The sequence below is a fragment of the Apostichopus japonicus genome, chromosome 15 (genome assembly GCF_037975245.1).
Source record: "Apostichopus japonicus isolate 1M-3 chromosome 15, ASM3797524v1, whole genome shotgun sequence".
In the NCBI taxonomy this organism is placed as follows: Eukaryota; Metazoa; Echinodermata; class Holothuroidea; order Aspidochirotida; family Stichopodidae; genus Apostichopus; species Apostichopus japonicus.
Genome location: NC_092575.1, coordinates 18,638,761 through 18,782,939, shown reverse-complemented (window position 1 = coordinate 18,782,939; position 144,179 = coordinate 18,638,761). Strand labels below are relative to the sequence as shown.

The following is a 144,179-nucleotide window of genomic DNA, read 5'->3' as shown; positions in this document are numbered from 1 at the left end:
TTTTGTCTCGACATGTTCATTTGGAATTGTAATATGTTGATATCGAATTGGACATATATATATTAACTTGGACATTTCACTTTCCTTTTCGACATTTATGGTACGTTTGGCTCTCCGTAATGCAGTGTCAGAAATGTTTCATCGTGTCTCACGAAACTTCGAAACTATATACTACAATGGACATGTCACGAATTATAGCATCTCATTATAGTTCTAAAGCACTTGACCTTATATTATTTGGGGGTAACGTGGGGTAATTGATCTAGTGCTCACGAGACATGTCATTGTCATGAGACATGATATATCATGTTCTATACTGACTCATTGTGTCATGATTTTAAAGAAGTCTATCTAATAATAAAAGACAAGAAGTGAAAGTTTCGTAACAAATGGGATGTTCGGGGAGCAGGCGCGTAGCCAGGAATTTGCCAAGGGAGGGGCGAAAATGTTGGCAAACTATCAGAGCCGTAGATACGGCATTGCAAACTATCTAAGCGTAGCGCCGCCACGAGTTGGCGCGAAGCGTACAAGAAATTTTTTGCTGAAAATGACTCCCAGATCGCTGGAAATGGCACTTGTAAGTTGCATCTTAGCATTCATTACAATAAAATTAAAAATATGCTCAAGGGGGGGGGGCTGCCCCTTCGCCCCCCCCCCCTTGGCTACGCGCCTGTCGGGGAGGTTTGTTTGGATTATTTACCATAACATGTAACTTCGGAATATTCCGAGTTGCCGAAATGGCGAAAGCAAAATCCAGAAAGGTATAGATATTGATGGCAACTAACACTGTTGTTCGATTGACGTATAGCCGGTATATAGCATATATTTTACAATAATAAAAATAAACGGCCAATACCATAATTAATATATAGTTGAATGTTTGTTTTGGTGGAGGGTGGGAGGGTCAGTGGGTGATGGGTCTGTGAGCGATTGGACGGCATGCCTAGTTTTCGATTTTTTACTTTTTTGGACAAATATGAAGAGGTTTCGAAAACAGGTGAGTCGTCGTGGAAGCTACTATAAATACCAATCGAGCTATACTGACTGTTCTGTTGATAAACGAACACAAATAACCACAAAATCTTACAACATTTGAAAGTAAATTAAATCAAATAATATGTCACTTGTATTATAGCTATATCTACTCAGTCTTTGCTTGTATTTATCTCTAGCTTTGAATTTTGGCATTAAATGTGTAATTTTCAAGTATAGCATAAAATCGTTCTTAACAGTGACATTTGTGTAGGGTGTATGCGGCTACCCGGTGACGTGTCACCGATTTCTTATTTCTTAAGGGGGGGGGTGGATGGATGAATGAATGAGGAAGAGAAATACCAAGGAGATAACTTGTTCCGATTCTATTCATGTACAAATAAATTGTGTTTTTTTTTCTTTTCTTCAAATACGCTTTGGAAATTAAACTTGTCGCTGACGTATACTGCCATAGACTGTGATGCTTATCTTGACATTGATAGATCGTTTACTACGATAATGTTATTCAACTAGACAACTTGTCCTATTTATATGGACGGTTTTTATTTCGAATTCGTTAAGGATAAAGTATAGGTCATGCATGCACAAACGCTATACGGTTATGTCGTCTTTACCAATCACAATTATCATCATCTGCAGAGATTTTCATCCGATGTTTTTTTTTTCAATTAGTCGAAACCAGATCAGTTCTGATTTACATGTCAGGTTTTCGTATTGTGAGATAACCATGGGTTTTAAGGGACCATAAAAGTGGTACTCAAAATTGCCAAATATGCTAAACTAACCACAGTTTGAAAAAAAAGTTAAACCAATAAGCATTATAACAGTATGTCCGCCTGCATGATAAGTCAAAATTGAGTGTCCGTTGGCCTATTTGCATATACTCACAAAATGTCCAGGTTTACATCAACTGAGTAAGGCAGCCGTCCGCTTTTGTACCATTAAGTGATATTTCGTTCTGTTTCACTTCCTACACTATCCCTTTAAATGCATCAATATTGATGTTCCATGCACGTACCGCGATCATTATGATATTTTGTATTTTGCTTATTCAAAAGTTTCCACGGTTACATGATCTCACCAAGGTAGCCTAGCCTCGCATAACTTTGGTACCTTAAGGTGATATTTCGCACTATTTCACTTATATAATCCATTTAATACCGCCAATATATATTCTATGCACGTATACATATCATATTGTGTATTTGCATTTTCACAAGTTTCCATGGTAACAAAAACTGGGCAGGACAGCCTAGCTTCATTTAATATACCATAAAGTGATATTTCGTTCACTTAATACTATCCCTTTAAACCGTCAATAATGGCGTTCCATGCACGTATATACATATAATACTGAGATCACTGGACAGATGGTTAAGTTCCTTTGCTTTGCTCATTCTGAATAGAATATATTTGTATCGGATTGAAATCAGTGAAACCTGTCTCAATGCATGTCTTGTCTTAATTGCAAGGCATGTATACTAACCCTGCAAGAATGCAGGGCATACCGATATAGTTGTTTAAAACTATAAATACAGGTGGAAGGAACTTGCTTGAATGCGGATGGGATTTAAGTGACGATATTATTCATTATACTTCAAGGACAACTCTAGCTATAACTTCAAAACTATTTTAACGTTAGTGTCATCGGTTAACCCCCCCCCTTCTATCCCCACCACTCCACTTTCCCCTCCCCTTCCTCCAATTTGGGATACTATTTCTACCCCAAGTGTGTCACATAGTATTTTCCAAGTGTCTTCGTTGCACATAGCCTAGGGCAGAAGTTCCTTCATGACCGGGGAAACATGCCGCCCATACTGACCTAGCTCCCCCCTATAGATAGATTCTTTATGACGATATTTCGTCCCCCCCCCCCCCCAAGAAGTGAGAACGGGATCGAGTTAGTATCATCGCGATGCATTCTATAGTTGTGTAAATTAACTCACAACAATCATCCTTGTTTGATTATCATGTTTTGAATAGGATTTAGAAGTTCAAATGTAAACTAACAGTGTGTACGTTATAGGACGAACCGAAATTAATTGTTGACTCGGCTACCACTAGACAAGTTCATCATAACCATACAATTTATCAGTATTATTCTCACAGACCGGTTGACCTGCAGTGTAGGCAATCAAAGCAATCCACCATACCAAGGCTAGCTATGTCCCACTTCAGATATATAAGACTTTGAATTAAGGCTTGATATTTAAACCTCCCTGATCTTTGCCCCCCCCCCCCCCTGTAAAAAAATATAGGCCGAGTTTTCATTATCGTGTGCAACCCACTTGCCATATGCGCAATTATTCAACATTCCGTTTCTTCAATATCGCCTTTAACAATGTACGGGCTAGTTATTTTCATGTTTTAACATGTAAGGTCTTAACTCCAATGATGTACATATATGACGCACGCTTCCCCAATGTATTGCTTCAATGAGAGTGTAATATTTTAGACCTCTGTGACCACAAACGGCTTTTGGACACCCGCATATACAATCGTAACCATGTACTCAGTATGGTTAATCCACTATATTTAAGTCTGAAGTTTGCCAACTTTCCTCTTCTTCGGAGGTATCGTGTTAACAATTAGTTTAGGCCATTACACACTGGATACACACAACGCATCACTGTACCAAACAGAAGGACTAATATCTAATCTATAAATATATATATATATATATATATATATATATATATATATATATATATATATATATATATATATATATATACATATATATATATATATATATATATATATATATATATATATATATATATATATATATATATATATATATATACGTACCAATTGTTGTTGAATGCATTACTATATTAATTGTTGTAGCCTACTGACATGCTACAGACCAAAATCGATGGCACACCAGTGATATACTAGAACATATAACGACTCATTTAGATTAAATTGACTGCTGCAAAATGCACAGAAGTTTAACCTATACCTGATTTTGGATTTAACGAGTACGAAGAGAAACATCTCTTTCTTTTTAAATGTCACCAATGTTTTTTTGTGGCTTTGGATATTGAAGTACATGTGGCAAAGTATATGTGGTGAGAAAACTGAAGAAAGTTAGGCTACGGTTAGACCACGAATTTATGCCTTCGAAGAGCAAAGTAGGAACTTGACTTTTTTAAAAGAGGTTTGTACGTTGGTGTAAGCATTATAAGGACATGGTAAAATGAAAACAAGATCTTCATAAACTCGAAATTTCGACGGTTATGGTTAAATTTTATTTTAATTTCGGATGTTTCCGACTTTTAATCTCGACATATTAAGATATTAGTCAAATTTCGGGATTATGCTAACATTAACGTCCGTCGGTTCCCCCGGCGTTCGTACGTCCATCCGTCCATCCGTCCGTCCGTTCGTTCGTCCGTCCATTCTTTCGTTCGTAAATTCCTTCATTCGTTCATTACTTCGTTCGTTCTCCCGTTCTCGGCGCTCGCTCGCACGGTCTCTCGTTCGCTATTTCGTTCGTTCAGTCATTCAGAGTTCATCTACTATTTGTGTTTTACAACTATATCGGTCCGCGGCGATTTACACTAAAATAAACAGTCTACATCGGTATCGCCGGAGTGTCGGTACCATTATAAGCGATCCTAGGCGTCAATTGTGTTTGCTTCAGTTTACAATATTCAAATTGTGTGAAAGCATTCGTCAACGTTCAGGAATCGGAGGGGAGGGACAGCTGGGATTATTGCAGGCAAAACTGTTTCCCATGTATAGACTTAATTAAGTTTTCTCGAGTAGATGTAATGAATTTCACGTAGCCTTCTGGGTTTCACACATTTCCGACATTTCTCTCGGTAAGTTGCCACTGTACACTTCCAGACACTATACCGTAACTAAGGATATGACGTAGGCATTTTACACTAATCAATGGAAATCCACCTAGGGAAATAGGCTTATCTTTACTTGTGCGTACTGAAATTACCAATGCAAATGTTTCAAATTAGTCTAATTTCAGCCGTTTGACCTGTTTAACCGTGTAATTTCATTAGGAGACAGATGAGTAAGTCTATGGCACCGCGAGTTGAAAGTACTTTCGCATTCACAGTGGTTGGTGTACGTATAGTTGCCTATATGGATATGATCATATCAAAGAGCCACGTGCTGTGGATGCGCACGCCGAGCGTTATAAAGCATGGACGTGTTACACTGCAGACAGGCCCTGGGTGATATATTATGTATATAGATAGCTAATAAAATAACTTTTTACCATTTAAGAGCACTCGCAAAACAAGGAAGAGGAGGATATCACTCAATGCACATTGAAATTTATCAGACATGTAGGTACTTTTTTAAAGGTCGGGGTAAAGTCTCTTCAATATATTTGCTCTGAGGGTTAAGGCTTAAGCCGAGCCGCCCCCTCAACCCCCCCTCCCCCATCCCACGTTATCCCGCCCGTCGTTTCTCAAGAGCTGTAGCTTTGTTACTGACGAGAGCAACTTTTGTTTATGGGAGTACTGTATAGCTTGCGTCAGTCCTGAAATAAGTTATATGAATAATATCGTTAACGTCATTTAGCAAACATGCAAATTTTCATGAATACGTTTTCGAATATAATTACCGTATCTTTTCAGTATTCGATTAATAAGAACGATCATAAAGCAAACTGTGGAAAGAAATGAGTTACTATAATCAAATAATATGTCTGAAAATTAGTTAGTTGGCACGTTCATTTCAAGGTTGGTTTCAATGTTATATAAGCTATTATTTTGCGCTTTTTGACATTAAACAGTCACTTTTGACGCAGATTTGATAATATCGTTAGTAAATAGTCATATATGTGTAGGCAACAGGGGAGGGGGGGGTCAGAGGTGGCAAGGTGGGGGCAGGAGTATAATGCTGCCTCCTCTCTTTTTATATTTAAATTTATATAAAAAGTAAAAAATTTGGAAGTGAAACCCCTAAAACAGCGACAATGTCTAAATTTAGAGAGAAAGGGCAGAAATTTCAAGGAATGGATCGAAAGTTTGTGATCAAACCTCAAAAATTTGAAGATATTGAAATGAAAATTTCAAACGCCCCGTCTTGGTCAATGTAACATCTACAAAAGAATCACTTGATTGCTGAGCCTCTTAAAGGGTCTCTTCTCACCCCACCCCTCCCACCCAACCCCCCCCCCCCCCCCGAGAATGACTTAGAAACAAAACCTGGCGTAATAATAACAGGGATTTAGAAGCGTATAACATGTGTCATGCAATTTTTTGTTTATATATAGAGTCATCCATTGTTGAGATACACAGACAGAACTATGGGACAATCTATATAGTATACGTTGTAGTACCATGAAGAACCTGAAACCAACTCCCACGTATACACTCGTGCACCTCCTTCTTACCGAGAAGAATCCTGTTGAAAATTGCTATCAAGTAATATAATCCTATAATACCATGCATGGAGGTAAATATTTAATACAACATTTAATAACTCCGGCTCACTTAGACTTAAGTATTTGTAGTCACAATTTTCGATGATCGCCGGGAAGAAACTAATCCCTGATTTCTAAGAACAAGCGTAATCATGACATAAGAGCTAAATTATATTTGTCAGCGCCGTGCAGTTAGGATTTTAGGCCTGGGGCAGGTTGGGTATTACTATCATCCGTTTTTTTTTAATCAAAGCTTTGACGGTATACATTTCCTTTACTACATTTGCTTTAATATTTTTTATTCATACTGTGGTATACATTACACGTGTTTTCGACATCACCAAGGTAACTTACAACGTAATTACAGTTTAATGTAAAATAAGCCCCTTTGAAAGATTCCAGGCAATTTGAGCCTCTCTGGTGAGGTTTAAAGTGAAATACATAAGCCTATACATAATTATGTCAGCTAACATATATGTCATTCATATATATACTAACATATATACCATATATTAAAATGGCTTTGAAATAACAACATATCTCACATGGAAAATATTTGAAAATGAGAAACTTGAACAATCCTTTCAAAATTGTATTCCTTGTATTCTAACGGAATTATATTATCGTACCTAACGGTTGTAACAATATTGATTATTAGACATTTTGAACGTACTATTTTTCTCTATATGTTTTGTTTTTGCAATGTAACTTCGTTAGTAGCCACGCCTAGGGTGATTGGGCGTGTGGGTGAGGACATACTCAAATCATGATGCTTCCCCAAGTCTCCCCTCTCACCATCACCCCCCCCCCCACCCTCCCCTCCAGTCGACTCTGTTACAACAAAACCGACTCTCTGTAACGTCTATTACTTTTTATTTTGATTAACATTAGGCTTACAAAATGCTACACCTTCCTGTTCGCCCCTGGACCCCCACATGTGCTGAAATCTCTGGAATGAATTTCTAAAAAATAGCTACAAGATAACTGTCTGAAGGTTCCCGGGCTTGGAATTCCTCTTTCTGACATGTGTTTTGTTCTTAAAGTCATATTTTAATCGTAATGATTTATTTGTCTTTGATATGACTTTACAGCATCTTAGTTCCAACAAATTATAGGTCTAAAAGTATGTTTATATTTATATCAATAAACTATATCAAACAACAGACTTTTCAGTTTGTGATTAAGCTAGAAACCATTACATACGCATAACCACAAGGCAAGCATAACCACAGGGCAAGCAAATTGACAATAAAAGCATAATCACCATACAAGCAACATTACAATACAAACATAATCACCATTCAAGCATAAGCATAATACAAACATAACCACCATGCAAGCATAATCACCGTATACGCAACACAATCACCATACAAGCATAGTCGATGGATACAAGCATAATCAGGCGCGTAGCCAGGAATTTGCCAAGGGAGGGGCGAAACTGTAGATTCGGCATTGCAAACTATCTAAGCGTAGCGCCATCATGAGTTGGCGCGAAACGTACAAGAAAATTTTGGCTGAAAATGCCTCCCATATCGCTGGAAATGGCACTTCCCAGGCCTTGTAAGTTGCATCTTAGCATTTTCTCTGTTGAAAATACTAGCGATATCATAAAAACATTAAAAAAATTTTTTTTAAATATGCTCAAGGGGGGCGGCTGCCCCCTTCGCCCCCCCCCCCCTTGGCTACGCGCCTGAGCATAATCACTACAAAGCATAAACACCATACAAGCATAATCACCATACAAGCATTTTCACCATACAAGCAAAATCACTATACAAGCATAATCACCATACAAGCAAAACCAAGATATAACAGCCGGAATCACTTTTAACTTGAAATACAATTAGCTATATAAGTAAGAGCGAAGACACATTTCTGTGACATTGAATCGATTTACTCGTAATCAGTAATAGTTAGTAATAGTTAGTCTAAGCAGAATTTAATTAAGATACACAATCCTTTTGTGACGACACTATACCAAGAAATAATTTAACCCTGCAAACAGAAACTTGAACCATTCTTGACACTCTGCATGAGCCTCGAAAAAGAATCACTTTCAAATTAAATTTCTATCGGAGATTTATATATTGTATTTGGGTAATAAAAGTGTCATTGGAGGTTCTTTGTGAAAGAAATGATTTGAAATTTATGGTTGTTTTATGCCTCTCAAGTTACTTTTAACTATCTATTCTGAGTGCATTTTTTCAACGAAAGTTGAGAGACAAAAATAGTCGTAAAGTGGAATCTCTTTTCCGCAAGAAAACAAATAAGGGGACGGTTTCAAAACAGATAGGTTGTTGCCAAGAATGAATCCTCCATCGAGGGATAAGCCTCTGACTTTGGAAGTCAGTGGATAAATAAAATCGGTGATTAGATTCATTCTTTGTTCTTTATTAGGAACTCTTCAAGAATTTTTATTATTTTTTTTAGGAGGTCATGCTTTCTTTTCTAATGATGTTAATAAAACGAGTGTCCAATGAGACCGTGCTGTAGAAAATCCTGACGTCACGTATTCATCGTAATTACGTAAATGCGTAGAGGCAATCTTTGCTTCAGCCAATTAGCTACACCATCGCTAGATCTCTTTATTTTGAAAGATATATACATATATATTCATATATATATATATATATATATATATATATATATATATATATATATATATATATATATATATATATATATATATATATATATATATTTACATATATATACATATATATATATATATATACATATATATATACATATATATTCATATATATATATAAATATATATATATACATATATATATATATATATATATATATATACATATATGTATATATATATATATATATATATATATATATATATATTTACATATATATATATATATACATATATATATATACATATATATTCATATATATATATATATATATATATATATATATATACATATATATATATATATATATATATATACATATATATATACATATATGTATATATATATATATATATATATATATATATATATATATATATATATATAAAATATTGTGTGTGTGTGTGTGTATACGAAGATTAATCTTTTTTGGCATGGAACTTTCAAAGAAGCCTAACTCTGATAATAAGGTGTTTTTTCTTCAGCCGGTTGGTATATGATTTTCTATAATAATATTGTAGCATTCTTTGATGTCCGCTCACATCATGCTTCAAAACATTCTGTACTGACTTACAAACAGTTCCTAATCTTTAGCTGACAGAAAACACGAACTGTATACCGTACTGCTCATACTGTGAAGAGTGTTATGAATATATCGACAATATTTTTCCAACTGGAAATTTTTACAGGCTTTATTCAACGGGTACATTGCACAGCTCAGTGCAAGTTCACAATGATTTCAATGTAGGATTATGGATTAGTCAGGGGGAGGATTGGGGGGGGGGGAACAGATAAAGAAGAAAATCGAATAGATTAGATTTGATCCATTTTTTATTCGTACTTATTTCAATAAAAATCTTTCTCTGATTGAAAATTACAAAGTATTATCTGAAATGTATTTAACGGCATGTTAACCAGCTCATCATAAGAACAATGTCATGCATCACTTCTTATACATATTAGTTCAAAGAGGTAAACAAAGAGAACAGTAAAAAAAAAGAATTATATCATAGCTGCAGATGTAAGCATCAATGATCTTAATGACCATATCGAAAAATACTTCTTCTTCTTCTTCCTTGTCATTTTTATATGTTTTTCTTCTCTTTTTCTTATTTTTTTTATATATTTTGAGTCCCAGGGTTCAGTTTTCAAGTTCACGTAAAAATTGAGTGAAATTGGTTCCTAACGTGTACAGTACGTTATATAGAGGGATGGATTAATTGTCTAAAGTATAGACTATAGTTATACTATATATAGTACCATTCCATGACTCAAAGGAAGAAAATAAAAACTCATTTGGCAGAGAAAATACAGTTTTCATAAAACAAATTTTAACATGATAACTAGTCAACTGTCATCTATAGATCAATATTATAATTTGGAGAAAGACATAAAATTAGCTGCAAGCTTTATGAGTTTACTACATAAACAAGGTACATGGTTGAAACATTTAGCAAGTTGGGTATACTTGCGCGGGTACTAACGCGCAATTACAGACGTTTATCTAATTCACCATTATTGTGGTAGTACTTTCGGCATCAACCGTTACTTGTCTTTCGGGCTCCCCACTTACGAAATATTCTGGATTAGTCACTGTGAGATACTCGTTACGTGCATGCGATAAAATACATTTTATTGCAAGTCTTAAAGGAACATACATATGTAATACGGAAGGAGATTATAATTTTCATGTAACTTTCTCCGGCAGGGACACAACTGAGACAATGAGTGATATAACAGTGTGAAGTCCTACTCACATGCCCCCTCCCACTTCCGTCTTCCCACGACTCCCAGAACCGCCCGCCCACTTAGATCATGACGTAGGCGTAGAGGTCACCAATGTTTATGGCCATAAAATTTTAGTATGCTAAACATTACTAAAAGTTGTCGAAAGTCACGTTGTTGGAAAGTTCTGAATCTCAATAATTACTCTCAGGCATAGAGGAGACAGTCGAATGTGTGGCTGAGGAAAATTGATTTGAAAGGGGGAGGGGGGTAGTTGAATAATTGTTAAAGTTGTAGCATCAGTGGCCATTCTTTGAATTTCTAGCATATTTGGGGATATATATTTAACGTAGCTGATATTACATCACCGACGGGGGTGGGTGGGTGAGGGGGGGGGGGGTAACGTGTCCCATTGAGTTAATGACAAGCTGTTCTCATTTTGAAGAAAATAAAAATAGTCGTGTAACTATACTTGAAGATCGTTTATAGTCAGCTTATAAATTCTTTATAGTCATCTTATGTTCGTTACTGTAAATATTTTTTTTCGATGTTCGGTTACTTCAACTTGTCTGTGGTTTACGTTGTAAGGTCAGTACGACATGTTTATATAAAAGTATCTATTGATATTTCCATTCGAATGGGACTGTTTAGTTTGAATCCTTCTATAGCATTCTTCAAATTAAGTTCAAGCTGAATAAGTCAAAACAGGGGGTTCGATGAGGCACTACATCCCCAGGCTGAAATCTTCATTACAACACAGTTTCTCTCCCCCACCCCCACCCCCACTCCCACCCCACCTCCTCTCTTCCCTTTTCTTTCATCTAGTACTATTATTACTATTATTAGCAGTAGTAGTATTAATATTATTATTATTATTATTATTACATTTGTTATTATTTAAGAGGTGTGGTTTACCCATCACTTTCAATACATTTTGACAATAATCTGTTGCTAAATCTAAAGCCCAGTTGTTCGCTTTCCATCCGTGTAAGAAAGAACCATGTCCTCCTCTTCTCGTGGTTACCAAGGTAACATGCGGAATGGTTTCAAACAAATCGAACGGAATGTCATTTTTCTGTACAACGGGATCATCTAAGCTATGGATACACAACAGAGGTATTGCTATTTCGTCAATTTCACTCAGTGGCTCATTTTGCTCGTAAAACCCCTCCAAATCCTGACAATTATCAACAAAAGGTATCATATTTCTGAGGTATTCCTCCGCTGACGAGGCACCGAATGCTTGATCCAAGTCGATTTTGCTTTGTAAGTGTCCTGCACTCCGTGACAACTCCACCTTAAGACTTTGTAGGAAGACCCATTGAGAAAAGTTGTTATGCTCTGAACTCAGTTGACGCTCGAGCGAGTACCATGGTGAGATGCAAACCGCAGCTTGTAGGTGACAAGATGAGCCATATTCCCCGAGATAGGCCAAAAGTAAACTGGCACCTGTCCCTACTCCCATGGATATTAACTTCCTCTTCGGATCCAGTTTTCGTACAAACTTGATTACTTCACGGAGGTCGGAACATTCTCCGAAGGACTGATAGTTTGATGAAGACGTCAAGGGTATTCCAGCGCTGCCACGTTTGCGAAAAACGACTGGCAGGAAGCCTTTACGATACGCATGCGCACATATGACAGCTTCCGATAATGCAAGAATATTGTTGCAAGGTATGACTAATACGATCGGTGCTCTCTTGCGTAAAGTGGGTCCATTTAGAAACCAATCGAGCCCTACGAGACCGCCATCTTCCGCCATAAAGAGATTACGTGTGAATGACGTTTCGTGACGACACATCCGAAGAAACACATTTGACAAAGTTTGAATCCAACCTGATAATAACCATGGGCTGCATCTGTATTCAGAGGTTAAAATCTTACAGTTTTGGGTGAGGAAATCTTGCATTGCAGAAGATTTAAAATACAATTTTGGAAGTTCACCTCTGGGAAAGAAGAAGAGAAACAACGATTTCACAGATTGTACAAAGTTTCTCCCAAAGTTGAGAATAACATTGCCAAGAAAGATGGCCGTCAGAGTTAAATAATGATGACATTTCTCCAAGTGGCATTCTCGTTGAACATTTGGCGTATCTAATAGTCGCCGATTATGTCCAACTGTATCATGATGATTTCTCTGTCGCCATTTTGAACGGGTTTCTGTTTTGGATATCATTTCTCTCCAGGGAAGTGTAATTGTCTGTGTAGTTGCTGTTGATCCAATCGACATCATTATTATCTTCCACGAACTCCAAGATTCTTTTTCATTCGAATTTTCGATAGAAATTCGTCAATGTTTGTGGATTTATAAAACGAACACGGATTGAAAAGTCCTTTATATATATACATATCCGACGAAGTAATATATCCATGAACCCAGTGAAACGTCAATGTACAATGAAGCAGTTTCACGACAACAACAAAAAGACCGGAAAATCGACTCACTTGTTCTGCTTGATCAAACAGCTCATAAAAAAAACTAACTCAGAATATGAAGGACATATTTATATATGTATATATATATGTATACATATATATATATATATTTATAAATGTAATATGTATATTTTTATTGTCAATTAAAATGGACATATCCCAGAAGAAAATGTAGGAAGGAATCGTGTAGTTTGAAATATTAAAAGCTCATAGTCTGAAATCTGGCAGAACCACTGCAAGGTTGGACATTTCAATTCGTCCGAAGGTAAGAATCTTTATAGTATGCATCCTTGAATTTGTGGTTATTTCCGTCCGACTTAATCGGTTGATGATCTGTATACATAAAGAAGAAAAAATAGAGTACGTGATAACTAAATCGTGTGAGATAATTATCTCAATTTGCGACAAATTGATAATTAAAATCTAATCCGAAAGCTCAAGGACTACTCTCTTGTCATGCAAAGTAAATTATCAAAAACCCAAGATGACGTAGTAACTATGCGAAGCTCACAGCTGGGGGCAAAAAGTGTCATTTTTCCACACCGTACTTCAGTATAAAGTCCGGCCATAAGAACAACAAAACATATGTGAGATAACGCAGAAAGTATGAAATTTGAGTAATTTGCCGGAATTGCTGACGATAATTCTTCTATCATATCAAAGCGTGAAGTACCGTATTTGTTAGTTAACATTCATTTGGTGAAGTCAATCTAGGATATTGTCTTTAAAATGATCAATTGCAAATCTTATATTTGGATTTGGCCGAATATTCGTGATATACAGTTTGTAGAATTGGCGGAAATTGACGACCAAATGCAAACAGCCTTTTTTTTTATTCTTCTCAATCAAATTGAATTGGTTGAGAGGGATGTCACCATAAAATAGAAAGAAAATAATATAGAACATTAAAACGTTTATAGTCGGAACTCGAAAAAATGCTGCACTCGATATCAATTTCTAACATCAAAAGAGCACTTGCCGTGTACTAGTATTGGTAGTAGTAGTAGTAGTAGTAGTAGAAGTAGAAGGAATAGTAGTAGAATCAGTGGCGTAGGAAGGTACTTTTGAGTGGGGGGCTGAAGACTGATGGCCGGCCTGGGGGAGGGGTCTAAGGGTCTAAGGGAGGGGGTGTCCCCCTCCCCTTTGGAATTTTTTTGCATTTCCAGGTGGCCTCAGATGCAATTTGGTGCAATATAGCACACTTCAACACCCACTTCAGTTTGTAAAGAATTTTGAATTTTCACCTGGCATCGATGCAATTTGGTGCTTCACATGAGATTTTGTTCTCATTTGGCCCGAAAAAGGGGTTTTCTGATTTGCGGAGCGGGGGGGGGGGGATACTTCCGCCCCAATATTTTTCACTGGGGGGCTGGCGCCCCCCAGCCCCCCGGTTCCTACGCCCTTGAGTAGAATAGAAGAAGTAGCAGCAGCGGCAGCAGTATTAGTAGTAGTGGTGGGGGTAGTAGTAGAAGTAGTAGTAGTAGAAGGAGTAGTAGTAGTAGAAGGAGTAGTAGTAGTAGTAGTAGTAGTAGTAGAAGTAGTAGTAGTAGTAGTAGTAGAAAACGTAGTAGTAGTAGTATTAGTAGTAGTAGTAGTAGTAGAAGTAGTAGTAGTAGAAGTAGTAGTAGTAGTAGTAGTAGTAGTAGTAGAAGGAGTAGTAGTAGTAGAATAGAAGAAGTAGCAGCAGCGGCAGAAGTATTAGTAGTAGTGGTGGGGGTAGTAGTAGAAGTAGTAGTAGTAGTAGTAGTAGTAGTAGAAGTAGTAGTAGTAGAAAACGTAGTAGTAGTAGAAGGAGTAGTAGTAGTAGTAGTAGAAAACGTAGTAGTAGTAGAAAACGTAGTAGTAGTAGTAGTAGTAGAAGTAGTAGTAGTAGTAGTAGTAGTAGTAGTAGTAGTAGTAGTAGAAGGAGTAGTAGTAGAATAGAAGGAGTAGCGGCAGCAGTATCAGTAATAGTGTTGGTGGAAATAGTAGTAGAAGTAGTAGTAGTAGAAAACGTAGTAGTAGTAGTAGTAGTAGTAGTAGTAGTAGTAGAAGTAGTAGCAGCAGCAGCAGTAGTATTAGTAGTAGTAGTAGTACTAGTACTAGTAGTATTAGTAGTAGTAGTAGTAGCAGCAGCAGCAGTAGTAGTAGTAGTAGTAGTAGTACTAAGTACTAGTAGTAGTAATTATAGTATTGGTAGTATTTGTAGTAGTAGTAGTAGTAGTACTAAGTACTAGTAGAAGTAGTAGTAGTAGTAGTAGTAGTAGTAGTAGTAGTACTAAGTACTACTAGTAGTAGTAGTAGTAGTAGTAGTAGTAGTAGTAGTAGTAGTAGTAGTAGTAGTAGTAGTAGTAGTAGTAGAAGTAGTAGTAGTAGTAGTAGTAGTAGTAACAAGGTTGGTGCTTTTTCTACTACTACTACAACTACGATTCTTTCAAACAAACATTTAACATTTGACGACTATACGCCAAAAGTATGCCCTGTCATTTATCTTAATTCCAAAGTTTAATTTTTTTTACTGTATGTTTTCACAAAAATGGATCTAATTTCAAAGCGTGAAATTCACACTGTTTGCAACACGTTTATAAATTCACATAAATAGAATAAATGATGAAGTTATAGAGAATAACTGTTTAATTACAACATTTAGCAAGAAACCACTGTTTCGTAAAAGTTCAAATTCCAATTCCGCATAAAAGTGAAAGAATATCAATATCTTTGGACATTCTCCCAGGCATTTGGAATTGAGATTATAGATAAGCGTAAAACGCAAGGTTTGCTCGTAACAGACGTATTTAATGATTCCAATCTTAATTCTTTGAATAAATATAGTCCTCATCTTGGGTCTCGGCTAGGCTCAGAGCGACATTTGGGAACAGACATGTTTTAGCAATCATCCTGATAAAGATCTTAAATTATTCTCTGATCCCTCATTCTCTTTTCATTCTTAATTTAACCATAAATGCCAGGGTAGATATAATGCCTTTGGACATAGGCAGGTTTATTCCGTAACACACACACACAACTATATATATATATATATATATATATATATATATATATATATATATATATATATATATGGGAATTTGAACTCTTACGAGAAAGTGGTTTTTTGCTAACGGTTGTAATTAAACAGTTATACTCTATAATCCCTATTTATTATATTGATATGAATTTATAAACGTGTTGCAATGAGGGTGAATTTCAAGCTTTGAAATTATATCCATATTTTCCCGTTTCTATTTATTTTTTGTTTGCTTATATTAATTAATTAATTAATATCTTTATTTATTTGGTTTGTTAATTTAACTAATCTACATTTCGCTAAATTAAGACATAGCCTACATAAATGTGACGAATATTAAATCTCCGTATATTTAACTAATTGACTCATAATTATGTTCATGTACAAATATAAATACAAATATTGATAAGACACATTGAAACTACATTTCAGTTTCATAATTTAAGTTCCATACCATGGAAACAAGAAAGGCAGAAAAAAGATAAAATTAAAAGTAGAACCTCATATAAATTATCATTCAAGGATATGAACTGTTAATTTTCGATCTATTTTAGTTGCTGGCTACACAACGGCAGTTACTACCCTGCATATTTTCCCCATTATCCTCCCTCTCCATCAGACGCACCCTCGTTCCCTCCCTCCCGTCCCATACCCTCCCGGCCCAAACGTGCACTAATACTCTATTATTTCACATATTCATAAACTAAAGTAAATCAAACACTTCATGTTTTCAGTTGCTGGAAAATGCACCAAACTTGCAAGTACATATAGTAGAAACACAATAAAAAAAAAAACCTACCTTATTTATTAGAAATCACAATACAAACTCCAAGACTGCAATTCCCGATACGTATTTCAATGATGACGTTGTACCCTCACATGCAAACGGGAAAGGGGTTGTATTTATTCTATCAGTATTGAATAGTTATAGGCTATCGTCTCTCACTCTTCCTCTTTATTCGTGCAAGCATAAAGTGTACCTTGCACTCATGAAGTACATTGAGCTGATAGCTGTCGTTCTGTTGTTGATTTTAAAATCGACGGGTTTAAAGTGTACTTCAATGCCTGGCATGCGACAATCGTTTATAAGTCCTCTCTCGGGCTTCTGTTTAACCAGGTGGAGAACTTTCCATAAGGACGAGGATGTTTAATTTGATAAAACGTGTTGGTTTTATTTTTTTGCTTTTTATCAGTCTCTTGATTTATTCCTATAACTGCCAATGACACGTGCACGTGTACGGCCTACGTCCTCAGAGGCGCCCACGTGCCAATCATAGTAAAACAATCAATGGATAAAGAAAAATTAAGGTTGATTTCAATTTCTAACAATCTTCGCGAACAAGCCGACCACTTGGACTTCGTTTCAGTTCACTTCCTCAGGTGTTAAACAAACATGTAAAGTACGCAATTAAGACGTTTCCTTTTCTCTATGTTAGATGCTTATTCTTCTTTTAAAATAGAAATAAAAAATTAGTCCAATTGAAAAACTGTGTTGGCAATCAATAAACTCGTGTGAAACCCTTTCTCGCTTAATTTCGTCTTCACTGTCGTAAATCCCACTAAATATGTTCACGTGCTTAGGGAGCACTACCCTTATATAATATACATGCCACTCTCGGGACTATTACAGTTGACAGAATGTGCTATCTTCCTACGACAGCCACACGCACGTTTTTCTTATTATTACTTTGTTGAAATAAGCCACTCCTACAAATGGGAGTGGTCATGACGTCATTGATTGATTCGATCAATGACATTGCTTCAAGAGGCAACACTTATCCATGTAGAACTACAAAGCTTTCGGCATATAGTTTAGAAACAAGCAGTAGTACAATTAAGTTTACGCACGCATCAACCTATTGACAAGACCCTATAGTAAAACAGAAATTAGTTTAGAAACTGTTGTATTACTTTCCCCACATCAATGGATGCGTTGGGACAAGGAATGTACTTAGACGTATATATTTGTGTGTTACTTACATAACATAATATCATTTTCCTATGGTTATATGATAACATGGTTAGTGGTTACAATATCAAGTTAAGGAGCAGTGTGGCAGCAACACAACAGGGCACCGGTGCTGTAAATGTTAACGGGTCCCCAACGAGATTCTATGTATTACCAACACCCAAACATGGTTTGGTGTATCACTTCAGCGAACTTGTTTAGTTTTCGTGATCAGGTTCCATCTTGGATCAAATTTAATCTGACCTTAAGGAAATTAATATAAACAAGTGCTCGGTCAAACCATATAAGATATGAAAACTAAATCCTATGTACGTTTTTTTAATCCTCGGGTATTACAGTTACTTGCAATACATGCCCGTCTCTATAAACAAAATAATGGCTTCTTATATATAATCAGAGATTCGGATTGGATACTTGCATTGGTTGATACGTGTAGCTAAAGTTTTTGGGAGAAACAATAAACTGTGCGATTTTACTATTTTCTGCTAATTGAATGGCTTTTCTACCATCTGATGGGATATTCCAGTATCACAGCCAGTGTAAATACGATGATAAAAACATGGTAAGTGTGCACAAATTAATACAAACGGGAAATAGACTCTACAAATCATTACATGCAACACTATCTAGTTGATGACATTTCAGAAATGTTGATAGGTGCCAATGTTTTCTTAGATTTAGATTAGTTTGTGATCGACCAATTGATTGGTATGGTCTATGCCTTGCCCGCCCCCTCTGTCAGGCTTGACAACAGGTTAACATAAAGCAATGTTCAAGATAATAGGCTACGGCACCAGAGCATATGTATAGGTTAAATACAGTGAAAGTTTTACCGAAACTATTTTGGATTATACACATATATATGTATATATATATATATATATATATATATATATGTATATATATATATATATATATATATATATATATATATATATATATATATATATATATATATATATATATATATATATATATATATATATATATATATATATATATATATAGGAATAACGGAAAAAACTGTTAAACAACTATGCTGCATTTAGAGAAAGGCTGGATCTCGAGTGAGATACAATAATTGAATTAGGCAAGTGATTGGAAGTAAAACAGCCAATGTTTGGTTTTTGCAGAGCTTTCGAGCAAAACTAGCTCTTCTTCAGTGCATGATCACCGAAAGTGACAAGGAGTAGCAGGAATTGAAACTATTTTATAGAGAAGATTGTCGGCATGTTGTAAAGGCAAAGCGACTTACTGATTTCTGCTGAATTGAGCAGAAGTTTTAGAAATTCGGATTATTTTAATCCGCGTCGGATTATTTAATCCGATTCCGTCGTAATTGTAAAGGAATTGTTTTGGTTTATCTAGGAAGGCAAATCGTTTCTGATGTTTAAACCGAATGGTGCCGTGGTCTTTAGGTTTAGTTCCCAGAAATTTTCTTTCGCTTTCCTAGATTTATCTGTCCAAGAATCGTTCTGGTCAATGGCAATAACACGCAAATTCTCAATTGAATGATTTTGGAGATTGAAGTGATTTGCAACAGGTTGGTAGATCTTTTTTGTTTTGATCGCCGATCTATGTTGTGTCATTCTCATTCTAAGAGTGTTTTTTGACTCTCCAATGTATTGTAAGTTACAAATATTGCAGTAGATGAGGTAAATGACATTTTTGGATAGGCAGTTAATTTTGTGCCGAATTTGGAACGTGCGTTTGGTTTGGTTGCTCTGAAAGGCCCCGGTCGAATCGACAAGTAAGCACGTTTTGCAATTTTGTGTACAGGGCGATGATCCTGTAGTTTCTGTTTTGCTTTCCCCTAATGGGGTGTCATCCCGAAAGGATGCCCGAACTAAGATATCCCGTAGGTTGCTGGGTCTTTTAAAAGCGATGACAGGTAATTCTGGGAATACTGATTTCAGGCGTTCGGTGCCTTGAAGTAGGTGAAAATTCTTCTGAATCATATAAGCCAGTGGTGGGAGACCAGGGTGGAATTCAGTAACCAATGGTACCGTTTTGGAACTGGTTTGACGAGTTTTGTACGTCAATGTTTCGGTACGGGGTTTGCTTTTAGCCTTTTTGATGGCATTTTCAATAGTACCCCGAAAATACTGTCTGTTTAGGAGGTGTTGTGACAGTTCTTTAGTGCGTGAATCAAAATCGACTTCAGAGGAGCAAATGCGTCGAATGCGCAACGCTTGACTGTACGGAATATTTCTGGTACAGTGACGTGGATGGCAACTGCTTGGTAAGAGGTAGTTGTGCTTGTTCGTGGGTTTATTGAACAAGTCTGTTATGAGTGAACCATTTTGTAGGGTCACGGTGGTGTCCAGAAAGTGAACGCCATGTCCATATATATATATATATATATATATATATATATATATATATATATATATATTGCTGGGTCTTTTGAGGCCCGTGGTTCGAATCCCGGTGGAGGCTGAAAGTTTTTTCACTGTTCTTGATTTTCCAACTCATTACGATTTTCATTTATATATATATATATATATATATATATATATTTTAACTCCATTTTTTGACGTTTCCATTTTCCTCTCTCACTAATGATCTATATATGTACTATATATGGTCTATCATAAAGCGTGTGTAGAATTGTGCTATGAAACCAACTGTGGCTGGTCTCGAATTCGACCGTGTCGTCGGGGAACATGACGCATTTTGGGATGGGGGCGACCGCCCCCCCCCCATTCAGCATTATTTTAAATGATATCGCTAAGTAATTTCAAAATAGAAAGTGCTTAGAGGCAACTTACAAGGCCTGGGAAGTGTCATTTCCAGCGATCTGGGAGACATTTTCGGCCAAAATTTGCTTGTACGCTTCGCGCTAACAAATGGTCTTGGGTAGTGCCATTTCCAGTGATCTGGGAGGCATTTTCGGCCAAAATTTTCTTGTACGCTTCGCGCCAACCTATGGTGGTGCTACGCTTAGATAATTTGCCTACAGGCTTCGCCCCTCCCTTGGCAAATTCCTCGCTACGCGCCTGTTCGAATTTGTAACGCAAACAGCAGATATCACATCATATCAGTGAGCATGAAAATGGCGTTCCAGGATGAAAAGCCTCAAAACTGTCCGACTTGCCTGAAAAAATAACCAAAAATTTTCGCGCGCGAAGCTCGCGTTCAACATGTTCATGTCAATATCATATAAGCAAGCATCGGTTATTACATCGCATGCCATCATGTACCGTACGGTCCGTTCAAATTGCGCAGTATTTCGCGGGATGCTAATGTAAACAACGACATGTCTCATGTAGATGTATAAAAAGCATGGAGGTCCAATTATGTCAAAACTCTCTTTTACATTAGTAATGGCGAATTAGGGGCTGCACCCCCGCCGCGCAGTGGCGGAGCGTCCATACGGTCGGGGGGTGGGGGGTGGATGCCCCCCCCTTGACGGACTCAAATGGACTGCTGGCGCCTTTTTCAGCTCTTTACTACTTTTTACTTATTCTAGATTATTGACTTTTTTATTGCGCTCTCATCTACTTATTGACATTTGTCACATTTTGTTGGTGTAATTTGGCGATGACACCTTATTCTTCGTTTATCTGCAAATTAGCCAGGCCCGGAAAGGGGCATTTCCGGCGATCTAGGGAGTATCTTTATTCAAAAATTTTCTGTACGCTACGCGCCAACCAGTGGTGGCGCTCCGCTTAGATAGTGTCGAAAGCGCTCCTACAGACCATTCTCGCCACTCCTAACCAATACCCCTAGCTCCGCCACTGCCGCCGCGCCTCCTTCGCCTATGTGTGCAATGTTCGGTTTCGGAAATATCTGCTATTTTTTCATTTCCTTCAACCAAGTTTTATAATAGCCGTTATAAGAGGTTTTAATGTTTGTACACCAATAAATTAACTGTGTCTGAATTTTCGAAAATTTCTGACCAACATTCTGCATCACACTTCCCTCTACTCGTGCAATTTTGACCGGTCTGTTAGGGGTTGAAGGAAGTTTTTCTATATTGGTTGTCCATAGATGAAATTTTGTACAACATTATGGGTATGTTTTGAAGTGAGTTTATCCACGAGAAATGTGAATTTTCAAATTCTGAACAAATATGGGGCTTAAAACCTTGAAAAGTGGGGCTGACGGGTATTGTGGGCCGCGACGTAGAATCACCTACAAAAGCAAAGACCCACAGGAGATGCCATCAGGTCGAACATGATGTGTGCCGGGTTGACAAACTTTAAAAAGGTTATGGATGGAAAAAAAAACTATTAGGAAATACCTGGTTCTCAGGCAAAAAGTGTACATCTGGTTGGTCATTTCAAGCCCGAGAAGTGCCGTTTCCGGTGATCTGGGGGGTTTCAAAACAAGAAATTTTCTTGTACGCTGCGCGCCAACTGATGGTGGCGCTCCGCTTAGATAGTAATTCGCGCCCCCCGGGTTTGAAAATCCTGGATACGCGCCTGATATATAATACAGTATAGGCACACAAAACAATACTATGAAGGATCTACATACGCTATACATAATACAATAAAAAAATTCAATTTCCAACAAAGCATATTTCCGTACAAAAAGCTGACGTGACAGAGCTAATGCTAAAGCTAATTAGTGCACATTTTGGATGAACAGTTATTATGACCTTCAAATGATAATGAAGAGAGTGGTCCACTTAATGTCGTTGAAATAATTCCTTTGGACAATGGCTTGCTCTTGTAAATTCTTCGACCTGCAAATTTGCTCTAGCATATGTCGTGACGTCAACATGCATGAAGGAATGTAAATGTGGGCAATTTGAAATTGAATTAGCATTGCGATTCGTGTGTGCATCTACGTGCATGGATATATAGTTGATAATGAACACTCCGTGAGTAGTTTATGAACAAACACACCGCGTTATCTCTTCTCTTCAACGTGACGAAAAGGAAAATGATTTAGAACACAAGTAGTTAAATTCTATTATCAAGAGCGTCAACATGGGCACAGAAACAAAAGGGGGTTTTAATTGAGAAGCTGTCCAGGGAAACTATAGTAGTCCGGTGAGAGTCAAACTGTTTGGAAATTCAACTGAAATTATACATTTCTGCCACTTTTTTCTTATGCTAATACAAGTAAACCGGCAGTTTGTAAACCCGTAGTAACATTAAACCCGGAATTAATGATGTTTTGAATTAATTTCATATATCTCAATTTAAGTTAAGATATCTACAAATAATTGCATCGGTTTATGCTTTCATTGCGTATACTCTCTTGTACTGAAATGTTGTTAAGCTTGCTGTTGTTATACTCTTCGCGCCTCTTTAACAACTTCTGAAAAGTGAGAAATGTATTCCAGATATCTTAAATTCGAGATACATGATTAGAATTTCAACTAGGAATACCTCGAAGTCAATTTCAGATATCTTGAATTCAATTTCAGGTAAGTTGATCCAGATGTACAGATATATCAATTGGAATTTCAGATAGCCTACGTTGAAATCAATTTGAGCTATCTCAAATAGAATGTCGTTTTTTTTTGTTTTTTTTACATAAGCCACAATTCCATTCGTCTGAAATTCTGAATCAAATATAAAAACGACGGTGCCTCTAGAAACGTGGAAGTTGAAGGACAATTGTTAATTATTAAAATCAAGGGAAAGACGTAGTCGATAATGTTTGTGATAATTCCAAATATAATATTTGTTTTAAATATTTTAATAAATAAATGCTATTTGATTATGTCAAAGTAGAAGAACCATAAATACTTGGTATCAAACTTGATTCTGTACGAGAGATTGCATGAGACCTTCCATACATTTTCAATTTACGATAATTATTATTATCATATATTTGCTATCAATTAATAGATTGTCGAAATTTCTGATCTCCGCACAATTTCTTATATGTTTTAAAGCTTTTCTACTTTCGTAATGAGCGGACCAGGTTGACTGATCCGACACAGACAGACAAACATAATATAATCGCGTTTACTCTAATAATTTATAGGAGCCTTAATAATCATAAACATACCACAAGTTATAGGCCTCTGTAATTTGCCGTTTTAGAGGGTCATTAATATCGTCCCAGACTTTGAGCTTTCCTACATATCACTAAAAGCTTTTTTTTAAAGATTTATTTCCCGATTGTGACCCTCCAAATTATTCATATGCACTGAGAAGATTTTAATGAGGCAATAAAAAGAGTCAAGGGGTGATCTAATGATTTGACAGTGGATAGGAAAATGCTTCTATGACGTCATTGTGACCATTATTAGGCTTTCTAGCCAATAAGCTATAACAATAATGATCATCGGGCCTGCATGTATGGACAACTTCGATTATTCATCGGATTACAAATTTAATGAAGGCTGTCGATGATTTTGCCTATAGCTAATAGTACTAGACCTTATCCCCTTATCACTGGAAAAATTACCCAAACGTGTTATTGAATTGAATTGAATTGAATTTATTTGCTACATTCCATTATTTTACATTTTGAACAGTATAGGATAAATATAGATGGTATCAAATACAGTAAACAGTAAATATAGAGTATTGAAATAATATATATGTGAGATGGAAGAAGAGGAACCAGAAATAAGTGGATACTTTTCTGGTGTGGTCCCTTTGTAACAAAGAAAGTGCATCGTACATCACCCACCCCCCCCCCCTCCCCCCCCCAAAAAAACCCAACAAAGTCAAAATCTTATGAAAAGAGAAAGAAAGAAACATAAGATTAAAAACAGGAAGTGCAACTAAGATGGATTGCTATGCAGTAGGTATGTTTTAGTTTTTGCTTAAAAGTATTGAGTGTTGGAGAAGTTTTAATGACATGATTAAGAGAATTCAAGAAGGGTACACCTGTGCTACCAATTTGAGAATGGTTAAGACTAGTTCTAGAGTAAGGATGGTGTAGCATATTCCCCTCCCCCTCCCCTCCCCTCCTCTTCTCTCCTCTCCCTCTACAAATATTTCCTCTCCCACCCTTCTTCCACCCCCCACCTCTCTCTCTCTCCGGATATCGAAAGCAGAATAATATTGATGAAACCTAAAAAAGATGCCAAATAGACAAGTAAATTACTCAGAATGGAAGCATAACAAATTAACAGGAACCAGCCAGAGTAAAGGAGACTGACTTTACCGGGGGAATTCCAAGCGTTCCCTAGCGTCTACTCTAACTTGACATGCATTTATAATGCATTACTCGTTGTCAACGGGAGTATTGTCGTATGTTTATGAATAATTACATCTAAAACAAAGGCAATTGCAATATGGGAACAACAGTTTGCAATTAATTCCCGTAACCCGTTATACGCACTACTATATTAACAGAACTAAATTATGATAGATGATTACAGAAGTCGATCCCTGTGACGTCATACATCATTTGGTGGACATCTCGAAAGATTATGTAGCCCCCCCCCCCACCTCCCCACCCACCCTCTCTCTCCGCACTGCTCCTCCTCTAACCGCAATTTTCATAATTTTCACAACGTCAACTATAACCGAGGCTGAAGAGTTGATCAAGTTTCGTCACGAAGGTGTAATTAGGACCAATCAGCCGTACCTTTGGACCTGAAAGAAACCCGCGAGATTGATACATACGTTCAAACCATAACTTTATTTTTTCCAATTTGCTGATTGCTTCAACGTACTCTGGGTTTACGGTAATTTCCATTGCGCTAATGAAAAAAGAACGGGCTAATGCTTTTCTATATGTTATATTACCTAGATGGACTGCTCCATGGGGAATATCAAACAGTCTGATTACTTGTCACGTGACATGGATGGTATAGATATATATTCAAATGAGAGAATATCATAGAAATAAAGAGGGGGGAGGGGAAGATATAACACAATGTCCAGGCAGGTTAGTATGATGCATTATGGGAGTTTTCGAATAACTTTATGCTTCCTTAAGAAGGAGGTCGCCAGGAGCCAGGGATTAGGGAGGCAGTGGTCGAGGGCCGGAATTATGAACAAGTAGAAGGTATTTAGATGTTAGAAGGTATGAGGCTGACGGCAAGATTCGAGAGCAGGTTTTAGAAGACAGTTATTTTTTTATTATTGTCATCTTTAATGAGGGTAGTACTGCTCAGTGCAGAAGCACTGCTTTACTGAGGAGCCCTCAATACAAAATACATTTACAATATTATGCAGTAGAAAAATGGTAAACATCCAAAAACACACAAAGGACAGCAAAAAGATAGACAAACAAATATCAGACATCTACACAAAGATTTCATATTGCGTTTAAAAATATTAACTTTTGGCAAGAATTTCAAATTTGGGGGAAGACAGTATAAATATATAGCAGGCATGTGAGGCAGGATGCAGGGGCCGACGGCAGGGATTAATAGCCTGATACCATAATCAGAGGGTAAAAGGCATGATGTAAGGTGTAGGAGGCAAGGAGCGGATATCAGGAGGCTAAAAGTTATGGAACACAGGCGGCATTAGTCAGAAGGAAGCGGTCGACGGCAGGAATCAGTACAGATTCTAGAGAGACGGTATAGAATATGTAGAATTATTCAAGAGACAGGCTGCATGAGATATGGGTGAGGGCAGGAATAAGAAGGCAAAATGTAGAAGGCATGAGGCTGGAGGCAGAGGCTAGGAGGCAGCATCTATAGAAAGTAGAAGGTAGGGGGTCGAGGTCAGGGGTCGAGATGGCAGAAGATAAGAGGTATCACACATGCACATGCGATAGAGAACCGGGAATATTCCGAGAACTTCATGTTTTCAAATGTTTTCAAATTTATTGCAATTTTTCATCATCATTTCTTTTCATTTTATTTTATTTTATTTATTTAGACATCTTACCATAGCTTCAGATTGGATGGCATCCTAATCCAACCCCAACAGATAACTTAACCAAGAAGTTTAGTTTAAATATTTTTTTAGTTTAGTTTAGTTTAAATTTTAGTTTAAATTTTAGTTTAGTTTAGTTTAAATAAAAATAAAAATAAAAATAAAAAATAAGTAAAAAAAAAGTTTAGTTTAAATATTAAAGAAATAATTGCATCGTATTAATTAAAATATCATATAATTGATTTATTGTCGAAACGCTTAATTTGATCTTTAATCTTTTTCTTCTCTTTTCTTTCTTCATGGAGTCTTCTACATTGTTAAGCTATTGTATGCTTTATAGAAGACTTCCTTTCACCTTGTATATTTGCACGTGAAAAAACAAAATAAATCAAATCAAATCAAATCCATATACACATTTTCTGACGAGAAATAGTATAGTTTACGCTTTAATGGCTTCATGTGTATATTGGGAGTCAAGGAATAGGTCAAGAATAAATTGTACCCGCACAAATATTCGGTAGCCCAACATTTTTTAGGACCTTCACAATCCTGTCCCATATACAAGATATTACCAGCATTCCTCACCCTCTCTTACCCCCACCATCATCCTCCCCCACCCCCGTTAGCACCATCCCTGTTGTTTTAGTTCTGTAACAACACAAATCCCCTGAAGGTGTCGTACCAACTACAATTAATGGTTCCATTGACTTACACACTAAAGTCGTGAAGTTTCGAATGCCGCTATAGCATATCTAGAAGTTTCTATATGTATTTGTTGTTTATCGATTTTTACGTGACCAAATTTATTTTAACAGGCGTGCATCAGATGATAAGTAAATGGCGATAAATTTTCAAGGGGCGTCCTGATTTTCCTCTGACATTCAGAATCGTCAGCAATTCCTCGAAGGTTTGTATCATGAAATTTATATTTTAGCAAAGAAACACAGTCTGTTCCAATAAAATTGTAAAAAAAGGTGCAAAGACAACTGAACAAGTACAAGTGCAAAGTATCTTTCTTAACTTTTTTATTCTGTTGAATATTTTTATTTTAAACATATCAGTCAATATTTTCTATGGAACATATTCGTCTATCCCTGACGTAATATGACGTCAAATTTACACAAAAAATAAAATAACGAAAACTTTGCTGTTTATTTGAAAATCAATCCCAACTGAATACATATTATTTTATCTTTTTTCTCTTTTTTTGGCTTTCCTTTTCCTTGCATTTTTTGTGTGTGTTGTTTTGTTCAGTTCGCTTGTTTTTTGTCCACGCTATAAATATATTAACTAAAATAAGGTCACCTTATACTCTTCCCTGATGTTTATTTGGGTCGATTTTATATAAAGGTTTCAATCAGAAATGTCGGAGTAAATTGTGTTTTTCGTATATACAGCTATGTACGGCAATGAAATGTGACAAAATTGGCTTTGATTGCGTCTTAACCAACGACATAGAAACCCGGCTGGGGACTTAATTATATTTACGAAGAGCTATATATCTTATACGAAAAAGAAAGGCCTGTGTAACTAATTAAACGTCTGGCTTAAGGTTGCTCAGTGCAGAGAGTTTACTATACATGACCTTGTATAACGTTATATTCCCTGCATGGAGGACACATGGGCAACTGATATTAATGTACTGCACAAACTGAGAGGTGGGCCGCAAACGTGAGACATGAAGTCATAGGCGTACGAGGCGGGGGGCAGGGGGCAGACTGCCCCCCCCCCAAATTTCCAGAGGACAAGAAATTCGAGTAAAAGTCCTGAAAATTTCGGGCAGCCTAAGAGGAGAAAAAAAAAATATATATATACATATATATATATATATGTATATGTATATATATATATATATATATATATATATATATATATATATATATATATATATATAAATATGCAGTAGCTTGCCCGAATCTTTTTCAAATTTTGCCCGACAATTCCATGATTTTCTTTATTTAGCATCATGATGCCCGAATATTTCCGTGTAAGACCACCGTAAGCGGAGCTCATCTGGCCTACCATCACGCTTTTTGCACGATCAATTTTTTTTAACTAGTCAACTGTATACCTGGACATCCCGACATGCGTGTATATAAGAAACATTTTCTTTTATATGGATGGTTGGGGGGGGGGATGCCTATACAAGCCTAGAAGTACAGGTTTATCATTTTCTTTGTTATATTTTAAACTTTTTTGTGTGACAAATTGTAGTCTCACCCGACACAGCGACATTATCCCGCCTACGTGTCGTTGAACAATTTATGTTTTTCTGGCGGTAGCTGAGTACTGTGTTAAAATAATAAATACGGTAACTAAATAGGAGCTTAAAAAAATATACTGTCCTATTTTCCCCCTTCAAAGTGATGTTACCATTTTTTCTTCTAATTTACCAAATTTTTGGGGAAGTGTAAATTTCTTAAACGTGAGATTATAAAATAAAGAATGTTTAGATGCAACTTGCAAGGCCTCAGAAGTGCCGTTTCCGGCAATCTGAGAGGCATCTTTTGCCAAAAATTTTTCTTGTACGCTACGCGCCAACCGATGGTGGCGCTCCGCTTAGATAGTTTCACGGGAATTTTCGGGCACAAAAATTTCTGCCCCCCCAAACTGAAATGGTCCCGTACGCCTATGCATGAAGTATATTTCAAGTTTCTGCGGCCCTCAAAAGGTTAGCAAAACCCTCTTTACGAGAGTCTAGAACGATAACATTATCAGGTATCATTGCAACATGCATATTTGCAATGCGCATGTCAACGTTTCTGATATAGTTTGGACATTTCTGTCACATATGCCGGTGTATATATTTCATCAGTATTCCGGGATGCATTCGAGTTTTTTCTTCTTTTTCTTCTGCACTATAATATATCATAAAAAAATCGCGCTTTTGAATGGTTAATATAGATCCCATTAACTCAAAGCACTACCGTAACGGCACACACACACACCAAAAAAAAGCAATGTTGCTTCGGGTCCGCCCCAGGATTCATGTTTCGCATGGAGAACGAATTTGAAAAGAGGGACGGATGATAGATTACTCGTTGAATGTATCTCAGAATAAAATAAAATCAATGGACGTATAATAATTATGTCATATCATAAATGATAGTACTGTAATTATACTTTAAACGAATATTTATTTATTCCTTTTCAAATTTCTCAGCTTTTTGTTTGTTTGCTTGTTTGCTTTTAGAATACAACAAATTATAAACATATAATTATGGCCTATAAATATGCTCAGAATACACCAATTCCGACGTGAGAAATGTATTTTATTGCTGAGATAGGATCCCCAGACCCTACTTCATCGGAAACGGCTTCAACGATGCCAGGACAACACCCGGCCCCTCCTTTTTTGTTGTTGAAATCATGGATCCAAATCTGGCGATGCTATTGTTTGCTATAGTCATGAGTATAAGTTTCACACTTCTCAATACAAGTTTGGACACCTATAAAAGAATATCACATCCTAATTAGAGAAGTACACGTCCACGTGGGAGCTATAACCGTCGGAAATAGCCCAAAAGTGACCTACTATATTCTTTTTGATGTTTGGATATTGACGAAGATGAAATAAACTACTGGTGGTCTAAAAATCTGGAGGATTGAAGGTGATTTAAGGCATTTTAGAAAATCTTGACTGAAACAAAAATATTCCGCGGCGACAGCTGCAGCTGGGTTGGGGAGCACGCATGTGATAAACTCTGAGCTCTTCTAGGTCAGAATCTAAACGTTCATGGTGACAAAAGCTATCATAAGGTGGGTAGTACATGTCAGTTGAAAACTTCTATCTATGCTCTATCGGCCCTGGAAAGTGACGAGTTTAGTGTGTAAGTCAATGGGAGCAATTAAATGTGGTGTGATACCTATTACCAAATTCGCATCTACTTAGCCTATATGCCTACGCATTTACTATAGGTACTCCTATGCATGCATATTTGCTTCGATTGTATACAGGCAAGTGTAAGTCTCTCTGGTACGGCTGGCATGTCTTATAGCTTTCACAAACGAGTTTCGAGAGTTATCACATTGTAGCCTCGCCAGTGCAAGAAATGAGAGAATATAGTCTCTATTGACGATCACCCAGGCCAATGATAATTGATCTAGACAACAGCATGATTTAATCCGTGTTTATATTCGAATTAATACGTGTATATATTTGAAATAATACGTGTAAATATTCGAATTAATCCTCATTTGTATTCGAATTAATACGTGAATATATATCCGAATTAATCCTCATGTGTATTCGAATTATTACGTGTTTATATTCGAATTAATACGTATTTATATTACGAATTATTATATTACGTATTTATATTTCGAATAAATGTACGGATATATTCAAGCCTTGTGATTGGCTGATAATATATACGTGTATATAGTATGCGATGTTTGTCCTATATGGCTTGCCATACTCGGGGTATCGCTGGAGAGACTAAATGTAAATCATGTAAAGGGTATCCGAGAAAAGAATAGAAGATCAGTTATTTTTACTTTCTTAGGTCGCAGGACATTTTGTCCGACTGTTTCTCAATATTCTTGTTTTATGTGAAGAGAAATCAATGAATGAGACAGATTGCCCTTTTCATGAGCAATGTCGCAAGAAGGATGTAACTTATACTTGATCCAGTACTCTCTTTACTAGCTGAATCTTTCAAAAAAAAAGAGAACTTCATGTTTCCTCTTGAGGAAAGCCTAGTGTTTCTTTACATGAGGTGATGGTAAGATAAATTCACCGTTTGGCCTTGATACAACTGGTTCTGTTTCTTGATTGATTTATGCATCCACCGCGTTTTAACAGCCAAACGATGCCTTTTTGTGTCGTTCCCTCACTCGTGAATAGTTTTGTAGAGGGACAATACAGTGGCTGGAGTTCTTGTTTTTTTTTAACAAACATTTCTAGAATGTCAAAAACCCACATCCTTATAGAAGAAGCTACCATAGTGACATACATTTTTTTAAATTTAGCGAAAATTATCAATGCATTTTCAACAATTACAAAGTTGGTGACGTCATAACGACAATTTTTTGTTCTTTGTAACGTTTAAACAATGTTGTTTCCGAGTGAGAAACCAGATATCGAGTTGAAGTTTTTCTACTAACAAACAATGTAGAAAATATTCTCTTTCATAAGTGCGTCTCTTTGTCTGCCACCGGAATAACATTTTCGATCCACAATGATTTCGCAATTTGTAATATTCCCTGTAGACGATAATGTAACCTTCGAGGATAATTATTTATTTATTACCTTTTTATGTGTTAAAGCTTACTCATGCTTTTTGACAGAGCAGAATTGTAAAGAAATTAATGTACATTTTTGCGTCAATGTAATAGTGTTGTCTTTAAATCGGTAATGCATAAGCATGCAAACATACATATATATATATATAGAGAGAGAGAGAGGTGGAGAGAGTTGGTTGGTAGGCGTCTATCTTGGCGCAGAGTGCTCTATGTCCAGTGGACAGAGCGGAATATATGTTGATACTAGTTGAGACTAGTGGACTAGTAGTTGTAACTCGGAGTTTCACGCGTTTTAGCGATCATCAGACAACTGCTGATGATATATATATATATATATATATATATATATATATATATATATATATGGTTCACTCAAAACGGTTCACTCAAAATGGTTCACTCAAAACAGACTTGTTCAATAAACCCACGAACAAGCACAACTACCTCTTACCAAGCAGTTGCCATCCACGTCACTGTACCAGAAATATTCCATACAGTCAAGCGTTGCGCATTCGACGCATTTGCTCCTCTGAAGACGATTTTGATTCACGCACTAAAGAACTGTCACAACACCTCCTAAACAGACAGTATTTTCGGGGTACTATTGAAAATGCCATCAAAAAGGCTAAAAGCAAACCCCGTACCGAAACATTGACGTACAAAACTCGTCAAACCAGTTCCAAAAGGGTACCATTGGTTACTGAATTCCACCCTGGTCTCCCACCACTGGCTAATATCATTCAGAAGAATTTTCACCTACTTCAAGGCACCGAACGCCTGAAATCAGTATTCCCAGAATTACCTGTCATCGCTTTTAAAAGACCCAGCAACCTACGGGATATCTTAGTTCGGGCATCCTTTCGGGATGACACCCCATTAGGGGAAAGCATAACAGAAACTACAGGATCATCGCCCTGTACACAAAATTGCAAAACGTGCTTACTTGTCGATTCGACCGGGGCCTTTCAGAGCAACCAAACCAAACGCACGTTCCAAATTCGGCAAAAAATTAACTGCCTATCCAAAAATGTCATTTACCTCATCTACTGCAATATTTGTAACTTACAATACATTGGAGAGTCAAAAAACACTCTTAGAATGAGAATGACACAACATAGATCGGCGATCAAAACAAAAAAGATCTACCAACCTGTTGCAAATCACTTCAATCTCCAAAATCATTCAATTGAGAATTTGCGTGTTATTGCCATTGACCAGAACGATTCTTGGACATATAAATCTAGGAAAGCGAAAGAAAATTTCTGGGAACTAAACCTAAAGACCACGGCACCATTCGGTTTAAACATCAGAAACGATTTGCCGTCCCAGATAAACCAAAACAATTCCTTTACAATTACGACGGAATCGGATTAAAATAATCCGACGCGGATTAAAATAATCCGAATTTCTAAAAACTTCTGCTCAATTCAGCAGAAATCAGCAAGTCGCTTTGACTTAACAACCATGCCGACATCTCCCCTATAAAAGAGTTTCAATTCCTGCTACTCCTTGTCACTTTCGGTGATCATGCACTGAAGAAGAGCTAGTTTTGCTCGAAAGCTCTGCAAAAACCAAACATTGGCTGTTTTACTTCCAATCACTTACCTAATTCAATTATTGTATCTCACTCGAGATCCAGCCTTTCTCTAAATGCAGCATAGTTGTTTAACAGTTTTTCCGTTATTCCTATATATATATATATATATATATATATATATATATATATATATATATATATATATATATATATATATGTATATCCTGAACTGGATTAATAAATAACATTTTTCTTTACTGTTGAATGTAGTTGTTCATCATCACAATCAGGATCTCATTCACATTGGTTTATTCTTGATTTGATGGGATTGCGTGTACATTTTGATCTTAAAACTGTGTAAAGCAATTGCAAGACTTGTATGTGTGACATAACTTGTTTGAATTCTGTTGTAGCCACATGACGCTGACGTCATGAAGATGACGGCGACGACGGCGATGAAGGCGACGATGATGAAGATGACGATGGTGATGGTGGTGGTGGTGGTGATGATGATGGTGATGGTGGGGGTGGTTGTGATGGTAATGGTGGTGATGGTGGTGATGATGGTGATGGTGGTGGTGGTGTTGGTGATTGTGATGGTGATGGTGATCGTGATAGTGGTGGTGGTGGTGATGGTGATGGTGATGGCTATGGCAATGGCGATGGTGATGGTGGTGTGATGGTTATGGTGATGGTGATGTCGATGGTGATGGTGATGAATTTCCTTTACCTTGTCCCTACCCCATGACTAATTTGAACCTTTCTATCTGCCCTTTCAACTGTACTTGTCCAAACCGCTCATCCGACAACTATTATGAGAGGTGTTGATTATCGACCAGGCGTTTTTCATTAAATTTTGAATGTTTAATATAAATGAGAAGAATCACGTGAACGAATTAAGAAAGATTATGGTACAAAACAACAACAACAAAATACTTCATGCTGAGCTGATTAATGATTTCGTTAATACTTCACTAATGTGATTGTCAAGAACAACTTCAAATCTTAGCTAGCCTAATTATACGTCCGTGATTTAAATGACGCTTAGCAACCAACTAATTTGGCGGGAAAACAGGATATCATCTGTAAGGGGTCTTTATCCATTTCCATGCACGCAATCATAGGTTCTTCTGACACTCTGGGTAGATTAATTTCCTCCGAGAGTTATGGATCTAGAATGATTAGGTGATTATAGAGGTAGCATAAGAGGAAGCGATGCCTTCTATAACTTACTGGTCAAAGTCTGGTGATGTAAAAGACAAACCAGATAAAAACAAACAAACTATACCATTAAGTAAGTAGGCTATGTTTACAATTTATATCGTCATTGATTTATCGATAAAAAAAATTGATCAGAATGGAATCAGTTCAGATAAATAAAAAACATTACTTGGTTAACCAATCGATCAACCGAAAGGTAAATTAAGATTGGCTAATAAAGTAACATAACTTTCTTAATTTCTAAGGTAGAGAGGATTTTTTTTTCTTCAAAATAAGAACGTGGAGTTTTGACTCCTATACTTGCTATAGTGAAAAATATGTACTATGCTCGAAGAACATACTGGGATATGACCAAATCTATGATGTAGTCATGATCAAGACGAGTTATAAATATAACAGAAATGACCTTTGACCTATAACTGCTCCCCTGACTTCATAAATAATTATGGAGCGTCACAAGAACACAGCGGTTGTCCGTCCATGTGGACGTAGAACGTCTGAGCAGACTGCGATGTTGGAATAGAAGCAATGAAAGTCAGATACAGACTTGACCCACTGGATAGTTCATAATTCCAGGACTGATTGGTGATTGTATACACCGTCTCTCCCCCCTCAGTCGTTACGGAAGATCCCGCTCTAGCGTTATAAATCTGCCAGAAGAGGAACAAAATTCATCGATTATTTCTACAGTATAATCAGAGTCATAAAGTACTACAGAGCTTCCAATCAGTTACAATTATTGTCTCACATGATCAGGCATAAAAGTGACTTTCGTTCAAAGTTACTTATTATTATTAACGGACGGACGAACGAGTGAGCGATCAAACAACCGAACAAACAGACGAACGAACAGACAGAAGAACGAACAAAATGATAGAACGAATGAATCAAGGAATGATCGAAATATAACAAATGATTATACGGTTTGTGATTCCTCATTTGTAGTTGCTCTTCTGTAAGTACTTCTTACTACAGCTATATATAGGACTTTAGCATATTGTACCTGTAATGACGTGACCCGGTTTTGAAACCATATGGTGGCCTCCCATCCACCTATGACGCCGTTTGAGATCGGTATACTCAATTCCCCACCAAAGTTTCCACTCCACTCTGAATTGACAGCCGTTGTTGAAGAGCACGTTTTTTTACACACGTAACCTGCACCAATGAAAACAAACAAACTGCTACAAAATCATCGATTAAAAAGAAATATAGAAAGGTCGTTGAGAAGACCTCCCCCCCCCCCCCCCATAAAATTCAATGAAGGTTAAATATCGCATTAAGTTAAATCACGTTCTTCGAATCACTATCATCGAGTCATTACTTTTCTGAGAAGTTTAATGCATGTATAAAAATCAAACTCGTAAAACTTGGTCCAGTATCAAAAATGTTTTGAATACTAATAAGTGTAAATGCTACTTATCCTTTATATGAAAATGGTGACATTAACTGATCCTTATACAATGGCCAATGCGTTTAACAACTATTTTGTAAATATTGGTCCATCGCTGGCCTTCTGAAATACACAATAGGACTAATAGAAACCAGTACACCTAAATAATACCAATTTTGAAAATATGTGCATGTATCCAACTGATGAAGAAGAAGTCGTCACAATTGCTTTGAATTGTCTGAAGCCAAACAAAAGGCCCCTGGTTTTGATAACTTTCAAATCTTATATTGTCAGGAAAGTTCTCCCTGTATATCCCAATGCCTCTTACGCTTACCATCAATAAATTGCTGGTATTGTTCCAAACTAACTTAAATAAGCTAAAGTAATCCCTGTCAAAAATTTATAAAAAAGGGTGATCCTTCCACCCTCGACAATTACAGACCTGTTTTTATCTTGTCATGCTTTTATAAAAATTTATGAAAGGGATTATCTGCAATCGAATCTATACAATTTTCTCTGGAAACATGATACATTAAATCCAGGTCAATATGGCTTTTGGCCAGGGCGCTCTACGGAATTAGCTCTGCCTGGCAAGATGCTGTCGATAAAATCATAAATACTGCTCTGGATCTGAAATGGAGACTTGTATTGGTGTCTTCCAGGACAAAAGCATTTGACACGATTTATCACAGCAATTTATTAAAGAAGCTTCAGTATTGTGGTATATTAGAGGCAATGGCTTTAAGTGGAGCAGTATACTACCTCTGTTTACAAGAACAAATTTGCGTATTTTAGTTGTACTTAGTCTTAATAGCCTATATGTTCTTTGTGGTCTGCACCAATGTTCTATTCTAGGTCCATTACTTTTTATTATTTACGTTAATGACATTTGTAACCTCTCAAATGCAAACTTACCGGATACAGTGGTACTAGGTGTCATTGTCGTACTTCGAGTCGACTCTGCGACTGGCAATGACGTCATAGAGCTAGTAGAGACCACTGTCTCTGTTGTTGATAGAGTGCTTACGCCGACAGAAGTAGAATTCAAGCTTGCTAAAGTCGATGTTCTTAAACTTCCTGTAGTGGTGGTATCGACATCCGATAGCCCGGTAGTCACCCTATTCGTTCCCTGTGGTAACTCAGTGGGTACTTCATCAGGAGTTCCTGGTGGTGACGTTATTGGGTAAAATTGGATCGTTGCTACTTGACCTCTGACATTTGGAAAAGTGTCAGCCGCAAAGAACATTCGAAGGATGTCTCCTTTGGAGAATATACCGTCCCAGGTTTCGTTCACGAGGTAAAACCGACGTCTGTCCTCGGTTACGTTTTCAACCTGGGCTCCACATATCTACACAAAATGGAAATTTAAATGCATTTAGACCAACAGTAACGTAACAGTTTACTAAACTAGAACGGGAGCTCATTACCACTGAAAAGTTGATAATAAGATCGTTATTCATTCCTTGTAACATATACACCCTCTGCAATTATTGGAGATATATATGGAGATATATATGGAGATATATGGAGATATATATGGAGATATATATGGAGATATATATAGATATATATATATATATAATGGATATATATATAATGGATATATATATATAATGGATATATATATATAATGGATATATATATAATGGATATATATATAATGGATATATATATAATGGATATATATATATATATATATATGTATATAAATGTAAATCGTAACGAGTTGGAAAATCAAGAACAGTGAAAAACTTCCAGCCTCCACCGGGATTCGAGCCCGGGCCTCCCGCTCGCGAAATTATTTTTCCCACTTCGACGCGGCCATATTAGCATAATGGGCGTGGACTATCGGTCGTTGTTACGGCTTATTGGTCCACGTCACAGACTATGCAGTGATATCTCTCGGGTGTTTGTTTGGGTGCTGAAAGTTCTCAATTAAGTTACATGTCAGGGATTCTAGTACACGTACCAGTATAATAAATAGTATAGTACAGAGGGACATTGCTATTTAGGCATAGTTATAACAGGGAGCTGCTACTCTAACAGTAACAGCTCCCTGGTTATAGTTAATACAGACGCAAGTGACAACTGTTTAATAAAATGGGTAGAATATTTCAAGTCCGTAACAATACCCAGTAGCGTATGTAAACTAATGATGAAAGCACGTAGGCTCCTTACTGCCGTTTAAAAGGGGGTTCATTTATAAATGAACAAATAATTTAGAATGATGGATAAAACAATATGGGGCACAATACAATACATATATCTTTGTAGGTTTCTATCATTGAAAGGTCAGTGGGCCTACCTGGTGTAATATGAAGTGTAATAATCAATACCACGGGAGGTTCATTTATAACTTTTCCAGACCCTGCTGTCACGGGAGGTTCTTTTCCAAACTTTTCCAGACACGGGAGGTTCATAACACATCTAATAAACAAACACAGTTTGATTTTGTGATGGAATTTACATCAAGAGCTCCATAAGACCCGATTGACTGGGAGGAGCAGTCGCACATCGTCATGGATCTCATGAAGTCATGTCTAGGCCTGAGTATATTAGGCCTGAGTATATTAGCTCAGTATATTATTAAAGAGCTATACGTAAGAGCTCGAAGTCGAAGTCACAAACTTGCCGGCCTGTGACGTATTTCATAAGCCACGCCCATGTGGCCGCGTCGAAGTGGGAAAAATAATTTCGCCTCCCGCTCTGCAAGCTTACACCCCAACCAACCAGGCTATGGACGCTGATTTCATGTCCAGAGGTTCGAAACCGGTAAGGAAGGTCGTAATTCCACTGTAGGCGTTCTTATATATATATATATATATATATATATATATATATATATATATATATATATATATATATATATATATATATATATATATATATATATATATATATATATATATATATATATATATATATACATATATATACATACATATATATATATATATATCTATGCCTAAAAAATAGGACACTTTATATTATATTTATATTTTCATGCAGCACTTGAATACGACCATAATACTTTACATTGCTGGCTACAGTTACAAGGCCATCCAACCCAAACTAGAACAGAAATCTCATAGCTAGTCTACCCCTCGAGTTGTCTTATATAAATTTCTGCATCGCTGATGAAAGGTGGAAAATGGGTTATTAAATATCAAAGAATCAGTTTAGTGTAGTAAATACTACAAACCCAGAGATGTTTCGAGATGTGAATCCAAATAGAGAGTGTGAATTATTTTGGTTTTGTCGGATTAATTACCTCTTTGATTTTAAACGCCCATTTTACACCAACTACATTTTCGTCTCTTGGTAGCTTTCCTAATTTAAAACGTTATGTTTCCCTTTAAGATCTCATCTCATATACCCATGACAGTTCTCCGGTTTTGGGGAGTTTTCTGATGCTATTGCTTCAGTGTAAGTGGGTTTTTTTTCCCCACATGATGAATCTTCACTATCAATAACTCGTTTCATACTCTCTAAGGTTGCTTGGGTGGCGCTCTTTTTCTTTGAAGATATCTTTTAGTTCGGTCAATTTTATTTCTCTCTTCGGATTCAGCATGGCTCTGATCCGAGGAACTACGTTCATTTCCTGAATTTTTCCTCAAGTTTAACCTCAGTCTCATTCTGATTTTGGGTCTCAATCTTTCGTTTGACAGGGAATTTTCATCTTCACTTTCATAATTTCCCCGTGTCTGAGAGTCCTGATTTGGAGTGAATTTGGTGGCAATCTTAATAAGCCTGACCATCTGAACTCTATCACCATCATGGTAATACACCAGGCTGGACTCTTGTTATCATAACCGATAAATATTCCTTGCTTGCCCTCTGAATCGACTTTCTTTGTCTTATAGGCATAAGCATAACATAGTGAACCAAAAACGTGTATCTTATCTAGATTTCCCAACACTCTGTCATTAACTCCACCCCTCCCCCTCCCCAATCCCTCCGTCACACACATGCACCCACACACGAATATACACTGTTCATTAATTCTATAAAAAAAAATGCGAATTCTTACCTCAAAGTATTTAATTCTTCTCCTAAAATCCAGAATCATTTTCCAACCAAAATCAACATCTTCGCTGATCGGCAAGTTGATGTATCCCATGAATCCACTATACCAAGCTCGCCTGATCTTAGTACGCGGTAAATCAGAGGCTGTGTCTACTTCTGATGACGTCATACCAAGAGAGGTCAGGGTCATCAGAGTTACAATTATACACAAAAGATGCTGTTATAAAGAAGTAATCAATTCAGTTTTTCATTTTATTAACGAAGACAAGCAATAAGATAGTCGGCACTTAACATAACGGTGTATAAACGTCAGAACGATAATGCAGTTAGTGTATTGTGCGGGCTACAAATTTGACTTAATTTTTTTTAACGTCATTACTGATGTAATGATTCTCATTAAATATGCAGAATATAGGCATGACGCCATGGGGGTGGGGGTGGATTCTAAGGTAAATTGCAGCAACCAAAACTGATAGAAGTTGGCTCTTTTAGAATATTTCGGATCCCACCATCTCATAATTATATTAGTAATACATTTATTATATTAATTCGAATAAATCAGTGTTCAGCATAATCACACTTCATACAGCTACTAAAGGCCTATTTACACAAACATCAACGCATAACTCACTGGGTCCTCAAAGCATCAAAAGTGTTTACGGCATTTATACTGGCAGACATATGGCAAGAGTTAGATTTTAGGCTGGGATGGGGGAGGGGGTGAGGTCCATCCTGCGAAGGGTTCTAAGCCCCTTCCCTATGATATATGTTTGTTTGGTAAGGTAAGCGTATGTTGTTAAAATAATGTAAGCCATATGGAAAAGCCAGCTGATTTTCTGATTCTCAGCCAAATAAGTATACTGTGTTTAACTTGACGTAACATTTTCACTTTCATAATAACATGTTGACAATCCCAATGTAAGAGGATTGGAATTGAGAGTGGATCAAATCGTTTGAGGTTTAGTCCCAGTCTTGAGTAGATTTTTCTCAAAAAGTACTGGTAATAATCTGATAATTAATGAATTTTGTCTGATTTTGGCGAGAAGAAATGACAATTTAGTAACTTGTTCATCAAACACGATCGGCCTGAGTGTAGAATAGTCGCATATAGTATATAATATTTCACTTCTAGAAATGAAACAACGCCATCAGTTGGTTTAAGTCATTTATCACATTTTATTTGATTACATTTCGACAATCCAATGGCGAATACATCGTTATAAGCTAATGCCGAAATACAAACCCACCTTCGAATTTTTACAAGACCCCTATAAGAAGCCTATATGGAACCCGTTCGTAAAATAAAAGGCGTTTCATTATCAGTGGGGATTAATTTCAAACAATCAAACAGGATATAATAAATAAGAGAATATGTTTTAAGTAATCATTAAATATGAAAACGATAAAGATTTAACTTCTGATTTAACTCACCATTTTCGGAATCATATTAGCCCTATCTATCCAGAACTGTTCTATCTCACTCGCCGCGTCATCAAAACTGACGTTATATACCTACAGTAAGAGACGCGGCACCACGTTCAACAGAGCTATAAGCTCATCTTTAGTCGAGACGAAAACATGAAAGTATTCAACCCTTGAAGAGTTTATTTGTTTTATTTTGTCGACATGCAAACTTAAATCTTGACATACCTTAAGGATATTTGTGTAGATTGGGAACGGACTTACATTGACCATTCGATCTTGTTTGGCTCTTGAGATTTTGTTAAACAGTAATCGTGTATGCAACTCGCTGATGTATGAAAAAGCTGAATTGATTTAGTGAAATGCTCGATAATAAAAACACTTCAAACAATTAAACTATAAAAGTAATAATAAAAAAAAATAATGGGCGTAACATGTTTGAACGTAACATCGTAGTCATGGCAACACGGTTACAGTCTCAGTGTAAGGAGACTGTGAGTGATGGATCTAGTTGTTTTGTGTTTGTGCTCGGTCTCTATCTTGAATGACAGTTTTGAAGGTATGCAGGCTGATTTGATTTCAAGACTCTTAAATTACTAATGTACAATGGATGTTTACATACACACAGAAGTATAGATGGAGAGAGTGACAGAGGTCCTTATGGTCTTTCGTTTCGTTTGTTCACACGTATCAGTACTTTTTAGGAAAAGTCACCCAGGAAAGAACCTGGGCACGAAAACCAAACTACCGAACGACTGATCCGCTCTCAGCCCCAGTCCCCTTGCTTCTGGACTGTGACTGTGTGATCATCGTCAGGTGTGCAACACCATTCCCCTGGAAAGGGAACATATACAACACATGATCTTAGCCAAAACCCCGAGAAGCGTATAAGTGGCTCCTTATGGTTTAACTACGTCTGATGTTTGTTTAATCACCGTAAATAACATACTTCAATAAAATGACTGAATGCTAAAGTGGTAACGTGGTGGACGAATTATACTCGGGTCTCTAATCCTACTGTATGGTATATAGAACGCCAGTAGGGTAAGAACAATTGAAGAATAGGACTGTTTGTAGCATACTGAGAGTTAGCAATGGGAAATCTTCAACTTCAGGAATGAGTGTTATATATGTAGGGCTGTCCATTGTACCCTCTCTCTTATTATAAAGTGGTGTGTAGTATATTATTTTGCATTCAGTCGAGATAAAATTGGACCACTAAGAAAGGTTTACCATCCCCCTAGATTGCAACCGCACACAAAGTATTTATAATCAAAATGCGTTTTAAACTACTTTTGCGGTTTGAATGACCCCAGTGGAGCAACCACCTCCTTTATAATGGTTAACTTTTGGCCCTCTCATAAAGGATCAGTCTCCTACCTAAATCTGTCGGAGGAAATGTTATTATTATTATTTTTTTATACAATATTTACTTTTTAGTTTATTGGGGGTCGGGGAGGGGAAGACACTCCTTCATGGGAGTCCCTTCTTTATGAAATACTTCATTCGCATCTGATCCTTTCACAATACTCTGGTGACTACCTCAATCAGTCCGGGAAATGTTTGAACTTATTATTTTTTATTAGCATAATCTTCCGTTTGTAGTGCTACTTCTATAAACCTATAAATTAAAGTCTTTGCGTCAGAATACACTATTTGACGTATACAATTTAAAAAAAAAGTGGGGTGGACCCCAGACCCCCTCACTGCAAAAGAGTCGGGTTTAATAAATGGCACCAGGGCAGTCCTCCCCCATTATAATATTATTTCGCCGTTCCATAAAAGTTTAACTTCCTACCTAAATCAATCGGGGATATTTTTTTTGGCCCCCTCCCCTCCAACTTTGACATTTTACCTATACACTTCTGGTGGAATCCAAATTTGGTAACAGTTAGAACATTTTTATACATATAATTCATTTATAGTTTACCGAACTCAAAGTGTATATCAAAGGTAGTTGTGCTCTTAAAGGATAAACAGCAATATTGTCATATTAATTTAATAACTGCAGAAACGTGAGTGCAACATATTTACTGAAAATAAAACGAGACGTTTTCTTGATAATTTTTAAGAAAATTCAACCCCAAGAAAGAACCAGGACACGATAAACCCAAGCAATTGATCCACTAGTGATCCGCTCTCAACCCCAGTCCGCCCATGTACGATCATCGTCCGGTGTGTATCACGGTTTCCCTATACAAGGGGAACATAATGTCACACATGACCTTAGCCAGAGTGTTCTTGAGTAGGTCCACTATGGTCCCACCTCTCTATGTCATAGTCATACAGCCTACAAACGCCTACTACCATATACGCTTCTTTATATATCTACTAATACGGGGACAATACCAATATCCCAGGCATACTTCCCACAGCACTTTGAACAACTGACCTCCTTATAGCCAAATCTTTTCCCATTCATTCCAACCAACAAGCCATATCGACTATTGAACCGTTAAAGCAGATTGTCACAAAACGGCCTAAGGATTTTTTTATTTAATTACATCGAATCCTACGTACACCCCACTGTACATTTTTTTTTGTATTTTGTACATATAAGCCTATTTATTCAGCCGTACGCTGTACTACACAAAACTCAATGTCTAATTTATATAGTTACCGTCGTCAACGTGCTTTTAACATATTGCTTTCAGATCTGCAGTGCATACAGACCAGCTAATGCACTTTTAGTGTAATAAAGATTTTTAACAACAGAAAGCTGATGGTTGGCTTCGGAATTTTGGAAAATTATGGGCTACCTTAGAAACGCCCTTTGTCTAGTCCATCCATCCCCGGAAGTGTTTGGAAGGTCTCAGGTAGGGTGAAATATTTTAATCATATATGTATGCAAAAATATGAGATTAAATTCTCAAGTCTTAGAGTTGTGGCGTCAATCACTGTATATGCTTGTAATGGTGCGAATGTAAGAAAGCTACAAATTCACCTATATGTAGTTCATTGTAATGTGCGATGAATAGTATAACATATATATATATATATATATATATATATATATATATATATATATATATATATATATATATATATATATATATATATATATATATATATATATATATATATATATGTCATATGTCAGTATTACCGTATGTCATATAATCCCGCTAAAAGAAATAAAACGGAATAGAAAATTGAAAGACTAGTTGTTACTATGATATTATGTACGTAGAAATGTATTAGACTTAGATACGGTCTAGTTTATATTTCTAAAGATATATACTTAGCTTCGGGTGCATATACAATTATATTCCTTTGTTTTCGTCGTGTGCGAATCCAGCATTGTTTAATTAATTAAAACGCATAACTTTGGAAGATCCATATAGATTAATTGTGAATATAAAGAATTGTGTTGTTTCATTGTAAGGATCCAGCTGTAATCATCAATTTATATGTACCTCATCATAGGTCATGCTAAACTACACTGTAAAAAAAAATCGTTAACGTTTGTCTTGATTTGGATTATTGTTTACAGAGGGAGAGGATTTTTCTTAGTTTAGATCACAATTCGATTATTCTAAAACCAACATCGAGTGCAAGGTTTGCCCTTATTTACGGGTAAGAAAGGAAAACTTTAGCTGGTTGAACGAAAATCTATCAGAACGCTTTTCTATTACTGAATATACGGATAAACGTTTTACCATATTATCCGGAAAGTTACTGTTACTCTGTCCAACAGGTAATGTTTATCTCTGCAAGCTTTTTTGGTGTTGACAAAAGCGCACATACGATTAATGTTAACACACGTTAGAATACGTAAACCCGGTTTTCGTTAACCCATCGATCGCGACATACACGCCAACGGCCACATTCGAACCAAACTTGGTTACCAACGAGGTAAATTTCTTGAATTTTAAACAGTTTGCACCCATCAAATCAAGTATCTTAGCTCTTTCATGATACAGTAGGATATACTCAACAAAAGGGAATCGCATTTCTTTCAAAGTTTTTGATAAATTCTGTATTTTCGTGGTAGACTTCGTCACGTCGGGTTCGCTGATGCGGTGGAGATGGTTAGGCTTGCAGGAGCGTACAGCATCTGTAGTATCTTAGCCCGTATACTAACCCCTATGTTATTTGTTAGGATATATGCTACACAATGAAACGCGTATACTGTAGCTAGCTTACTACGATGAGAGTATTGTAATACAATTACAAACGTTAGGCTTATCTATTCCTAAAATAAAGCAGGCCTAAGTGTAGCCTTTATAGTTTAATATCACCTTAGAGTAAACACATACTCCCTCTTAGTTTTGGTGTTATATGGTTAGACTTTTGTAAACAAAAGGTAATTGTGCATATATAACTAGGTCAAAAAATGTACAAAGAAAGCAGGTCCTCCTGTTTTAAAAATTTAGAAAATGTGGATGGAGGCTTAAAAGTAAATAACGCTTAGGCTTACAACTTTGCGGTTCCTTGCTGCTGAAAGCAAAAGTTAACGATGCATTCAGATTTATGTGTGTTTGGATGCATGTATATGTACCCTTGTAGCTAAGGGTCAGGATTACTCAACTAGGGAATGCGCGATGTTCATCACATTCACTATGTAGATGCATTATGTTTAGTGAGTGCAAGAACATTATTGTTTTGGTAGTTATATCATGAATATTAATGAGGTCACTGGGTCAAACCTGAAAACTATACATTTTGTTAGCCTACTCGAAAACCACAGTTCCCATTCTAGTGAAAGTTGGTATCGTGTAGTTAAGTAAAAACGTTAATGTGTTGATGTCTGTTAAATTTGATATATTAGCATATTAATGAGGGGGTGTGGCTTCATATAATTTTGTAACAATAAGCAATAACTTGATAGGGGAATGCTGATGTTTATCATAGAATTGACTTTCTGCTGGTATTTCATGAGGTGTCAGTTTGCCAAGGTATATTTCAAAATTTGGTGTTTTATTTTGTTTCCCAAAACAGGTGTTGGAGCTAAAACTATCACCACTTTGTGTTATCAACATTACCCACCACCATGAAAATTCTTGTTGAGTATGGTCATTCTAGGAAAGTAATTGAACTAGAAAATGAAGATACACTGTTCACTGAGTCATTATGCAATGCTCTCTGCATAATGATGAGTGTTCCATTTTCATCAGAAGAAACATTTTTCCAGTACTTTGATGAGGATTTTAAGTCATGGGTTGACCTTGAGCTTGGAACCAAAATTTTAGACAAGAGCAAGATTAAACTTAGCACTCTTCAACCTTTAGAGCCCTTGATAGGAACTGACAAACTCAATTTTAATTGTTCTGCAACTAGTGCATCTAGTTCTTGTGTGTCTGATGATGAGAGTGATAGAGCTTCCATTGAGCTTACAGTTGGATCACTTGATTTGGAATAGATATGACTCCACCAGAACTTTGTGCAGGTGTGATTGAAGATGTTCCAAATACCAAACAAGAGACCACTGAAGAATCAAACAAAATGATTAGTGTAACTGAAAAAGCTGGCAGTTCTGATGATAATAGTTGGGATATTCAGTTACTTTGTATCAAGTTTAGCATGACTTTGCAGAACAAGCTTGAAAATGAAGAACAACTACAGTGGGCCCAAAAACATGAACTACTCAATCATCTTGGAGACTTTCTGTACAAAAAAAAACAAGTACCCAGATATGCACATGAAAAGGAGAATAGCTAAACAGCTAATAACAAAATATCCTTACTTAAGGGAGCGCATTGGCTCAGGTTATGATACTTGGACTGCGGCCCTTAACAATAAATTGAAATCACTGAGGATGAAAGATTCAAGTCTCTCATTAAAAAATGCGCCTCTTAAAAGAAAAGAGAGCATTCTACAAAAGGATGTTTTCAAGAGGCCCTGCAAAGGGGAATTAAATTTCCTGCCAGTGATACCATCCACTGAAGATGATACCTCTCTGAAAAGACATAAAGAAACCATGAAAAAGGAGATGTCTAAGAAACGGGCCAAAAACTTGATTTTGATCGAGAAACTTATGGATAAAACATATCCACAACGAAGGGCATATTTAACCAATAAACCACTTGTTAAAGACTTACTTCAAGAGTATCCTGCTCTTCTGCTAACAGAAGAAATTAGCAATGAGATGACTCGTTTGGTGAACATTGATTGTACCAAGAAAGTATCAAAGTTTCCTAGATTGGCCAAAAGTATCACCTTACTGGGAAGATGCTACCTGAAGAGTGTCAAGAGTGGTCCTAAACATGACAAGATCAAAGAAATTCTACACAGGTGTGACAGGTAAGTCTTCAACTTGAATTTCAGTCAGTTTAATCTCTACCAGTGTTGTAGACCTAACAGGAGGCTTGGGTGTTTAGCCTTATGCCCCCTTCAAAAGCTTTACGCTCCCAACGATCCCCACTCCAGTGTGGACAGACTATACCTGCCACAGACCCCAAGAAATCGTTCAAAGGTAAATAAATAGGAATGCGTAATAGAGTGTTCTTTTGCGTTCATTTTTATCTTCTAAATCACAAACAGATCTTAGACTAGTACCTTTCAAAAAACCTATCATCCCTTACATGAAATATTAGTCCCCTAAGGGTGCAAAAATGTCCTTTTTTGTTGCGATTGAGGAAATCCAAAACGTTACAAAGGCAAAGACCACATTTCTTTATTTCATGTGCCAACCTGCTGCTATGTTCATTGCATGTACTTATGTTATTTTTTACCCTTCTTAAAATCATGAATCGTGTATCAAACGTAAAACTATGCATGATGCAAACTATCATATTGTGTTCTTCACCATTGTTATTATTCCAGGAATATTAGAAGCTCTGAGGTAGACAGAAGAGAGGAACAGAATAAAGCAGGATTACAGTTGCTACCATTGCTGCTACGGGAAAATGAAGAAGACTTCGTTTCCTACACAAATGTAAGATCAAAGTTGGAAAAGAATATTTGTGATCATGGCATGTTTGGTATCACCTGTTTCATGTTCTGAGTAAAATAGCATATCTTATGCAGGTGTAGATTCAGGGTGGGATTAACCATCCGAAGCCTCTTCCACCTTCACAATATACTTATTGCATCCATTGTAGTCAACTCCTCAATGACTTAAAGCGTTTGTGTGTAAATCATAACCTTTCTTGCATATTTCTTTATTTATAGTCTTCCAGCATGACAACAAGAACTACATCCCATTTTATGATTAAAGTTTAGTTGCTTGTATATCCTCTTACTATGGGTAAAACGTACCATAGAAGCACCAAGTCATATAGGGATGCGCACATATGGGGTATGGGAAGGATAATTGTCCAAGCATGGACCAAGTGTAATGCACTGCAAAGAGAAAGATATGTCTTATCCTGTCATTATAAACCTGTTGCATTATGACATTTTGTATGTATTGTTTTTATTCATTTCAGACTTCAAACGAATTTCAAAAGATTGCAGAGTCAGTGTCAACCCCAACAGTTATAATCAGTGAAAGTACATGTGCCATTGCTGCTGAGTCCCAAGTGCTCAAGGAAGGTGATTCTGTGGACAGTCTCATTCATCTCATCAGTATGTTTTATTGTGTCAATATTGAATACCCGAGATCATGTAACTGTACATTGACATATGTACAAAAGGAGATTTTTGAAATCACTGACAATAAAAAGGTACCAGCTAAGTTGATAACCTTTGTAACAAAAGTCGCTAGCCAATAGATGATTAACCCCAAGCGGTCTCACATGGACATGCAACATTAAGCGAATCCAGCACAGCTACTATACGATAGCAGGAAAGAAAATTAGCATGTAAAAGCGACTATACGAAAGCTTGGAAGCACAATCTAACTGCATGTTTGTTTTTAAGATTTGGAATTCTTTGCTAGGCCTGGTGTAGATTCAGCATCGTTCATTAGGTTGGGAGTTACTGATAAAAAAGTAATGCATTGAAAAATGTAACTTTAAAACATTTTTTGAGGGGGTGAGAGGGTAGCAAATTTGTATTTTGTTGAAAATATATTCCTCCATGGGAAAAGCCCAATTAAATATTCTTTTAAATCTGGGGCAGGGGTTACACTCTTGGATCACTAGGTAAATCGTTGCTAGTAGACTGACAGTACACATGGGATGCTATGTGGTGTTGAGATTAATTATTTCAAATTATGGTAACACATAACATTTGTATATATATTTAAAGTGTAATTGATTGTTTGTACTTGCTTCATATGATACTTTGTTGTATACACCTATTTTGTCTATGGGGAGAAGGTATACTCTTGGTTAAACTAGGAAAATTGTTGTGAGTAGACAGGTGGTATTTATAAGGTGTTCGGTGGTATTGTCATTCCCACCCTCCACCCTATATGGAGCTTTTTCATTTTGTGTATTAATTTAAATAATGCTTAACACATAATCTTTGTGAATGTTTTAATTGTAATTGATTGTTTGTTCTTGCTTCAAATGATAGTGTTTGTATACATGTAGCCTTGGGTAAATAAGAAAACAATTGTTGGTTAGGCATGACGTGCTATAGTAGGTGTTTAGATGTGAGATTTGGGTGTGATAAGGTGACCTGAGATGAATCAATGTTATAATCAAGAAGCTCTTTTAAAATTCTTGATTGTATGGTCACCGCATCCTACACCTCATTTTAAGGGATGTTTCATGTTGTATTTTTATTTTATATAATACTAGACGTAAATGTTTGCATATTATTAAATTGAAATTGATTTATCTCTTCTTATCTTTATAATTTGTAGTTGATTATGTTTAACTTGTTTGAATTCGTTTTTTGTTCTTTATGGGTGAGGGGTGTAATGCTATCAGTCCCTTTATTCTGTCACTGCCAAGGCATGAAAGTATGTCAGTGGAACGATTTTACTCAGCCATGTATATAAGATGGGTGTTAGAGCTAAAGGTGGTCCGAGTTAAAATAAGGAGAAAAGTACTGGAGACCAATTTTGTCAGTTTCAAACTCACTCTCTAAGTTTCACTTGTAAAAGCAGCCCACCCTTCACCACATACAGGTGCTTGTTCCATGTGTTGTTATCTTTAGTGATACATATACAATCCTAAACTCTACATTTTTAAATTTTCATTGATAGTCTTTGCATGGTATTATTTGTTGGGTTTTAATAAATATTTCTTACTTTAAAATCAAGTTTGTATCATTTTCAGTCTCACAGCTCTTACTATTCATTGTTATTATTCTATGTATATAAGATGGGTGTTAGAGCTAAAGGTGGTCCGAGTTAAAATAAGGAGAAAAGTACTGGAGACCAATTTTGTCAGTTTCAAACTCACTCTCTAAGTTTCACTTGTAAAAGCAGCCCACCCTTCACCACATACAGGTGCTTGTTCCATGTGTTGTTATCTTTAGTGATACATATACAATCCTAAACTCTACATTTTTAAATTTTCATTGATAGTCTTTGCATGGTATTATTTGTTGGGTTTTAATAAATATTTCTTACTTTAAAATCAAGTTTGTATCATTTTCAGTCTCACAGCTCTTACTATTCATTGTTATTATTCTGTACATCAGTCTTAAAAGGCAGAGAATTCCATAATATACATAATTTTCATGCAAATATATGTACTGTGTCAATAGTATTCTGAACAGATAATTGAAAGATAATCTCTAAATTCTAAAATTAGGAAGACTAAAACTGAATCCGTTGAAGGTAACTCTAAAAGTGGTAATATTTCAGGAAACACTTGCGTTTTTAAGGAGAAAACACCGTTTTCGGTTGCAGCAACTCAATATTGATGAAACACGCAAAACAGGATTAACGTTTAACCAAGATACGGTTAACATCTTATGGATTAATCTGAGGAAACCCGACTTTTGGTTGCAGCAACTTTAAACCATTTTCAAGGAAACGTTTACGATTTTTTTTTACAGTGTATGCTGGTATGTAATATGTACACATTCCAATATATCACTTGACATCACTTTCATTTATATATATATATATATATATATATATATATATATATATATATATATATATATATATATATATATATATATATATATATATATATATATATATGAGTGTGTGTGTGTATATATACACTCAACGGGGCTGGCTTTTGATGATGCAGTTGACAAGTTGTCCAATGCCCTATAGATAATAATAATAAGATTTCAATTAGAATTTTTCTTGATCTTTCGAAAGCGTTTGACACCCTCGACCACAACATTTTGCTTTATAAGCTTAATCATTATGGCATCAGAGGAAATTTCCTTGAGTGGAAACTAGTTACCTTAATAATAGAATCCATTTTACAAGTTTTAACGATACTAAGTCTATAAGTCATACTATTCGCTGCGGTCTTCCTCAAAGCTCTATCCTAGGTCCTCTACTTTTTTTTTATTATCTATATAAATTATATCAGTAACGACTGCACTCTATGTTCTACGATGCTTTTCGCGGACGATTCAAGTGTCTTTTTCACTGGTCATGACTCAAATGTATTGGAACATATTGTTAAGGGTTTCATGGTTGGTATACTGCTAACAAACGTCAGGAAAACAAACTATATCGTTTTCAGTAACAGTAAGCTATAAGGCCGATGAAGTTAATCTAGATCTTAAAATGAACAATGAGAGTCTACAAAGAGTGAATTGCACTAAGTTTTTAGGTGTTTATATTGACTCCCGTTTAACTTGGAACAATCACATACAGTCTATTGCGACTAAAACAGATAAAGGCTGCGGCATATTATCAAAACGTAAGCATGTTTACCCAAGAGAATTTTGCTTTCGTTGTATCTTACTTTAATCGCACCACATTTTATGTACTGCATACTAGTATGGTCTGGTACCAATCACACATTTAAAAAAAAAACTATTTGTTCTTCGAAAAAGAGCAATTAGACACGTTTCATTTGCCATTACAATGAACATACATAATTATATACAAGTTAAATTTATATATATAAATATATCTATATATATATATATATATAAAATTGTATATACATATATTTAAAATCTTCGATCCACCCCATCGTCTGAACAACATAATTTGACTCGACCAGCTTGTCCTTTCATTTCAGTGGTGTTGTTCACAGGTGATATACATCTACTTCAGATACCTGTTCGCATTCTACGTGGTTGGTTGGGACGTACTCCTTACAATCAGGGGAAGTTACCAACATGGAGGATGGTATCAAGTGGATTTGAAAGTATTCAGCTTTCACCTTCTTGCTCTATACTCTTTCATATCTGTGGTCAGTGCCCTCGTACACTGGGTTCGAGTCGCGAGATGGCGATATGAGTGTAAGTTGTCATTGTATGAAATCATCAATTGTGTTATGATATTTATTTATGATATTGTGTTATGGTAGAATTATTCAGGGGACTGGAGGGGAGGGGAAGGGAAAGGAAGGGGAAGGGGAGGGGAAGTAGGAGAAGAGGGGTGATAAGAGATTGGACTGTCACTGCAATATATAGTCATACACGTAGGTATGGTGGTTAGTTGCTATTAGGGACCGTCAGAGTCCTAACAAACTTAAATCACTATTCGGTATCAAGTACCATCGCGGAGAAAAACATTTGTTGGTGGGAGAGAGTGGTATGTGTTAAAATTGTCTCCTATACCCCCCCCCCCTTACACCTTACCTTAATCACATATCATATTTACCCCACATCTGCACTCCACAAACCATTACCGAAATCCTTCTATGAAAGTTTAAGCCGTTTTGCGTGATACAATGAAAGAGTAGCAAGTAATCAAATTATATCAAATGATGATATTAACAAAGACACACCGTAGTGTAAACACGCCAATTATTTACACTGTATAAGCACCGCTGGAGCATGCTTTGTTTAACTAATTTGATGGTATTGAATTAGTATTCAATATCTCTCATGCATACCGTGGTGACGTAGATCGCTTTGCTACCAGATGCAATGCACCAGGCTGAAATGTTCTTGTAATATTGCTGTCATGAACATAATGATATACGGCGTGACATCAAGTTACATCAGTGAAACGGAGCCACAAAATGTTGGTGAAGCACGTTTTCCTTACATTCAGGCTCTGATTGTCCATTGGGGGAAAATTTAGGGGAGAGGGAGGGGAGGCAAAATTTAGAAGACGAAATAAGGGGGTGAATATCAAAACATATTTAAATAAACTGTTCATATGGTTGTCTCTTCGCATGCTAAAATTTACATGATATGCAATTATAAATCAATCCAAAGTATGTTTGTTTTCCCTATATAGTGCAGCTATGGTCTCAAACTTTATGTCTGTCCCAGGATCCCCAAAAAGGCACCCCACCCCTCCCCAGCCAAAGTTCCGTTTGTCAACACAGATTACCATTTGTTTTATAAAGGAGGATCAATAAAACCCCTGTAAAATAGAAAGATTTAATCGCACAGTTCCGAATACACTAAAAACAATATTAATATATACCTAATTTCATTTACAATTCTACGCAATAGGTTAAAATATATAAAGATTTTCATATCGGACAATGAAGTTAGACAATATAGCAATATGTTTTGAAATGTCATTTCAGTATCTTTACGCATCCACACATCTATTATGTAACGATTCCAGCAATTCTGCTACGATATAAATAAAACTCTGGTGTTTTCATCACGTTCCAACGATGACGTCATACATTAATATTTCATATACAGTAGTGTATTATTTTCATCTAGGGCAAAATGGCTTTCAAATTATTTTTGTGATATCGTCATATTTTATGATTTTGAAGAGGGATCGATATCTTCGTGTCCTTTAATGTACTATTAAGGTGAGTGGCATGCTTAATGCTGATATAGGCGTAAGACGGCACTTTGAACAGGCACACGGCTGCTATAAGTACATCGAAAGGTAGACAAATTCACCTTGCATGTTTCATTTTCGGACTTCTTTTGTCATGATGCTGTGATCCTAAACAGGAACTGGCCAGGTCTTAGTTTCAGTTTATTTCTCAACATCACCTCAGTGAGGTATAAGAGACATTTACACGACATTTTTACCCGATGATTGAAACAAATGCTTCATTTTAATAGAACTAGGTCTTTTCCAAAAATATGGTTTCAAGAACTCAATGCTATCGGCTGAAAAGTAACGACAATCGAAAGAGTAATGAAATTCGTCTCCTAAAGAATTTAGTCGCATAACTCACACAATCTTTCATGAAAATCAATGTTTTTGAACCTTTCTTCTACGATAGGAAGTTTACTATTTACACAGCGTGGGGGGAAATTTTAAGTTAGTCAAATAATTTTCAAACTCAATTTTCTCTTTGTACATCATTGTAGTTGTACATCATCTTTGCAGATCATTCGCGTTTTCAGCTAGAATAATTGTATTATCTACATACAATAGAGTAAAGAGTGTAAAGAACATTTCTACATCATCGTTACTCAACTCACTTTTCATCGAAGATGACACCTCCCTTAAACCTGTGTTAAATTATTGATGAACCTTCCAACCGCGCTTAAATATACACTAAACAAGACTGGTGAGAGATTCTCACCTTGCATGACTCCAATATTGCAATCAACACAGTAGGTTGACTTCACATCGTCCTTCATAACACACGATTTGTCATTTTGTACAAATTATATATAACATTCAGCACTTAATTTGTTGGGTAACTTCCTGGTAAGACATTGCTCTATTCAGTTCGTCGTTATGTGAGGACATGATGACTGAAAGATCAAAGGACTGACAATTATTTTTTTAAATAACTGGGATGTTAGAGAGTACTGATCCTTGGTGGGGTACCTTTATGTAATCTGGCATTTGTAAGTGAATCAATACGTAAAGCCCCACCCACAACCCCCTCCCCCACACACACGTCCACCCTCCTTCTTCAATCGTCGCTTCCAAGGATGTTCTTTTGATAACTTCCTGTATGTTTCATTTTCAGCATTCAGCCACAAGCAAATGAGATCAACTGGCGAAGATGTCGTCATCAACACCTCACGAAGCACACTGAGAAGCCTCGGGACTGCGCCCTCTATGTATCGTTTTAATCCATGGTGCTACCGACTAGACTGGCTGTTGTTCAATTTGATTGTGACATTCAACCCGATAGTCACCATCCTATACTGGCTACCCGTCATCGTCAATCGCGAAAATTTCCTTCAAGACGATATTTTAAACAATCTTGCCATTGTTCATCTTACCATCGTAAACACTGCCCTCATTTACCTGGATTTGCTCATAAGAAGGATACCCGTCCGTCTGGTACATTCGATTTACCCCATGGCATTATGGGTAATCTATATGGCCGTCAATGCCGTTGTCCATGTGACCATTCAGACCGGTCCAGAGAGACCGGATCAGTTCCTGTACAGGTTCTACTTCAACTGGGACGCAGAAAATGTTGCGCCGTCAATTGGTTACGCACTAGCCGTATTTTTCGGTATCCTGGGGTTACATCTACTAGCATTTCTAATTTTTGAGCTGAGGAAAGGATTGTTTCTAAGATGCTGCAAGGATGTTGGATACTTGGATGAGACTGACTATTCCTCAGAGGCAAGCTTCCAAATGACGTCTGGACTTTGTTGTTCAGTATGTGGAAGAGGGCGCGCTTCACACGATGTCGCGTTTCATTAGGTATCTTGTAACGTTCGGTACGACATGTAAATAATCCACTGTAATATCGTCCCACCCAATTGCAATCGATGTAATTTAACTGCATACATTTAAACTCGTACCATTTTAATTTTTCTGGTCTAATTTGGATGCCTGGTGAGACGGGGAAAAACAAATATTGCGGAAAATTATGAATCTTCAATATTGGATTGTTTGTATATATAGTAAAAGTTCTAACATAGAAAATAAGTATAATAATAGTGTAATATTATAATAGTAAAATTATACAAGGGTTTACTGTAGGGCCTTTAATAACCTTATTTTGATGATTGCAGGTATTCTGCAAGCTGCGAGATAATATGACTGGATTTGCACAGAAGCTTTACATTAGCTTAATTGCACGTTTAAAGATTAATATCATAATAATATGCTTAAGGTAAATAAACATTTATCAATTTGGTTGATATGAAATAATCAATACAATTATACTGCATAATATGTTATAACATTACATCTCGTACATACGTCATGCACAAAGTACTATGTGTTTATGTAATGCTATAGATACATCTAATGTGTTTGATAATATCGAAAATTACATCTTTTCGAATAATGCTTTCAGTCAGTGATCCACAAACTTAAGGGTCACACCCCTTCTTTTGGACCTCGTCTCATTGATGCGGGAGGTCGCTTAATTGTCTATCTGTACAGAATAAGTATCCCTTAGAATAATTTCACCAGTTCTTTAGTTCAGCACGCCTCAACATATATCGTATAATTACTAACCGTTAAAACATTTTTAAAGGTTGACCATTCGTCATACGACAAAATAGTGTATGTTAACTTTAGTTCAAACGATATTTGGGAGGGCGCCGGGTCAAGAGAGAGAGGGGGAGAGGGGGGTGGCGTGGAGTGGGAGGCGCTGTATGGCATGTACAGTGTATCGATTTCTACTATATGATATATATTTTACACAAATATCGCATCCATTGTTTATGAAATGCCATACTGAATTCACCAATCAGAGGACACGAAGGAGTATAAACATCTTTATTACGATTGCAGAACTTGGCTGAAAAAGGTCCGTTGTGCCTTATCTGCTAGGTTGTCATTTATTCATTTACAGTATTGCTCCAAATAGATGAATACATTCGGATGAAATATTTTTGGAAAGCGATCGAGAGGAGGAGAGTAATCTAGTTGGGAGAAGAGGTGCATGGTGCCAATGTGGAGCATATATGGTTAAGTGAAGCATAAATATATGGTTATGAGCATATATGGTTAAGAACATATATGGTTAAGCATATTTGGTTAAGTGTATGGCTAAGTGTATATATGGTTAAGAGCATATATGGTTACTTGAGTTTCTTGAGTTGTGTTTTCTATATTAACATCTTTTGACTGCTTCAAGACGAAATTTTACATATTGGAACGAGACGCGATTCACAAGCTTTGGCAGTCACCAGGATCGATTCAGCATCTTAGCCAGGGGCCCCAGGGATAAGCACTCCTTCCTCCGAGGCCAGCATCCCTCCTCCTCCTTTCCCATTCCATAATGAAAGTAATACTTTTGCATGCATTCGTGTTCGGGTTATGTAAATCACTATTTTCCTTCACCTGCCACATATCCCGCAACATCATCGTTATAGAGAGGATCCGGGAAGTTGTTTTTGTAAAAGAAAGGGTGTTGCCCTTGAAATCGACCGTCCTATGTTAGGAGGTCCCGGGACCTTCCCCGGCAAAAAAAAAAACATTTTAACGTCAAATGATGCATTCTGATAAATACAGACTATAGGCCTACTACAGGAAGGTCTAGACACGCTGTTGTGCCTATTTTAATTTTGATTGTTTTTTCGTGGTATGGGGGGGGTGTTGAAAATGGGGAGGGAGGGGTGGGGTGAATAATCCAGAACAGAATGTTGCGACTAAAAATTGTCCAAACGGTTCCATTGATATCATGAAATTACGAAATCACTTATGATGAGTGTGCACTGCGGACGCCATATTTTCACTAGTCTCATTAGCCGTAATAGACACTACATTATATCATAGTGAACGTGCTTTAGGCCTACCGCAGGAGATGGTCGGGGAGTTGCCTGCCAACAATCCTCAACCCTCCCACCCCCCCCCCCCTCCTTCCCTCTCACAATCGGTCTTCTTCGTCTCCACAGGCCTAAAAAAAATTGACACTGAGTACGCATCCCATCACACGGGATAATATAGTTTCCTTAGACGCTAGGATAGTGTAGTTGGTTCAATAAGTACTTCAACAGCGCCCCTTTATTGCTAACCGCTTCATCAACAGTTCTTTGGTATTAATATCTCACTCATATTGAATACTCATATTGATATATGACAAGACCTACCGTAGAGGAAGGCGTTGTAGAGGAAGGGGATGTAGAGGGAGAGGATGTAGAGGAAGGGCATGTAGAGGAAGAGGATTAAGAGGGTGATTGGGGTAGGGATTTTTCTTACACGTACAGGCAAGAGCCAGTTCTGAGGCCTATTTGACAAAATTGTAAAGAAAGCAAAAGTACAAAACAAACACACACACACTTGTCAATGTATCAATTTAATTTAAGGTTAGGTATACATTATAACACACACAATAAGGAAAAGGTAAAATATGAAACACAAATTAAATTTTCCAACTGCACAGAGTACTATATTTCAGGTTAACAATGAGAATTAGTAAAAGTAAAATATTTTCTTGTATTTACTGATCATTTGATCAAATTTTACTGTAGTTCAACGTAAATCTGTATAAACATGCAATAATTTCATCAGCTGCTGCATAATATTAATAATTCACGAAAGAAGTAAGTGATGATTTTGAAATACATAAGTAGCCTATACATACAGAACAAGTGTCTATCGGTCAATACTTAAGTTTTTGCCTTTTGTTTTGTTTTCTGACAGCAGAACTGCATTCAATTTACAACTTGTCAAGTTTTCAGTTCCAAAATTCCAAGAAAAAAATAATGTTTTGTTCGGTCATGTCGATTTTTGGTGACGTTCATCGCAGACAAAACTATTAGCTACTCTTTTGTTGGATTTGAATGCAATTTCTATATCATTTCTACTTGCTGTGAAAAACAATTGATCAATTTGACGAAAGAAAATTTATTATTTAGTAGGTCTTTAGTGTGAAAAATAAGAATATAGTAATAATTATCAGCAAAACTATACTTAGTGAAAGCATTGTTTATCGTTTCAAGGTTACTTAACAGTAATCCTTACACACCAAGCATTTCTAATCAAGACACATTCCTCTATCAAGGAAGATAAGTCAAAGGCAATGAAACCCAAACAATGACTGCAGATTCAAGTAACAAACACCTTCTGGATTATTTTAAACTGAAACTTGACTAGTTTAGCTCCGGGGGATATACTTTTATGGGAATATGTTCCATAGAATTCTCCATTTCCAATGCACGCTCCCTGCTAACAATATCTTCAAGTTGCAAACCCTCCAAAAGTGACACACTTAAACTCCATTATGTAAAATGACTGCTCTGCCATTGGTTTATCTAGACTTGATGAGAGGGTCAGGGGGGTCAAGGGGCTATAACCCCAGTGTCCAGGTCAATTTGGGAAACCCAAATAGTTAAATATGGCACTAAGAATAATGATTCCTTGTTTTTCAAAATATACTTAAGGCAAAGTCAAGACTTCAAATAGGGGGCTGGTGACATTATTGTCATGGAAAACACATTTTCTTCTAGTGCATTAGAGCTACTTGACTTCTTTTGTGTAATGTCAAAAGGTCATCAACCATAACGAATGAACATTTTGTTAGAATATTTCGACATCATTTAGATAGAAACCACAGTTATCAAGGCCTCCACTTAGTTCCTGCCCTGAGATCACAGATAAAACTACACAAAGCACAGATAACGCTATATAGATCCGTTGAAATCCCACACTTGTGTACACGGAAGACGTACCACTGGATGCAGAAGTGTACATGAAACATGGTTGTCTGGGCAACAGTTCCTATGGGATTTTCCTTTCGATAAAAAAATGGCAGAACAGATGATTCCAAAAGTTTGGGTAACAAGGAGATCATTATCAAATAACAGAAAAATAGTACATAAGACTTCCCTGCATCAAATGGTGTGACCAACAAATAAGTGAGTTTAGATGCAGTAAGAAGAATTTAACAGGTGTGAACCAGATGGGAGAAACCTTCAGCAATTGCAGGTATCATAACTGGTCAACTTGAAGGCTGCACACTGGGCATAGTTTTATTAAGCACAGGAAATCATATATAAAAATTTCATGAAAATGTCCAATGATTGGAAGTGCAAGTATAATTTCTTTGGTTGAATACTTTACACTTTTAATAAACATTCCTTAATATTTGCTCTTCAATTGTGGAGGTATTTCTTTACCACCCATGGCATATATCTCCACGAGGGTCTCGGCAAAATGAGGATTTAGTTTATGGCTTACTCTCTCCATCCAAGCTGCCAGCTTAGGATTGTCTGTCACAGGGTCATGACCTGTACCGACAATTTGAAGAATCTGTGAGACAGAAAAAGACAAAAGATGATAAAATGAGTGTTAAATATAATCGGTTAAAGGCAAAAATTCATAGCCACGATATGCTTCTCAGAAGGTTTTTCATCATTAGTGGTACTAAGCATTGCACAAGATTTCTCTGAACAAGTTATCTTTGATCACGTGACCGACACTTTCACTATGTCGGCATCTTAAATAAAGTAACACAACATCTCCATTTGGATCATTTCTAATGTATAGATATGAGAGACCTGGGTGAACCTACCAACAAACACTATTTTGTATTTTTTATTGATTGATGGGCATGGGTGTATATGTGTAGAATATGTAAAGGTTGTTAAATTGCTGACTTTACCTCATGTACAGCAAAGATATCAGCAATAGTAATTTCATCACCACATAAAAACTTGTTGTCACCCAAAAATGTCTTCTGGACAATGTGAGTAATTTTCTTCATGTTAGTCTCCAACTTTGCTGTCTGTTTAGTGTCTGGGGTTTGTCCAGTTCTCATCGCTGACAACTGAAATAGGTTAAAAAAAACAGAAGAAAAAAGGAAAAAGTATAAGATTTCAAAACTGTGAAGAAGGACCTTGAATGTTCTATTGCAGGGACAACTAACCTTTTGTTCTGTAAGGCTCACATTTAACTTTTCAACAACAAGCAGAAGCAGAGATGATGTCCTGACACAAAGTCAACTTTAAAGGGGTGTTCGTCTGATGTTACAACTGTTGAATCTCGCCACACTGGAGCTTAGGAGGTTACATGGGGACTTGATCCAGGTTTTCAAGATTGTGTATGGTTTCGACAATTTATCCTTTACCGACTTTTTCATGTTTGCTAACAGTAGTTGTACCAGAGGTCATTGTCTTAAACTCCAAAAGTGACATAGTAGGATTAATATTTGGCATAACTTTTTTTCTAATAGGGTTGTGAGTGAGTGGAATGGTTTGCCTGAGAAAGTTGTACTTGCAAGTAGTGTCAATGGGTTTAAGAATGCTTTGGACAAGCACTTTAAGCATTGTAATCGGGTCTGAGTGTTTGTGTCTTCAGTTTTTTTCTCTCTCTATAGGGTCCTTGATGGTGACTTAAGTGTCCCTCCTGATCCTTTTTTCTACTTAACTAAACTAAACTAAACTAACTAATACACAACCACATATATGAAAACTAATGATTAAACCATTAAGTGTCAATATCATTGACACAGGTTTTTTTGGGCATATCATGAAATACAGCTCAAAGTGATTACTTCTCTGATGTATGGACAACCTCATCTTTCCAACACAAACACAAACTTGACGGGGTATACCTGTGATATATATTCTGCACCTCATCTACCTAACATATAATGTACCTTACGATTAGGTATTCATTTAATATAAATACAGTACCTCATGAATGAAGAGTAACGAGTAATGAAGTCTTGTTCCTAAGTGTTGATATTCCAAGTATTCATCGACTCTGGCCCTCTGCTTCAGGTCCTTTGGATACCAGTGGTCTGCGATTTGGTCTCTGTACTTGTTGGCGATGTATCTAACCATGGCCACACTATACAGAGATATAAACCAAGAAGTACAGTATAAGGTCTTTTCAAGATGCATCAGGAATAGCAAGGTTGTGTTGGATAATTCTTTACAGTAGCTTAACTATCAGCAGATGAAGAATGACACTAGAATTCCTTTTAACTCACATTCCTCAGAATGAAGAAAGAAAATTTTGATGACATTTAATCTTGTTAAGAATTTTAAATTTCACCCATCTTTCTATTAAAGTCCCTCAACATATTGACCCTACATCCAGGCATGGCGAGTGAGAGGGTGGCATGCAGAAGCATTCGGAGGGCTACAGCTTCACAGTTTTGGTTAATTAGGGGACCAGGGAAATATGAGATAAACAATAATGCATTCTCATTTTCCAATTAAAAAAGGGGACCCACTGACATAATTGTCCTCAGGGCCCAATCTGGCTCTTCATGTTGACATTTCTTATTGTCAAGAGCATTTCTAGAACCCATTTTTACACAAACAGAAAATCCTAGGGAAAATGCATGCTAGAATCTTCACCAATTTAGCAAATTCTGATAGCCAGCAGCATTTTTTTAAATTATTTTTTTTTCCAGTCAAAATCCATCACAGATGTCAAACAGTCCCATAACCATAGTCCTATAACCATAAATAATCATAACCCATAACTATAGCCCATAACCATAACCCATGTGTTAACATAACCCATGTGGTAACATATCCCATGTGGTAACCATAACCATAACCCATAACCATAAATAACCATAACCTCAGTCCCATAACCATAAATGATCTACAGAATTTACTCAGAGAAATTTTTTATCAAATTTGTTAATTAGTCGATTGGATTTTTGTACCTTTCTGACAAATTAAAGTCTCCATCTTTCAAGGCAGGTAACTTTTTCCGTGGGTTGATCTCGGCAAATTCTGCAGTTCGATTTTCCCCTGGATAATAACAAATTTGCAAGTGTCAAAAAGGTATTTACAATAATAAAAAAACTGTTGGAAATGATGCTAGGCTGGTGTTTGCTACAGATTTTAAGATCACAAATTGTATATAACAGTTGGATAATGCATAAACATCTAGAAGAATCAAGTGAAAAAGACCAACATGACTTTGTGTGTAGTTATTGATCCCTCTAGGCCAACTAACTTGATTCTGGACTGTTTCTAACCATTGCCGCTATCTCTCCACCGCATCAACAAGGATAATCGGGTAGCAGACAATGGGGTATCATACTCTATTTGCTTTTTTAACCTTTTTATATAGCGCTTTATACCAGCGATAGGTCTCAAAGCGCTTTACAGACAATATGGTCAATGATAACGTGTCCCAGAGACAATCCCTCCAGTCGGCAGCAGTTATATACTGCGCCCAATGCAAGTTACCTCACAGGTACCCATTTGGGTGGAGAGAGGCAAATGATATAAAGCATCTTGCCCAAGGACACAACGTAATGAACTAGGCAGGAATCGAACCAGCAATCCTTGGATCACGAGTCTGACGCCTTAGCCAATTGGCCACCACGCTCTCAAAAAACATGAGAAAGAAAACTATTTCACACTGTTGCTCGTAAACCCATCTGAATATCTTGTTCCTAACTTGAGATATGGCTGAGAAGTGCAACTAATTAGATTGGCTAAACCCTTGGTTCTTTTCGCAGAGGGCGGACTGTGATATCATAGAAATAAGTAATATGAGGGATGTGATGTGACCTAAAGATGCAGAAAATTACCAGCATCCTTAAGTAAAGGGTGTGAAGACTCACGCAAAAAGAAACATCTTATGCCGGTAATCTGACCTAGTTTCGAATGAGGTGTAACAGAAGTGTTAAACACCACCATCGATCCCAGAAAGTACACACACAGCTTGCTACCATCAGTAATTGGACACTGGTGTACAGTCAGTACTTACAGCTGTGGTCAATACCCACAGCACAGTGTATAAAAGGTACAGCGATGGACATCTCAGGTCCAGCTAAAGATAACAAGGTATCATGTTTCATTACTGTCTGCATTTTGTAGCGACACAAACAAAACGTCATTTGCAAGCAACAGAAAGTTAACTTTTCAGATGGCCGCACGCGGTTTGGGGCGAGTCTTCAATGCCTTTATTAAAGCCATCAACTTCAGTCACTGGAAAATCTCTTTAAATCTTTTCTACTGATGGTTTCATCAGATCAAAATATCTGGGTAAAATCAAGAGTCATTTCAGGCAAAGATAGAAGAAAGAATTTAAAAATGGCTGAAGTTGCCATACATTCAACAATTTCCTTCAGATAGGCAGTCAGGAATTTTGTAAAGAATGTGCAATTTTCAAAATTATACACTTAAATATATACAGCTTTTTGTGTACTACTTTTTCACTAGTACATGGGTTCAGCTTGTTTGTAGATCCAGTTAAGTTTGTGTAAAACTGACATCAACAAAAATTATTCAACAAACAAACTTACCAGCAGCAATACTTATTTTACATGCTTCAAATGGAATACCAGTGACCTTCAGAAATGTATATATGGCCCTAGAAGGTTGAGAGAGCATGTCATAATAATAATACAGTTTGCTCATGGTGATGTCTGGAATAAGACCACCGCTGGTGAATTGCAGTCTCAAAACTATAACAAAAAAAACAAAGAAAAAGTGAACAAAAGGACAAATTGAAAACAATGCTGATTCTATATAAAGTATGATAATGGAAGCTTTTATTGTAATCTTCTTCAGAACTAGCTATTTTTTTCAGGCAAATATTGAATCTTGTTACTCCTAATGTCAGAAACTGAATCCTACAATCAAAATACTTCAGCAGTTTTATACTGTGCGAGAAATCACTAGTAAACGTGAATTATCCTGGGCTTAACATTGAAAGACTAACTTTTTAGTAGCAACAACATGTCATAAACATAATATAGTTTGCTCATGGTGATGTCTGGAATAAGACCACCGCTGGTGAATTGCAGTCATTTGACATGGTGAACATAAGTTGAGCCGATTCCACGAACGTATGAAATCTAGCCTAACATCAGACACGCACGATCTATAACAGTTATTCTGACTTTGAATGGTAACTATTGATAAAACTATTACTTACCACAATTATTTTCTTAGCAGCGAGGGTTCTTCGCTAGGAACTAGACAACGAACTTGCCTTCCAATACGCCTACATTAACTAAATATGACCTTGTTATGTTCTTGGAAGGATGGTTTACTACTACACACTTTGTTAGTAGCAAACCCAGACTATGTAAACTCCAAAGAGCACCTCGATGGTAAACACATTACACAATATTTTGGCGCAAGTCTGCAAAGCGAGCATTGTTCACTTGCACACTTATATAAATTGTAGACATATTTCAAATCACGGATAGCTACGCAGATTTTATCACAGCCCTCTAAATTAATGATAGTACTGTACAACGACCGTGCCTGAGTTATGTTCAGATAATTCTGTATTGCAGTGTACAAGTACTACGAGAAGTCTCACTTCATAACAAACTACATCTGATCAGACTTTTTAAAGATTTTAAGCATTCTTGACCGATTAGCTGGATTTGGGAGATACTTATTCGTTAAAGTATACCCTTGATAACAGTTTGCCAAAGTTTAACCAGCATTCAATATGAATAATCTGTGTTTGTATTATGACATGTTGTCACCGCCGTGTAGGGCACTATATGCATTGCTAAAAGTAACTGCGATCCCATTTGAAGCCAAAAAGATAACGATTATGTCAGGTAAGTTTTGTAGCATTGAATCATTTTCATTCACAAGTTAATCAGGACTGATAAACAACTCACTTAGAAGCATGAAGTTTCATTCAATGCTAGTTTTCTGGGCCACAACCACAATTTTTTTAAAACGTGGTGGGAGGGGGTGGGGTTAAGACAAGAGGAGGGGATTTCCCTTCCCATATGTTGGAAATTTATTCCAGAATGTAGGCTGCTTCTATGCAAAATGGTGCTATATTTCACAACTTGAAATTATTGAAGAATTTTTTTGCTAGTTTCAAAATAGCCTAATTAAGACAAGTTACTAAATGATGCATTTGGGGGGGGGGGGGGGGGTAGGCCTTTACTATCTACTACTGTACAGTTCACCTTGACAGTCTAATCCTATGTAGTGTGATGCCAGGATCCATGTCACAATTAAACTGAATCCAATATTATATTGGTTGCTATTGGCTTTCAAGTAAAGGTGATTGTAATCATTGCATGCATCCCTTATCACACCCTCTGACTTTTTGACCCACTGTTTTACCTTTTTGTGATAAAAGTAGCCTATCACGGCAATGAAACAAAATAAAAAGAACATGCAAATATTGGTATGCATGGCAATGTATTGCATATTATGACAGTCATGTTTCTCTGGCTTAAGTATGTCTCTTATGTTATTCTTCATTCATCACAACAGCTTGAACACTGCAGGGCTAATATATGTTTCCAGTCATCATAGAGTCTACACTATAGCTGTAACTTCTCAAAATTCCTAAGTACAAGTATTGCCTAATTACAAGGAATATTTGCCATTGGAAATGCTGTATTCACAATACATGTGGATTCAAGAAACAACACAATAGATTAAGCTGTCCATATAATTTTTTCATTTTTAAAAGGTACTGGTCATCATATTTTGATACATAATTATGTTAAGATGTATGTCTATGCTTCCTGAGTTTCTAACATTCTTGAGTCAACTTCCTTTGGTTTTCAGGTGAGAACCGTACCCCAGAATTTGTGAAGATCAACCCCAGAAAGAAGCTACCTGCTCTCAAAGATGGAGACTTCAACCTGTCTGAGAGGTAATGCTGGCAAATTGCCAAACAAAATACACCCTTTCAGAACACAGCTCAACTGGTACATACAGTATGGTATGCTTCCAGCTAGTAATGTTGTCACACTTGGTTTGTATAGGTATTAAAACTCAAATATTACCATTAGTTTTATTTTTTATTTTTGGTGAAAACTGATACAAATATTTTATATGACATCATACAAACTTATGTTGAAAATATTTAAGATATGTAACTTTATAGTTGACCAAGGTTGCAGGATCAGCAAGCACCAGATTATATCTTGTTTGGTCATAAACAACCGCACTGTGCTTTGATAAAGTCAATCTTTATGGCCGCCTAATATGCCAGAAGTACCAAAAGTGGTTGCAAACCACTGTATCAAAGTCAGTCATCTTTCTCACTGCATTTTCCTCTCTGTGATTTTTGTATGTACTGTTTCTTTGAGCATGGCAATAATTCTGAAGATTTCACAAGGGGAAATATCGCATTTTGCTTTCAAAATTAACAAGGTATGACTCCCTGGTCTAGCTGGTGTGATTGCCAATCCTACTTTCTGGGGCATATCTTCAGGAGCCGATGTAGCAGGAAAATACTTCAGGGAATTTTGGGGTAAAATAGATTTGTGAGAAAATTGCAGAGAAACGAAGGCAAGTCTGGTTATCTGGTCAGTCAGGACTACAGAAATTCACCTCATTTAATGTCAAAATGATGCAAGTCATTTTTAAGGATGAATTTAGGCATGATGAGTTTTAGTCTTGATATAGTCCAGACCAAGGAAAAATAAAAGTTAGAGTGCCAGTAACATCTATAGAAGAATTCCAGTGTTCAAGATATTCACCTTTAAAATATCAAAATAAAATAAAACTGTTAGCAAACTGCTTATCCACTTGAGAATGTCTAAAAGTACGTTGGCCTGACATTTCGATCCTAGCAGGATCTCCCTCAGAGGCTTTTTTTAGACTCTGAAGAAGATCCTGCTAGGATCGAAACATCAGGCCAACTTACTTTTACACCTTTAAAATATGTTAAATCTCTGGAATGTTCCTTTAAGGCTATTAAACTTAGTCATAGTTATGTCTCAGTTAACTCCTCAGTACAGGCCAGAATGTTAATGCATTGCTTTATAAAATTCTAAGAACTCAACCAAGACATATTCTTCTGACTTCATATTGGATGATAACCTATTCAACACTACCACTTGTCCATGAAAAAAATATGTAACACACTGTAAACATGTCATTTTGAGGCCATAGAAGTTTGATACTTTTCCGTTGTGCTTTGTAGTGCATCTGAGGAAGTGATGTTACGGTCTGTGTTTAAGACTAAGTAGTCCAGCCATATTAATTGGCTATAGCCTCAGATACATTTAAAGGGTCATTTTTCAATTTAACTTTAAAGTGGTGTAGTAATACAACCTGGCCTGCTTGCAGTTCATTTTCAACAGTCTGTATCATTTCAAAATTAATTTTGTGTTTAAAGTCATCCCTGAATAATTATTTTACAATGTTTCTCTCAACTGAAGTGCTGGCTTCAAGTTCAAATTTTCATCTCTGTTATAATGAGGGTGTACAAGGTACTGGTATTGAGGATACATTGTTTATCAACCTTAAAATTTGTAGCTGTCATCGATCAAAAATCGTTTCTGACTATACTGTATATTATATTTATTTAAAAACCTTACAAAGTTTTAGCTGCTGGAAAAGTCTTCTGAAAAAGGACTCAAGTAATTGCTTTACAAAAATGTATATGACTTTGCCACAATGTCTCACCAAGCAATGTTATGGTTCTTATTTAGTGTTGCCATGGTGAGATACATCGCTGACAAATACAGAGGTCAGTTCCCAGACCATTGGTATCCTGCAGATCCATTGAGAAGAGCCAGAGTAGATGAATACCTGGAATATCAACACCTCGGAACTCGTCTGCACTACTCATACTTGGGTGTCTACGAGGTATGAAACAAGCAATATGTCATTACAATAGTCTGCCTCCTGTCCCCCCTCCCCCCCACCACCACCCCACTCTCTCCAGTGGCGGAGCTAGGGATATTGGTCAGGAGTGGCGAGAATGGTCTGTAGAGCTTTCGACACTATCTAAGCGGAGCGCCACCACAGGTTGGCGCGTAGCGTACAGAAATTTTTTGAGTAAAGATACTCCCTAGATCGCCGGAAATGACCCTTTCCGGGCCTGGCTAAATTGCAGATAAATGAAGAATAAATAGGTGTCATCGCCAAATTACACCAACAAAATGTGACAAATGTCAATAGGTAGATGAGAGCGCAAAAAAAGTCAATAATTGCGAATAAGTAAAAAGTGTTAAAGAGCTGAAAAGGGTGCCAGCAGTCCATTTGAGTCCGTCAGGGGGGGCATCCGCCCCCCCCTGACTGTATGGATGCTCCGCCACTGACTCTCTCTGCATTATTAACGTTTTTAATTTCAGTGAAATATTTTAAAAAAGAGACTTTGGACAGATTCTTGAAAACTTCTCAAATTACATCACATAAACGTCAATGCATTTATGCATTTATGCCTTTTGGTTATAGTGAAGTCTCTGAAGTCTAAGTACCACTATTCCAGTCTGTATACCGGTTCCAGTCTGAATATCAGTTCCAGTAAGAATACCAGTTTTCTAGTCTGATTCCTATCTGAGTACTGGTGTTCCATTCTGAGTACCAGTCCCCCGTGCTGAGTACAGTCTTCCAGTCTGAGCACTGGTCTTCCAGTCTGAGTTCCAGTTTTCAAATTTTTAGTACCAGTCTTCCAGTCTGGTTTCCATTCTTCCAGTCTAAGTGTCAGTCTTTCAGTATGAGTACAAGCCTTCCTGGCAGTTTGAGTACCAGTTTTCCAGCCTGAGTGCTGGTCTTCCAGTCTGAGTAGTACTGGTTTTCCAGTCTGAGTACTAATCTTGCAGTCTCTGTACCAGGTACTCAGTATCAGTGACTTAGGGGTTACCACAGATATGTATTACCCAGGACATGTCCTGTTAATAGTACTTAATTCTATCTTACCCAAGCATGCTGGTGAACTGATAAACTACCTACAAAATGTCCACATTTGTAAGGTAGTTCTAACAAATTTGTAATAAATTCAGTAGCAAAGTTCTCTTGATGATCATTTGACACTCTGGCTACTTTAATTTAAGTACAGAAATGCAAATTGTAAGTAGTAACAATTCTTTGGCCTTATGTGTTAATTATTATATTAAAAGTACGCTGGATTGAATCACTTCTAATCTGGTACCATTTGCATGTAGGTTACCCCTCAAAATCAAGTTTTCCCAGAAAGTGCAGGGAAACTCCCTCAAAATAGACATCTCCACATATATCACCATCTCATCATGGTTTCTCTAGAAAAAAAAATATGGTAACCTTACCCTGATCATCTTCCAAATCATGGGTCAGCTCTCAATTTCATGCATATTAAGCCTAACTACTGTAGTTTGAATTTTAATTACTTTCTTACTTTTATTATTCCGTCTAGTTTGAAGATGCTTTAGTTCTTAATTTAACCTTCTTATTTTTACATCAGTGGAAAGCATTGATGAAAGGACATAATAACCCCAAAGAAAAGGAAAAACTGGAATTAAATGTCAAGAAAATTACACATATTGTCCAGAAGACATTCTTAGGTGATCAGAAATTCCTCTGCGGAAATGAAATAAGTGTGGCCGACATCTTTGCTGCAAATGAGGTAAACATTTTGTATTCTTAAGAAGAGCTTGTCACATTTGAAAGTTTATCCTGAAATGTTTTTTTAAGGATGTCTTTAATAAATAATTTAGGCTTCTCTAGAGTTTCTGTCATTTTGTTCACATATTGGAAACACATTGCAGAGAGGAGGAAATCTTTTAGTTTTGTTAAACGATTTCCCAGTATACTGTTTCCCTGTGATGGGGGAAAAAAGGATGTTAGTAATATGAGAAATATTTGTCATAAAGAATATGTCAATACATAGGAGCAGGGTTGCCAGTTTTTCTCTGACGCATTCGCCCAGATTGGCGGCCAAATCGGGTGAAAAAATGCAAAATACCAATTTGCTGTTTTTCTTTAATGTCAATTGACATTGTATAATGGGTAGGAATTGTGTTTGTTCACAATTCGTTGCTATGGGGGTCTCTTAGATGAACATTAGGGATTGAAATGTGGTAACAAACAAATCCAATGTTTCTGCCAACACGTAAGTCCAAAGTCAGACTGACCAACATGAAATGGTCAAAATCAATATGGGAATTTTCCGCGACTGTTTCTCTTGAATTGGTAGACCATTAAAGAAAAAAGTCCACAAAGAACCACCGAAAGGCTGTTTGGCTGGAAGTGACATTTCTATCTCCGCCCAATGAAATTTGAAAAATGCCAAATGTTGGCATTTTTGGCATGTAAGTAGCCAAACCGACAATGCTGCACAGTAGTATTAACAAATTGTGAGTACTACCGTAAACTAAAAGTTAATAGTAAAAGAAATCTAAACGTTTCACTAAAGTATGTCGCTATTTTTGTACCGTTTGTGAGTTTTATTTCTAGTTTATTTATGATGAATTGCTGAACATCTTCTTTATCCTGACAGATCGTTACTCTGGAATGTTTTCATCGAGATCCGTTTGAAGGTTTCCCAAAGTTGTCGGACTGGATGTGTCGAGTAAGTGAATCACTGACCCCGTACTTGGCAGAGACGCTAGAGGAAATGTTTGCTCTGTCCGGCCGGGAGGTTCCACCGAGATACACTGGCAAGCAGAAGTAGCAATAGGGCTCTCGTGAGAGAGGATAGTCTTGAGGGAACATATTTTTTTAACCGATACAAGATGTCCATATTCTATTAGCATCCTGGTGATAAATCTCCGTTCAGTTCCTAGGTACTGTTTTTTGCGAGATATTAACATTTGCAGTTGACATGCTCGGTACAAAACGTGTATTTGTTGCAAACAGGTCTGATGAGTGTGTTCCTCTCTCATCCATCGAAAGTACATCTTCCTCCCTCTGGAGTGTCTTATTAAACGATGGGATAGGCTAAGGGGAAGCTGCAAGGTTTGGAATGCAAACAATTCTGCCAATTCTGGTGTTCATATGCATGCACAATGTAGGACCAAGCTACCTCACCAACTTGTTTCAGCTCCGACCATCATCCACACGCTCACTTCGCTCTAATTCATCGCTGATGTTACTCATCCCTAGAGTAAAAACACAGACTTACAGCTTGAGAACGATCCCATCCAGTGCACTGTGCCTGTGGAACTCACTTCCAGAACATGTAAAAATGTGCAATACTGTGAACGGTTTCAAATCAGCACTCAAAACGTATCTTTTCACCAAAGCATATATGTTATAATTGTTATTATTTGTTAAGCGCTTCGAGAATTATTTCATATTTTGTTTGGCGCTATTTAAAAATTATGTATTATTATTATTATTATTACAACATAATTTCTATACATGATGAAGGTGTCTTTTTGTATTGATTGTAAGCTGATGCAGGGTGGTCACCCATACTTCATCTGGCTGAGAGACTATAAAGTCTACATTGATTCAGAAATCAGAAAACCCAGCATTTTCACTAATCATGTACACTATAGATCCAGGGAGTAGGTCTACGGGGCCATGACCCTCTCTTTTGAAACCTCTTTGGTACTCAAAATCAGCTACAAACAGTCCTGAGCATTCTCCTTCTTCCAGGAAATCCATCGCTGCATAAACTACCCGTTTATATCTGTAATTTTCTTTGGAATAGTTTGTGAATCTATGTGCCACAGCCAGTTAAAACTTCCATAGGAGATATTGCATCATTGATGTACAGGGGGTTGGGATTCAAGTCAGGCAAGTTTTGAACTCTTGTCATCGGATTGTCGGAGTGTTAGCTCAGATTGTTAGCTCAGTGGTTAACGCCGGTGCCTTTCAACCATAAGGTCCCCGGTTCGAGTCACTCCCAGATTAATGTATGTCGTCTAGTTCAAAGTTGTTGACAATTCATAATCATGGACGTTAAATATGAATGTAAGAGACTGACTTCGGTCAGCTTGCGGCTTTGATAAGCCAATGAGGCTTCTTTGCGAGTTCTTGCTTGCAGGAGGATCTAAAATACATACATACATACATCATTGGTGAAGGTTCGGAGAGGTCATTTCTATGACAGAATGACCATTTAAACATTTTCTGTCAGACGATAGGTCAGTTAATAAAATGAGCATCGAGGACCAGGACTTTGTATACATTTCCCTGTTATACCTCCTCTTTACCACCTCTTGTATATACTGTTACTGAGAGCAAGAAGAAAAGGGGGAAAAAGAGCAATTGAGCAGCAAGTGTATGTCACAACTATTTACTGAAATATTACAAAACTATCAGATTTGGAAATTCCATATTTCTTTTTTGGAACATGAATGCAGCTGTTGAAAATATATCTAAAAGTGATAATATAAAATATATATTTGTAAGACTTTACTATATATTTTCTTTACCTCTGTTTTCTTTGATATGGTTGCCATGGTATGAGTAAGAGAAGCATTATGGGTAATTAACCCGGCAACCTATTTGAAATCCTCATTTCTTCTTTAGTATATTGTTGAAATGAGAATACATTTTTTTTCCATATTTGACCCCGCTACCTAGTTGAATCCAGATGCCCGGAGACCTTCCCCCTCCCCCTTTACCCTTACCCTTTCCTCTGGACTGATGCTAATGAATATGCTTGACTAAAAAATTCTTGCCATAGACTAAGTTACAGGAACCATTGTAAAGAACAGTTTAAGAAGTTGTCTCAAAACCATGATAACCATTGAACCCTTCCTTAACAATGAGATTTTATAGTGGTGAAAGCTTCATTCAATTCCTACAATGACTTTTTGGTTTCTATGATAATCGTACACTTAATTTGCATTCATGATGGCGTTTGTGTGTGCGTTTGTGATGCCCAACTTGTAAACACGATATCTGAAGAAGGGAAGGTCGCCAATTTATATTTGGTGTGTAGAAGTACCACATTAAGTACAAGAAGCATATCGTTTTTTATATGGAGGTCAAAGGTCATTGGGGGTCACCATAGGGGTCAAATTGTCAAAATCTTGTTAACACGATATCTCAAGAACATAAGCTTGGGAAAATCTCCTATTTAATATGTATATGAACCACATTGAGTACAAAAACCTATTGTTCTTGGTAAAAGTCATTTGGGGTCATCAGAGGTCAAAATATGACAACCTTGTAAACATGATATCTCAATATTGGGCGGATCTCATACTTAGTATGAAGGTGTATAACATTGAGTAAAAGCAGCCTATTGATTTTGGTGGAGGTCAAAGGTCATTTGAAGTAAAATGCTAAACACTTCACTTCCCTCTTACCTGTTTATGTACACACGCACCTTCCTAAATATAATATCGCATGGGAAGCTTGGACAGATCGCATATTAGGTATGTAATTGTACCACATTGAGTACAAGAAACCTTAATTTGTGGGCGGAGGTCAATGGTCGTTTGAGTTCACCAGGGGTCAAATTGTGAAAACCATGTTTTACACAATATTTCAACAAGGACAGATGTCATATTTAGTATGTTTGATGTATCACATTTAGTAAAAGAAGTTTGTTGTTGCGGTCAATGGTCATTATAGGACAGCCTGTGTCATTGTGAATTTATTGTTTGTCACATCAAACTGTTTTTCACTGTTTTACTAAGATCTAGTATGTATATTGTAAACCCTCACTATACATTACGTCAGATTAATGATGAAAACTACTCATGTTACATCATCGAAACCACAGTGCATTTTTTCATTCTGTATTTTTGCTGTATTCATTTAAATTAAGGTAATAAGTTTTGTACCGGAAGTAAATTATACTTGAAGCAAACAAATGTGCATGATGTACGTAATTTGAAGTTTTATTTCGGTAAGTTTTTTTTGTTTTTTGTTTGGCGGAGAGCTAATCGATGGGGGCATAAGTTGATTGCCTACACGAATTTACGTTGTCCGGTTAAATTGACATTGGGATGAATCAATATTTGAAGCAAAAGTAAATACAATTAATTTACACTCTCCTTAAATCGTGAGTAAACAATCTTACAGTTTGTGTCAAATTTCCAGCCTTTACATTTCTCAGTTTACCAACAAAATGTATTTCCAATGTTTGCGAATGACCAAATTTGACAATCAGTGTAATTGCTTTTTAGGTTGCAAACCAAAAAGGACAGCATGTGACCATTTTATCTCTGGCATATCGAGAACGGCCAGCAGCGTTGAAACTTAAAAATTAATTCAACTTCCAAAATTTGTGCTTTACACACGATTGCTGTCATATTGAACACCGCCTGATTTGATGTGAAAATTTAGGAGAATAATACTTTTAGTCACGTTTTGGGTTATAGCTCGACTTGAAACAAACCGTTAGTGGTCGGTGGCAACGAGGGACTGGGGAAGGTTCCCCATCGGACTGATGTTTGCCCCCCCCCCCATAGTCTCCAATCGACTCCGGTAAAACAAAACTAAAGCCTCTCCGCCGTGAATTAACCTTTGAAGTGCCATTCATGCAGTTATTCTGGTACCGCCACGGGAGATCACAAAGCAGTATATATAGCTATAGCGTGTTGCCCTACAACGCGGACCAGAGAGAAAACATTGCCGAAAGATTTAATATACAAATGTTGCAAACTTAAACTGTCTTCACTTCACCCACCAACCCCCTCCCCCCCCCCCCCCCAAGAAAACTGATTATAATTAATGTGCCACTGAATAACTTGCCTTGAGCCTAAGCATAACATATCTCAGACTGAGCGATCATTGGAGGAAGTGACCATTTGTGGGCCGCAGTTCCATCTAACATATTTTGGGACTATTCTGATTTATCCTAAAGTTCATCGATCAAAATCCCCTCCCAACCCGACCACCCCCCCCCCCCCCCACTCCCACAACATCCATTCAAAGTAGGGGTTTATTTTTGCAATTAAACTTTTGCCGGCAGACAAGTCGCTGGAAAAAGGTAAGAATTTAGAGCAAAACTTTCAGAAATAGTCAGTAGGATTTTCTTCAGGCCAGAAAAAAAAAAGAAAAGGAAAAAGACACATTCTAATGTAGACCTTATCGTTTTTTAAGAAGCCATAACTACCAACTCATGGACCCTCTTGCAACTAAATCACACAAGCATGACACAGCAGATTCAAGTGTCTGCCCGGTGTGTACTTGAACAACATAGATTTATTTACACACAGTGGTACAGTATACGCCGATATGTTCAGAGGGTGTGTAATCATACAGCTTTTAGTTGACCTAGACTTCGTTGTGTGCTAAAGCGTTGAAGCGTCAGTGTTCAATATAATAGTGTTTGGTGTGCGAAGCATTTCACCAGAGCTCAGTAAACATTCAATACGGTGGAAGAATTCAACTCAACATGGCGCTACAGTTTTACTACAATCCGATATCTTGTCCATCGAGATCTGTTCGAATCTTTCTAAAGAAAACTGGTTTACTGGTGGAAGAGCATATTATAGATCTGTCTTCAGGTATGATACGGTAGTATATAATAAGTGGTATATAATATATATATAGTATATTGTATATAGTATCATATATAGGTCTATCATATAGACTAGCAGGTATAGGTCTCATATGCCCATGTCTATAGATAATTCATAATTGTCATACACGCACACTTCAGCAATCGTTAGGTGTGCATATACTAGCAGGCTTCTATGTTCAGCACGAGCAGCGTTACCAGCGACAATTGACGAAAAAACGCTAGATTTGCGAAAATAAAACCCTAGAAAACGGTAAATGGTAGTTTCCCTAACTTTCGTGCTGTTTCGAGTCAATTTAGCACAGATTCGTAGGATGAATGGTCACCGATCACAAAATAGATTTTGAATAGTTGATTTGAGTGATAGTCTGACCCAGAAAATTTGAAAAAAATATGGAAATTTTCGGTAGGAAATTCCGAAGATTGGGCAAAAATACTCAAAATAAATTGGATGGGTCTCTAGAGTAAGAATTTTGTCTGAAAAAAGGTCTATTTTTTGTAAATTTAACTAGTGTTAGGCAAAAAACGCTAGAATTACCAAAATTAGAAAAACGTGCGCTAGAACCCCAGAAATGACTAAAAACGCTAGATCTAGTGTAAAAACGCTAACTCTGGTAACACTGAGCACGAGTACAACAGCACTAAGTATACGGTATAGGAGTATTGTACATGTTTAAATTTCCCTCCAGTCACTGAATAAGAGTATTTGGAGAACAAGGCTGCTCAAAGCACGTGTACGTCATTTTTGCATTAGCTCCAATATATGAGTAGGCTACGAGTTTATAGGTAAGTTACGGGGGTGGGGGGGGGGGGGTCGTGTGTGCGTGGTGGGGGGGGGGGGGGGTTGTGTGTGTTTTTGCAGAAATCCTTGGTTCAATGTAATATTGACAATAAATTAAAGCATGTAAGCTAGTCAGTTCATTTATTGGAGAATCAGTTTTGTCTCAGTAATGGTTTGATATATGGTTATCGTATACTGGCATTGATCGTGGATGAATAAGAACATAAGTATATTGCCTGATTATTCCTAATATATGAAAAATCCGGATTGATGCGGTTTGTTATATACTAGTGAGTCCAGGGGCATAGCGAGGAATTTGCCAAGGGAGGGGTGAAAACGGTAGCAGCTGTAGCAAGGCTATCCTAAGCGTAGCGCCACCATGTGTTGGCGCGAAGCGTACAAGAAAATGTTGGCCGAAAATGCCTCCCAGATCGCTGGAAATGACACTTTCCAGGCCTTGTTAGTTGCATCTAAGCATTTTTTATTTTGAAATTACTAGCGATATCATAAAAAAAATAAAAAAATATGCTGAAAGGGGGCGGTTGCCCCATTCGTCCCCCTCCCCTTGGCTACGCGCCTGAATGAGTCTCCCCTCGCGAGGTTGTGCGTTTAACGAACATCTCAATTCAGTTAGTTGTATTTAATCTCTATGTCCTTCCATCTCCGTTTATAATAACTGTGTGCACATATAACTTAGCTAAAGTGATGATGCTGTTACACACGCGCTCAGCCCGGCTCCAGGAGTAACAGAAATACCGGTTCATAGCCATGGCAGTTTAAAGTTCCCGCTGTTTATCAGTTGGTTCATAAAGATTGTCAATTATAGCAGCCGATCCGCAAGTTTTTAGGCTCACCTTGAGGAATGCGTCACGACTGCTTCAGTTACCAATGCCTAATTACCTTCGTACTCATAATAATTAATGAAAGCTAGCTTGGACTATGGATTGATGTTAAAACCATAATAACAATTCACCGATCTCCGTCGACAAGCTCCGAAAACTGTAGAAGAAATTGTCGACGTCTGGGGAAATCCCGCGCGACCCACCGTAAAAATAGAAAGTGTTACGAGGATGTGATAAATAAGCTAGGGCGAGATGTGATTTTCCAATCAACAGAACCCATGCGTTATATACCCTGCCTCTATCTGATTGTTTTGTTCTCATTAATCTGAATCCAGTTTCAGCTTCGGTCAGTACTGAGTGAGCCGGTGAAGGGGAGGCAGGGAGGGGACTTGGTGGACCATCCTTGCAACATATGTTTTTACATTATATATGTGTACAGGGCAACGCTATAGTGGAATAAACTTCAACGTTTAAATAAGTGTTATGTTCAAATATAATTTCTCCATAGATGAACAACACTCTCCTGAGTTTCTGAAAATTAATCCGCGTCATTGCGTCCCGGTCCTGAAAGACGGCGACTTTATTCTCACTGAAGGGTAAGTCAACTTAAGTCGCTAAGAGAGCATGCATGCATGCTTAGAGTCTTCAAACTTGAACAAACACACGTTTCTTGAAAATGAGAGATAGGCCTATATCAAAACTAAATTAATTCGGTAGAAAATGAGGGAGCAAGGCTATGTCACTATATAACCATGCACCAAGAGTTTAATTCTAGCTTTGTATTATTTTCCGTGCAGTTATAAAATAGGCCTATATAAAACTTTGAAATAAACAAAAGTGGCCGAAAACGATTCTTTCCAAACAGGCCTACAAAATGACCAAACTCGACGGATGACAAAAACTTCCACTCGTTCTTATCCCAACACCTTGCAATAATATATAAAGCCGCATGGCTGAGTTACAGTGCTTTGAAGAACTATATACTGACGGAAAAAAAGACATAACTTTTTTGATTGAAATTTAAGAACGTGGTGAACTGACCTCAAATGACATTTAAACTTGCTCAAAACACCTCAGTCCACAAATGTATACATGTATTTATTTTCAATTTTCTCCACATTTAAAAGCAGTTCAAATTTCAACCCCCCCCCCCCAAAAGTTAAAATCATATGTCTATAAAGGTGAGTCATCTACCATGTATTTACTTGTCGTCGTGATGATTATGCTTCCGTTTTTGTCTTTTCTTACAATTTTCCATATTTTATATAATTGTCCCTTTTCATAATTTTGCCATTTTCCCCTCTCCATCAGTTGGGCTATCCTTTTCTATGTGATTGAGAAATTTTCAAAGGATATCGATGATCATTGGTACCCGAAAGATTTGAGAAAGCGATCAAGAGTGAACGAATATCTTTCGTACCACGATGGAAGCACCAGACAACTGTTTAGCAAAGTTTTTCGAGATGAGGTAGATATATTAATATATATATATATATATATATATATATATATATATATATATATATATAGTTCCGTTTCGGTTATTTTAAATTTAATGTGGTTTACAACTTTGCTAGGTTGTAAACATCGTTCATATTATAATATGGATAGATTTACCTTTTCTCGTTACCTGGACATGCTCTACTCAGTGGCGGATTGGCCTACCCTGCTCGGAACCTGTGCGTCATTTGGTCCGAAGCCCCGAAGGTGCAAATTTCCTCTTTGCGCCAAATGCGCCGATTCCATCTTTGCGCCAAATCCGCTGCTTGTTTCAGAGCCGGCGGTTGGATCACTCAGTGATTCGAAAGCAATCTATGGCCCAGTCCGCTACTGGCCGTACGCCCCCCCCCCCTTCTTCGCCTTCGCATTTCCTTATTACGAACGTGTCCTGTACCCGCCGACTTCCAAAAGTCGAAAGGTTACTGTGCATATAGGTATAGCCCCATCATTTATAGATAGGTGTACTAAAGGAAAACTACATAAACCTACAACAACCATATTTACTAAAGATAATGAAGTCTTCTCCGGTAACTTTGTTCTTTGTTGTATGTATCATTTTGCAGTATCTTTCCAAAATGCGCTCATATTGTAAGCCTTCGTCAGAAGAAGATGCCAAGGAAAACGTGAAGCAGATGGAGTACGTAGCAAGCCAACTCCAGGATACCTTCCTAAAGGATCAAAAGTTCCTATGTGGTGACGAAATATCCATTGCTGATATCCTAGCCGTTGCCGAGGTAAAAATAAAAAAGAAGGAAGAAATACTAAAGTTATAAGGCCTAATCTCAGTTTGCTTTTTACGAAGACCTAGAGAGGACATGGTTAAAAAAAAATTATTACGTACGTACGTAATAATACTACGTACGTACGTAATAATTATCACGTACGTACGTGATAATACTACGTACGTACGTAATAATATCACGTACGTACGTGATAATTACTACGTACGTACGTAGTGTTATTACGTACGTACGTAATAATTACTACGTACTTATGTAGTGATTATCACGTACGTATTTGATAATTATAACGAATGAAGGCCTACGTATAGGCCTACACTCCAAAAACAACCTGGTGAAATTTCACCAGTTCCTGGTGAAATTTTCACCAGGAGTTGCGTTTATATGCTACCCTATATATCCTGGTTGTTTTCACCAAGTTGCCTGGTTAATGAGATTTTAACAAAATCCTGGTAGTCTGGTAGATATAACCAGGAAAGCCTGGTTAAATTTCGTGGTGAAATTTTGGCACTGTCCTGGTTAATATCAATGGGTATTCACCTCATTCCTTGTGATATTAACCAACATTTCCTGGTTGATGCTAATACTATCCTGGTTGATATCACAGAATGTTCCACCCCTTTCTGGTTACATACCGTATTAAACACCATTTCCTGGTTGATGTCACCATTATCCTGGTTAATATTAAACTGATTTTCCACCTCATCCCTGGTTAAATCACCCCTTTCCTTGTTAATATGCCACCTTATTCTCCATTTAAGTTGCAATGCATTCAAATTGAGAAAAAGCAGAACATAAATTATAAAACAACATCATCAATGTTACTGATAGCTAACTTTACTTGCATCTCCATTACTTTTGAATTTTGAGTAATAAGTGAACTTTTGCAATTTAGTTTAATTAATTCCTCACATATTAATACAATGAATTAATATAAGAAATGCAAAACTGAAATCAAAATTTTGAGGACATATTTACAGCATAACCATCGTCACATGCTGAAGCTCTGATTGCTCGACATCAACTGTGAAATGTAACAGGGATACCAAGACCTTGATCAGCACTTTTGCACAAGGATTCAACTTGGAAATCACTTGAACAGTTTTAAGGACAGAACAAGAAATGGACCCTATACCTGTCTCTTGAAATACTTGATCAAAGCCTCTCTCCCAATAACTTTTGTTACGACAAAATTCAGCCCTGTGTCACTGGGTAGCTTCTTTTCTTTAAAGGTATGCTGTATAAGCCCCAAATATGCTAGATATTCAAATGTGGTCACCTTTGGTCAGAATTCTACTGTTTTTATTACAACCTTTGAGGAAATTTTCCCATTCAGTCATCTCGTGTGTCCTTAAAAACAGTGGCGTAGGAAGGTACTTTGGAGTGGGGGGGGGGGGGGCTGAAGACTGATGGCCGGCCTGGGGGAGGGGTCTAAGGGGAGGGGGTTCCCCCTCCCCTTTGGAATTTTTTGCATTTCCAGGTGGCCTCAGATGCAATTTGGTGCAATATAGCACACTTCAACACTCACTCCATTTTGTAAACTTAATTTTGTATTTCACCTGGCCTTAGATACAATTTGGTGCTCCAAATGAGATTTTTTTTCTCATTTGGAAATGAAAAAGGGGTTTTCTGACTTGCGAAGCGGGGGGGGGGGCGGAATGAAACTTCCGCCCCTCCACATTTTTCACTGGGGGGCTGGCGCCTCCCAGCCCCCCCGGTTCCTACGCCCTTGCTTAAAAATGTCTGAGAACAATTGGAAGGTACTTTTGAAAACTTCTTGCCATTATTGCGTGCTATAATTTGGGGCATATACTGACTACCATTAAACTAGATAGGAAGGTCTTAGAAGATCTTTGTTCACATTGTTAATGATAGGGATGACCTAATACCAAATTGATTTGTTTAATATAATTATTTACTTATTGGTAATTAATTCATATTTTTAATTTAATTACAATTATATTTTACCACTTTGCACAGACAAACCGAACATCTGCAAGACAATAATTAGGCTTCCAACGATACCATAAATGTTTTAGTAATAAGCTCATCCTTGGACCTCACATACTTGTGCAAATTATTTTAACTCCAATAGAAAGTGGTAAGTTAAGCTTATTATAATCACAAGAAAGATTAATTTGAAAAGATTTTGAGCTAATAGTTAAGTAGTTAAAGTATAAACCAAAGTGTCCTTGAACATGAAATTTCTGATACTCAGAGCCCGAATGACCATAATTGTGATCACGTTTTGCATACATCCACATGTCCGTCCGTGGACTCAGGAAGAAGCGTTTCCAAACAATTAACTAAACCGACCCCTAAATGACCTTTGGCATAAAATTCCTGAGCACTTCCACAAGTCTTTTCATCACGGGCCACCTCTATGCAAGTTTCATTGAAGTTGTACCAACAGGTATTATCAATTGTGGACAGAGAGATGAATTGAAGTGCAAAACATCAAATTGTTTCTCATAAAAACAGCGACAATCACATGCTTGATGTGCATCATCCAAGCTACAGGCATCCTTCTACTATTGCAAAGCTGTGTTACTTGGTAGCCTCTCTCAATTTCTCATTTTCACCTCTTCCAGTTTGTACCAATCTAGGAAAGGAATGAAACAATTAAAGTATTAAATGGTCTGTTAACGTACTAGAATGAAAAGAAGATTAATCACTTTCTTCAGTCTAATAGTTTGTGCCATGCTTTTTGAAAACCTAACTCTTACCCTAATTTAATCTTGGAATAATTCTCTGAGTTGGCCAGTCTTATTTCTGTTTGGGATTGTTTTCCTAGGGCATTTTATGTGGTTTTTAACCCTAGGCTCCTTTGACATTTAGCAACCTGTTAGGTTAGGTTTGTTTGTAAAGTAGGCTAACCTTATACTAATACTAGCTGATACAATGTAGTGATTTGAGATTAGCAACTAACCTTAATTGAATTGAATTTGACGTGGTAGTTATTATATTAAATGGGCTAGCTGTTGATGCAGGAGGGCTACACCATATGATTATCAACATACAATTCCACGTTTATACTTTTAAAATCAATTTGAAGGCTAAAAATAAACCTCAAACAATTATCTGTAGTGTAGGGTAGTCCTGTCCTACCCTTACCTAGCCTATAAAATGTGAGTTCAATCAGGGAGTTGTTCTAACAAATACCTTCGCCCATCTATTAGTATTACCCTGGCTATATGTGCATAGGCTGGGGAGTTTAAGTGATCTACCAGGAAGTTGCCGTAACATCATCTTGGATTGACAGCGGCAATATACACAGGCCTTATCACTGGCCTAGCCCATGAGTCCCATGACCTATCCACGTGAGATTCAATGAACACAAGCTTAACGTGAGGCCTAGGTCTAACATACGCCAGACCTATAAATGCCTTCATTGAGCCTAGGACTAATGATCCGGGAATGAGTTCCAGCACAAAATTGTGGCGGCTTAAGTACAGGCATACCTGTGGTGTTACTGTTAGTCGAACGAACGTACCTTAATTGTCTGTCTCCGGCATTTTTGAGTTAACTAGTCTATAGGCTGCATAAGCTTGACTTCTGACTTCTTGCATGTAGACAAATGTGTTACAGTATATACGTACCGCGTACTGCCACTTCTTACTATCTTCGGTATAGAACGTAAAATTATCACGTACGTACGTAATAAATATTACGTACGTACGTAATAATTTTTTTTTTTACCATGTCCTCTCTAGGTCTTCGTAGCTTTTTAATAAACAAAAGGAATAAATATACTTAATGACAATGGGGGGGGGGGGGTGGTGAACGACGGTGGTGACAGGTATCCCGTTATTACATGTCCGTCCACCCTATTCACCTCACCTCATGGTAGGACGGCCTCTACACCAGGGGTTGCCTAACTGGGGTGCATGAACATAATACTTGATCTTTCACGAAGCACTGTTATGAGTATTATAGTAGCCTATAATAATGACTCAGATCGTGTCCCGAAAAGTTGGGGGTTCGTGGACAACTCTGACATCCACAGAGGGGTTCGTTGGGGGATAAAGTTAGGGACACCCTGGTCTACACTAAGCATACACTCTCGAAAATTTGATTTATTTACTTCTCCATTGATAATCCACGATATATTTCTCTCTGTTTGTTTAAACACCGGACCGCATATTGTCCACACATTTCTTCCTTCTTTCAACACTCATGCATATGTATATATATTATGCAAAAACAGGTCATACAACCAACACTATCCGGTCGGGATACCACCAAAAACTACCCCAAACTGGCAGCCTGGGTCGAACGCGTCAAGGAAAGTCTGAATCCAGAGTTTGATGAGGTCTACAAACAATTCTATGAGATCCGAAGAAATTTTATGGCCAGCTCTGACCCTTCGTCTTCTATTGAACGCAAAGTAATTCAGGAGATGCAATCATAGACCATCAGTGACAGACATATAATAGTTCGGAAAATCTGGCGTATTTCTTATTGCCAATTTTAGAAATGTAGACAAATATATGACTTACATTTTTAGTTACGTTATAAACGGATAGTTAAATAACACTTCATTTGTAGTAGTAGAGTTTCGCGAGGTTTCAATGAACTTCTGACCTCAGCCTGCAGGGTTTTCGAGAGCCAGATCGGACTACGGGGACAATAATTTAGGTCACTGAGCCCGTTTTTGAAATCTCTCAATTTTAATCAATTCTTCCTATATTTATGAAAAGGAGAATACATTATCCTTTCTTCCAGACTTCCTATAATTGACCCGGGCCCGGACTGTACCCCCCCCCCCCCACCACCCCTTCATCTCCTTTCGTCAAACATGTGTGTCCGAAACTGTAGCGAATAATATGTGATTTAACGGTAGAATCCAATGCAGACAATTTCATGTAGCACAAACGTAATGTAATCTAATGTATTAATGATATAATTTTATTACATAGTTTGCTTCGTTTTCAAGTGTTTCATAAGTTTACGCTTAACTTCATCGTTTCTTGTGCCTTTTTGGTGGCTTAAAGTAAGGAAATACATTCCTGCTGCCTGTGTGTATAACATACACGTGTGCCTATGCCATCTGTGACGTCACAAAACGTTTGATAACATTTTGTATTACATTTTAAGTTAAGATATAAATTTGGAAGCGTTCTTTAAGCTGAAAACTTTGTTTATATTTACATTTGCAACAAACAAAACAAGCTTCCTACATTCCGAAAGAATGTCAGTTTCTCTTTCTACTTTAGTGGGTAAATTATATTCCATATGATAAATTTGTTGAAGACAATTAACCTCTCAAGTTCCTACTTTTAGTAACCATTAATATTAACAGACTTTCTTCGTCCACTCGCTGCATAACCTTCTGTGCATGTATAACCATAATACATTCATAAATGTGTCAACTAACACGTAGAATTATTTTAGAACATTTTAAAAAGAAATTACAATATATCTCAATTTCTGTAAAGTACTCACATCTGTGTAGACAACTTTCGTTTCTCTTTTTCTCGTTGTCTTGAGAGTTTGTGTTCTCAGACATTACCTTCACCCCACCCCCAACACCCTCTTTCTCTCTGTGCCCTCCCGTATTTTATTGCAAAATATACGTTAATCGTTCATTAATTCGTTTGAACAATTACCAGAATTTTTTTAAACCATGCCCTTTCATTTGTCAAAAATTAACATTGATGGCGAGATGGAGAGCATATGTACATAACTCACTGACAAAAGTAGTTTTAACAAAGAATTAAATATTATTACGTATAGTACCAATTTACGTCCAAGCACCCCTTACAAAATGGAACCATACCACCACGGACGATGTGCTATAGAAACACCTTCATCGAACGCACTACACCGAAAAAAAGATCATGTGTACGGGGCACGTGCACTCCCCCAAAATATCGTGCCCCACAGGTCCCCCCAGATGCGACTTTTAGTGTTAAAAAATCTCAAACAAAAACTTTATCTGCTTCAATTAAAAACATAAATATTGGACAGAATAAGCCCAAAATTTTTTGGAACATAAACTTTCTTAAATTTGCAAAATACAGCACCAGATTGCATCTAAGGAACCTCAATTAAAAGGGGAACACCCCTCACCTTAGACCCCTCCCCCAGGACGGCATTCACAAATAAACATTCTGCCCCCCCCCCCTAATTAAGTGCTGTGCTCCCCAAGATTGAAATGTCTGGCAACGCCACTGCCAACCAGAATTTGCAACATGCATCATATCACAGAATTTGAAGTATAAACATCTCTACCGCTGGATAAAACATTAATGTGTCCGGGCCCTGGTTTAACTGAAAGTAAGGTAACCCGGCCAGTCTCGGCCTTTTGGCTAAGATAATAAATGTTTAACATCTATTCCCTTCCCAGGGAACCGTGATACACATTTCACATAACATCGCCATAATCACACGATCACAGTCTTGATGACGTAATTAGGGGACTGAGGAGCTGGCATAAGAGTGGTTTTCGTGCCAATCAGCTCTTTCTTTCGTGACTTTTCTTTCAAAAGAAGAAGGAAAAGGATCACATAACGTTTTTTCTTACGTTTGGTTGGCAATTTACAAAGTCTAATACTGAGTATTACTAAGGAAGTATCATCCGAGATAATACAGTAAGACACGACGTGGGCCGGATTAACCAGCACGCTAATATACTAATATTATAAGGTTATAGTTCTTCCGCCCTCACTGTTAATATCCATTATGTTCAGATTCGCAAATGGGTTTGAGAGTGTTTCTAAGATTGAATACATTTTCAACTAGTAATTGGTTTTTTCCCCATTACAGGTGTGAGAAATACAGTTTAAAAGAAACATTTGTTCCGCACAATAATCAGAAAGATCCCGAAATATATACCTCTTTGGAGGGTTATAATGAAATTTGTTGGTTCAAATCTGCTGAAAATGATCTGTCAAATTTCAATTGGTGTCCTCGTTTTGATACCCAAACTTTCAATTGGATACTACATCTGAACGAAGTGTTAGGCCTTAGCATCCCCCCCCCCCCCAATACGATTCGGGACTACACCGAAGCTACATTTTTCACAATGAATGAAAAGTTACTAAGTTTTTAATTCATTCAATTTGATACCATGAGGTTGTCATGAATTTATGTGGCATGGTGATGGCACGTCGATATAAGTTATTTGTATGCAAAATAAAACTGTAGGCTACCCCTCCAGAGTAACTTCAATCAAGTTCACACATGTGCCTCCACATCAGCCTGCAAGAACTTTTGCTGTCAACGAATGAAATATGTCACTGAACTTAATTTCAACAATCGGTGACTTGAGCAAGTTGCATGAGTGTGTGCTTGGGGGGGGAGGGGGGGGGGGTTGGCAACAATTGTCGTATCATCCATTACATAACATTGTTGTCAACCCGAACAGATATTCCTTCTTTGAGTTTATCCCTTCTAGGTGGTGGAAAATTTAAAAAGTACTTTTAATAACTTTTAACTACCTACAAAATGTCCACATTTGTAAGGTAGTTCTAACAAATTTGTAATAAATTCAGTAGCAAAGTTCTCTTGATGATCATTTGACACTCTGGCTACTTTAATTTAAGTACACTGAGAAATGCAAATTTGTAAGTAGTAACAATTCTTTTGGCCTTATGTTTTAATTATTATATTAAAAGTACGTTGGATTGAATCATTAACTTCTAATCTGGTACCATTTGCATGTAGGTTACCCCTCAAAATCAAGTTTTCCCAGAAAGTGCAGGGAAACTCCCTCAAAATAGACATCTCCACATATCACCATCTCATTATGGTTTCTCTAGAAAAAAAATATGGTAACCTAACCCTGATCATCTTCCAAATCATGGATCAGCTCTCAATTTCATGCATATTAAGCCTAACTACTGCAATTTGAATTTTAATTACTTTCTTACTTTTATTATTCCGTCTAGTTTGAAGATGCTTTAGTTCTTAATTTAACCTTCTTATTTTTACATCAGTGGGAAGCATTGATGAAAGGACATAATAACCCCAAAGAAAAGGAAAACTGGAATTAAATGTCAAGAAAATTACACATATTGTCCAGAAGACATTCTTAGGTGATCAGAAATTCCTCTGCGGAAATGAAATAAGTGTGGCCGACATCTTTGCTGCAAATGAGGTAAACATTTTATATTCTTAAGAAGAGCTTGTCACATTTGAAAATTTATCCTGAAATGTTTTTTAAGGATGTCTTTAATAAATAATTTAGACTTGTTTAGAGTTTCTGTCATTTTGTTCACATATTGGAAACACATTGCAGAGAGGAGGAAATCTTTTAGTTTTGTTAAACGATTTCCCAGTATACTGTTTCCTTGTGATGGGAAAAAAAGGATGTTAGTAATATGAAAAATGTTTGTCATAAAGAATATGTCAACACATAGGAGCAGGGTTGCCAGATTTTTCTGACGCAACCGCCCAGATTGGCGGCCAAATCGGGTGAAAAAATGCAAAATACGAATTTTCTGTTTTTCTTTAATGTCAATTGACATTGTATAATGGGTAGGAATTGTGTTTGTTCACAATTCGTTGCTATGGGGGTCTCTTAGATGAACATTAGGGATTGAAATGTGGTAACAAACAAATCCAATGTTTCTGCCAACACGTAAGTCCAAAGTCAGACTGACCAACATGAAATGGTCAAAATCAATATGGGAATTTTCCGCGACTGTTTCTCTTGAATTGGTAGACCATTAAAGAAAAAAGTCCACAAAGAACCACCGAAAGGCTGTTTGGCTGGAAGTGACATTTCTATCTCCGCCCAATGAAATTTGAAAAATGCCAAATGTTGGCATTTTTGGCATGTAAGTAGCCAAACCGACAATGCTGCACAGTAGTATTAACAAATTGTGAGTACTACCGTAAACTAAAAGTTAATAGTAAAAGAAATCTAAACGTTTCACTAAAGTATGTCGCTATTTTTGTACCGTTTGTGAGTTTTATTTCTAGTTTATTTATGATGAATTGCTGAACATCTTCTTTATCCTGACAGATCGTTACTCTGGAATGTTTTCATCGAGATCCGTTTGAAGGTTTCCCAAAGTTGTCGGACTGGATCTGTCGAGTAAGTGAATCACTGACCCCGTACTTGGCAGAGACGCTAGAGGAAATGTTTGCTCTGTCCGGCCGGGAGGTTCCACCGAGATACACTGGCAAGCAGAAGTAGCAATAGGGCTCTCGTGAGAGAGGATAGTCTTGAGGGAACATATTTTTTTAACCGATACAAGAGGTCCATTTTCCAAGCATCCTGGTGATAAATCTCCGTTCAGTTCCTAGGTACTGTTTTTTGCGAGATATTAACATTTGCAGTTGACATGCTCAGTACAAAACGTGTATTTGTTGCAAACAGGTCTGATGAGTGTGTTCCTCTCTCATCCATCGAAAGTACATCTTCCTCCCTCTGGAGTGTCTTATTAAACGATGGGATAGGCTAAGGGGAAGCTGCAAGGTTTGGAATGCAAACAATTCTGCCAATTCTGGTGTTCATATGCATGCACAATGTAGGACCAAGCTACCTCACCAACTTGTTTCAGCTCCGACCATCATCCACACGCTCACTTCGCTCTAATTCATCGCTGATGTTACTCATCCCTGGAGTAAAAACACAGACTTACAGCTTGAGAACGATCCCATCCAGTGCACTGTGCCTGTGGAACTCACTTCCAGAACATGTAAAAATGTGCAATACTGTGAACGGTTTCAAATCAGCACTCAAAACGTATCTTTTCACCAAAGCATATATGTTATAATTGTTATTATTTGTTAAGCACTTCGAGAATTATTTCATATTTTGTTTGGCGCTATTTAAAAATTATCTATTATTATTATTATTATTACAACATAATTTCTATACATGATGAAGGTGTCTTTTTGTATTGATTGTAAGCTGACGCAGGGTGGTCACCCATATCTCATCTAGCTGAGAGACTATAAAGTCTACATTGATTCAGAAATCAGAAAACCCAGCATTTTCACTAATCATGTACACTATAGATCCAGGGAGTAGGTCTACGGGGCCATGACCCTCTCTTTTGAAACCTCTTTGGTACTCAAAATCAGCTACAAACAGTCCTGAGCATTCTCCTTCTTCCAGGAAATCCATCGCTGCATAAACTACCCGTTTATATCTGTAATTTTCTTTGGAATAGTTTGTGAATCTATGTGCCACAGCCAGTTAAAACTTCCATAGGAGATATTGCATCATTGATGTACAGGGGGTTGGGATTCAAGTCAGGCAAGTTTTGAACTCTTGTCATCGGATTGTCGGAGTGTTAGCTCAGATTGTTAGCTCAGTGGTTAACGCCGGTGCCTTTCAACCATAAGGTCCCCGGTTCGCGTCACTCCCAGATTAATGTATGTCGTCTAGTTCAAAGTTGTTGACAATTCATAATCATGGACGTTAAATATGAATGTAAGAGACTGACTTCGGTCAGCTTGCGGCTTTGATACGCCAATGAGGCTTCTTTGCGAGTTCTTGCTTGCAGGAGGATCTAAAATACATACATACATACATCATTGGTGAAGGTTCGGAGAGGTCATTTCTATGACAGAATGACCATTTAAACATTTTCTGTCAGACGATAGGTCAGTTAATAAAATGAGCATCGAGGACCAGGACTTTGTATACATTTCCCTGTTATACCTCCTCTTTACCACCTCTTGTATATACTGTTACTGAGAGCAAGAAGAAAAGGGGGAAAAAGAGCAATTGAGCAGCAAGTGTATGTCACAACTATTTACTGAAATATTACAAAACTATCAGATTTGGAAATTTCATATTTCTTTTTTGGAACATGAATGCAGCTGTTGAAAATATATCTAAAAGTGATAATATAAAATATATATTTGTAAGACTTTACTATATATTTTCTTTACCTCTGTTTTCTTTGATATGGTTGCCATGGTATGAGTAAGAGAAGCATTATGGGTAATTAACCCGGCAACCTATTTGAAATCCTCATTTCTTCTTTAGTATATTGTTGAAATGAGAATACATTTTTTTTCCATATTTGACCCCGCTACCTAGTTGAATCCAGATGCCCGGAGACCTTCCCCCTCCCCCTTTACCCTTACCCTTTCCTCTGGACTGATGCTAATGAATATGCTTGACTAAAAAATTCTTGCCATAGACTAAGTTACAGGAACCATTGTAAAGAACAGTTTAAGAAGTTGTCTCAAAACCATGATAACCATTGAACCCTTCCTTAACAATGAGATTTTATAGTGGTGAAAGCTTCATTCAATTCCTACAATGACTTTTTGGTTTCTATGATAATCGTACACTTAATTTGCATTCATGATGGCGTTTGTGTGTGCGTTTGTGATGCCCAACTTGTAAACACGATATCTGAAGAAGGGAAGGTCGCCAATTTATATTTGGTGTGTAGAAGTACCACATTAAGTACAAGAAGCATATCGTTTTTTATATGGAGGTCAAAGGTCATTGGGGGTCACCATAGGGGTCAAATTGTCAAAATCTTGTTAACACGATATCTCAAGAACATAAGCTTGGGAAAATCTCCTATTTAATATGTATATGAACCACATTGAGTACAAAAACCTATTGTTCTTGGTAAAAGTCATTTGGGGTCATCAGAGGTCAAAATATAACAACCTTGTAAACATGATATCTCAATATTGGGCGGATCTCATACTTAGTATGAAGGTGTATAACATTGAGTAAAAGCAGCCTATTGATTTTGGTGGAGGTCAAAGGTCATTTGAAGTAAAATGCTAAACACTTCACTTCCCTCTTACCTGTTTATGTACACACGCACCTTCCTAAATATAATATCGCATGGGAAGCTTGGACAGATCGCATATTAGGTATGTAATTGTACCACATTGAGTACAAGAAACCTTAATTTGTGGGCGGAGGTCAATGGTCGTTTGAGTTCACCAGGGGTCAAATTGTGAAAACCATGTTTTACACAATATTTCAACAAGGACAGATGTCATATTTAGTATGTTTGATGTATCACATTTAGTAAAAGAAGTTTGTTGTTGCGGTCAATGGTCATTATAGGACAGCCTGTGTCATTGTGAATTTATTGTTTGTCACATCAAACTGTTTTTCACTGTTTTACTAAGATCTAGTATGTATATTGTAAACCCTCACTATACATTACGTCAGATTAATGATGAAAACTACTCATGTTACATCATCGAAACCACAGTGCATTTTTTCATTCTGATTTTTTGCTGTGTTCATTTAAATTAAGGTAATAAGTTTTGTACCGGAAGTAAATTATACTTGAAGCAAACAAATGTACATGATGTACGTAATTTGAAGTTTTATTTCGGTAAGTTTTTTTTGTTTTTTGTTTGGCGGAGAGCCGATGGGGGCATAAGTTGATTGCCTACACGAATTTACGTTGTCCGGTTAAATTGACATTGGGATGAATCAATATTTGAAGCAAAAGTAAATACAATTAATTTACACTGTCCTTAAATCGTGAGTAAACAATCTTACAGTTTGTGTCAAATTTCCAGCCTTTACATTTCTCAGTTTACCAACACAATGTATTTCCAATGTTTGCGAATGACCAAATTTGACAATCAGTGTAATTGCTTTTTAGGTTGCAAACCAAAAAGGACAGCATGTGACCATTTTATCTCTGGCATATCGAGAACGGCCAGCAGCGTTGAAACTTAAAAATTAATTCAACTTCCAAAATTTGTGCTTTACACACGATTGCTGTCATATTGAACACCGCCTGATTTGATGTGAAAATTTAGGAGAATAATACTTTTAGTCACGTTTTGGGTTATAGCTCGACTTGAAACAAACCGTTAGTGGTCGGTGGCAACGAGGGACTGGGGAAGGTTCCCCATCGGACTGATGTTTGCCCCCCCCCCCCATAGTCTCCAATCGACTCCGGTAAAACAAAACTAAAGCCTCTCCGCCGTGAATTAACCTTTGAAGTGCCATTCATGCAGTTATTCTGGTACCGCCACGGGAGATCACAAAGCAGTATATATAGCTATAGCGTGTTGCCCTACAACGCGGACCAGAGAGAAAACATTGCCGAAAGATTTAATATACAAATGTTGCAAACTTAAACTGTCTTCACTTCACCCACCAACCCCCTCCCCCCCCCCCCCAAGAAAACTGATTATAATTAATGTGCCACTGAATAACTTGCCTTGAGCCTAAGCATAACATATCTCAGACTGAGCGATCATTGGAGGAAGTGACCATTTGTGGGCCGCAGTTCCATCTAACATATTTTGGGACTATTCTGATTCAGTATCCTAAAGTTCATCGATCAAAATCCCCTCCCAACCCGACCACCCCCCCCCCCACTCCCACAACATCCATTCAAAGTAGGGGTTTATTTTTGCAATTAAACTTTTGCCGGCAGACAAGTCGCTGGAAAAAGGTAAGAATTTAGAGCAAAACTTTCAGAAATAGTCAGTAGGATTTTCTTCATGCCAGAGAAAAAAAGAAAAGGAAAAAGACACATTCTAATGTAGACCTTATCGTTTTTTAAGAAGCCATAACTACCAACTCATGGACCCTCTTGCAACTAAATCACACAAGCATGACACAGCAGATTCAAGTGTCTGCCCGGTGTGTACTTGAACAACATAGATTTATTTACACACAGTGGTACAGTATACGCCGATATGTTCAGAGGGTGTGTAATCATACAGCTTTTAGTTGACCTAGACTTCGTTGTGTGCTAAAGCGTTGAAGCGTCAGTGTTCAATATAATAGTGTTTGGTGTGCGAAGCATTTCACCAGAGCTCAGTAAACATTCAATACGGTGGAAGAATTCAACTCAACATGGCGCTACAGTTTTACTACAATCCGATATCTTGTCCATCGAGATCTGTTCGAATCTTTCTAAAGAAAACTGGTTTACTGGTGGAAGAGCATATTATAGATCTGTCTTCAGGTATGATACGGTAGTATATAATAAGTGGTATATAATATATATATAGTATATTGTATATAGTATCATATATAGGTCTATCATATAGACTAGCAGGTATAGGTCGCATATGCCCATGTCTATAGATAATTCATTATTGTCATACACGCACACTTCAGCAATCGTTAGGTGTGCATATACTAGCAGGCTTCTATGTTCAGCACGAGCAGCGTTACCAGCGACAATTGACGAAAAAACGCTAGATTTGCGAAAATAAAACCCTAGAAAACGGTAAATGGTAGTTTCCCTAACTTTCGTGCTGTTTCGAGTCAATTTAGAACAGATTCGTAGGATGAATGGTCACCGATCACAAAGTAGATTTTGAATAGTTGATTTGAGTGATAGTCTGACCCAGAAAATTTGAAAAAAATATGGAAATTTTCGGTAGGAAATTCCGAAGATTGGGCAAAAATACTCAAAATAAATTGGATGGGTCTCTAGAGTAAGAATTTTGTCTGAAAAAAGGTCTATTTTTTGTAAATTTAACTAGTGTTAGGCAAAAAACGCTAGAATTACCAAAATTAGAAAAACGTGCACTAGAACCCCAGAAATGACTAAAAACGCTAGATCTAGTGTAAAAACGCTAACTCTGGTAACACTGAGCACGAGTACAACAGCACTAAGTATACGGTATAGGAGTATTGTACATGTTTAAATTTCCCTCCAGTCACTGAATAAGAGTATTTGGAGAACAAGGCTGCTCAAAGCACGTGTACGTCATTTTTGCATTAGCTCCAATATATGAGTAGGCTACGAGTTTATAGGTAAGTTACGGGGGTGGGGGGGGGGGGTCGTGTGTGCGTGGTGGGGGGGGGGGGTTGTGTGTGTTTTTGCAGAAATCCTTGGTTCAATGTAATATTGACAATAAATTAAAGCATGTAAGCTAGTCAGTTCATTTATTGGAGAATCAGTTTTGTCTCAGTAATGGTTTGATATATGGTTATCGTATACTGGCATTGATCGTGGATGAATAAGAACATAAGTATATTGCCTGATTATTCCTAATATATGAAAAATCCGGATTGATGCGGTTTGTTATATACTAGTGAGTCCAGGGGCATAGCGAGGAATTTGCCAAGGGAGGGGTGAAAACGGTAGCAGCTGTAGCAAGGCTATCCTAAGCGTAGCGCCACCATGTGTTGGCGCGAAGCGTACAAGAAAATGTTGGCCGAAAATGCCTCCCAGATCGCTGGAAATGACACTTTCCAGGCCTTGTTAGTTGCATCTAAGCATTTTTTATTTTGAAATTACTAGCGATATCATAAAAAAAAATAAAAAAATATGCTGAAAGGGGGCGGTTGCCCCATTCGTCCCCCCCCCCCCCCTTGGCTACGCGCCTGAATGAGTCTCCCCTCGCGAGGTTGTGCGTTTAACGAACATCTCAATTCAGTTAGTTGTATTTAATCTCTATGTCCTTCCATCTCCGTTTATAATTACTGTGTGCACATATAACTTAGCTAAAGTGATGATGCTGTTACACACGCGCTCAGCCCGGCTCCAGGAGTAACAGAAATACCGGTTCATAGCCATGGCAGTTTAAAGTTCCCGCTGTTTATCAGTTGGTTCATAAAGATTGTCAATTATAGCAGCCGATCCGCAAGTTTTTAGGCTCACCTTGAGGAATGCGTCACGACTGCTTCAGTTACCAATGCCTAATTACCTTCGTACTCATAATAATTAATGAAAGCTAGCTTGGACTATGGATTGATGTTAAAACCATAATAACAATTCACCGATCTCCGTCGACAAGCTCCGAAAACTGTAGAAGAAATTGTCGACGTCTGGGGAAATCCCGCGCGACCCACCGTAAAAATAGAAAGTGTTACGAGGATGTGATAAATAAGCTAGGGCGAGATGTGATTTTCCAATCAACAGAACCCATGCATTATATACCCTGCCTCTATCTGATTATTTTGTTCTCATTAATCTGAATCCAGTTTCAGCTTCGGTCAGTACTGAGTGAGCCGGTGAAGGGGAGGCAGGGAGGGGACTTGGTGGACCATCCTTGCAACATATGTTTTTACATTATATATGTGTACAGGGCAACGCTATAGTGGAATAAACTTCAACGTTTAAATAAGTGTTATGTTCAAATATAATTTCTCCATAGATGAACAACACTCTCCTGAGTTTCTGAAAATTAATCCGCGTCATTGCGTCCCGGTCCTGAAAGACGGCGACTTTATTCTCACTGAAGGGTAAGTCAATTTAAGTCGCTAAGAGAGCATGCATGCATGCTTAGAGTCTTCAAACTTGAACAAACACACGTTTCTTGAAAATGAGAGATAGGCCTATATCAAAACTAAATTAATTCGGTAGAAAATGAGGGAGCAAGGCTATGTCACTATATAACCATGCACCAAGAGTTTAATTCTAGCTTTGTATTATTTTCCGTGCAGTTATAAAATAGGCCTATATAAAACTTTGAAATAAACAAAAGTGGCCGAAAACGATTCTTTCCAAACAGGCCTACAAAATGACCAAACTCGACGGATGACAAAAACTTCCACACGTTCTTATCCCAACACCTTGCAATAATATATAAAGCCGCATGGCTGAGTTACAGTGCTTTGAAGAACTATATACTGACGGAAAAAAAGACATAACTTTTTTGATTGAAATTTAAGAACGTGGTGAACTGACCTCAAATGACATTTAAACTTGCTCAAAACACCTCAGTCCACAAATGTATACATGTATTTATTTTCAATTTTCTCCACATTTAAAAGCAGTTAAAATTTCAACCCCCCAAAAAGTTAAAATTATATGTCTATAAAGGTGAGTCATCTACCATGTATTTACTTGTCGTCGTGATGATTATGCTCCCATTTTGTCTTTTCTTACAATTTTCTATATTTTATATCATTGTCCCTTTTCATAATTTTGCCATTTTCCCCTCTCCATCAGTTGGGCTATCCTTTTCTATGTGATTGAGAAATTTTCAAAGGATATCGATGATCATTGGTACCCGAAAGATTTGAGAAAAAGATCAAGAGTGAACGAATATCTTTCGTACCACGATGGAAGCACCAGACAACTGTTTAGCAAAGTTTTTCGAGATGAGGTAGATATATATATATATATATATATATATATATATATATATATATATAGTTCCGTTTCGGTTATTTTAAATTTAATGTGGTTTTCAACTTTGCTAGGTTGTAAACATCGTTCATATTATAATATGGATAGATTTACCTTTTCCCGTTACCTGGACATGCTCTACTCAGTGGCGGATTGGCCTACCCTGCTCGGAACCTGTGCGTCATTTGGTCCGAAGCCCCGAAGGTGCAAATTTCTTCTTTGCGCCAAATGCGCCGATTCCATCCTTGCGCCAAATCCGCTGCTTGTTTCAGAGCCGGCGGTTGGATCACTCAGTGATTCGAAAGCAATCTATGGCCCAGTCCGCCACTGGTCGTACGCCCCCTCCCTTCTTCGCCTTCGCATTTCCTTATTACGAACGTGTCCTCTTCCCGCCGACTCCCAAAAGTCGAAAGGTTACTGTGCATATAGGTATAGCCCCATCATTTATAGATAGGTGTACTAAAGGAAAACTACATAAACCTACAACAACCATATTTACTAAAGATTATGAAGTCTCCGGTAACTTTGTTCTTTGTTGTATGTACCATTTTGCAGTATCTTTCCAAAATGCGCTCATATTGTAAACCTTCGTCAGAAGAAGATGCCAAGGAAAACGTGAAGCAGATGGAGTACGTAGCAAGCCAACTCCAGGATACCTTCCTAAAGGATCAAAAGTTCCTATGTGGTGACGAAATATCCATTGCTGATATCCTAGCCGTTGCCGAGGTAAAAATAAAAAAGAAGGAAGAAATACTAAAGTTATAAGGCCTAATCTCAGTTTGCTTTTTAATAAACAAAAGGAATAAATCTACTTAATGACAATGGGGGGGGGGGGGGTGGTGAACGACGGTGGTGACAGGTATCCCGTTATTACATGTCCGTCCACCCTATTCACCTCACCTCATGGTAGGACGGTCTCTACACCAGGGGTTGCCTAACTGGGGTGCATGAACATGATACTTGATCTTTCACGAAGCACTGTTATGAGTATTATAGTAGCCTATAATAATGACTCAGATCGTGTCCCGAAAAGTTGGGGGTTCGTGGACAACTCTGACATCCACAGAGGGGTTCGTGGGGGGATAAAGTTAGGGACACCCTGGTCTACACTAAGCATACACTCTCGAAAATTTGATTGATTTAATTCTCCATTGATAATCCATGATATATTTCTCTCTGTTTGTTTAAACACCGGACCGCATATTGTCCACACATTTCTTCCTTCTTTCAACACTCATGCATATGTATATATATTATGCAAAAACAGGTCATACAACCAACACTATCCGGTCGGGATACCACCAAAAACTACCCCAAACTGGCAGCCTGGGTCGAACGCGTCAAGGAAAGTCTGAATCCAGAGTTTGATGAGGTCTACAAACAATTCTATGAGATCCGAAGAAATTTTATGGCCAGCTCTGACCCTTCGACCTCTATTGAACGCAAAGTAATCCAGCAGATGCAATCATAGACCATCAGTAACAGACATATAATAGTTCGGAAAATCTGGCGTATTTCTTATTGCCAATTTTAGAAATGTAGACAAATATATGACTTACATTTTTAGTTACGTTATAAACGGATAGTTAAATAACACTTCATTTGTAGTAGTAGAGTTTCGCGAGGTTTCAATGAACTTCTGACCTCAGCCTGCAGGGTTTTCGAGAGCCAGATCGGACTACGGGGACAATAATTTAGGTCACTGAGCCCGTTTTTGAAATCTCCCAATTTTAATCAATTCTTCCTATATTTATGAAAAGGAGAATACATTATCCTTTCTTCCAGACTTCCTATAATTGACCCGGGCCCGGACTGTACCCCCCCCCACCACCCCTTCATCTCCTTTCGTCAAACATGTGTGTCCGAAAGTGTAGCGAATAATATGTGATTTAACGGTAGAATCCAATGCAGACAATTTCATGTAGCACAAACGTAATGTAATCTAATGTATTAATGATATAATTTTATTACATAGTTTGCTTCGTTTTCAAGTGTTTCATAAGTTTACGCTTAACTTCATCGTTTCTTGTGCCTTTTTGGTGGCTTAAAGTAAGGAATTACATTCCTGCTGCCTGTGTGTATAACATACACGTGTGCCTATGCCATCTGTGACGTCACAAAATGTTTGATAACATTTTGTATTACATTTTAAGTTAAGATATAAATTTGGAAGCGTTCTTTCAGCTGAAAACTTTGTTTATATTTACATTTGCAACAAACAAAACAAGATTCCTACATTCCGAAAGAATGTCAGTTTCTCTTTCTATTTTAGTGGGTAAATTATATTCCATATGATAAATTTGTTGAAGACAATTAACCTCTCAAGTTCCTACTTTTAGTAACCATTAATATTAACAGACTTTCTTCGTCCACTCGCTGCATAACCTTCTGTGCATGTATAACCATAATACATTCATAAATAAACTAACACGTAGAATTATTTTAGAATATTTTAAAAAGAAATTACAATATATCTCAATTTCTGTAAAGTTCTCACATCTGTGAAGACAAACTTTCGTTCCTTTTTTTTCTCGTTGTCTTGAGAGTTTGTGTTCTCAGACATTACCTCCCCAAGATTGAAATGTTTGGCGACGCCACTTCCAACCGGCATTTGCAACTACCATCATATCAAAGAATTTGAAGTTAAAACAATTCTACCGTTGGATATGACATTAATGTGTCCCCTGGTTTAACTGAAAGCATAGGCGTAGGAGGCGGGGGGGGGGGGGGCTTCAGCCCCCCAACCAAAAATTTTTGTGAAAATTCGGGCAATATGCTGAGAATTTTTCGGGCACCTACTGAAAGAAATATAATTTGCAATGTGTTTTTCAATGGTTAAACTGATAATATTACTATTATCATTATTATTGTAACGACTTCCCCAATAATTATAACAACATGGAAGGGTAATAATACGGCAAATGATTGTATGTTATTGGCATGCGATGTAAAAACTGATATGCACATTAACATGTTGAACGCGCGCGGAGGGCCCGAAAATTTGGTTATATTTGGCAAGTCGTTACAGCCCCCCAAATCAAATAAGGCTCCTACGCCTATGACTGAAAGTAAGGTAACCCGGCCAGTCTCGGCCTTTTGGCTAAGATCATAAATATTTAATATATATTCCCTTTCCCCTGGACCCGTGATACACATTTCACATAACATCGCCATAATCACACGGTCACAGTCTTGATGACGTAATTAGGGGACTGAGGAGCTGGCATAAGAGTGGTTTTCGTGCCAATCAGCTCTTTCTTTCGTGACTTTTCTTTCAAAAAGAAGAAGAAAAAAGGACCACATATAACGTTGTTTCTTACGTTTGGTTGGCAATTTACAAAGCCTAATACCGAGCATTACTAAGGAAGTATCATCGGAGATAATACAGTAAGACACGACGTGGGCCGGATTAACCAGCACGCTAATATATTATACTAATATTATAGGTTAAAGTTCTTCCGCCCTCACTGTTAATATCCATTATGTTCAGATTCGCAAATGGGTTTGAGAGTGTTTCTAAGATTGAATACATTTTCAACTAGTAATTGTTTTTTCCCCATTACAGGTGTGAGAAATACAGTATCAAAAGAAACATTTGTTCCGCACAATAATCAGAAAGATCCCGAGATTCCGAAATATATACCTCTTTGGAGGGTTATAATGAAATTTGTTGGTTCAAATCTGCTGAAAATGATCTGTCAAATTTCAATTGGTGTCCTCGTTTTGATACCCAAACTTCCAATTGGATACTACATCTGAACGAAGTGTTAGGCCTTAGCCGCCCCCCCCCCCCCAATACGATTCGGGACTACACCGAAGCTACATTTTTCATACAATGAATGAAAAGTTAATAAGTTTTTGGTTCCTTGCTTTAGCAAAAGGAACCTATGCAGTCAGGTTGGCGTGTGTGTGTGTGTATGTATGTATGTGTGTGTGTGTGTGTGTGTGTGTGTCTGTGACACTTGCTTGGGTACGCTGTATCTCAATAAGGGAATGTTGGATTGAGGCCAAACTTGGACTATAGATCCGCCATATGGAGAAGGTGTGCCCTATTGTTTTTGGTGCCCACAAAGGTCACCAAAGGTCAGTTATGGTCCAAAAACCGAAAATATTAAAACTGCAATAACTCCCAGTGCCAATGTGCGACAAGATTGATATTTTGGGACAAGTTGTGAACTGGTTAGGGGAGCATTTTTAAACTTAACGGTCATGTGATCCGAGGTCACCAAAGGTCAATTAATGATAAAAAACTAGTATTTTTGCAATAACTTGAGAACGAAATGTCTGTTAGGGTTGGGAGTTGCCTCAATGTAATCCAATTGTCGACCCGCATCTGGGTGACCCTTGACCTCAATTTGACCTCTGGTGACCTTTTCGTGTTTTTGGGATTTTTACAGTTTCGATGCTATTTTCAGATGTCAAAGGTACCTTCTGATCATAAATGTCAATAGGTTGACCCCGTGTGACCTTTATGTGCGAAGTTATATGGGGTCAAAGATTTTCGGTCGGAGTTAGGATGGTTGTACAGACTTTTCGTTTTGTTTTTTGGAATCAGGAGATTAAACTACATCTGAAACCAAGGTCAAAAGGTCAAAGGTCACAGTAGAAAAAATGTGCTTATTTTGGGAGGAAACGAGCAAAAAAGAAAATGTTTGGTTTTGATGCTAGATTTGGATATCAAAGGTACCTTCCGATCAAAAATGTCAATTGGTTGACACCCGTGTGACCTTCGTGTGCGAAGTTATACGAGGTCAAAGTTAATTTTCACACATTTAATGCAACAACTCCCAGTTCGAAGGTGTGACATGGTTGATATTTTTGGACAAGTTGCAAATGGTATAGGGGAATATTTTCAAACTTAACGGTCATGTGATCCGAGGTCACCAAAGGTCAATTAATGTCAAAAAACTAGTATTTTGGGGGTAGAAAATGGGCAAAGAAAAAAATGTTTGAACTTTTATAGTTTGATGCTCTAATTTAGGTCTCATCAATCAAAAATGTCAATAAGTTGACCCAAGGTGACCTTTGTATGTTAAGTTATATGAGGTCAAAGTTAATTTTCAGACATTTAGTGTAATAACTCCCAGTGCCAAGATGTTACACAGTTGATATTTTGAGACAAGTTGCAAATGGTATAGGGGAATATTTTCAAACTTAACGGTCATGTGATCCGAGGTCACCAAAGGTCAATTAATGATAAAAAACTATTATTTTTTGCGATAACTTGAGAACAAATTGTCCGTTAGGGTTGGGAGTTGCTTCAATGTAATCCAATTGTCGACCTGCATCTGGGTGACCCTTGACCTCAATTTGACCTCTGGTGACCTTTTTAGTGTTTTGTGGATTTTTACAGTTTCGATGCTATTTTCAGATGTTAAAGGTAATTTCTGATCATAAATGTCAATAGGTTGACCCCCGTGTGACCTTCGTGTGCGAAGTTATATGAGGTCAAAGTTAATTTTCAGACATTTAATGCAATAACTCCCAGTTCCAAGGTGTGACAAGGTTGATATTTTTGAGACAAGTTGCAAATGGTATAGGGGAATATTTTCAAACTTAACGGTTATGTGATACAAGGTCACCAAAGGTCAATTAATGATAAAAAACTAGTATTTTTGCAATAACTTGAGAACAAATTGTCCGTTAGAGTTGGGAGTAGCTTCAATGAAATCCAATTGTCGACCCGCATCTGGGTGACCCTTGACCTCAATTTGACCTCTGGTGACCTTTTCGTGTTTTGTGGATTTTTTGCAGTTTCGATGCTATTTTCAGATGTTAAAGGTACCTTCTGATCATAAATGTCAATAGGTTGACCCCTGTGTGACCTTCGTGTGCGAAGTTATATGAGGTCAAAGTTAATTTTCAGACATTTAATGCAATAACTCCCAGTTCCAAGGTGTGACAAGGTTGATATTTTTGGAGTAGTTGCAAATGGTATAGGGGAATATTTTCAAACTTAACGGTCATGTGATACAAGGTCACCAAAGGTCAATTAATGATAAAAATCTAGTATTTTTGCGACCACTTGAGAACAAATTGTCCGTTAGGGTTGGGAGTTGCTTCAATGTAATCCAATTGTCGACCCGCATCTGGGTGACCCTTGACCTCAATTTGACCTCTGGTGACCTTTTCGTGTTTTGTGGATTTTTACAGTTTCGATGCTTTTTTCAGATGTTAAAGGTACCTTCTGATCATAAATGTCAATGGGTTGACCCCCATTTGACCTTCGTGTGCGAAGTTATTTGAGGTCAAAGTTAATTTTCACACATTTAATGCAATAACTCCCATTGCCAAGGTGTGACAAGGTTGATTTTTTTGGACAAGTTGCAAATGGTATAGGGGAATATTTTCAAACTTAACGGTCATGTGATCCAAGGTCACCAAAGGTCAGCTAATGTTAAAAAAGTAGTATTATGGGGGGAGAAAATGGGCAAAGAAAAAATGTTTGAATTTTTACAGTCATGCTCTATTTAGGTCTCACCGATCAAAAATGTCAATTGGTTGACCTCCGGGTGACCTTTGTGTGTGAAGTTACATACAAGTTCAAAAGTTAATTTTTTGACATTTAATGCAATTAAATCTCAATGCCAAGGTGTGACATGGTTGATATTTTGGGACAAGTTGTGAATGGGGTGGTGGAACATTTTGAAACTTAAAGGTCATGTCATCTGAGGTCACCATTGTTATCATATCTGTTGACACGCTTGTAGGTCTCTTATATTTCTTACATTTTCGACGCCATATTTAGATCTCAAAAGTGCCTTTTGATAAAAAATCCGATCACATTTTGTGATCACAAAAGTGTTGGCTATAGTGTTGGTTACTTTATGGGAACATGTAGGACAATTACTTGGACTATTTCAGCCCAATCTTGCTTGATTATATGATGTGTATTGTCATGTACCCCAAGCAAGGAACCACAGTGCCCTTGGGCTCTTGTTAATTCATTTAATTTGATACCATGAGGTTGTCGTGAATTTATGTGCCATGGTGATGGCACGTCGATATATGTTATTTGTATGCAAAATAAAACTGTAGGCTACCCCTCCAGAGTAACTTCAATCAAGTTCACACATGTGCCTCCACATCAGCCTGCAAGAACTTTTGCTGTCAACGAATGAAATATGTCACTGAACTTAATTTCAACAATCGGTGACTTGAGCAAGTTGCATGAGTGTGTCCTTGGGGGGGGGGGGGGGGTTGGCAACAATTGTCGTATCATCCATCACATAACATTGTTGTCAACCCGAACAGATATTCCTTCTTTGAATTTATCCCTTCTAGGTGGTGGAAAATTTAAAAATTACTTTTAATAACTTTTAACTACCTACAAAATGTCCACATTTGTAAGGTAGTTCTAACAAATTTGTAATAAATTCAGTAGCAAAGTTCTCTTGATGATCATTTGACACTCTGGCTACTTTAATTTAAGTACAGAAATGCAAATTGTAAGTAGTAACAATTCTTTTGGCTTTATGTTTTAATTATTATATTAAAAGTACGCTGGATTGAACCTTTCACATCCAATCTGGTACCATTTGCATGTAGGTTACCCCTCAAAATCAAGTTTTCCCAGAAAGTGCAGGGAAACTCCCTCAAAATAGACATCTCCACATATCACCATCTCATCATGGTTTCTCTAGAAAAAAAATATGGTAACCTTACCCTGATCATCTTCCAAATCATGGATCAGCTCTCAATTTCATGCATATTAAGCCTAACTACTGTAGTTTGAATTTTAATTACTTTCTTACTTTTATTATTCCGTCTAGTTTGAAGATGCTTTAGTTCTTAATTTAACCTTCTTATTTTTACATCAGTGGAAAGCATTGATGAAAGGACATAATAACCCCAAAGAAAAGGAAAAACTGGAATTAAATGTCAAGAAAATTACACATATTGTCCAGAAGACATTCTTAGGTGATCAGAAATTCCTCTGCGGAAATGAAATAAGTGTGGCCGACATCTTTGCTGCAAATGAGGTAAACATTTTGTATTCTTAAGAAGAGCTTGTCACATTTGAAAGTTTATCCTGAAATGTTTTTTTAAGGATGTCTTTAATAAATAATTTAGGCTTCTTTAGAGTTTCTGTCATTTTGTTCACATATTGGAAACACATTGCAGAGAGGAGGAAATCTTTTAGTTTTGTTAAACGATTTCCCAGTATACTGTTTCCCTGTGATGGGGGAAAAAAGGATGTTAGTAATATGAAAAATATTTGTCATAAAGAATATGTCAACACATAGGAGCAGGGTTGCCGGATTTTTCTGACGCAACCGCCCAGATTGGCGGCCAAATCGGGTGAAAAAATGCAAAATACGAATTTTCTGTTTTTTTTTTTAAATGTCAATTGACATTGTATATGGGGTAGGAATTGTGTTTGTTCACAATCCGTTGCTATTGGTGTCTCTTGGATAAACATTAGGGATTGAAATGTGGTAACAAACAAATCCAATGTTTCTACCAACACGTAAGTCCAAAGTCAGACTGACCAACTAGAAATGGTCAAAATCAATGTTCTTTGTGGGAATTTTTAGCGACCATTTCTCTTGCATTGGTAGGCCATTCAAAAAAAAAGGCCACAAAGAACCACCGAAAGGCTGTTTGGCTGGAAGTGTCATTTTTTCCTCCACCCAGTGAAATTTGAAAAATGCTAAATGTTGGCATTTCTGGCATGTAATTAGCCAAACTGGTAACACTGCACAGTAGCATTAATGAATTGTGAGTACTACCGTAAACTACAAGTTAATTGTAAAAGAAATCTAAACGTTTCACTAAAAATGTTGCCACTTTTTGTACCGTTTGAGAGTTTTATTTCTAGTATATTTGGGATGAATTGCCGAATATCTTCTTATCTTTTCTTTGGTCCTGACAGATCGTTACTCTGGAATGTTTTCATCGAGATCCGTTTGACGGTTTCCCAAAGTTATCGGACTGGATCTGTCGAGTAAGTGAATCACTGACCCCGTACTTGGCAGAGACGCTAGAGGAAATGTTTGCTCTGTCCGGCCGGGAGGTTCCACCGAGATACACTGGCAAGCAGTAGCAGCAATAGGGCTCTCATGAGAGAGGATAGTCTTGAGGAAACATATCTTTTTTAACCGATGCAAGAGGTCCATATTCTATTAGCATCCGGGTGAAATCTCCGTTCAGTTCCCAGGTACTGTTTTTTTCGAGATATTAACGTTTGCAGTTGACATGCTCAGTACAAAACGTGTATTTGTTGCAAACAGGTCTGATGAGTGTGTTCCTCTCTCATCCATCGAAAGTACATCTTCCTCCGTCTGGAGTATCTTTTTAAACGATGGGATACGCTAAAGGGAAGCTGCAAGGTTTGGAATTCAAACAATTCTGCCAGTGCAACATCATTACTTTACATGATCCAGTTGTCTTTTTGTATTGATTGTATTGCTGACACAGGGTGGTCGCCCATCAGTGGCGTAGCTAGAGGTTTTGGCGCCCGGGTACAAATGTAGAAAATTGCGCCCCCCCCCCCACTACTGAAAGAAAAAATAAATTGCGCGCGAAAATTTTTGGTTATATATTTCGGGCAAGTCGTTACAGCCCCCCCCCCCCAAATCAAATTGTGCTCGTACGCCTATGATATTTCCACCTTTCGAAATCTACTGCCTTGGAACTGTATACTGAAATACCCGAAATTTCCGTGACATGTAGTCATTACAGAATACAGAACAGAATAAAAAAAAAAGGAGAAAACGGTCGAAATGGAATGAAAAGAAATCACAATCTATAAATTTACTAATAAAAACACCTACACTCAGTTCAGATTTTTATTAGTAACTGGAAAATATTCATTCCTGAGGACATACATCAATTTTGTCATGTTTTTCTAAAAAGTGCTTATTTTTTTTACTCTCAGTCTCCCATTTCAGCGACCCCCTAAACCCGGCGCTGGGGGCACATGCCCTCCATTGACCCCCCTAGCTACGCCACTGTCCCCCATTTCTCATCTAGCTGATAGACTATAAAGGCTACATCGATTCAGAAATCAGAAAACCCAGCATTTTCACTGATCATGTACACTATAGATCCAGGGAGTAGGTCTACGGGGCCACGACCAGTGGCGGCGGAACCGGGGGGGGGGGGCTTGGGGGGGGGCTCAGCCCCCCCCCAATGAAAAAGTTGAGGGGGCAAATGCATGATAAGCCCCCCCAATATTTACCAAGGCTCCGAAACGTGCATCTGCCCATTTTTCAATGCATACTTGTCGATCTGTCCGATGCACACGTATACTATATAGGTGTAATAATTTTAGTAATTGCTGGGGGACCCTGGTCCCTCGGCCCGTCCCCTGGCTATAGACCACATTGTCACCCCAACCGCGTCTTCACGCCCCGTGAAAAGTGGAAGCAGTGAGTGTGAGTACCGGTAAGCGTAACACAACTTCGTCTTAGGCCAATGACTTGCCTCATTTCAGCCAGTTCTCCAACATCCCCTTACTTAGTGGCGAAGCGTCCATATATACAGTCAGGGGGCGGATCCCCCCCCCCTCTCCTGACGGACTCAAATGGACTGCTGGCGCCCTTTTCAGCTTTTCACTACTTTTAACTTATTCGCGATTATTGACTATTTTATTGCGCTCTCATATACCTATTGACATTTGTCATATTCTGTTGGTGTAATTTTCCGACAAAATGGCGACGACACCTATTTATTCTCCGTTTATCTGCAAATTAGCAAGGCCCGGAAAGGGTCATTTCTTGCAATCTAGGGAGTAACTTTACTCAAAAATTTTCTGTACGCTCCGCGCCAACCTGTGGTGGCGCTCCGCTTAGATAGTGTCGAAAGCGCCCCTACAGACCATTCTTGCCCCCCCTGACCAATGCCCCTAGCTCCGCCACTGCCCTTACTACACTCAAAAACGTCTTTGCGAGTACACTACGAGTAATAGCTACTCTCTTAAAACACCATCGAATATACAAATTACAATGTTTTTACAGACTTTTACGTGCAATCTGAGAAATTGCAGGCTTGAGACCCATATTTTAGGGCTAGGTATTCGCAGCATAAAACACTCGGGAAGTGCCGTTTCCGGCCATCTGGGGGTTTGAAAAAACCCAAAATTTTCTTGTACGCTCCGCGCCAACCGATGGTGGCGCTCCGCTTAGATAGTCTCCACACATTAGCCCTCCCCCCCAATAATTTTTCCGTTCCGCCGCGCCTGGCCACGACCCTCTCTTTTGAAACCTCTTTGGTACTCAAAATCAAGCTACAAACAGTCCTGAGCATCCTCCTTTTTACAGGAAATCCATCGCTGCATAAACTACCCGTTTATATCTGTAATTTTCTTTGGAGCAGTTTGAGAATCTATGTGCCATAGCCGTTTATAACTTCCATATGAGATATTGCATCATCGATGTACCGGGGGTTGGGATTCAAGTTAGGCAAGTTTTGAACTCTTGTCATCGGTGAAGGTTTGGAGAGGTCATTGCTACGACAGAATGACCATTGAAACTTTATCTGTCAGACGAGAGGTCAGTTTATAAAATAAGCATCATGGACCAGGACTTTGTATACATTTCCCTGTTATACCTCCTCTTTACCAACTCTTGTATACACTGTTACTGAGAGCAAGAAGAAAAAGGGGAAACAAGCAATTGAGCAGCAAATGTATGTCACAACTATTTACTGAAATATTACAAAACTATCAGATTTGGAAATTTCATATTTCTTTTTCTAACATGAATGCAGCTGTTAAAAGTATATCTAAAAGTGATAATATAAGATATATATTTGTAAGACTTAACTCTTTATTTTCCTTACCTCTGTTTTCTTTGATATGGCTGCCATTTATATTCCAGTAGGTATGTGTTAGAGAAGCATTATGGGTAATTAACACGGCTTCCTATTTGAAATCCTCATTTCTTCTATAGTATATTGTGGAAAGGAGAATACATTCTTTATCCATATTCGACCCCGCAACCTTTTTGAACCCAGATGCCCGGATGCCTGCCCCCCCCCCTCCCTCTTTACTCTAACCCTTTCCTCTGGACTGATGCTAATGAATATTCTTGACTAAATAATTCTCGCCATAGACTAAGTTTCAGGAACCATTGTAAAGAACAGTTTAAGAAGTTGTTCCAAAACCATGATAACCCTTCCTTAACAATGAGATTTTATAGTGGTGAAAGCTTCATTCAATTCCTACAATGACTTTTTGGTTTCGATGATAATCGTAACCTTTACATGATGACGTGTGTGTGCGTTTGTGATGCCCAATTTGTAAACAAGATATCTGAAGAAGGGAAGGTCGCCAATTTTATATTTGCTATGTAGAAGTACCACATTGAGTTCAAGAAGCATATTGTTTTTTTTTGGAGGTCAAAGCTAGGTCATTGGGGGTCACCAGGGACCAATTTGTGAAAATCTTGTAAACACGATATCTCAAAAAGATAAGCTTGGGCAAATCTCTTTTTTAATATGTATATGAACCACATTGAGTACAAAAAGCCTATTGTTTTTGGTGAAAGTCAAAGTCATTTGGGGTCATCAGAGGTCAAAATATGAATACCATGTAAACATGATATCTCAATATTGAAAGCTTGAGCGGATCTCATACTTAGTATGAAGGTGTATAACATTGAGTAAAAGCAGCCTATTGATTTTGGTGGAGGTCAAAGGTCATTTGAAGTAAAATGCCAAACACTTACCTCACTTCCCTCTTACCTGTTTCTGTACACACGCACCTTCCAAAACATAATATCGCATGGGAAGCTTGGACAGATCGCATATTAGGTATGTAATTGTACCACATTGAGTACAAGAAACCTAATTTGTGGGCGGAGGTCAATGGTCGTTTGAGTTCACCAGGGGTCAAATTGTGTAAACCATGTTTTACACAATATTTCAACAAGGACAGATGTCATATTTAGTATGTTGATGTATCACATTTAGTAAAAGAAGTTTGTTGTTGCGGTCAATGGTCATTTCAGGACAGCCTGTGTCATTGTGAATTTATTGTTTGTCACATCAAACTGTTTTTCACTGTTTACTAAGATCTAGTATGTATATTGTAAACCCTCACTATACATTACGTCAGATTAATGATGAAAGCTGCTCATGTTTCATCATCGAAACCACAATGCATTTTTCATTCTGGTTTTATGCTGTGTTCATTTAAATTAAGGTAATAAGTTTTGTACCGGAAGTAAATTATACTAGGAGCAAACAAATGTACGTGATGTACGTAATTTGAAGTTTTATTTCGGTAAGTTTTTGTTTGTTTGGCGGAGAGCTAATCGATGGGGGCATAATTGCTTGCCTACACGAATTAACATTGTCCGGTTAAATTGACATTGGGATGAATCAATATTTGAAGCAAAAGTAAATACTAGTGTTGCTACGATAATCGTTTTCAATATCGGTATCGGCCGATATTTGCAATATCGGCAGCATATCGGTATCGGTAAAATTTTGCCTAATTGCCGATAACAGCAAACCGATATTGAACTATTTTTTTCACAGCAGAGCTACTTATTTATACTTGCAATGATTTGTTAATCTGCCCAAGACGATCCATTTCTTTAGCGTCAGTTAAACTCAGATTCATTTTCGATTAATATCCATGGATACCTGACCCTCCTAAACCTATAAAACACGTCTACGGCGCGCGAATATAACCAATGACCTTCGTGAACCTTGGCCTACACATAGCATTAGTGCAGCATGTATACACTGTACTGTTCTAACCATTCATTTTCTCAAAGGCCTCCGTGAAAACCTTGAACATGATGCGTAACTGCACTTGTTCAATTTTCCGCGAACACACTGCCGATTTCCCGCCGGTGTTCGCCCAGCGAACACGCCGAGCACGCGTAGCGTGCGAGCATAAAGGCGTAGTGTCCAGGGGCCCGCCTTAGGGCCTTGGTGGGGTCATGGGGTAGAACCCCTTGTGGGGATCCTGGGGGATAAAGCCCCGAAAAATTGAGTATGCAAAATACTTTTTTTATTTAAATTGTCACGAAACAGATGAAAATTTTAAAATGACAAGTTAGAGTAGCTATATTATGTTATAAAATGAAGAGAGATTTAATCTGTCTTTCAATCTTTAAAAAGTGCAACTTACAAATCTTCCGATATTATGAAACAAACAACGTTCAGCAAAGCCCTGTCTCTAGACTGCCTAACAATGAATAGCGTGCACAATGCGTACATTTTAGCAACTGCGGTGTTTAATCCTATACCCAACTACCGCCGTACATGTGCTGCGAATTTTCCCAGGTACCTTCCCAAACACACTGTGAGCTCATCCCCTGTGTAACACCTGTTTGTTAACATTTTTTGGCAAGTTGCCAGGGAACTTTTCAGTTACGTGAGATCCGTAACCGCCGAGATGGTTAGGCTATTTGCTATACAATTAACTATGGTAGGATATTATTTTTTTCCGTATTTTTGGAAATTCTAGAAAATACTTTCTTTTTTCACCCGCTTAAAAACAGATGTGGTCTTACGGTATATTCATAAATGGATGCACTAGAGCCTTGTTTACATGACATTAGTTGCATTTAGTACGATATGCCAGTTTTGCGTGAATTTTTCGAAAGTGTTTTGCTCGATCTTTCGTAGTATTTGAAAGGTGTACCATCTTACTTTCCGTACACAATTGGTCATTTCTCTACTGATTTTCAGTTTTTTTTTCTCTATACGGTCAAGTGAATAAGTTGTACATTGGGTAGAAACTCAATAAATTATTATTTTTACATTGTGATCAACAGTTCGTAACCTAATTAAGATGCAATTTTGCAAGCATACGTTAACACTGTAGCTACTTGTATGTCTTTACGATGTTAAGGCTAATATTTACTGCGTCCATTTTATTATCGCGTGCAGCGCTGCAGTGAAAAAGATTCTGGTTGGATTTCAATTATCATTCTCTTTTTCAAAATCAGGAAAAAAGTCATTCTTTTCAACTTAGGACAAAAGGAAAACAAATCACCATATTTTGTTGTTTACTTGAAGATTTATTTGTGAATGTATGCATGACTAAAGTACGATTTTGCCTTCATTTTGTATGTTAAAAAATATCGGTATCGTATCGGTATCGGACCGATATTGGGATGATAATATCGGATATCGGCCAAAACCGATATTGGTGATATCGGCGCAACACTAGTAAATACAATTAATTTACGCTGTCCTTAAATTCGTGAGTAAACAATCTTACAGTTTGTGTCAAATTTCCAGCCTTCACATTTCTCAGTTTACCAACTTAAAATGCATTTCCAATGTTTGCCAATGACCAAATTTGACAATCAGTGTAATTCCTTTTTAGGTTGCAAACAAAGAAGGACAACATGTGGTCATTTTGTCTCTGGCATATCGAGAACGGCCAGCAGCGTTGAAACTGAAAATTCAAAGTCCGAAATTTGTGCTTTACACACGATTGCTATCACTGTTGAACACCGCCTGATTTGATGTGAACATTTAGGAGATTAATAGGCTACTTTAAGTCACGTTTTGGGTTATAGCTCGACTTGAGACAAACTGTTAGTGGTCGGTGGCAACGAGGGACTGGGGAAGGTTCCCCATTATGATGTTTGCCCCCTCCTAGTCCCCAATCGATTCCGGTAAAACAAAGCTAAAGCCTCTCCGACCGTGAATTAACCATTGGAGTGCCATTCATGCAGTTATTCTGTTACCGCCACGGGAGATGACAAAGCAGCATCTAGCTATAGCATGTTGCCATACAACGCGGACCAGAGAGAAAACATTGCCGACAGATTTAATATACAAATGTTGCAAACTTAAACTGTCTTCACTTCACTTCACCCCCCCACCCCAACCCCATCCCTCCCTCCCCCAAGAAAACTGATTATAATTAATGTGCCACTGAATAACTTGCCTTGAGCCAAACCATTGAACATATTTCAGACAGTTAAGCACTTAGCGTTTGGAGGAAGGGATAATTTGTGGGCCGCAGTTCCATCTAACATATTCTGATTTATCCTTAAGTTCATCATAACCCCTTCCCCACCCAAATTCCCCTCCCCACTCCCCATAACATCCATACAAAGTAGAGGTTTATTTTTGCTAATAAAGTTTTGCCGGCAGACAAGTTGCTGGAAGAGGTAAGAATTTAGAGCAAAACTTTCAGAAAAAGTCAAACGGATTTTCTTCAGGCTAGCAAAAAAAGAAAAAAAAAAAAAAAGAATTGATATCATCATATTAAATTATGTAAATGAGTTATTTACTTCAGCAGTTTCTGTACATTATGTAACAAACATTCAATTTGTATTTATTAATTAATTTTTTTTTCTTTAGGGAGTCTTCCACTTTGTTAAGCTTTTAAGCTTTATGGAAGACTTCCCTCCGCTTTGTACTTCTGTGGAAAAACAAATAAATAAATAAATAAAAAATTATAGTGTAGACCTAATCGGCTTTTAAGAAGCCATATATGGCTTAGCTATAGCTACCAACTCATGGACCCCCATGCAACTAAATTACACAAGCATGACACAGCAGATTCAAGTTTCTGACCCGTGCGTACTTGAACAACAGATTTATTTACACACAGTACAATATACGCCGAGAGTGTGGAATCATACAGCTTTTAATTGACCTAGACTTCGCTGTGTGCTAGAGCGTTGAAGCGTAAGTGTTCGATATAATAGTGTTTGTACGTAAAGCTTGATGTGCGAAGCATTTCCGCCAGAGCTCAATAAACATTCAATACGGTGGAAGAATTCAACTCAACATGGCGCTACAGTTTTACTACTATCCGTTATCTATGCCATCGAGATCTGTTAGGATCTTTCTAAAGAAAACTGGGCTACTGGTGGAAGAGCATATTATAGATCTTTCTTCAGGTATGATACGGTAGTCTATAATATGTGGTATATAATATATATTGTATATAGTATCATATAGGCTATAGGTCTATCGATAGACTAGGTCGTAAATGCCCATGTCTATAGATAATTCATAATTGTCATACACGCACACTTCATCAATCGTTAGGTGTGCATATACATAGCAGGCTAGTATGTTCAGCACGAGTACAACAGCACTATAAGTATACGGTATAGGAGTACTGTACATTTTTAAATTTCCCTCCAGTTACTGCATACGAGTATTTTGGAGAACAAGGCTACTCAAGCACGAGTACGTCATGTTTGCATTAACTCCAATATATGAGTACGAGTTTTATAGGTAAGCTACGTACGATAATGGACTACTCCCACATGGCCTAATACATTGATACATACAAAAAGTAACAGAGCACGGTTAGTCTACGTTTTGATTTTGCTATAATTGCTGTTGTTCTGATTTGTTATTTATGTTTGTATGTGTGTGGGGTGCGGGGGGGGGGTTGTTGGGGGGTCGTGTGTGCGTGGGGGGGGGGGGGGGTTGTGTGTGTTTATGCAGGAATCCTTGGTTCATTGTAATATTGAAAATAATTTTTTAGAGAATCAGTTTTGTCTCAGTAATGGTTTGATATGGGTAGGGCCTATCGTATACTGGCATTGATCATGGATGCATAAGTAGGCTATATAGCCTGATTATTCTAATATATGAAAAATCGGGATTGATACGGTTTGTTACATACTGGTGAGTCTCCCCTCGCGAGGTGCGTTTTACGAACATCTCAATTCAGTTAGCTGCATATCCTTCCATCTCCGTATAATTTCTGTGTGCACATGTAGATAACTTAGTAAAAGTGATGATGCTGTTATACACGCTCAGCCCGGCTCCGGGAGTAACAGAAATACCGGTTCATAGCCAGTTTAAAGCTGGGAGTTTTCCATAACAACTCCCTGTTTAAAGTTCCCGTTGTTTATCAGTTGGTTCATAAAGATTGTCGGTAGCAGCCGATCCGCAAGTTTTTAGGCTCACCTTGAGGAATGCGTCACGACTGCTTCAGTTACCAATGCCTAATTACCTTCGTACTCATAATAATTAATGAAAGCTAGCTTGGACTATGGATTGATGTTAAAACCATAATAACAATTCACCGATCTCCGTCGACAAGCTCCGAAAACTGTAGAAGAAATTGTCGACGTCTGGGGAAATCCCGCGCGACCCACCGTAAAAATAGAAAGTGTTACGAGGATGTGATAAATAAGCTAGGGCGAGATGTGATTTTCCAATCAACAGAACCCATGCGTTATATACCCTGCCTCTATCTGATTGTTTTGTTCTCATTAATCTGAATCCAGTTTCAGCTTCGGTCAGTACTGAGTGAGCCGGTGAAGGGGAGGCAGGGAGGGGACTTGGTGGACCATCCTTGCAACATATGTTTTTACATTATATATGTGTACAGGGCAACGCTATAGTGGAATAAACTTCAACGTTTAAATATGTGTTATGTTCAAATATAATTTCTCTATAGATGAACAACACTCTCCTGAGTTTCTGAAAATTAATCCGCGTCATTGCGTCCCGGTCCTGAAAGACGGCGACTTTGTTGTCACTGAAGGGTAAGTCAATTTAAGTCGCTAAGAGAGCATGCATGTATGCTACAGAGTCTTCAACTTGAACAAACACACGTTTCTTGAAAATGAGAGAAAGGCCTATCAAAACTAAATTATAATTCGGTAGAAAACGAGGGAGCAAGGCTATGTACTATATAACCATGCACCAAGAGTTTAATTCTAGCTTTGTAATATTTTCCGTACAGTTATAAAATATATAAAACTTAGAAAAGTAAGCAAAAGTGGCCGAAAACGATTCTTTCCAAACAGGCCCACGAATTGACCAAACTCGACGGATGACAAAAACTTTCCACTCGTTTTTATCCCAACACCTTGCAATATATAAAGCCGCATGGCTGAATTATGCCTTGAAGAACTATATACTGACGGAAAGAAGACATACATTTTATGATTGAAATTAAAGAACGTGGTTAACTGACCTCAATTGACATTTAAACTTGCTCAAAACACCTCAGTCCACAAATTCATACATGTATTTATAATCTGTACAATTTCTCCACCGTTAAAAGCAGTTAAAATTTCAACCCCAACCCCCCCCCCCCCAAAAAAAAAAGTTAAAAATTATATGTCTATAAAGGTGAGTCATCTACCATGTATTTGCTTGACGTCGTCATGATTATTATGCTCCCATTTTGTCTTTTCTTACAATTTTCAATATTTTATATAATTGTCCCTTTTCATAATTTTGCCCTTTTCCCCCCTCCATGCATCAGTTGGGCTATCCTTTACTATGTGATTGAGAAATTTTCAAAGGATATCGATGATCATTGGTACCCGAAAGATTTGAGAAAAAGATCAAGAGTGAACGAATATCTTTCGTACCACGATGGAAGCACCAGACAACTGTTTAGCAAAGTTTTTCAAGATGAGGTAGATATATATATATATATATATAGTTCCGTTTCGGTTATTTATTATCTGCTAGGGTTTAAACATCGTTCATATTATAATATGAAAAGATTTACCTTTTTCCGTTACCTGGACATGCTCTACTCAGTGGCGGATTGGCCTACCCTGCTCGGAACCTGTGCGTCGTTTGGTCCGAAGCCCCGAAGGTGCAAATTTCCTCTTTGCGCCAAATGCGCCCATTCCATCGTTGCGCCAAATCCGCTGCTTGTTTCAGAGCCGGCGGTTGGATCACTGAGTGAGTCGAAAGCAATTTATGGCCCAGTCCGCCACTGGCCGTACGCCCCCCCCCCCCTTCTTCGCCCTCGCATTTCCTTATTACCAACGTGTCATGTACCCGCCGACTTCCACAAGTTGAAAGGTTACTGTGCATATAGGTAGGCCCCATCATTTATAGATAGGTGTACTAAAGGAAAACTACATAACCCTACAAACAACCATGCTGCGCATTTTTATTAAAGATAATGAGGTCTTCTCCGGTAACTTTGTTCTTTGTTGTTTGTACCATTTTGCAGTGTCTTTCCAAAATGCGCTCATATTGTAAACCTTCGTCAGAAGAAGATGCCAAAGAAAACGTGAAGCAGATGGAGTACGTAGCAAGCCAACTCCAGGATACCTTCCTAAAGGATCAAAAGTTCCTATGTGGTGACGAAATATCCATTGCTGATATCCTAGCCCTTGCCGAGGTAAAAATAAGAAAGAAGGAAGAAATAATCAAGTTATAAGGCCTGATCTCAGTTTGTTTTTCTGTAAAATTTAGTTTTTTTTTAGAAGGGTAAAAGAAAATTGAGAATTCGTGTCATTATTAACATAATAAACAAAAAATTAAATCTACTTGATGACAATTGGGGGTGAACGACGGTGGTGACAGGTATCCCGTTATTACATGTCCGTCCACCCTATTCACCTCACCTCAACTCATATAGGACTGTATACACCAGGGGTTCCCTAACGGGTGCATGAACATGATACTTGATCTTTACGAAGCACTGTTATGCCTATTATAGTATAATGACTCAGATAGTGTCCCGAAAAGTTGGGGGTTCGTGGACAACTCTGACATCCACAGAGGGGTTCGTGGGGGGGGGGGGGATAAAGTTAGGGACACCCTGGTATACACTAAGCATACACTCTCGAAAATTTGATTTATTTACATTCCATTGATAATCCACGATATATTTCTCTCTGTTTGTATAAACACCGGACCGGATATTGTCCACACATTTCTTCCTTCTTTCAACACTCATGCATATACATATATATTATGCAAATACAGGTCATACAACCAACACTATCAGGTCGGGATACCACCAAAAACCACCCCAAACTGGCAGCCTGGGTCGAACGCGTCAAGGAAAGTCTGAATCCAGAGTTTGATGAGGTCTACAAACAATTCTTTGAGATCCGAAAAAAATTTATGGCCAGCTCTGACCCTTCGGCCTCTATTGAACGCAAAGTAATCCAGCAGAAGTCATCATAGACCATCAATGACAGACAGATAATAGTTCGGAAAATCTGGCGTATTTCTTATTGCCAAATTGTAGAAATGTAGACCAATATATGACTTACATTTTTAGTTACGTAATAAACGGATAGTTAAATAACACTTCATTTGTAGTAGTAGAGTTTCGCGAGGTTTCAATGAACTTCTGACCTCAGCCTGCAGGGTTTTCGAGAGCCAGATCGGACTACGGGGACAATAATTGATGTCACTGAGCCCGTTTTTGAAATCTCCCAATTTTAATCAATTCGTCCTATATTTATGAAAAGGAGAATACATTATCCTTTCTTCCAGACTTCCTATAATTGACCCGGGCCCCGGACTGTATCTCCCCCCCCCCCCCACCACCCCTTCATCTCCTTTCGTCAAACATGTGTGTCCGAAACTGTAGCGAATAATATGTGATTTAACGGTAGAATCCAATGCAGACAATTTCATGTAGCACAAACGTAATGTAATCTAATGTATTAATGATATAATTTTATTACATAGTTTGCTTCGTTTTCAAGTGTTTCATAAGTTTACGCTTAACTTCATCGTTTCTTGTGCCTTTTTGGTGGCTTAAAGTAAGGAATTACATTCCTGCTGCCTGTGTGTATAACATACACGTGTGCCTATGCCATCTGTGACGTCACAAAATGTTTGATAACATTTTGTATTACATTTTAAGTTAAGATATAAATTTGGAAGCGTTCTTTCAGCTGAAAACTTTGTTTATATTTACATTTGCAACAAACAAAACAAGATTCCTACATTCCGAAAGAATGTCAGTTTCTCTTTCTATTTTAGTGGGTAAATTATATTCCATATGATAAATTTGTTGAAGACAATTAACCTCTCAAGTTCCTACTTTTAGTAACCATTATAGACTTTCTTCGTCCTCTCGCTGCATAACCTTCTGTGCATGTATAACCATAATACATTCATAAATGTGTCAACTAACACGTAGAATTATTTTAGAATATTTTAAAAAGAAATTACAATACATCTCAATTTCTGTAAAGTACTCACATCTGTGTAGACAAGTTTCGTTTTTTTTTTCGTTGTTTTGAGAGTTTGTGTCCTCAGACATTACCTTCACCCCCCACCCCACCCCCTATTTCTCTCCATACCCTCCCGTAGCCTCAACTCGCTTAATGTTTTATTGCAAAAAATACGTAAATCGTTCATTAATTTGTTTGAACAATTACCAGATCTTTTTTTAAACCAAGCCCTTTCATTTACAAAAAATTAACATTGATGGCGAGATGGAGAGCATATGTACATAACTCACTGACAAAAGTAGTTTTAACAAAGAATTAAATATGATAACGTATAGTACCAATTTACGTCCAAGCACCCCTTACAAATAAAACCATACCACCAAGGACGATGTGCTATATAAACACCTTCATCAAACGCACCACGCTATAAAAGAAAATATCACGCTTACGGGGCACGTGCCCTCCCCCCAGAATATCGTGCCCCGAGGTCCCCCGACCCCCAAATGCGAATTTTAGTGTTAAATAAATACTCAAACAAAAAACGTTATCTGCTTCAATTAAAAACATAAATATCGGACACACTAAGCTCGAAAATTCTTGAACATAAATTTTCTTAAAGTTGCAAATATAGCACCAGATTGCAACCAAGGACCCTCAATTAAAAGGGAGACACCCCTCCCCTTAGACACCTCCCCCAGGACGGCATTCACAAATAAGCATTGTGCCCCCTTAATTAAGTGCTGTGCTCCCAAAGATTGAAATGTCTGGCAACGCCACTGCCAACCGGCATTTGCAACTACCATCATATCAAAGAATTTGAAGTTAAAACAATTCTACCGTTGGATATAACATTAATGTGTCCCCTGGTTTAACTGAAAGCATAGGCGTAGGAGGCGGGGGGGGGGGGCTGCAGCCCCCCAATCAAACATTTTTTGGTGAAAATTCGGGCAATATGCTGAGAATTTTTCGGGCACCTACTGAAAGAAATATAATTTGCAATGTGTTTTTCAATGGTTAAACTGATATTATTATTATCATTATTATTGTAACGTCTTCCCCAATAATTATAACAATTTTTAAAATTTTTTAAAATAAATGTATGTTTTTGGCATACGATGTAAAAACTGATATGCACATTAACATGTTGAACGCGCGCGGAGCGCCCGAAAAATTTGGTTATATTTGGCAAGTCGTTACAGCCCCCCCCCCCCAAATCAAATAAGGCTCCTACGCCTATGACTGAAAGTAAGGTAACCCGGCCAGTCTCGGCCTTTTGGCTAAGATCATAAATATTTAATATATATTCCCTTTCCCCTGGACTCGTGATACACATTTCACATAACATCGTCATAATCACAAGGTCACAGCCTCGACGACGTAATGGGGACTGGGGAGCTGGCATAAGAGTGGTTTTCGTGCCAATCAGCTCTTTCTTTCGTGACTTTTCTTTCAAAAAGAAGAAGAAGAAGAAAAAAGGACCACAGAACGTTATTTCTTACGTTTGGTTGGCAATTTACGAAGCCTAATACTGAGTATTACTAAGGAAGTATCATCGAAAATAATACAGTAAGACACGACGTGGGCCGGATTAACCAGCACGCTAATATACTAATATTATAAGGTTATAGTTCTTACGCCCTCACTCTTATCCATTATGTTCAGATTCGCAAATGGGGTTGAGAGTGTTTCTGCGGTTTGATTAAATTTCAACTAGTAATTCCTTTCTTTTTTATTTTTCGTTTCAGATGTGCAAAATACGGTATCAAAAGAAACTTTGTTCCGCACAATTATCTGAAAGATTCCGATATCGAAATTCCGAAATGTATACATTTTTGGAGGGTTATATTGTAGTATTTTGGTTCAAATTTGCTGAAAATGATCTCAATTTCAATTGGTGTCCTCGTTTTGATACCCAAACTTCCAATTGGATACTACATCTGAACGAACTGTTAGACCTCAGCCCCCCCCCCCCCCCAAATACGATTCGGGCCTACACCAAAGCTACATTTTTCACACAATGAATGAAAAGTTACTAAGTTATTAATTCATTCAATTTGATACCATGAGGTTGTCATGAATTTATGTGCCATGGTGATGGCACGTCGATATATGTTATTTGTATGCAAAATAAAACTGTAGGCTACCCTCCAGAGTAACTTCATTCAAGTTCACTGTGCTTCCACATCAGCCTGCAAGAACTTTTGCTGTCAACGAATGAAATATGTCACTGAACTTCATTTAAACAATCGGTGACTTGAGCAAGTTGCATGAGTGTGTGTGTGGGTGGGGGGGGGGGGTGGCAAACAACTGTCGTATCATCCATCACATAACATTGCTGTCAACCCGAACAGATATTCCTTCTTTGAATTTATCCCTTCTAGATGGTGGAAAATCTGATTGTCCTAAAAATTACTTTTAATAACTTTTAGCATTTTAAATCATGCTAAAATCTATACACAAATTCAGACAATTCTGTACAAACGGTTTACACCACCAAGTTGGGACAATTTTTTCTATACTGTTGTTCGGGTTATATCCCGCTACAGAGCACTTGTATTGTCAGTACGAGCAGTGAGGATGTCCGCATGTTTCTATCAGATCAAGGTTAGGCACTGACAATACCAGTGCTTTTAGAGTACAGTTTAGAGAGGTATTAGCATTAGAAAATTGTTCCAACTGGCTGGTTTACACAGTGAAGTGACTGCCAGCCAGACGTCCAAGGTGAGAACCAAAGTTTAAGAAGTACACTGCCAAATAATTCTAGCAATTTATAGTCTTTGAGATTTGGGCAATGTGGTCTCTTAAAACACGTGTTTGCACATCGGCGTAAACATAAATCAAATCGTTCATTGCCTGTCTGAAGCTAGCAACCATTAGCAGCAGAATACAGCAGTAGCCATTAAAAACACACAATAACGAAAAGGACACTATAGCACATCAACGGTTTACCATAACATTTTTTGAGGGGCCTGAATATTACCAGAAGAGAGACGAGACTCTTCGTTTTCACATGTTATAGGTCTACAATTTCTTGATGAAACAAATGACCACTACTACATTTTACCGCTATTTCAAATTTGAAAATATCCCGAAGTTAGAATAAGAAAAGCCTATATTTGTTTCAATTAAACAATTTTGGTTATCGAGGGATTGGGTAAGGAGGAAGGGGGGGGGGGGTAGACCTCAATAGTGCCTGCAAAGAAACGAGACAAAGTTTCACGTGGTATCGGTCGACTATCGGTAAAACAATTCTTCCTTGACCAAAAAATATCATTAACATTTTACAGCTAATTCAAATTCGAAAACATCCTTAACTTTCTTTTCTTACTATGGCCGCCATGCAATCGGAGAACGTGGAGAATATAATTAACTCGCCAATGTTTTATTTTGCCTCACGTGTTAAAGACGCAGTGAGCCTGATATATTCGAGGCGGAGGAAGGAGTACAACATGCATGGCACTTGCCGAATATTAACCAGGACGGGACGGGCGATGTTCTCACCCGAGATGACTCAACGCCCCGCCGAACTGATTTATGGACGATTTCGCCAAATTATGGCGCAACTGAGAAATAATCAAAGGATAGCGGCATTACGCCATCATCATACACGGCATAAAAATGATAGTGAGAGTGCTATAGAATGTAAAGTCGGATGTGTCGTATGCATGATGTGGGGGGGGGAGGGTGGTGGACCCGGCGAAAGCCCTCCCCCTATATATTCACGTCATGGAGTCAGGAGTTTTATTGTCCGTGCAACAATTCAGATTGGATTTATAATTACATGACAAACGAACTGGGTACATCCGAGCTCTCCGGGAGTTGGCGTCATGGATTTTAAATCCCAATTTGACGTTAGTTAATTTCCAATTAATTTCTCATCTCTTTTTTGTGGATTTGCGGTGTTTTTCTTCCATTTTGATGATTTGCTTGCTTGTATTCGTTTGGATTACTTTCTTGTTTCGTTTTTAATGATTGAAGTCTTGCCTTGTGCTTTGTGTATGTAAGTGGCAAGTACTGTTATTTTACACACATATACACATACAGTGCAAACAAAACAATGAACTTGAAAATCAATATACCGTGACGTCACCCTGGATTCGCAGTCTTAACAAAGGGCGGGAAGTCACTCAAGACTCGAAGGTCCTTAAACGGGAGGCCCCGGTTCGAATCCCGGTAGAGGCTGGAAGTTTTTGCACTGTTCTGGATTTTCAAACTCACTACAATTTCAATTATCTATATACCGTATACATATAATTAAGTCCCTTGTTGTGGGTATTCAGTTTGAGGATCCGTTTGCTTTCAGACGTAAGTCTTATAGAAAAAGAGTGCGTAATTGGAGCTTAGCCGAATACATTTAAAGCAGCATTTTGCGTTGGGTCGCTTTTTTCCACCTTTTTAACATGTGCATCGATTTTTTTACATGTATCAATCATAAAACAGCAAACTAAGATACCATCCAAGTTTCATCCTGCCAAGAGCGTTAATTAGCGAGTAATTAACGATTTATATCGATAACGAGTAAAAGTGTCCTCGACAAAGTTTTCATATCTCCAAATCCACTAGTTTGAATTCCACCAATCAGTGAATAGTATGTTTATTCATGTGCATTTTGCGTTTGGTCGCCGTTTTCTACTTTTTTGACATGTCCATCGAGTTTTTTACATACATCAAATCACAAAACAGCAAATTAAGATATTAGCCACGTTTTTCCCTGCCAAAAACGTTAATTGGCGAGTATTCCACATACAAAATTAAATCGCATTCAGTTCCCAAACCCACTAGTTTGAATTCAACCAATCAGAGATGCAGGTTTAGTTATGAGCCGTTGCTAAAAATAGATTCAAGACTTTGCGTTGGTACAACTCCCTGGTACAACTGCCATATAGACTGTACACAAATCAAGCGTGGTGTTATATTACGTATCTGTCAATGACGTTCGTAGTGTTTAAATATTCATATTATGGGCGAGGTTTATTGGGTTCCCAACGGAAAATATCTTGGAGAAAAACACAGTTGAAAGTTGCAAATTTTTCGACTTTTATGCCACCATTTGAAGTAAAATATAAATAGATAAGCTAGTTATGTATGTCGTTATGGCATAGTGGAGTCAGTGAGGTTGAGAAATATCACAGTCGAGGACGCAAAATGCTGCTTTAAGAATGGAGTAAGCATGTGATCGGGTTGACTGAAATGTATAGCTATTTGGTAATTGATTGATTTGTCATTGATGGTTGTCTTGTGAATATTGAACCTCAGTCTGTGTTTAGTACCTGTATGGTCATGCAAATGTTTAGTTATGGATCAATTATTCAACGCTCAGGGCACCAATTGTCGCATTATGTCCCCTCCTCTCAATTACGACACCCCAACGTTGTCACTATTTGCTATGCTGCGATTTGTGTGATAAAGGCAATCATGTCGGCCAGACAGGTACTCAATTCTGGTTAGATTTGACGGATTCCCTCTCCGCATCCTCCCGGGTTCTTTTGCGTTCATCAAGGGAAACATTACAGTGGCGGATCCAGGATTTCGCCGAAGGGGGGGCCCAGATGGGAAATGCCTAATCGTCGTCCTGGGGGAGGGGTCTAAGGGGAGTGGGTGCCCCCCTTTGGAAAATTTCACAAAATATGGAGGTCCTCGGTGCAATCTGGTGCTACTTTTCGTGAAAGTTTTGAGTAAAATTTATTTCCAATAAATCATGTATTCATGGTTTGCCGGGCATATATTTGCAATTTCGAGCAATGAGCTGGGATTTACGTCTTTGGGGAGTAGGTGGTGATGCAAACTACTTTTTACCAGGCTACTCCAGGCCATTTCATCTTGGATGCCCCCTTCCAGATGGAGACTATTGATGCAGTCAGAGTGTCCCTCTCACCTTCACTTTTTATCAGAATGATGGTGTACTCTTTTTGCAAATTTATTTTACAAAAAATTACACGCACAGTGGCGTAGCTAGGATTTTTTGAGTGGGGGCCATGGGGGGCTGTTCTTTCTTGTTGGGGGGGGGGGCGGAGTTTACTATCTAAGCGGAGCGCCACCTTGGTTGGCGCGGAGCGTACAGAGAAAATTTGAGATTTCAGCACCCCCCAGATCGCAGGAGATGGCACCTGTGAGGCAAAATACCAACCAAAAAGATGTGCAACTTTGGTGACAGAAATGCAAAAAAGTTTTTTCTCTTTCATGCTGACTGGCCTTGCCAACTCAGCCAGACTTTTAACTTGAGGGAAGTTGGCATCATTTGTCGTTTCAAGCTGTCAAGGCCTTTCTCCCAACTCAAACCCCTGTGGGCTACCGGTAGATTTGCAGGATATGCCCACATGTGGACTTAAATAGCATTAGAGGAAGGGGGTGGAAGACTAACACGCATCGATGTTTCGGTAATGGTCCACATTGGTGGCTCGGTGCTTATTAGGCCATTTATTGGGTTTCTTGAGGCAGCTGTCATCAGAATCTGGCTTTTTGTGCCAATCGATGACCGATAACATGTATTGGTATGTAAATTTCTTCTTCATATATCTAGCAACACTCTAAAAACAAATGAGTGGATTTCATTCCATTGGAGTGATCACTCGGCGCACTTCAAATTAAGAGTGAAATTTAACTCTATTGGAGTTAACCCTCACTCCTAATATGAGTGAATATAACTCTATTAGGAGTTAAGATTTACTCCAATGGAGTGGAAATTCACTCTTATACCGGAATGTGCTCAGTGATCACTCCCATGGAGTGAAATTCACCTATGTTTTTATCAGTACAGTACAGTGCATATCATCATAGACGTACGTACATACGTACTACTACGTACGTTCGTATATCAGACGCACTCGATACCCACGATACGATACGGTCCTGGAGAAACTATTTCCACTCATCATTTTTTAAGGCGATACAGTAGTGAGTCTCTTGAACAGGCACAGCCGCATGTTTGCAGGAAATTCAGAATTCCCAATATTTTATATCTCTACCAGTAGTGAAAATCATGTTTTTCGACAGTTTCGTGGACATAAAAAGTTGTTTTGTGGAATATTCAATGACATATCAGGGGCTGATGCAGGATTTGTGACAGGGGGGGGGGGGTCGGACTGGTCCAGCCGCGCCTGAACGTAAGACTATCTAAGCGGAGCGCCATCATCGGTTGGCGCGGAGCGTACAAGAAAATTTTTGGCTTTACAAACCCCCAGATGGCCGGAAACGGCACTTCCCGAGTATTCTAAGCAGCATGTACCTAGCCTGAAAATATGGATCTCATGTCTGCAATTTCAGGCCCCCCGTAGCTACGCCACTGATCACGCATGGGGCCCTTTCCCTCGAACGCGGTAAAAAAAAAAAAAAAAAAAAAAAAAAAAAAAAAAAAAAAAAAAAAAAAAAAAAAAAAATCAGGATTTTCAAAAAGGGGGGGGGGGGCCCGGGCCCCCCGGGCCCCCCTGGATCCGCCCCCCGGGCCCCCCCCCCCTGGATCCGCCCCTGCATTATACGGTATCCTATATGTCACACAGAAAAAGTGCTACATCATCGCCGGAGCATTACGCACCTATAGCGTACCTTGAACCCTGGCACGATTTAATATTCTTTCTTGTTATTGACAATGCCAAATGTGCAACACAGTAATAAATGATTATACATATATATATATATATATAGATATATATAGATAGATATATAGATATATATATAACATTTACATAGTGGAAATAAATATAGGGAATAGCAAATTTAATGTATGTCACGTACTAACTTTGTTCAACAAGAAGCAATCTCATCTTTCTTTCAGTCTATTTCTAATTTCATTCTGGAGACATTTGTAAATATACAATACATTTTATATCTGCAGCAATAAATTCCGCTACTTTCTACAAACAACCTTCCTCACATTATGAACGTGGATTATAATACTTAAATGTGTTTAATTATTACATCGTCACAGAAATGATCTTTGAAATTAAAATGTTCAGCGATGGGAAGCCAGAGAGTTTATCACGAACAGACGTTCTGTGAGGAGGGTCTCGTCCATAGAAATTGATCCTAATAAATTTCTATGCTCTCGTCTCATCTTCTGGTACTATTCTGGTCTCTCAAATCTCTCCATAACTCGAATTATGAAATTGATGGGTCAATTATTGGCGGGAAGTTACTCTTGGTTCAAAGTTAATTTGTTTACTAATGCTAATCTGTTCCACACGAAAGCGGAATGTCTTAGCTCCACACTGGGCTCTGTATCCTCTCTATATAACTTGAATTATGAAGACAAAATAAGTATTGCGGATCTCCTTCTTATTGTCTGCTTATATTGTCTGCTAGTGATCTGTAATCCAGTAAGGATATGTAAGGCCGTTAAATGCCGTTTTGTCTAAGCGTACTAACCACTCCGGAAGAAAATTTCTCTTCCTCGGAACAGCTCAGCCACCGGGAAGGGATTTTGCCCTTTCTTCTTAGCTTAGCTCTCCTCTAGAGAGGGTGCATGGGGTTGCCAGGTCTGGATCGAGCAGCCTATTCCCCCTCGTTTATGGCAAGCCATGTGCGACAAACACCGCATAGTATATCCGCGTATTAATTCGAATATACACGCGTATTAATTCGAATATATATGTGTTGTACATACAGTGTAAAGTTTCGCTTTATGAAGCGATCTCGCGAGCCGCCAAAACATTTATCGTTGGTATATGTACACAGCAAGAGCGGAAATGTGTTTTCGTGTATATTCTAATTAATCCGTGCATATATTTGATTTAATCCCCATATGTATTCTATTTAATACGTGTATATATTCGAATTAATACGTGTATATATTCGAATTAATACTTGGATATATTTGGGCCATATGATTGGCTAATAATATGGCAAGCCATGTGGGACAAACACCGCATAATATATCCGCGTATTAATTCGAATATACATGTGTTGTTCGTGTGTAAAGTTTCGCTTTTTGAAGCGATCTCGCGAGTGTAATATTCTTGATGATAATTATACAAGAGATGATTCGAAGAGGAGTTGTTATGGCTTTGACTTCTGTATTCAGAGTGTCTCATTATACACACTCATTGTTCTTAACTACTTCTACTAACATGCGTCATATACAAACATTCCTAAGAGTGACCACAGCCCCATGCTTCTTAGGGTAGGTTGGTGGTTACAACAGGACATATTGTGGTTGCTAAAGGGTGGTGTAAAATACAATTCTGTAGAATGAGTACAATATGTTACAGTTGCCAACCACCGTATCAAAGTCAATCATCTTTCTCACTGCATTTTCCTCTCTGTGATATTTGTATACAGTACTGTTTCTTTGAGCATGGCAATAATTCTGAAGATTTCACAAGGGGAAATATCGCATTTTGGCTTCAAACTTGACAATGTGTATAAACTCTCTGGTCTGTGTGATTGCACAATCCCACTTTCTGGGCATATCTTTTAGGAGCCGATGTAGCAGGAAAATACTTAAGGGAATTTTGTAGTTTGCTCAAATTTTGGGATAATATAGATTTGTAAGAGAATTGCAGAGAAGCAAAGGCATGTCTGGATATCTGGTCAGTCAGGACTACAGAAATTCACCTCAGTTAATGTCAAAATTAGGCAAGTCATTTTAAAGGATGAATTTCAGCAGAAGTTTAGTTTTGTTATAGTCCAGACCAAGGAAAACTAAAATCTATTTAGCTATTTCAGTGTTCAAGATGTTCAGCTATAAAATATGCCAAATCTCTGGACTGCTCACTTCATATTGGATGTCCTTGAAAAAAATGTAACACATCATTGTAAAAATGTCATTTGAGGCCATAGAAGTTTGATATTTTTCCATAGTGCTTTGTAGTGCATGTGAGGAACTGATGTTATGGTCTGTGTTTAAGACTAAGTATAGCAGCCATTTTTTATTGATTAGCCTCAGATACATTTAAAGGGCCATTTCTCAATACTTACAAGTGGTATAGAAATACAACCTGGCCTGCTAGCAGTTCATTTTCAACAGTTTGTATCATTTCAAAATTAATTTCTTGTTTAAAGTCATCCTTGAATAATTACTTTACAATGTTTCTCTCAACTGAAGTGCTCGCTTCAAGTTCAAATTTTCATCTCTGTTATGAGGGTGTACAAGGTACTGGTATTGAGGATACATTGTTTATCAACCTTAAAAGTTCAATGTAGCTGTCATCGATCTTGTACACAAAATAATTTCTGACTATACTGTATATTATATTTATGTAAAAATCTTACAAAGTTTTTAGCTGCTGGAAAAGTCTTCTGATATAGGACTAAAGTAAAACAGAAAGCTAGCTTTACAATTTTTTTTATGACTTTGCCACAATGTCTCACCAAAGCAATGTTATGGTTCTTATTTAGTGTTGCCATGGTGAGATACATAGCTGACAAATACAGAGGTCAGTTCCCAGACCATTGGTATCCTGCAGATCCAATGAGAAGAGCCAGAGTAGATGAATACCTGGAATATCAACACCTCGGAACTCGTCTGCACTACTCATACTTGGGTGTCTACGAGGTATGAAACAAGCAATATGTCATTTCAATAGTCTGCCTCCTCTCCCCCCCCCTCCCCCACCACCCCACTCTCTCCAGTGGCGGAGCTAGGGGTATTGGTCAGGAGGGGCGAGAATGGTCTGTAGCGCTTTCGACACTATCTAAGCGGAGCGCCACCACAGGTTGGCGCGTAGCGTACAGAAATTTTTTGAGTAAAGATACTCCCTAGATCGCTGGAAATGACCCTTTCCGGGCCTGGCTAAATTGCAGATAAATGAAGAATAAATAGGTGTCATCGACAAATTACACCAACAAAATGTGACAAATGTCAATAGGCAGATGAGAGCGCAAAAAAAAGTCAATAATTGCGAATAAGTAAAAAGTGTTAAAGAGCTGAAAAGGGTGCCAGCAGTCCATTTGAGTCCGTCAGGGGGGGGGGGCATCCGCTCCCCTGACTGTATGGACGCTCCGTCACTGACTCTCTCTGCATTATTAACGTTTTTATTTTCAGTGAAATATTTAAAAAAAGAGACTTTGGACAGATTCTTGAAAACTTCTCAAATTACGTCACATAAACCTCAATGCATTTATGCCTTTTGGTTTTAGTGAAGTCTCTGAAGTCTAAGTACCACTATTCCAGTCTGTAAACAGTTCCAGTCTGAATATCAGTTCCAGTAAGAATACCAGTTTTCTAGTCTGATTCCTATCTGAGTACTGGTGTTCCATTCTTAGTACCAGTCTCCCGTGCTGAGTACAAGTCTTCCAGTCTGAGTACTGGTCTTCCAGTCTGAGTTCCAGTTTTCAATTTTAGTACCAGTCTTTCAGTCTGGTTTCCATTCTTCCAGTCTAAGTGTCAGTCTTTCAGTATGAGTACAAGCCTTCCTGGCAGTTTGAGTACCAGTTTTCCAGCCTGAGTGCTGGTCTTCCAGTCTGAGTAGTACTGGTTTTCCAGTCTGAGTACTAATCTTGCAGGACTGTACCAGGTACTCAGTATCAGTGACTTAGAGGTTACCACAGATATGTATTACCCAGGACATGTCCTGTTAATAGTACTTAATTCTATCTTACCCAAGCATGCTGGTGAACTGATAAACTACCTACAAAATGTCCACATTTGTAAGGTAGTTCTAACAAATTTGTAATAAATTCAGTAGCAAAGTTCTCTTGATGATCATTTGACACTCTGGCTACTTTAATTTAAGTACAGAAATGCAAATTGTAAGTAGTAACAATTCTTTTGGCTTTATGTGTTAATTATTATATTAAAAGTACTCTGGATTGAATCATTAACTTCTAATCTGGTACCATTTGCATGTAGGTTACCCGTCAAAATCAAGTTTTCCCAGAAAGTGCAGGGAAACTCCCTCAAAATAGACATCTCCACATATCACCATCTCATCATGGTATCTCTAGAAAAAAAATATGGTAACCTTACCCTGATCATCTTCCAAATCATGGATCAGCTCTCAATTTCATGCATATTAAGCCTAACTACTGTAGTTTGAATTTTAATTACTTTCTTACTTTTATTATTCCATCTAGTTTGAAGATGCTTTAGTTCTTAATTTAACCTTCTTATTTTTACATCAGTGGAAAGCATTGATGAATGGACATTTTTCTGTTTTTTTTTTAATGTCAATTGACATTGTATATGGGGTAGGAATTGCGTTTGTTCACAATCCGTTGCTATTGGTGTCTCTTGGATAAACATTAGGGATTGAAATGTGGTAACAAACAAATCCAATGTTTCTACCAACACGTAAGTCCAAAGTCAGACTGACCAACTTGAAATGGTCAAAATCAATGTTCTTTGTGGGAATTTTTAGCGACCATTTCTCTTGCATTGGTAGGCCATTAAAAAAAAAAGGCCACAAAGAACCACCGAAAGGCTGTTTGGCTGGAAGTGTCATTTTTTCCTCCACCCAGTGAAATTTGAAAATTGCCAAATGTTGGCATTTCTGGCATGTAATTAGCCAAACTGGCAACACTGCACAGTAGCATTAATGAATTGTGAATACTACCGTAAACTACAAGTTAATTGTAAAAGAAATTTAAACGTTTCACTAAATATGTTGCCACTTTTTGTACCGTTTGAGAGTTTTATTCCTAGTATATTTTAATAGATAAATTGCCAAACATCTTCTTACCTCTCTTTGGTCCCTGACAGATCGTGACTCTGGAATGTTTTCATCGAGAACCGTTTGACGGTTTCCCAAAGTTATCGGACTGGATCTGTCGAGTTAGTGAATCACTGAACCCGTACTTGGCAGAGACGCTAGAGGAAACGTTTGCTCTGTCCGGCAGGGAGGTTCCACCAAGATACACTGGCAAGTAGTAGCAGCAATAGGGCTCTCATGAGAGAGGATAGTCTTGAGGAAACATATCTTTTTTAACCAATGCAAGAGGTCCATATTCTATTAGCATCCTGGTGAAATCTCCGTTCAGTTCCTAGGTACTGTTTTTTCGAGATATTAACGTTTGCAGTTGACATGTTCTGTACAAAACGTGTATTTGTTGCAAACAGGTCTGATGAGTGTGTTCCTCTTTCCATCCATCAAACGTACATCTTCCTCTGTCTGGAGTATCTTTTTAAACGATGGGATACGCTAAAGGGAAGCTGCAAGGTTTGGAATTCAAACAATTCTGCCAGTACAACATCATTACTTTACATGATCCAGTTGTCTTTTTGTATTGATTGTATTGCTGACACAGGGTGGTCGCCCATCAGTGGCGTAGCTAGAGGTTTTGGCGCCCGGGTACAAATGTAGAAAATTGCGCCCCCCCCCCCCACTACTGAAAGAAAAAATAAATTGCACGCGAAAAGTTTTGGTTATATATTTCGGGCAAGTCGTTCAGCCCCCCCCCCCCCAAAATCAAATTGTGCTCCTACGCCTATGATATTTCCACCTTTCGAAATCTACTGCCTTGGAACTGTATACTGAAATACCCGAAATTTCCGTGACATGTAGTCATTACAGAATACAGAACAGAACAGAATAAAAAAAAAGGAGAAGACGGTCGAAATGGACTGAAAAGAAATCACAATCTATAAATTTACTAATAAAAACACCTATTTTCAGTTCAGATTTTTATTAATAACTGGAAAATATTCATGCCTGAGGACATACATCAATTTTGTCATGTTTTTCTAAATAAGTGCTTATTTTTTTTACTCTCATTCTCCCATTTCAGCGCCCCCCTAAACCCGGCGCTGGGGGCACATGCCCTCCCTTGACCCCCCCTAGCTACGCCACTGTCGCCCATTTCTCATCTAGCTGATAGACTATAAAGGCTACATCGATTCAGAAAACAGAAAACCCAGCATTTTCACTGATCATGTATATTATAGATCCAGGGAGAAGGTCTACTGGGCCATGACCCTCTCTTTTGAAACCTCTTTGGTACTCAAACTCAGCTACAAACAGTTCTTGGCATGCTCCTTCTTCCAGGAAATCCATCGCTGGGTATCACTACCCTTAATATCTGTAATTTTCTTTGGAGAAGTTTGTGAATCTATGTGCCATAGCCATTGAAAACTTCCATATGAGATATTGCATCATTGATGTACAGGGGGTTGGGATTCAAGTTAGGCAAGTTTTGAACTCTTGTCATCGGATTGTCGGAGTGTTAGCTCGGATTGTTAGCTCAGTGGTTAACGCCGGTGCCTTTCAACTATAAGGTCCCCCGGTTCGAGTCACTCCCAGATTAATGTATGTCGTCCAGTTACAGAGTTGTTGACAATTGACAATTCATAATCATGGAGGTTAAATATGAATGTAAGAGACTGACTTGGGTCAGCTTGCGGCTTTGATAAGCCAATGAGGTTTCTTCGCGAGTTCCTGCTTGCAGGAGGATCTAAAATACATACATACATCATCGGTGAAGGTTTGGAGAGGTCATTGCTACGACAGAATGACCATTGAAACATTTTCTGTCAGACGAGAGGTCAGTTTATAAAATAAGCATCATGGACCAGGACTTTGTATACATTTCCCTGTTATACCTCCTATTTACCACCTCTTGTACTGTTACTGAGAGCAAGAAGAAAAAGGGGAAACAAGCAATTGAGCAGCCAGTGTATGTCACAACTATTTACTGAAATCTTACAAAATTATCAGATTTGGAAATATCATATTTCTTTTTGGAACATGAATGCAGCTGTTAAAAGTATATCTAAAAGTGATAATATAAAACATATTTGTTAGACTTCTACTTTTTATTTTCCTTACCTCTATTTTGTATGATATGATTGCCATGTATATTCCAGTATAGGTATGAGTAAGAGAAGCATTATGGGTGATTAACCCGGCTTCCTATTTGAAATCTTCATTTCTTCTACAGTGTATTGTGGAAACGAGAATACATTCTTTACCCATATTCGACCCCGCTACCTAGTTGAACCCAGATGCCCGGAGGCCTGCCCCATCCCCCTTTACTCTTACCCTTTCCTCGGGACTGATGCTAATGAATATGCTTGACTAAAAAATTCTTGCCACAGATTAAGTTACAGGAACCACTGTAAAGAACAGTTTAAGAAGTTGTTCCAAAACCATGATTACTATTGAACCCTTCCTTAACAATGTGATTTTGTAGTGGTGAAAGCTTCATTCAATTCCTACAATGACTTTTTGGTTTCGATGATAATCGTAACCTTTGCATTCATGATGGCGTGTGTGTTTGTGACGCCCAGCTTGTAAACACGATATCTGAAGAAAGGAAGATCGACAATTTTATATTTGGTGTGTAGAAGTACCACATTAAGTACAAGAAGCTTATTTTTTTATGGAGGTCAAAGGTCATTGGGGGTCACCAGTGATCAAATTGTGAAAATGTTGTAAACACGATATCTCAAGAAGATGAGCTTAGGCAAATCTCATGTATATGAACCACATTGAGTACAAAAAGCCTATTGTTCTTGGTAAATGTCAAAAGTCATTTGGGGTCATCAGAGGTCAAAATATGAAAACCTTGTAAACATGATATCTCAATGTTGAAAGCTTGGGCGGATCTCATACTTAGTATGAAGGTGTATAACATTGAGTAAAAGCAGCCTATTGATTTTGGTGGAGGTCAAAGGTCATTTGAAGTAAAATGCCAAACACTTCACTTCCCTCTTACCTGTTTCTGTACACATGCACCTTCCTATATCGCATGGGAGCTTGGACAGATCGCATATTAGGTATGTAATTGTACCACATTGAGTACAAGAAACCTTAATTTGTGGGCGGAGGTCAATGATCGTTTGAGTTCACCAGGGGTCAAATTGTGAAAACCATGTTTTACACAATATTTCAACAAGGACAGATGTCATATTTAGTATGTTGAATTGTTGATGTATCACATTTAGCACAAAAAGTCTTTTGTTGAGGTCAATGGTCATTTCAGGACAGCATGTGTCATTGTCAGTTTATTGTTTGTCACATCACACTGCTTTTCACTGTATTACTAAGATCTAGTATGTTGTAAACCCTCACTATACATTGCGTCAGATTAATGAAGAAAACTGCTCATGTTACATCATCGAAACCACAATGAAATTTGTCATCTTGGTTTTTGGCTGTGTTCATTTAAATTAAGGTAATAATTTTTGTACCGGAAGTAAATTATACTTGAAGCAAACAAATGTACGTGATGCCTCGGAGAAGCATATTTCCATAAAACATTTTTTTCATCAGAATATTTGCCGGATGATATTCATATATATATATATATATATATATATATATATATATATATATATATATATATATATATCTATTTTTATAGTCTACACGTGAAACGTAAATTATCATTAGAACAGTATCTTTATAAAATGTCAAATTTCAGTTCCCAAGAATAATGTGAGCAGAACCCTGGAAACATTTTCAATTGAAACGAATGTAAATGTGGGAAATGACCTTTGAAGTTTTATTTCGGTAATTTTTTGTTTTTGGTTTGGAGGAGAGCTAATCGATGGGGGCATAATTGATTGCCTATACACGAATTAACGTTGTCCGGTTAAATTGAAATTGGGATGAATCAATATTTGAAGCAAAAGTAAATACAATTAATTTACACTGTCCTTAAATCGTGAGTAAACAATCTTACAGTTTGTGTCAAATTTCCAGACTTTACATTTCTCAGTTTACCAACACAATGTATTTCCAATGTTTGCGAATGACCAAATTTGACAATCAGTGTAATTGCTTTTTAGGTTGCCAACCAAAATTGGACAGCATGTGACCATTTTGTCTCTGGCATATCGAGAACGGCCAGTAGCGTTGAAACTTAAAATTCAACTTCCAAAATTTGTGCTTTACACACGATTGCTGTCATATTGAACACCGTCTGATTTGATGTGAACATTTAGGAGAATAATACTTTTAGTCACGTTTTGGGTTATAGCTCGACTTGGAACAAACCGTTAGTGGTCGGTGGCAACGAGGGACTGGGGAAGGTTCCCCATCGGATGATGTTTGCCCCCCCCCCCCCCATAGTCTCCAATCGACTCCGGTAAAACAAAACTAAAGCCTTTCCGCCGTGAATTAACCTTTGAAGTGCCATTCATGCAGTTATTCTGGTATCGCCAATCACAAAGCAGTATATATAGCTATAGCGTGTTGCCCTACAACGCGGACCAGAGAGAAAACATTGCCGACAGATTTAATATACAAATGTTGCAAACTTAAACTGTCTTCACTTCACTTCACCCCACAACCCCCTCCCTCCCCCCCCCCCCAAGAAAACTGATTATAATTAATGTGCCACTGAATAACTTGCCTTGAGCCTAAGCATAACATATCTCAGACTGAGCGATCATTGGAGGAAGTGACCATTTGTGGGCCGCAGTTCCATCTAACATATTTTGGGACTATTCTGATTTATCCTAAAGTTCATCGATCAAAATCCCCTCCCAACCGGACCACCCCCCCCCCCCACTCCCCACAACATCCATACAAAGTAGGGGTTTATTTTTGCTATTAAACTTTTGCCGGCAGACAAGTCGCTGGAAAAAGGTAAGAATTTAGAGCAAAACTTTCAGAAATAGTCAGTAGGATTTTCTTCAGGCCAGAAAAAAAAGAAAAGGAAAAAGACACATTCTAATGTAGACCTAATCGTCTTTTAAGAAGCCATAACTACCAACTCATGACATGGACCCTCTTGCAACTAAATCACACAAGCATGACACAGCAGATTCAAGTGTCTGCCCGGTGCGTACTTGAACCAGGGAGCTGCTACTCTAGCAGCTCCCTGCTTGAACAACATAGATTTATTTACACACAGTGGTACAGTATACGCCGATGTGTGTGTGGAATCATACAGCTTTTAGTTGACCTAGACTCCGTTGTGTGCTAAAGCGTTGAAGCGTCAGTGTTCAATATAATAGTGTTTGGTGTGCGAAGCATTTCACCAGAGCTCAGTAAACATTCAATACGGTAGAAGAATTCAACTCAACATGGCGCTACAGTTTTACTACAATCCGATATCTTGTCCATCGAGATCTGTTCGAATCTTTCTAAAGAAAACTGGTATACTGGTGGAAGAGCATATTATAGATCTGTCTTCAGGTATGATACGGTAGTATATAATAAGTGGTATATAATATATATAGTGCAGTATATTGTATATAGTATATATATAGGTCTATCATATAGACTAGCAGGTACCGGTAGGTCGGAAATGCCCATGTCTATAGATTATTCATAATTGTCATACACGCACACTTCAGCAATCGTTAGGTGTGGATATACACAGCAGGCTAGTATGTTCAGCACGAGTACAACAGCACTATAAGTATACGGTATAGGAGTATTGTACATGTTTAAATTTCCCCCCTGTTACTGAATAAAAGTATTTGGAGAACAAGTCTGCTCAAAGCACGTGTATGTCATTTTTGCATTAGCTCCAATATATGAGTAGGCTACGAGTTTATAGGTAAGTTACGGGGGTGGGGGGGGGGTCGTGTGTGCGTGGTGGGGGGGGGGTTGTGTGTGTTTTTGCAGAAATCCTTGGTTCAATGTAATATTGACAATAAATTAAAGCATGTAAGCTAGTCAGTTCATTTTTTGGAGACTCAGTTTTGTCTCAGTAATGGTTTGATATATGGGTATCGTATACTGGCATTGATCGTGGATGAATAAAAACATAAGTATATAGCCTGATTATTCCTAATATATGAAAAATCCGGATTGATGCGGTTTGTTATATACTAGTGAGTCCAGGGGCATAGCGAGGAATTTGCCAAGGGAGGGGCGAAAACGGTAGCAGCTGTAGCAAGGCTATCCTAAGCGTAGCGCCACCATGAGTTGGCGCGAAGCGTACAAGAAAATGTTGGCCGAAAATGCCTCCCAGATCGCTGGAAGTGACACTTTCCAGGCCTTGTTAGTTGCATCTAAGCATTTTCTATTTTGAAATTACTAGCGATATCATAAAAAAAAAGTACAAAAATATGCTCAAGGGGGGCGGTTGCCCCATTCGTCCCCCCCCCCTTCCTTGGCTACGCGCCTGAATGAGTCTCCCCTCGCGAGGTTGTGCGTTTAACGAACATCTCAATTTAGTTAGTTGTATTTAATCTCTATATCCTTCCATCTCCGTATATAATAACTGTGTGCACATATAACTTAGCTAAAGTGATGATGCTGTTATACACGCGCTCAGCCCGGCTCCAGGAGTAACAGAAATACCGGTTCATAGCCATGGCAGTTTAAAGTTCCCGCTGTTTATCAGTTGGATCATAAAGATTGTCAATTATAGCAGCCGATCCGCAAGTTTTTAGGCTCACCTTGAGGAATGCGTCACGACTGCTTCAGTTACCAATGCCTAATTACCTCACTGCAGCCTTCGTACTCATAATAATTAATGAAAGCTAGCTTGGACTATGGATTGATGTTAAAACCATAATAACAATTCATCGATCTCCGTCTACAAGTTCCGAAAACTGTAGAAGAAATTGTCGACGTCTGGGGAAATCCCGCGCGACCCACCGTAAAAATAGAAAATGTTACGAGGATGTGATTATTATAAGCTATAGGGCGAGATATGATTTTCCAATCAACAGAACCCATGCATTATATACCCTGCCTCTATCTGATTATTTTGTTCTCATTAATCTGAATCCAGTTTCAGCTTCGGTCAGTACTGAGTGAGCCGGTGAAGGGGAGGCAGGGAGGGGACTTGGCGGACCAGCCTTGCAACATATGTTTTTACATTATATATGTGTACAGGTTAACGCTATAGTGGAATAAACTTCAACGTTTAAATAAGTGTTATGTTCAAATATAATTTCTCTACAGATGAACAACACTCTCCTGAGTTTCTGAAAATTAATCCGCGTCATTGCGTCCCGGTCCTGAAAGACGGCGACTATATTCTCACTGAAGGGTAAGTCAATTTAAGTCGCTAAGAGAGCATGCATGCATGCTTAGAGTCTTCAAACTTGAACAAATACAAGTTTCTTGAAAATGAGAGATAGGCCTATATCAAAACTAAATTAATTCGGTAGAAAATGAGAGAGCAAGGCTATGTACTATATATAACCATGCACCAAGAGTTTAATTCTAGTTTGTAATATTTTCCGTACAGTTATAAAATATATAAAACTTTGGAAAAAAAATTAAACAAAAGTGGCCGAAAACGATTCTTTCCAAACAGGCCCACAAAATGACCAAACTCGACGTATGATAACAACTTTCACTCGTTCTTATCCCAACACATTGCAATATATAAAGCCACATGGCTGAGTTATGCTTTGAAGAACTATATACTGACAGAAAGAAGACATAACTTTTTTTTTATCGAAATTTAAGAACGTGGTGAACTGACCTCAAATGACATTTAAACTTGCTCAAAACACATCAGTCCACAAATGCATATATGTATTTATTATCTGTACAATTTTCTCCACATTTAAAAGCAGTTAAAATTTCAACCCCCCAAAAAGTTAAAATTATATGTCTATAAAGGTGAGTCATCTACCATGTATTTACTTGTCGTCGTCGTGATGATTATGCTTCCATTTTTGTCTTTTCTTACAATTTTCTATATTTTATATAATTGTCCCTTTTCATAATTTTGCCATTTTCCCCTCTCCATCAGTTGGGCTATCCTTTTCTATGTGATTGAGAAATTTTCAAAGGATATCGATGATCATTGGTACCCCAAAGATTTGAGAAAAAAATCAAGAGTGAACGAATATCTTTCGTACCACGATGGAAGCACCAGACAACTGTTTGGCAAAGTTTTTCGAGATGAGGTATATATATATATAGTTTCGTTTCGGTTATTTTAAATTTAATGTGGTTTTCAACTTTGCTAGGTTTTAAACATCGTTCATATTATAATATGGAGAGATTTACCCTTTTCCGTTACCTGGACATGCTCTACTCAGTGGCGGATTGGCCTACCCTGCTCGGAACCTGTGCGTCATTTGGTCCGAAGCCCCGAAGGTGCAAATTTCCTCTTTGCGCCAAATGCGCCGATTCCATCTTTGCGCCAAATCCGCTGCTTGTTTCAGAGCCGGCGGTTGGATCACTGAGAAATTCGAAAGCAATCTATGGCCCAGTCCGCTACTGGCCGTACGCCCCCCCCCCTTCTTCGCCTTCGCATTTACTTATTACCAACGTGTCCTGTACCCGCCGACTTCCACAAGTTGAAAGGTTAATGTGCATATAGGTATAGCCCCATCATTTATAGATAGGTGTACTAAAGGAAAACTACATAAACCTACAAACAACCATATTTACTAAAGATAAACTTTGTTCTTTGTTGTATGTACCATTTTGCAGTATCTTTCCAAAATGCGCTCATATTGTAAACCTTCGTCAGAAGAAGATGCCAAAGAAAACGTGAAGCAGATGGAGTACGTAGCAAGCCAACTCCAGGATACCTTCCTAAAGGATCAAAAGTTCCTATGTGGTGACGAAATATCCATTGCTGATATCCTAGCCCTTGCCGAGGTAAAAATAAGAAAGAAGGAAGAAATAATAAAGTTATAAGGCCTGATCTCAGTTTGTATTCTGTAAAATTTTGTTTTTCTTTTTAGAAGTGTAGAAAATTGAGAGTTCGTGTCATTATTAACATAATAAACAAAAGGAATAAATCTACTTAATGACAATGGGGGGTGAACGACGGTGGTGACAGGTATCCCGTTATTACATGTCCGTCCACACTATTCACCTCACCTCATGGTAGGACGGTCGCTACACCAGGGGTTCCCTAACTGGGGTGCATGAACATGATACTTGATCTTCACGAAGCACTGTTATGAGTATTATAGTATAATAATGACTCAGATCGTGTCCCGAAAAGTTGGGGGTTCGTGGACAACTCTGACATCCACAGAGGGGTTCGTGGGGGGGGGGGATAAAGCTACTGTAGGGACACCCTGGTCTACACTAAGCATACACTCTCGAAAATTTGATTTATTTAATTCTCCATTGATAATCCACGATATATTTCTCTCTGTTTGTATAAACACCGGACCGGATATTGTCCACACATTTCTTCCTTCTTTCAACACTCATGCATATACATATATATTATGCAAATACAGGTCATACAACCAACACTATCCGGTCGGGATACCACCAAAAACCACCCCAAACTGGCAGCCTGGGTCGAACGCGTCAAGGAAAGTCTGAATCCAGAGTTTGATGAGGTCTACAAACAATTCTATGAGATCCGAAAAAATTTTATGGCCAGCTCTGACCCTTCGACCTCTATTGAACGCAAAGTTATCCAGCAGATGTCATCATAGACCATCAATGACAGACAGATAATAGTTCGGAAAATCTGGCGTATTTCTTATTGCCAAATTGTAGAAATGTAGACCAATATATGACTTACATTTTTAGTTACGTAATAAACGGATAGTTAAATAACACTTCATTTGTAGTAGTAGAGTTTCGCGAGGTTTCAATGAACTTCTGACCTCAGCCTGCAGGGTTTTCGAGAGCCAGATCGGACTGCGGGGACAATAATTTATGTCACTGTAGTCCGTTTTTGAAATCTCCCAATTTTAATCAATTCTTCCTATATTTATGAAAAGGAGAATACATTATCCTTTCTTCCAGACTTCCTATAATTGACCCGGGCCCGGACTGTACCCCCCCCCCCCCCACCACCCCTTCATCTCCTTTCGTCAAACATGTGTGTCCGAAACTGTAGCGAATAATATGTGATTTGACGGTAGAATCCAATGCAGACAATTTCTTGTAGCACAAACGTAATGTAATCTAATGTATTAATGATATAATTTTATTACATAGTTTGCTTCGTTTTCAAGTGTTTCATAAGTTTACGCTTAACTTCATCGTTTCTTGTGCTTTTTTGGTGGCTTAAAGTAAGGAATTACATTCCTGCTGCCTGTGTATAACATACACGTGTGCCTATGCCATCTGTGACGTCACAAAACGTTTGATAACATTTTGTATTACATTTTAAGTTAAGATATAAATTTGGAAGCGTTCTTTCAGCTGAAAACTTTGTTTATATTTACATTTGCAACAAACAAAACAAGTTTCCTACATTCCGAAAGAATGTCAGTTTCTCTTTCTATTTTAGTGGGTAAATTATATTCCATATGATAAATTTGTTGAAGACAATTAACCTCTCAAGTTCCTACTTTTAGTAACCATTAATATTAATAGACTTTCTTCGTCCACTCGCTGCATAACCTTCTGTGCATGTATAACCATATTACATTCATAAATGTGTCAACTAACACGTAGAATTATTTTAGAACATTTTAAAAAGAAATTACAATATATCTCAATTTCTGTAAAGTACTCACATCTGTGTAGACAACTTTCGTTCCTCTTTTTCTCGTTGTCTTGAGAGTTTGTGTTCTCAGACATTACCTTCACCCCCACCCCCAACACCCTCTTTCTCTCTGTACCCTCCCGTATTTTATTGCAAAATATACGTTAATCGTTCATTAATTCGTTTGAACAATTACCAGAATTTTTTTAAACCATGCCCTTTCATTTGTCAAAAATTAACATTGATGGCGAGATGGAGAGCATATGTTCATAACTCACTGACAAAAGTAGTTTTAACAAAGAATTAAATATTATTACGTATAGTACCAATTTACGTCCAAGCACCCCTTACAAAATGGAACCATACCACCACGGACGATGTGCTATAGAAACACCTTCATCAAACGCACTACACCGAAAAAAAGATCATGCGTACGGGGCACGTGCACCCCCCAAAAGATCGTGCCCCACAGGTCCCCCCAGATGCGACTTTTAGTGTTAAAAAATCTCAAACAAAAACTTTATCTGCTTCAATTAAAAACACAAATATCGGACAGAATAAGCCCAAAATTTTTTGGAACATAAACTTTCTAAAATTTGCAAAATACAGCACCAGATTGCATCTAAGGAACCTCAATTAAAAGGGGGAACACCCCTCACCTTAGACCCCTCCCCCAGGACGGCATTCACAAATAAACATTCTGCCCCCCCCCCCCTAATTAAGTGCTGTGCTCCCCAAGATTGAAATGTCTGGCAACGCCACTGCCAACCAGAATTTGCAACATGCATCATATCACAGAATTTGAAGTATAAACAACTCTACCGCTGGATAAAACATTAATGTGTCCGGGCCCTGGTTTAACAGAAAGTAAGGTAACCCGGCCAGTCTCGGTCTTTTGGCTAAGATAATAAATGTTTAACATCTATTCCCTTCCCAGGGAACCGTGATACACATTTCACATAACATCGCCATAATCACACGGTCACAGTCTTGATGACGTAATTAGGGGACTGAGGAGCTGGCATAAGAGTGGTTTTCGTACCAATCTCTTTCTTTCGTGACTTTTCTTTCAAAAGAAGAAGGAAAAAGGATCACATAACGTTTTTCTTACGTTTGATTGGCAATTTACAAAGCCTAATACCGAGTATTACTAAGGAAGTATCATTGGAAATAATACAGTAAGACACGACGTGGGCCGGATTAACCAGCACGCTAATATATCACTAATATTATAAGGTTATAGTTCTTCCGCCCTCACTATTAATATCCATTATGTTCAGATTCGCAAATGGGTTTGAGAGTGTTTCTAAGATTGAATAAATTTTCAACTAGTAATTGTTTTTTTCCCCATTACACGTGTGAGAAATACAGTATCAAAAGAAACATTTGTTCCGCACAATAATCAGAAAGATCCCGAGATTCCGAAATATATACCTCTTTGGAGGGTTATAATGAAATTTGTTGGTTCAAATCTGCTGAAAATGATCTGTCAAATTTCAATTGGTGTCCTCGTTTTGATACCCAAACTTCCAATTGGATACTACATCTGAACGAAGTGTTAGGCCTTAGCATCCCCCCCCCCCCAATACGATTCGGGACTACACCGAAGCTACATTTTTCACACAATGAATGAAAAGTTACTAAGTTTTTA

At 37.8% G+C, this 144,179-nt stretch overlaps 10 protein-coding genes and 1 long non-coding RNA gene across 13 annotated transcripts in view; 8 read left to right on the top strand and 3 right to left on the bottom strand.

Annotated features, from left to right (window-relative positions):
• Window positions 1-9,914: 9,914 nt before the first annotated feature.
• LOC139981538 (protein ABHD15-like) lies at window positions 9,915-17,763 on the bottom strand. Its single transcript, XM_071993996.1, has 2 exons — window positions 17,013-17,763; window positions 9,915-13,539 (listed from the first exon to the last, which is right to left on the bottom strand). The coding sequence occupies exon 2, from the start codon at window positions 13,001-13,003 to the stop codon at window positions 11,588-11,590; it is 1,416 nt and encodes a 471-aa protein (XP_071850097.1). The 5' UTR covers window positions 13,004-13,539; window positions 17,013-17,763; the 3' UTR covers window positions 9,915-11,587.
• Window positions 17,764-35,024: 17,261 nt separating this feature from the next.
• LOC139981582 (uncharacterized) lies at window positions 35,025-41,945 on the bottom strand. The gene is made up of 5 exons (XM_071994065.1): window positions 41,788-41,945; window positions 40,361-40,573; window positions 37,246-37,678; window positions 35,941-36,095; window positions 35,025-35,587 (listed from the first exon to the last, which is right to left on the bottom strand). The coding sequence occupies exons 1-5, from the start codon at window positions 41,800-41,802 to the stop codon at window positions 35,381-35,383; spliced, it is 1,023 nt and encodes a 340-aa protein (XP_071850166.1). The 5' UTR covers window positions 41,803-41,945; the 3' UTR covers window positions 35,025-35,380.
• A 2,450-nt stretch (window positions 41,946-44,395) lies between these two features.
• On the top strand, window positions 44,396-60,291 carry LOC139980885 (uncharacterized). Its single transcript, XM_071992887.1, has 3 exons — window positions 44,396-44,594; window positions 52,779-53,001; window positions 55,617-60,291. Exons 1-3 carry the CDS (start codon window positions 44,529-44,531, stop codon window positions 56,306-56,308), a joined length of 981 nt encoding a protein of 326 aa, XP_071848988.1. The 5' UTR covers window positions 44,396-44,528; the 3' UTR covers window positions 56,309-60,291.
• Window positions 45,212-49,875, top strand: LOC139981484 (uncharacterized). Of its 2 annotated transcripts, XM_071993898.1 has the most exons (4): window positions 45,212-45,633; window positions 46,720-48,021; window positions 48,544-48,655; window positions 49,149-49,875. In XM_071993898.1, exons 2-4 carry the CDS (start codon window positions 47,327-47,329, stop codon window positions 49,431-49,433), a joined length of 1,092 nt encoding a protein of 363 aa, XP_071849999.1. In that variant the 5' UTR covers window positions 45,212-45,633; window positions 46,720-47,326; the 3' UTR covers window positions 49,434-49,875. The 2 variants fall into 2 exon arrangements, with proteins under 2 accessions (XP_071849999.1, XP_071849998.1); XM_071993897.1 differs by lacking the exon at window positions 45,212-45,633 and having other exon boundaries at window positions 46,224-48,021.
• Window positions 60,292-60,461: 170 nt separating the features above from the next.
• On the bottom strand, window positions 60,462-65,575 carry LOC139980888 (glutathione S-transferase theta-3-like). Its single transcript, XM_071992891.1, has 6 exons — window positions 65,420-65,575; window positions 64,785-64,946; window positions 63,189-63,276; window positions 62,200-62,356; window positions 61,167-61,331; window positions 60,462-60,814 (listed from the first exon to the last, which is right to left on the bottom strand). Exons 2-6 carry the CDS (start codon window positions 64,897-64,899, stop codon window positions 60,644-60,646), a joined length of 696 nt encoding a protein of 231 aa, XP_071848992.1. The 5' UTR covers window positions 64,900-64,946; window positions 65,420-65,575; the 3' UTR covers window positions 60,462-60,643.
• A 209-nt stretch (window positions 65,576-65,784) lies between these two features.
• Window positions 65,785-85,918, top strand: LOC139981401 (uncharacterized). Its single transcript, XM_071993767.1, has 11 exons — window positions 65,785-66,062; window positions 67,039-67,126; window positions 68,916-69,072; window positions 70,649-70,810; window positions 71,684-71,853; window positions 76,195-76,273; window positions 76,421-76,601; window positions 78,747-78,834; window positions 79,550-79,706; window positions 80,302-80,472; window positions 84,686-85,918. The coding sequence occupies exons 1-11, from the start codon at window positions 65,948-65,950 to the stop codon at window positions 84,887-84,889; spliced, it is 1,572 nt and encodes a 523-aa protein (XP_071849868.1). The 5' UTR covers window positions 65,785-65,947; the 3' UTR covers window positions 84,890-85,918.
• A 2,006-nt stretch (window positions 85,919-87,924) lies between these two features.
• On the top strand, window positions 87,925-91,320 carry LOC139980880 (uncharacterized). Its single transcript, XR_011797718.1, has 2 exons — window positions 87,925-88,579; window positions 89,450-91,320. It is a non-coding gene; the product is annotated as an uncharacterized lncRNA (long non-coding RNA).
• Window positions 91,321-94,072: 2,752 nt separating this feature from the next.
• On the top strand, window positions 94,073-99,973 carry LOC139980876 (glutathione S-transferase theta-2-like). Its single transcript, XM_071992871.1, has 5 exons — window positions 94,073-94,358; window positions 96,505-96,592; window positions 97,302-97,458; window positions 98,037-98,207; window positions 98,749-99,973. The coding sequence occupies exons 1-5, from the start codon at window positions 94,247-94,249 to the stop codon at window positions 98,950-98,952; spliced, it is 732 nt and encodes a 243-aa protein (XP_071848972.1). The 5' UTR covers window positions 94,073-94,246; the 3' UTR covers window positions 98,953-99,973.
• Window positions 99,974-104,497: 4,524 nt separating this feature from the next.
• Window positions 104,498-106,761, top strand: LOC139980879 (glutathione S-transferase theta-2-like). The gene is made up of 2 exons (XM_071992877.1): window positions 104,498-105,463; window positions 106,357-106,761. The coding sequence occupies exons 1-2, from the start codon at window positions 105,314-105,316 to the stop codon at window positions 106,525-106,527; spliced, it is 321 nt and encodes a 106-aa protein (XP_071848978.1). The 5' UTR covers window positions 104,498-105,313; the 3' UTR covers window positions 106,528-106,761.
• A 7,253-nt stretch (window positions 106,762-114,014) lies between these two features.
• LOC139980877 (glutathione S-transferase theta-2-like) lies at window positions 114,015-119,346 on the top strand. Its single transcript, XM_071992873.1, has 5 exons — window positions 114,015-114,307; window positions 115,831-115,918; window positions 116,647-116,803; window positions 117,355-117,525; window positions 118,116-119,346. Exons 1-5 carry the CDS (start codon window positions 114,196-114,198, stop codon window positions 118,317-118,319), a joined length of 732 nt encoding a protein of 243 aa, XP_071848974.1. The 5' UTR covers window positions 114,015-114,195; the 3' UTR covers window positions 118,320-119,346.
• A 17,718-nt stretch (window positions 119,347-137,064) lies between these two features.
• The window catches only part of LOC139980878 (glutathione S-transferase theta-2-like), an 18,564-nt gene continuing 11,449 nt past the window's right edge, over window positions 137,065-144,179 (top strand). The window contains exons 1-5 of one of the 2 annotated variants that reach the window (XM_071992874.1): window positions 137,065-137,337; window positions 139,063-139,150; window positions 139,865-140,021; window positions 140,554-140,724; window positions 141,321-142,558. In XM_071992874.1, the coding sequence (XP_071848975.1) occupies window positions 137,226-137,337; window positions 139,063-139,150; window positions 139,865-140,021; window positions 140,554-140,724; window positions 141,321-141,524 (732 nt within the window). In that variant the 5' untranslated portion in view covers window positions 137,065-137,225 and the 3' untranslated portion in view covers window positions 141,525-142,558. Of the gene's footprint in view, window positions 137,338-139,062; window positions 139,151-139,864; window positions 140,022-140,553; window positions 140,725-141,320; window positions 142,559-144,179 lie in introns of those variants that run through there. The other variant, XM_071992876.1, reaches the window with a different exon arrangement.

Coding starts and splice junctions, on each gene's coding strand:
- LOC139981538 (XM_071993996.1), bottom strand. CDS start 13,003: ATGATGTCGATTGGATCAACAGCAACTACACAGACAATTACACTTCCC.
- LOC139981582 (XM_071994065.1), bottom strand. Junction 37,679..40,360: donor GAAGAATTAAATACTTTGAG/GTAAGAATTCGC, acceptor CATTTTGTGTAG/ATATGTGGAGCCCAGGTTGA. Junction 36,096..37,245: donor ACCTAGTACCACTGTATCCG/GTAAGTTTGCAT, acceptor TCATTGGTGCAG/GTTACGTGTGTAAAAAAACG.
- LOC139980885 (XM_071992887.1), top strand. CDS start 44,529: ATGGGCTACCTTAGAAACGCCCTTTGTCTAGTCCATCCATCCCCGGAA. Junction 44,595..52,778: donor AAGTGTTTGGAAGGTCTCAG/GTAGGGTGAAAT, acceptor CTTTCATTTCAG/TGGTGTTGTTCACAGGTGAT. Junction 53,002..55,616: donor CGCGAGATGGCGATATGAGT/GTAAGTTGTCAT, acceptor TTTCATTTTCAG/CATTCAGCCACAAGCAAATG.
- LOC139981484 (XM_071993898.1), top strand. CDS start 47,327: ATGAAGAACAACTACAGTGGGCCCAAAAACATGAACTACTCAATCATC. Junction 48,022..48,543: donor ATTCTACACAGGTGTGACAG/GTAAGTCTTCAA, acceptor TTATTATTCCAG/GAATATTAGAAGCTCTGAGG. Junction 48,656..49,148: donor ACTTCGTTTCCTACACAAAT/GTAAGATCAAAG, acceptor TATTCATTTCAG/ACTTCAAACGAATTTCAAAA.
- LOC139980888 (XM_071992891.1), bottom strand. CDS start 64,899: ATGAGCAAACTGTATTATTATTATGACATGCTCTCTCAACCTTCTAGG. Junction 63,277..64,784: donor TAAAATAAGTATTGCTGCTG/GTAAGTTTGTTT, acceptor GTTATTATCCAG/GGGAAAATCGAACTGCAGAA. Junction 61,332..62,199: donor CGTTACTCTTCATTCATGAG/GTACTGTATTTA, acceptor AACCTATTTCAG/TTGTCAGCGATGAGAACTGG.
- LOC139981401 (XM_071993767.1), top strand. CDS start 65,948: ATGAATAATCTGTGTTTGTATTATGACATGTTGTCACCGCCGTGTAGG. Junction 71,854..76,194: donor AGATACACTGGCAAGCAGAA/GTAGCAATAGGG, acceptor TCGTTTTTTAAG/AAGCCATAACTACCAACTCA. Junction 79,707..80,301: donor GCAAAGTTTTTCGAGATGAG/GTAGATATATTA, acceptor ATCATTTTGCAG/TATCTTTCCAAAATGCGCTC.
- LOC139980876 (XM_071992871.1), top strand. CDS start 94,247: ATGGCGCTACAGTTTTACTACAATCCGATATCTTGTCCATCGAGATCT. Junction 94,359..96,504: donor TATTATAGATCTGTCTTCAG/GTATGATACGGT, acceptor ATTTCTCCATAG/ATGAACAACACTCTCCTGAG. Junction 97,459..98,036: donor GCAAAGTTTTTCGAGATGAG/GTAGATATATAT, acceptor ACCATTTTGCAG/TATCTTTCCAAAATGCGCTC.
- LOC139980879 (XM_071992877.1), top strand. CDS start 105,314: ATGAAAGGACATAATAACCCCAAAGAAAAGGAAAAACTGGAATTAAAT. Junction 105,464..106,356: donor ACATCTTTGCTGCAAATGAG/GTAAACATTTTG, acceptor TGGTCCTGACAG/ATCGTTACTCTGGAATGTTT.
- LOC139980877 (XM_071992873.1), top strand. CDS start 114,196: ATGGCGCTACAGTTTTACTACTATCCGTTATCTATGCCATCGAGATCT. Junction 115,919..116,646: donor GACTTTGTTGTCACTGAAGG/GTAAGTCAATTT, acceptor TCCATGCATCAG/TTGGGCTATCCTTTACTATG. Junction 116,804..117,354: donor GCAAAGTTTTTCAAGATGAG/GTAGATATATAT, acceptor ACCATTTTGCAG/TGTCTTTCCAAAATGCGCTC.